The sequence below is a fragment of the Plectropomus leopardus genome, chromosome 20 (assembly GCF_008729295.1).
Source record: "Plectropomus leopardus isolate mb chromosome 20, YSFRI_Pleo_2.0, whole genome shotgun sequence".
In the NCBI taxonomy this organism is placed as follows: domain Eukaryota; kingdom Metazoa; phylum Chordata; class Actinopteri; order Perciformes; family Serranidae; genus Plectropomus; species Plectropomus leopardus.
Genome location: NC_056482.1, coordinates 26,839,657 through 26,983,835, shown reverse-complemented (window position 1 = coordinate 26,983,835; position 144,179 = coordinate 26,839,657). Strand labels below are relative to the sequence as shown.

At 36.4% G+C, this 144,179-nt stretch overlaps 7 protein-coding genes across 11 annotated transcripts in view; 4 read left to right on the top strand and 3 right to left on the bottom strand.

The window, feature by feature from the left end:
• clip1b (CAP-GLY domain containing linker protein 1b) overlaps window positions 1–35,082 on the top strand; it is a 35,408-nt gene extending 326 nt beyond the window's left edge. The window contains exons 2-23 of one of the 2 annotated variants that reach the window (XM_042509766.1): window positions 2,636–2,845; window positions 5,133–5,507; window positions 5,591–5,715; window positions 6,914–7,038; window positions 7,119–7,320; window positions 7,553–7,750; window positions 10,055–10,158; window positions 10,996–11,056; window positions 12,628–12,732; window positions 15,273–15,434; window positions 15,674–15,769; window positions 16,677–16,734; window positions 16,850–16,935; window positions 19,164–19,238; window positions 26,206–26,312; window positions 30,548–30,593; window positions 30,812–30,855; window positions 32,663–32,768; window positions 32,849–33,014; window positions 33,099–33,151; window positions 33,247–33,359; window positions 33,961–35,082. In XM_042509766.1, coding sequence (XP_042365700.1) covers window positions 2,737–2,845; window positions 5,133–5,507; window positions 5,591–5,715; window positions 6,914–7,038; window positions 7,119–7,320; window positions 7,553–7,750; window positions 10,055–10,158; window positions 10,996–11,056; window positions 12,628–12,732; window positions 15,273–15,434; window positions 15,674–15,769; window positions 16,677–16,734; window positions 16,850–16,935; window positions 19,164–19,238; window positions 26,206–26,312; window positions 30,548–30,593; window positions 30,812–30,855; window positions 32,663–32,768; window positions 32,849–33,014; window positions 33,099–33,151; window positions 33,247–33,359; window positions 33,961–34,195 — 2,751 coding nt within the window. In that variant the 5' untranslated portion in view covers window positions 2,636–2,736 and the 3' untranslated portion in view covers window positions 34,196–35,082. The remainder of the gene's footprint in view (window positions 1–2,635; window positions 2,846–5,132; window positions 5,508–5,590; window positions 5,716–6,913; window positions 7,039–7,118; window positions 7,321–7,552; window positions 7,751–10,054; window positions 10,159–10,995; window positions 11,057–12,627; window positions 12,733–15,272; window positions 15,435–15,673; window positions 15,770–16,676; window positions 16,735–16,849; window positions 16,936–19,163; window positions 19,239–26,205; window positions 26,313–30,547; window positions 30,594–30,811; window positions 30,856–32,662; window positions 32,769–32,848; window positions 33,015–33,098; window positions 33,152–33,246; window positions 33,360–33,960) is intronic. The other variant, XM_042509767.1, reaches the window with a different exon arrangement.
• Window positions 35,083–40,342: 5,260 nt separating this feature from the next.
• On the bottom strand, window positions 40,343–53,090 carry bcl7a (BAF chromatin remodeling complex subunit BCL7A). The gene is made up of 6 exons (XM_042509737.1): window positions 52,906–53,090; window positions 52,410–52,431; window positions 47,918–47,969; window positions 46,480–46,629; window positions 45,307–45,410; window positions 40,343–43,433 (listed from the first exon to the last, which is right to left on the bottom strand). The coding sequence occupies exons 1-6, from the start codon at window positions 53,088–53,090 to the stop codon at window positions 43,359–43,361; spliced, it is 588 nt and encodes a 195-aa protein (XP_042365671.1). The 3' UTR covers window positions 40,343–43,358.
• Window positions 53,091–54,655: 1,565 nt separating this feature from the next.
• On the top strand, window positions 54,656–61,432 carry eif2b1 (eukaryotic translation initiation factor 2B, subunit 1 alpha). Its single transcript, XM_042509894.1, has 9 exons — window positions 54,656–54,721; window positions 54,809–54,910; window positions 56,477–56,613; window positions 58,291–58,407; window positions 59,404–59,516; window positions 59,686–59,754; window positions 59,845–59,920; window positions 61,036–61,161; window positions 61,246–61,432. Exons 1-9 carry the CDS (start codon window positions 54,709–54,711, stop codon window positions 61,399–61,401), a joined length of 909 nt encoding a protein of 302 aa, XP_042365828.1. The 5' UTR covers window positions 54,656–54,708; the 3' UTR covers window positions 61,402–61,432.
• Window positions 61,429–70,180, bottom strand: ddx55 (DEAD (Asp-Glu-Ala-Asp) box polypeptide 55). Its single transcript, XM_042509893.1, is given in 16 exon segments — window positions 61,429–61,650; window positions 61,739–61,888; window positions 61,890–62,032; window positions 62,126–62,294; window positions 62,418–62,532; window positions 63,556–63,648; window positions 63,744–63,834; window positions 63,837–63,874; window positions 65,045–65,127; window positions 65,228–65,420; window positions 66,256–66,405; window positions 67,620–67,682; window positions 68,322–68,413; window positions 68,504–68,590; window positions 69,850–69,900; window positions 69,983–70,180. Coding segments are annotated over 16 exon segments (1,788 nt in total). The 5' UTR covers window positions 70,091–70,180; the 3' UTR covers window positions 61,429–61,488.
• Window positions 70,181–72,239: 2,059 nt separating this feature from the next.
• tmed2 (transmembrane p24 trafficking protein 2) lies at window positions 72,240–77,141 on the bottom strand. The gene is made up of 4 exons (XM_042509821.1): window positions 76,793–77,141; window positions 74,999–75,191; window positions 74,305–74,412; window positions 72,240–73,681 (listed from the first exon to the last, which is right to left on the bottom strand). Exons 1-4 carry the CDS (start codon window positions 76,970–76,972, stop codon window positions 73,557–73,559), a joined length of 606 nt encoding a protein of 201 aa, XP_042365755.1. The 5' UTR covers window positions 76,973–77,141; the 3' UTR covers window positions 72,240–73,556.
• A 1,089-nt stretch (window positions 77,142–78,230) lies between these two features.
• Window positions 78,231–97,310, top strand: ptpn11a (protein tyrosine phosphatase non-receptor type 11a). 2 transcript variants are annotated; one of them, XM_042508991.1, is made up of 16 exons: window positions 78,231–78,544; window positions 81,945–82,067; window positions 84,821–85,015; window positions 86,355–86,547; window positions 88,549–88,668; window positions 88,749–88,862; window positions 89,437–89,533; window positions 89,635–89,714; window positions 89,952–90,110; window positions 91,526–91,657; window positions 92,472–92,626; window positions 92,755–92,822; window positions 93,853–94,004; window positions 94,092–94,210; window positions 95,244–95,349; window positions 96,005–97,310. In XM_042508991.1, the coding sequence occupies exons 1-15, from the start codon at window positions 78,531–78,533 to the stop codon at window positions 95,311–95,313; spliced, it is 1,791 nt and encodes a 596-aa protein (XP_042364925.1). In that variant the 5' UTR covers window positions 78,231–78,530; the 3' UTR covers window positions 95,314–95,349; window positions 96,005–97,310. The 2 variants fall into 2 exon arrangements, with proteins under 2 accessions (XP_042364925.1, XP_042364924.1); XM_042508990.1 differs by having other exon boundaries at window positions 89,635–89,732.
• A 4,420-nt stretch (window positions 97,311–101,730) lies between these two features.
• rph3aa (rabphilin 3A homolog (mouse), a) lies at window positions 101,731–139,913 on the top strand. 3 transcript variants are annotated; one of them, XM_042509907.1, is made up of 17 exons: window positions 101,731–101,770; window positions 102,550–102,693; window positions 127,322–127,450; window positions 127,594–127,723; window positions 130,111–130,194; window positions 131,418–131,580; window positions 132,631–132,813; window positions 133,654–133,860; window positions 134,144–134,223; window positions 135,045–135,119; window positions 135,224–135,333; window positions 135,735–135,861; window positions 136,733–136,786; window positions 137,506–137,657; window positions 138,291–138,372; window positions 138,462–138,558; window positions 139,695–139,913. In XM_042509907.1, the coding sequence occupies exons 3-17, from the start codon at window positions 127,335–127,337 to the stop codon at window positions 139,826–139,828; spliced, it is 1,794 nt and encodes a 597-aa protein (XP_042365841.1). In that variant the 5' UTR covers window positions 101,731–101,770; window positions 102,550–102,693; window positions 127,322–127,334; the 3' UTR covers window positions 139,829–139,913. The 3 variants fall into 3 exon arrangements, with proteins under 3 accessions (XP_042365841.1, XP_042365839.1, XP_042365840.1); XM_042509905.1 differs by lacking the exon at window positions 101,731–101,770 and having other exon boundaries at window positions 102,374–102,693; XM_042509906.1 differs by lacking the exons at window positions 101,731–101,770; window positions 102,550–102,693 and adding an exon at window positions 117,580–117,771.
• Window positions 139,914–144,179: the final 4,266 nt, after the last annotated feature.

Here is a 144,179-nt window from a genome sequence, read left to right as displayed (position 1 = left end):
GAGTCAACACCCACTAAGTTTCTAGCTCCGGGGATGCAGCAAGTGGAGCCCAGCCCAGACACAAACAACACGGGCCAGTCACCGTGTAACAATGCAGCAGCAGTGATTTATTACACATTTAACGGTTGATATGTGGTCGTGAAAGGCTGAAAATAAAGCAGTGAGAGGCTGAAGTGTTGGCAGACACAGTGAAGGAGACACTGGATGGGTTTGACAGCTCTAGGTGTGCTTGTTGTTTTGGTGTGGGAGCACCGGTTGGGCGGGGGGAGCAGCAGTGTTGAGGTAATGTTACAGCAGGAGGCTCATGTTACCTGCTCATTGTGTTGGATTGAAACACCTTTTTTGCCCATTCTGTGCTACCATTAACAGTAAAAAAAATATGCACCAAGGCAATTCAGATATTTTACTTATGTGAATAGTACCACCTTGAAAATATACTCCACCAAAAGTAAAAGTCTTGCATTGAAAACCTTACTTAAGTTTTATGTTTTAATGTTTTCTAGACGCACGATTTGATAAAAACAAGTAGATAATAACAAAAATAACAAGAATTGTGCAGGAGGGGCTTATAGCAAAAACCTCCCCTGTTGAATTTACAATCTTTTCAAATACAACCTAAACATGACAATATAACAAACAATAATTCTAATGATAAAAATGATAAACAGCATTATTTGTATAGCACCTTTCATACAAGAAATGCAGCTCAGTGTGCTTTACAATAAAGAAATTACATGCACCAAGTGCTTCACGTCAAAACACATAGAAGACAAAACACATAATAAAACCTGCATGTAAAAAATAAATAATATTTTTTTTAGCAAATAAGACTTTAGAAAAACAAGTAGATAATAAAAGCTGCAAGCAGTGATGAAAGGGCAACTAATTATTATTTATTAAACTTTCCAGAATTACATTAAAATTAAAAGCTCCATCGTAAACAAACTTCAGGTGAATTTCTAGGAATTAAGGATGTTTTAAGTATTTTCATCAAAGATGTTTCTAGGATTTCAGGACATTTATTAGTATTTAAGGAGGTTTTGGACATTTATTGAATTTTAGGACATTTCTGGGATTTCAGGATATTTGTGGGATTTTAGGATGTCTGTTGAATTTTAGGACTTTTTTAGGATTTTAGGACATTTCTAAGAATGAAAGACATTTCTGGGCTTTTTTGGACATTTATGGAATTTTGGGACATTTATTGAATTTGTGGACATTTCTAGGAATTAAGGATGTTTCTAGGATTTACAGACATTTGGATTTGAAGACATTTCTTGGATTTGAGGACATTTCTAGGATTTTGTGACATTTGAGGCTCAGCTAGGGCCTCGGTTGTTTGCAGCGTGGCTGTCCTGTGAGAGTTTCTTCAACAAGAACACTTCTTTCTTCAGTTTATCACAAACTTTCAACATCTGCACGTGGAGATATGTGATTTTACGGGACAGAAAGAGCATGAAAAATTGTAACTTGAAAAAGTTGTCAATGTAGTGCAGTAAAAAGTACAATATTTACCTCTGAGATAGTGAAGCAGATGTATAAAGTTGCATTAAATGGAAATAGTGAAGTACACATACCTCAAACATCAATACATCTCTGGTTCTGTTGCATTTTATTGATTTTTTTTAAAACTGTCCATTGTGAGTCAGACAGGGCTGTATCTGTGGAGTGCTTTTAAATGTAGAGCTGCTGAAACACGGCCTTTACTGTGTGAAACATAATAACTGTGTTGACCTAGTTGCATGCGGAGTGAATCATCTGCTTTATGAATAAAATGTCTGTGGTCACGCTGCTGCTGCCCAACACCTACAGGACAAAACCTGCAGTGAAAGGAAGGTTTTACAGTGGATATAAAAAAGGCCACACACCCTTATTATATTGCAGTAATTCAAAATGAAAAGACAGAAAAAGTAACAACAACATAAATGTTAGATTTGCTCCTTTTTTCATGTTGCAACAAGCAAAAATCCACTAAATATAAAAAGAAGTTGTTAATTATTTGTTAGTTAGTTGTTTATTACTTTTCATTTAGGGCCTCTATATGTGTTCAAAGTTAACTCATCACATTTAACCCTCTGAAACCTCAATTGACATCAGTTTTCTTGAGCTGCGTTCAGACGCCTTTCAAAAGTTTTTTGAGCAATTTGAAATAGAATCGAAAATATGGTGCAAAAGGTAATTTATTTGTTTGTTTTTTACTCTTTTTTTCCCCTTCGCTTATTTTCAGGTAATATTTTGTAACTTTCTTTTGCTAATTTTTTAGCAATGCCTTGTCAAGTTGCTCATAGCTGTTTCCCAATGTGTTAAGAGGAAACAATCAATGAAAGTGATTTTGATTAAAACCAGATTAAAGTCAGCTGTTGCTGTTGGACTGGTCTCTTTTGCATGTGGCCATCATCTCCTGTATGCTGCACTTTTATGGGGTTGGGTGGCGAGATGGAAAACCTTTCTTACAAAAGGGAACCTCCAAGTTGTCTTATGTTAAAAGACACATTCAGTCACCCAAAACCATGTGGAAAAAAATATTACACACACATTTGAGACTGAGAGTGAACTTTCCGATGACAGCAACAGAAACTTTATTATCTGCCAAAATGTTGTTTTCATGAACACTTTTTGTTATTTTGTTTTTCAGTTCCCTAAAATCACATTGGGACTTAGTGGGGTTGTGGGGAAGGCCTAGTCCCCCACCTTGATCAGGCCAGACTCCCCACGGGTCCCCCTCCTACCCGACCAATGGACAAACAAGGAGCCATGAGTACACCAGGCAAAGTCAGCGGGCTCAAACCGCCGAGCAAAATAGTCCGTCCCGCTGGGGTGCCATCAAAAACGTCTCCATCATCAGGTAAGAAATCATTTAAATGCTTATTTACTAGATATCTGTGGAAATATTAAGAGACATGTTGTGATTACTGTTGATGTGGGTTAATGTGGTGTTTTCAAGTTTTGAAATGTGCTTAAAACAGCTTGTAATTGTGGTCACATTACTTTCATAATAAATCCCAATTTGACTGGATAGTATGTTTTCTGGATAAAGAAATAAAATAAGTCAGAAAGTGCCTTTTTGCTACTGCACTTTTCAAAGGATGTTGCCTTGAAATCAAAAAATTAAAGTCATTGCACTAGACATAATTGCTATATTTTATATATGATTTGATGTGATGAAGTGAATAATCGGTATGCTGTATGTACTGTATATAAATGTGTAATTTAGGACAGCTGTAAAGTGCTGGAAAACCTTGAAAATAAGCTTTGAAACTGCTTAAAAAGTTCTTGAATTTGACTTCGGGGAAAAGTGTAGGAACCCTGGTTTAAGGCTCAATCAGAAGTTGCACCGCATTGTCTTTTTGTTAAAGCCTACAATTAACCAAAAATGAGAGCAGCTTGATCACCATAAGATTGGACAATGGGAAAAGAGCGCAAATGATGTCAGTCGATTTTCTGTTCTGAGTTGAAGTTTTTTTAGCTCGAGGCATACAGGGCACTCCTGCGAAAACCTGCGGCGCATGGAGTGGAAAAACGAGAGCTGCTCAGCGAGCAAAAAACCTCACTCTCATTGAAAACAACTAGAAAAAGCTGCCTCAGGCTGCTAAAAAACTCTGACTGTCAGGGCCTTAGGCTGCTCTGAACCCCAGCAGGGTGTCGATCTGATTACAAAGTCCATCCTTTAATCAGCAGGCAACTGTTGAAGTGTACTTCAGCGTAGACGTGGACCTGATCCTCTGATCTCCATGAGATAGGATTGCAAACAGTGCAGTTTTTTATACTAAACGAAATATAAACACAACACTTGTTTTTACTCCCATTTTCCACAATTTGAAATCAAAGATAGATTTGAGATCAAAGAGACTTTGTCCAACAAACAAAACACTTACTTTTCAAATTTTGTTCAGAAATTTGTTAGAAGTTCTTGTTAGGGAGCACCACAAGAGTTGTCTTTTATTTTAATCAGCTCAAAGCACACCTGCGTAGTAATCATGCTGTTTAATCAGCATCGTGATATGACACACCTGTCAGCTGGATGGATTATCTTGTAGAAGAAGTACTTACTAACACCAGGAGCACATTTAATCTGAAAACAGTGCACACAGTTTTGCTATGGATTCTGGGCTGAACAACATGCTTTCAGGAGGCGGTGTGAAACAGTGTGAAAGGAGCTTTAAAGGTACATTTTCTCTCGGTGGGTGTGTCAGAGGTATTACCCAGTCAAAAGCAGAAATATAAATAAACGTCTAGAAGTCTTTCCCATCGTATGTACATTTTTCTATGTTTAATTCAAACTTACTTTAGCAATATTATATTTCCCAAACCTGAAAAAACCCTATTGAATTGAATTAAACCTGCCATATTAGAAGTCAGTGCCCTTGCAAAGCACAACAAGATGTTTAATCCTTACGGACTGTTTGGCATATTTTATGGGTTTTTTTCATTTTTCATTTTTTGATAATTTTGTTCATGCATAAATTTTGGCAGGATTCTGTATTTTTGTTTAATCAGTGAATTTACAGCTCAGCCTCTACAATAACTCTAAAATACACTGTGGAAACTAAATACTTACATTCAGTCAAAAAATGCTCCATTGAAACCCATTCAAACTGACATTTTTGATCCCACAGCCATCAGAGCAGAAAAACATGACTTGTGTTATTTCTGGGTGCAATTCTGGGCTTTTGACTCTGAATTTGTCATTTTGACTATTTTTCACCTGATGAGGTCATTTTAATCATATTTTGCATATGGAAAAAATACATGCTAATTCCACACGGTGACCTGTCACAATCAATGTTACTGCCAATCACTGACATATCCCAGACTGTGATAACTAATAAAAAAAAACAGACTACTCAGCATGTAGTTAAATGAAAATAATTCTTTTTTAGTTTTATTTTCATCTAAAAACATAGTGGCGTCATGACAAAAACCTGGCATTTAAAGGGTTAAAATTCTGAAAATTAATGAGTATTTGATATTTATGATTAGGACTGATGGTGATTTAAAAAATAACTAAATGAAAGCAGAAAATGATATTAATGTATAATCATTTTTATTTTGTGCACAGAGCGATACGAATGTGTGTAATATTAAAGCGGGCTCTGAGGGGTTAATGAAGCAAACTGTTCTTCTGTTTTCAGGTTCTTCAAAGCCGGTTCCTCCAGAGAAATCCCCCGGCAGCGTGACCTCCCCAACCCAGGATGGAGCTGCAGACTTCCAGGTCGGAGAGAGGGTCTGGGTCAACGGCAACAAGCCCGGCTACGTGCAGTTCGTCGGCGGCACGCAGTTTGCTCCGGGTCAGTGGGCGGGGATCGTGCTGGACGAGCCCATTGGGAAGAACGACGGGTCTGTGGCAGGGGTCCGGTACTTCCAGTGTGAGGATGGGAAGGGCATTTTCACGCGGCCTTCAAAACTGTCCAAGACTCCGCTCCCGGAGAAGGAAGCCAACGGGAGGCAGGGGAGTCCAGCACCAGCAGCAACAAGCGAGTCTGCAGCTGCTGGCAACACGGCCACCGGTAAAATCCTGCAAATACATCAGTGAAAACACGGATACTTGGTTTGTTTTTACAGTGAAGTAAAGGCGTTTTCCTGTGTTCAGCTCAAGGCACCGGCATAAAGACGGCACTCAACCGAATGCTCACATCCAGCGAGTCGGTGTCCAACGTCTCAGACACAGAATCCATGAAGAAGAAGAGAGAGCTCAGGCTCGGAGACCGTGTGCTGGTAAGTAGCACGACGTAAAAATCACTTATGATAAAAACTGTTTTCTTTTCTTAAAACAAGTGTTCCAAGTTAAAAACAAACTCTCCAAAGTGCAAAAACCTGCAGATTTCAACTTTATGATTTTTTAAAAATCATTTGCTACGAGCATGTTTGTGAGGTTCGATCATTTGATGGATTATAAAGTTACCTGTTCAGCTCTTTTTGGGGGTAAAATTTCAGTCATAAAAACATCACCAACGAGTGGAAGAAAAAGAATTTCATCCTGCAGAGCTTCAAGTCCTTCTTTTGGATGTCATCAGTCAAAAACCTAAAAAATCTAACAGTGTCATTAATCACATTGAGGGACATGAAAATATCGCTTCAGCTGCCAAAGAAAATTTAAGATATGATAAAATTGGTGACAAGTTCTAAATAACGTGTACATTCCTCTTATGAAGGAATGTGTGTGTACGAGTGGTTTTTGAATGAGCCTCAGTGTTAAATTTTAACATAAACAAAAAGAATACATTTAAATTCAAGACTGTGAAAGCAAGATGTTTTTTTCTTATCTTGTTATGAGTGCTCTCAACTACTTGTAAAATGATCTTACCAAAGAGAAGAGAAAAAATAAGAAAACATTTGTGAATCCCCAAAATCAATGACAAAATAAGATCAAATCCTGGATACAAGCAAAAACAAGAGAAAATTTGTTCGTATATCATTTCTTGCATGAGGCACATTGACACATATTTTGTTTTGTTTTCAGCCTCTTTTAGTCTCCCTTTTTGATAAGTCTGTCTCTTTGTTTTTGGGTTGCTTTGCAGTGTAGGCAGCTGTTGCCAGTGCTAGAAAAGAAACTTTCTCTGTAGGATTTTCCGTCGTTCAGTCAGGCTTTCATTGAAGGATGTTCACCAGCATTTGTAGAACAGCAGATAGAAACGCCGTCTCTCTGAAATGACCTGTGATTGGCCAAAATCTGCCGTCACACGCTAGATTTTCTAAAGCCTAAAATCAGAGTTAAGAGAAGGTGCAGAAGTGTAGTTTTCTCAGGGTCCACTTGAATACAGTATGCTCAAAGTTAATTATAGGATTTCTGCCTACGCCAGCTTTAATGTGTTGGAGTGGAGGTTAATGCACTCTGCCATGGGAAACACTATAACCACAAAGAAAAATATTGAACTTGGTAAATAAAAAATGTTTTAATTATTTTCGTGTGCAGGTTGGTGGTAACAAGGCAGGAGTCGTGCGGTTTTTAGGAGAGACAGACTTTGCCAAAGGGGAGTGGTGTGGAGTGGAACTGGACGAACCTTTGGGCAAGAATGATGGCGCCGTGGCAGGGACCAGGTGAAGACAGAGGACACGTGTGTAGTGTCTGCTTTATCCTGTGAAAAAAATATTCCTAAAGCTCCAGTTTCTTCTCCCAGATACTTCCAGTGCATGCCCAGGTACGGTCTGTTTGCTCCGGCACACAAGGTGACACGCATCGGCTTCCCCTGCACCACGCCGACCAAGGCCAAGAGCTCACGGAGGAAGTCCACCCTCAAGAGGAGCCCGAGCGCTTCCTCCGTCAGCACGCTCAGCTCCGCCACCTCCTCCATCAGCGGCAAACCCAGCCGAGCTGGACTGGTAAGACAGGGCTGTTATCCAACACTACGGGGGTTTGATGTTTTCTGATCATGCATCTCATCGCCTAAAAGTACTGTGAGTCATCACTGAAATTGCGTATTTGGGTTATTTGCTGAACAAGATTAGGATTTCCTTTCATATTTTTCTACCTCCCAGCCTTCTGACACAGTTGGTTGTACTTTGGTTTTGAAAACAGTGTCAGATAACACACAAACTGTCTAAATCTCTCCAGCTGACGGAGACGTCTGCTCGGTACGCTCGTAAGATCTCCGGCACCACGGCGCTGCAGGAGGCTCTGAAGGAGAAGCAGCAGCACATCGAGCAGCTGCTCGCAGAGAGAGACCTGGAGAGATGTGAGGTGGCGAAGGCTACGAGCCACGCAGGCGAGGTGCAGCAGGAGATGTTTCTGCTGATGAAAGGACGGGATCAGGTCAGAAACCGGCTTCAGCTGGCATCATATCATAATTTCACTACATGATTATAGTGGCCAAAATAGTTCATGGTATTTATATTATCATGATATCTGGAGGAAAATTTGAAAGAAAAGTGTATTTATATATATATAAGTGTGTGTGTGTATATATATAGTATATTGGCAAAAAAATCAAAAATGGTGCATCCTAATTCCATGTTACTTGGATTTTTCAATGCACTCAGGCACCTTATATACCCCTGAAAATCTTATTTTTTTTACTTTCCAGATTAGTTATTATGAATTGTGATGAGAAAAATAGTTAGTAATTAGTATTGAGAACAAAATCCTTTAAAAATGCTAGAATTAAAAATATTTTGACTGAGTTGTGACAATAGTTTAATGTATATATTCATGTTAACAGTGGTGGGATGTAGCTATTTATTCAAGTATTAACTGATTACTAATTTTGGACTTTTTTAAAAAGATATATAATTAGGCTTATTCTTATTTTTGAAATATATGAATAGGATATATATTTTGATTATTTATAAAACATTATGGGCTGAAGCTGTGGACACCCAGGAATAACGACGCAGCTGTGTGAAAGAAAGTAGGTGTTGCTGATTGAGAACAACCGAAAATATAATTAGCAGCTTAGTGCTCTGTACATGTACATGTGAAAAATCCCCCGGGAATTAATTAGAGTATTTATGAAGTCGCTAACAATGAAAAATCTTAATTTGCAAGCAGGGTGTCTACAGGTATCACATACTTATATGTCATTTTTAACTAAATTTAAGGCTGATTTTTGGACAAATCATCAATTTCTTATTCAAGCGTTGAAGGTATATTGATAAAGCTATCAGTGAAATTCATCTTGAACTTTTTTATTGTGTTTTCTCTCTTTTTCAGCAACATAAGCTCTGTCAAAATACAAGTGTTGAGAGGTGGAGGGAGACTGTAACCATAATTGTACAAAATCATTAGAAAAGAGCAGCTACCTTTTAATCCATAGTAAAAAAGCAACCAGATGGCGTTTGGTAGAGGCCGACAAAGCAGGATCGGAAAGAATTGGAAATGATTAAAGAAGCGCTGGATTTTGTTACACAGACTACCCTCACTATCCTTTTGTTTTTTTGGTTTTTGAGCACAGAATTGGGTATTTAAAAAATGACTCATCTGTTTTTCTCATTTTGGTTTTGAAAAACCAGAAAAAACAAGTCTTTTTTTAAATATTAAAAAATGAATGATACATGGATTGATTATTTACACAGTATTATCATATGTGTACCATGAACATGATATCAAGATTTTATTTTAACTATCATGGTTATCGTCAGTAATACATGCACGCATGGATGTTATCTGCAGTCGAAGAAGAACACAGGCAAAACAAAAAAATAGTCAACTGTTTATTTTTCATTTATGCCTTTTCATGTTGTTCAACACAACTCCAAAAATGGTAAAAACATCATCAGATACCTGCAGAGATACATTTACACCTGCTTAGCTGTTGTTTCAGAACCACGGACAGCGCTGTTTGTTGTGTTTAGGTGCGGCGCTTTCCGTGAAACAGCAGAGGAGACAGTTCACATCACTTCTTTCACTTTCTCATGGTGCATGTTCACAATATACAACCTCAATTCACATCCGCCCTGCCCTACTGGTTGTTTGTATCCATCCACAATCCCCCGCCTCTTCGCTGCTGCAGAAAGTTTCACTTCAGTATTTCCTGGATTTATACAGAGCTGTTCAGAAAGTCTCTGGAGCTGAGGCCTGAGTGACTTTGTTGAAGTGAGCACTGTTTGAATTTTTGAAGTTATCACCCTCTATCGTCACGTTATCAGCTTGGTCCACAGTCGCAGGTATCCCAGCATGCTTTGTACAGGGAATGGGAGTGGATTTCTGGTCGCGTGTAGTGGGCATGCACCGTCAGACGGCTTGATTTTAATGGTTGTAAATACAACTTTTTGCCCTAATTTAGTTTCCTCCCATTATAGCAATCTACAGAGAGCAGAAGTTTGAGCCCCCTGCTGATTTTGACAGAATATGTCATAAATTCAGAATATATTTAGCACCCTGCTGGTCTTATGTTCTTATATGAGTGCTCTGATTTATAAATATATTCTTTTATTTTGAAACAGAAGCCATGTGCTGTTGTAATTTTCTGTGGCATCAATTCATTTCATTCTATGAAAATCATTGTCCTGTCAGTTACTTCATCCTGGCGGCTGAACTGAATCAAACTTAAACCGATTTGTCAATGTGCGTTCACCGTGTCGGCTCATGCTGCGTGTTCTTCATTCTGTGTGTTTGTAGTACGCGATAGAGATGGAGGCAAAGTTGGACCAGCTGCGTACGCTGGTGGAGGCAGCAGATCGAGACAAAGTAGAGCTGCTCAACCAGCTGGAGGAGGAGAAGAGGTGAGTCTGACTCCACCTGTAACCTGCACTGCGGGCAGCAGGGGCAGCTGTGGCTCAGGTGGTCGAGCGGGTTGTCCATTATTTGTCAGGTTGGCGGTTTGATCCCCAGCTACTCCGGTCAACATGTGGAAGCATCCTTGGTTAAGACACTGAACCCCAAATTACTCCTGATGGCTGTTCCACAAGAATGGATTAAAAACTGAATAGCAGGTGGCACGTTGTATGGTAACCTCGGCCACCGTGTGTGAACGTGTGTGTGAATGTGGTTGTGAATGGGTGTGTGAATGTGTGTGTGAATGTGGTTGTGAATGGGTGTGTGAATGTGTGTGTGAATGTGGTTGTGAATGGGTGAATGTGACTCGTACTGTGAAAGTGCTTTGAGTGGTTTAACAACTTGAGAGGTGCTATACATTTACAACAGTCTGAAATTCTGATTTGTTTCTTCTATTCCTTTGCTAAATTTGTGAAATGTTATGTTTCTTTTCCTTTTTTTTGGAAAATAATAATAATTTTTTTTTTTTCAAGAAGCAGGCTTACCAGTTGTAACAGTAGGCGGGTTTCCATTAACCCTCACAAATTAAACCCAGCACAAATTAAAATTCCGGATATAAAATACACCAAATGGAAACATGTCAATTTTAAAAAGTAAACCAACCCCCCACCCCCCAAGAAAAAAAAGTTAAAAAATAAATAAATAAATAAATCCAGGAAATGACCCAAAAAGTGCTTAAATAGTTAGAATATAGTAATGCTGATGATAATAATAATAATAATTCTCTAAAATAATTGTAATATGTCCTGTTAGAGGAAAAACTCATGATGGTCCCTGTTTGACAGGAAAGTGGAAGATCTGCAGTTTAGTGTGGAAGAGGCATGCATCACCAGAGGAGACCTGGAGGTAACTTTTGGTTATATAATGTGCTTCTCAATTAATAATTTTCTCTCTCTCACTTTAAATATCTTCACTTGTCAGGCTGAATTTATCCCTCACATTCATGTGTGAATTATTGACAAAGCTGTTGGATAGTTGATTAATTTATTTTTCAATTATTCACCCACTTAGTTCTATACAATGTCATGTTTACAATCTAAGTGACTAAACTACCGCTTTGCAATTTCTTCTGAAAAACTAAAAAGAGCTGATGATTCAGTCAATCATTCTGTCTCAGGTTTTTCCTTTTCCTGCACTCTTTGAATCATTCATTTTGGTTTCTCCTTCAGACGCGTCTATCTTCCTTTTATTTATTTATTCATGCTTAATTCACTCACCCTTTCCACTCAGATTTTTTTACCCCTCTGCAGCACTTAAATGACCGCCCTTTCGACATCTTTTCATCCACACGCCTGTTTTTTTTGGGGTTTTTTTGTCTCGCCTTCGGACTTTCATCTTCCTCTCTTGTCTGCATCTTCTTCACTCTTCAGAAGAAATTAGCATTAAAGTGCTGGAATAAAAGCAAACAAGTGCCACACTGCAAAATCTGACAAGTTGATCTCACTTAAAATCTTCTTGGAAACAGACTGTCTTATAAAAAGGAAAGTAAATATAAGTATTAATCTAAATTTATGTTTACTATATATCAAAGTGTTAAGTTTCCTTAACATTTTGCTTTATTTACTCAATTTTGTGAAATGGTTGCAACTTAAAAATAACAAGTGAAATTACCTTTCAAAAACTTAAGTTAATCAAGTTAGTCTGACATAACTTGATCATGTTTAAGAGAATTTTGCTATGATGAAATCAGGAGATATGCAAATTTCGTTTTGTTAACTTGTTATAGAAAATACAAATATGATTTATTCATTTGCAGCAAGCAGAATACAGATATATAACACAGTATATTTAGTTTACTGAAGCTGCTAAAACTCAGAAAATTGATTTAATTTAATGTTATTTTTAAGTTGCAACAACTTCAAAAAAAACAAACAAGTAAATATAAGTTTAAGGTAAACTTAACTAGATATGAGATAAGATTGAACTTTATTAATCCCAAAGGAAATTCTTCTGCTGGACTGCTCCAAAAATACAGTGGCAAAAAGAATACAACAACAGAGCATCAAAAAAGGGAAAATAAATCGCACAATGTCTAATAATAATGTTTAAAAGTAAAAACTAATATTGCACATGGAAAGTAAAATTACTCACACATTTTTCAAGGCATTCCCAGATTTTTCAAAGTAAAATAAACTTGTCAGATTTAACAGTGCACAAAGAGGAAAAACAAAAGTGAAGAATCTGAGAGTCAGAATGAGACGATTGAAATAATTACCGCCTGAAAGTCAGAGCAGAAAGAGCGAATGACTAAATCCTCCTTTGTTTCGCCAACTGATGCGACTGATCAGTGCTTTTCTTTCTCACTGGCCTTCTCTTTAAAGTCTCGTCTTCTTTCTGTTTGTGACGCACACAGCTGGCATGTCAGTGTTGCATTGGTGTTTGTTCTCCTTCTCTTCCCGCTCTCTCTTAACTAACAGACGCAGACCCGACTGGAGCATGCCCACATAAAGGAGCTCGAGCAGAGCCTGCTCTTTGAAAAGACCAAAGCTGAAAAACTCCAGAGGGATTTAGAGGACACTAGGGTAATGCCGGCAGTCCCGGTCCCACAGCAGGACTGAGTGATGTGCTTTTCCCCACACTGGGTTTAATAATGATGCACAGAATATTTTGAAGGAACCACAGCGTAAAAACGTTCTGCAAACTGTCAAATTTATCTCAAGTTGATTCCCTCACGGCCTTGTCCTCGATTAGACCAGACACCGGGACATTTACATCTCATCGGTCGTGAGCTTTTCTAATTTTTGGGTCTATCGTACTGCAAATGATGCATGTGTGCATGACAGTTTTTATTTTAATAGAGTATAGAGCGCTTGTGCTTTTGACAATGCTGGCCACCATTTTTCTTCTTCAGCAAATCCCATGAAAAGACCAAAACAAACAATGTGTTAGTTTGTCTTTCTCAACGTTCCAGTTTTTATTTTCTGTCTCTTAGACACTTTCCAAACACACACACATTCCTACTGAGGACGTAGAGCTTTAAAAACACCTCACAAATACATAGTTACATCAAAAAACAGTAAAAAAAAAAAAAAAAAAAAGTTAAAATGTATCAAAAATAATTTCCAAGATATGCATTTAAATCTTCACTCCAACATCTTAATAGAAGCTTGGATTTTAAAGCTCAAAAGTAATTTATAGTAAAAAGATGCAATCATCAACAAAATTCACATTTTTAACAAACAAATATTCTGCTATAATCCATATTTGTTGACATTTAACCTTTCAAAAACAACTATTATATATTTAATCTGATAAATCACTTCATGCAAATTAAAAAATTTGTTTGGGGATTTTTAACATTTTTTAGCTTCGAGTGTAAAGTTCAAAAGTTAAAATTTGTAATAATAATAATAATAATAATAATAATAGATTATTTGTAATGCACTATACATTTGAAATAAATCCCAATGTGCTACAAGATAAAAGCATTAGCATAAAATTATATTAAAAAGTTAGATGCAATAATTTCCAAAATTCATTACATGTTTTTATGTAACAAAATATTCTGCTATAATCCATATTTGTTGACATTTAACTTTTCAAAAACAACTGTTGCTGCACACAAAGGGAGGCAAGAATAACTCATTTAATCCGACAAATCAATTCATGCAAATCAAGAAACGTGTTTGAAGATTTTCAAACATTTTTTAGGGATAATGTTATAAAATATGAACACATGCATTCAAATATTCACTCCAAAGCCTTCATAGAAGAAGAGCCCGAGTGCAGCATGTCACTGAGTGCAACAGGGTGGCTCACTTCTATGTTTTTAAATAGTTTTTGGACAACATTGCACAAAAAGAGAAAGAGAAAGAAGATTTATCAGGCTTTGATGCACACACAGTCAATTTACTGTTTGTTTTGGTCTTTTCGTGGCATTGTTGTTGACAAAAAGAAAAATGCAGATCACTGCTTTCCTTTAACCAGAAGGGCTGAGCTTTGACTTGTTTTTCTCCCGAAGTAAAACAGAGAATCACGACTTTGATTCTTTGTTTGTGGTTGAAACTTTTCTCTGGTCCTCCCGTGCAGAGGATTTTTCTTTTTGATGAATCTGTCGTATCCACTCAGAAAAAGTGTGGCTGATGTAAGCCTGTTTAGACAGATGACATGAGATTTAAAGCCAATGTTTTTGATTTAGAAAATCCTTAAAATCCACAGGAAATGTTTGAAACCAAAGTTTTAAAAGTATACCCAACTAAATGTTTTGCCAAAAAAAGTAAAATTACAATGTTACTGAAGGTTTATTTAGCTGAGACAGTGATATCCCTTTATTTATTTTATTACTTTGAAATGTTCAGAAGTCATAAATAATTTCAGTTTGATATAGAAAGTAAGAAAACCTTTTGAACTTTATTGGGTTTACTTTGAAATAACAACTTTATCAGTGATTTCCAGTTATTTAGCACATAAAAACTTGAACTTTTCGTCATGTCATGAAGGGACGTATTGTCTAAATAAATGTAAGACATGAAAATGAATAACTGAAGGTAACTGCAAAATAACTTGATGAAAATAACTACAATGATGATATAAAAGAGAGATACAAGGCAATAAAATTAATACATTTTGAGCTGAAACTATTAGTCGATTCATTGATTTTGATAACGAATTACTTTTTAAAGTCTTTCATTTTACTGCTACTTTTATGAAGCTAAAAAGCCAAAACATTGGCTGTTTCCAGCTTTGTTAATTTGAGAAATTGCTGTTTTTTCTTTGTCATATAATTGCAAATTAAATATGTTTTGGTTTTGTTTTTTCTTAGTTGGGCAAAACATGAAGATGTCACCTGAGGCCGTTTGAAATCTGATCCCTTTTTTTTCTGACATAGACAAATAGTTGAAAGTAAAGATAATTGTTAGTTGAAGCCCAGATATTCACAGTGAATCTGTGGCTAATTTAAGGTTATTTTGACACTGTTGAGTCTCAGATATAATCAGGATAAAGCTCATATTTGTTTCACACCACACAGCTCAGGTTTACTGTTTCCACCACTGCTCTTCTCTGTCAGCGCTCCTGTGTCCTCTTTGCCTTCATGTCTCCTCTCCTGCGTCCTCTGCTGCAGGTGGCCACAGTGTCCGAGCGCTCCAGGATCATGGAGCTGGAGCGGGAGGTGGCCGACCTCCAGCTGCGTCTGCGGGCGTCCCAGCAGAAGGAGGACGCTGCGTCTCTGCACCAGCAACAGATCAGCAGCCTCAAGGCCCAGGCGCAGTCTCAGGAGAAGAAGGTTTGTGAAGCAGCAGCGACAGGATACTTACCTGCTTGTAAAATGTATTATTCATTATTTTCATGTTATATAATTTATGGCAAACTGGAACACCGGTGTAATTTCTTTTTACAACCTGTCCTCTCAGCTCCTAATGTAGTTATGTATATATTGGTTTGTAAAGGCTACTGTGGCGATGCATAATTTATGGCAGTGCTCAGATGTACATGTGTATGTTCTTTACTTTGTGTCCCGAACAGATCAGTGAGCTGAGTGTCGACGTGGAGAGCAAACAGAAAGAGCTTCAGTCCGTACAACAAGATAAGAGCGATCTGGAACAGCAGCTGAACAGCGTGGTAAGAAAAGAGGAAACTCAGTGCTTAAGCAAATAAACAGAGAAAAGTGGTATTGTGACATTCAAAAAATAGAAGATGAAACTCTAACATTTCTTTGTTCAACTACCTGTTAAAGTGATGGATTTGGGGCTTTTAAACATGTGTGTTAATCATACATATAAGCCCCAGTTAGATATGTGCTTTGGTACATAAATGTTAAAAAAATAAGTATTTTATGAGTTAAAAAAACATAAATACACATACACAAAAACAAAAATAAAAAAATAAATAAATACATTTTAAAAAATTTGAGTAAACCATCCAGAAGAGTTCATAAAAAGTTCACAAATCATCCAAAATTAATTGGATTATAAACAAAGTAATTTCATGTTACAGGATAACTTTAAGTTATGCACTTAACCACGCTGGATATTATTATTAGTTTGCAGGTGAGACAAAATTGAAGAAAAGGTTAGGTGGTGATCAGAGGTCCATAAAAGGTTCCCATGTTTTCAGAAATAAATCCAATTTATTTTTTTTGGGACATAAGCGTGTTAATAGTTTTAAAATGTTCTGTTGAATAACGATCAATAAATTGAATAACTGTTTCAACTCTTAAAGTGTCAAAAAAATGTTATTAGGTCCGGCTTTTACAGAAAAGACATCTGGCTGCTGATTTTAAAAACATTTCCGTGATAAAGTTCACGTCTGTGCGTAGTGAAACTGTAACTGTAGTTTTGCCTTATTTGTCCTAAATGTTCCTTCGTGAGGTGTTTTGCTCGCGGGCATCGTCAAAGTGGCCTCATTAAGAGACGCATTTTATCCACGAACCTCGCATGTTTTCAGGGCCCAGTCATTATTAGCTCAGGGTCCAAGAATGTTACTATGTGAGTGATTTAATGAGCTCGCTGATGTTTCTCCTTTTCAGAGACAAAAGCTCGAGACAGCTGAGGACGAGAACAGGAGGACAACGAAGACCATGCAAGGTACACAGATCACATGTGTCTTAGTTGACTCTCTAAGACAGCATGTGGTATTTTATTTATTTTTTTGTTTTTTTTTGAAGACGATTATTGATGTTTTCTTTCTGTTTTCTGTCAGAGTTGGAGCAGATTGTCGAACAGTCAAAGAAAGACGTCCAAACCTTGAAAGAGGAGAATCAGTGCAGAGAGACAGAGCTCACACAGGTAAGTTCACACCTGCAGTCAGTGGTGGCCTGAGTCTCAAGAGCTGAACTGCAGTTTTGAGGTATTTCCATTTTAGGTAACTTTATACTTTCAACAACACATTTACTGTAGTTACCATTTACTTTTCACATTAAGATGTAACATACTTTTTGTTTCCTGACGTTTCTTTGTGAGGTGTAAGTATGTTTCTTTCTTAAAAAAAAAAAGATTAAATTCACAATAAAATAATATTTACCATCAAAACAGAAGTACAGAATTGAAACTGGAAAAGCAGAATGTAGATAAATGATATCTATCGATGTAAAAATAAAATAAAATGAATAAAAAACAAAAATTAAATAAAAAAACAACAACAGCATGTCAGTTAAAGCAAGATCATTGTGTTCAGTCCAAAATATTTTGTCAGACTGCTATTGACATATGACAAAATTATGCCTTGTTATTATTATTATTTTTTCTTTTTTTAAAAAATAAAAGTCTTTCTTTTGCAAAACAACATTCAAAATAAAAATTTTAATTAATCAGTTAATTTATTTTATTATTTTATTTTAGTATTTTAGAGTATTTTCCACTGATGTTTTCAAAATGTTACTTAGATAAATAAATTCTCCACCACGACATGTAGTCACTGTGTAATTGACTGTGTGTAGTAAAGTAATACAGCACAACAGATGTTGCTGGTTCAACACACTAAAAAAACCATCAGTGTTACGTTACATCTTCACCTCATGTAATCCTTCATGTTGACGCTGCACACAGAGCGCCTCTGAACACAGTCACGGCTCCGACTGCAGCTAACAGTCGGACGGCGCCGCATGCAGACGATGAATCAGCGTGTTGACATTTACTGAATCTCACCAAGATAGCTCCGTCTGCCTCTGGCTGTCACCAGATTTCAGCTAATTATTTCTGGTGTTCTTGCTTGTGCTGAAAATGTCACAACTAAAAAAAGTTTGGGGACTCTGAAGTAGCCTCTCCTTTATTAATCCCTCCTTCAGTAATCCCCTGGCGTGCTGCTTTCATTCAGACTTAGCGAGGCTCTCCCTCTCCAAAGCTGCCTGTGGCCTCCGGCTAAAGTGGTTTTGTTAAAACATTACTAACACACACATGCACACATTACTCTCATTCCAGTTTGGGTTTGATAAGTCGACGCTGCGGTCTTCTTTTTTTATTTTAGCTTCACAGTTTTGTACAGTCTATCAGCTGTGGCTGCTGTCGTCGTGATGTGTCCAAATACTCAAAACTCCAAAAAAAACATTTTCCTTTAACAGGATTAGTTTAAAAACTGTTGAGCATCTTGGACTGAACATATATCCTCATTAAGATCAGACTTCACTTTATCAAAGATGTATTTATAACATCACTTCCCCTAAATTTGTTTTGAGCTGCTCAGGTTTTAACTGTTTATTTGTAATTCAATAGTTACTTTTCTTAAGTAACACACGTAAAAAAACAAAATTAAACCCCCCCCCAAAAAAAAAATACACACAATCAGTAGAGTAGAGTAAATGTACTTAGATACAGTGGTTTTGTTGTGTTTTAGTAACAATAGTGATGTTTTTTTTTAGAAAATGTATCACTGATTATAAAAACAAAACACATAGACATAAATATTCACTTTTTTTAATAATAAAATGAAACCTGATTTTAATGCATTTTGAATGAGTAAAGTCTCATTTACGCTGCGTGGTTTTGAGCTATCCCTAATAACAAACGTGAGATATTTTATCAGAGTTTACACACAGAAAGTGGCATAAGAGTCCACCCTGTCTGCTGCTTTAATATTTCTAAAAAAAATACAAAAACAGACCAGAGGAGAAATTAGAGTTTGCAGCTATAAGAAGAGTTTTGTTCTCTTTCCCTAAAGTCAGAGCTTTCTGTTCTCGCTTCACGGCACTCGTTACAAATGGATGTAAAAGTGAAACAACCCAACGAGCTCCAGGCTCTCTTTCCTTTTTTAGCCAACATTTTTAATGACCTCTGAGCTCTCCGGTCTATTTATGGGGGGGCGTTTTTTTTTTTTTTTTAAGTGCTTAAGTTGTCAAAGAAACTTGTTTGGACAGGATATAATGTCGACATCAGGCCACAATAAGACTCTTGAACATAAAACAAATATTTTGTGTTCTCAAGAAAACAAGCTTGTTATGTAAAATCAGTGTGTAGGCTATATTTTACAATCCCACCTGGAATTAAATATTATTTATATGTTTATAATTTATGTTTTCCAGGCTACTGAGAAGTCAGAGAGGACGGCGCAGTTACTTGAGCAGCTGACCAATGAGAAGACGACACTGGAGACACAGGTGAGCTTAAATATGATATATGTGTGTGTGGTAATATTCGGCTGCAGCAGAAGACTAAATACTGACACCATGCATTGTGTTTTCGGTCCATCTATCCATCCGTCTGCCAGTCTGTTTCTCTGTGCCTTTCTTGTGAACCTGATATCTCCAATCCATTCCCGCCCAATCCAAATTTATCTATAAAGCACATTCAAAAACAGAAGAGTTGACGAAAGTGCTGTTCGTCCATAAATAGATAAAATAGATAAACGCATTTTATGTCCTGTTATAAATAAAATATAGCAGGACATGAAAGACAAAAATGCAATAAAACCACAAGATAAAACCACAAACTGGCAACCTGAGACACCTTGAGAAAATTTCACCAAATTTTTCACAAACGTCTACGTAGACTCAACAATGAACTGATCAGAATTCGGTCGATCAGTTTTCCAGGCTTTGAAAAGACGCTTTGTAAAAATCATAAAAGGTTTTGGAAAAGTCATGAAATTGTGACAGTAATCTTTCGTGGATAACCTTTAAGGTGTTGTAACTTGATGGCAGATGTATTTTCTGTAGTTGTAGATGTAATGTTGCTGTAATATACGTCAATGTGACGTTTTGTTTATCATCATCTGCGTTTCTCCGTTTTTTCCACGTTTTCCGTCTCTTTGTCCATGCATGCCAGTGAGCTGCAATTATTCTCGAATAGAGTTTGAATCTGATATGTTTAGGAAAAAAAAAAACGCTGGGCAAATTGTGCTTGAAAAAAAAAGTCACTAGGGATCCTTGAGAAGTCATGGAAAAGTTTTGGTATTTTGTTCATGACAATGTGTTGAAACTCTGACTTTGACTCAGTAATAAACTTATTAGATTTTGATGGTCAAAAAACATGCTTTTGGCCATAACTCATGAATTGATACACTAGTTATGACAAAATCACACACAAATGTCTAATAACAGGATAAAATGATGACATTTTTAAATCTAAAACGTCAAAGGTCAGCATCAGGGTGACTTCATAATATTCTGCAAAAAATACTTTTCTGACCTTGAGTCAACTTCATATCTCAGGGACAGAAGGAGAGACATTTAATCAGATACTGAACTGGTGAAACTAATCTTGAATTTTTGCTCGTTATAGTTTTTTTTCCCTCACAGCTTTATTTAGCAGAATATGTAAAAACATGTAAGACAGACAAGAACACAAACATACACAAGAGCACAAAAAATGACATTCTACACAGAATAGTATGAGTAACAATAAATAGTCATAAATAAAAATGTACAGGGACATAAACAAAAACAGAAAAATATTAATATTATATCGGGTTCCTCCAAATAAGCTTGTGTAAAAATCTAAGAAAACATTGCTTTTTTTGGTATTTATAAGAGTAAGAGAGGAAATTGTTAAAACTGATAAAGAAAAGAAAGAAAGAGGGACATGAACCTAAAAATGTTTGTGAATAAAGATTTTGCCCACAGGATGCAGAGATGGTCTGTTCTGCTGAGGGGAGGATGTGTGTGAAGCATTCATGTTTTCACAGATATGGATTTAAACTGTAGCGTACACGTAGGCATAACCGTGAGGCGGTATTTCTAGTTGTTTTTATAAAGGTTAAAGACTCATAATTGTGTTTAACTGCAGCTTCGTGCACACTGCTTCAGCATTTCTTTACTTTAAAATGTCAAGAGAGAAAGGATTCAAACATGCAGAAGTTTAGCATTTGTAGCCTGCAGGCCTTTAATTACGTATTCACATCAGGATTTCCACGCTGACCGCATGTGACTGTTCAAGTCCCGGTCATCGCGTTCAATCAGACACGCATGAAATACCGTGGATCATCTCTCTCATTTATTCTCCTCCTGTCTCCCCTCTCTCACCTTCATCTGATATTTCCATCGTTTGACGCTCGATCCCGGCTGTGCGTCTCTTTATGGTCCACCTGCAGCTGTTCACTCAGTCTGTGGCTCTCTGGTGCCCTCTCGCTCTCCCACTTTCGCTCTGTCTCCAGCTGTTTGAGAGCTCCAGATGTTCAGTTTAATGTCACTGAGGGAAACAGGAGATTAGAGGCAGAACATACACATGATCTCTGTTTGGTTATTTCTATTTTTATCATCCCATGACATAAAATCTTTTATGTGCATCATATATCAGCGCTGTAACTTAACTCACAGTCCTCTACCTGCTGTTCTTTGTGGACGAATAACGTTGCACCGTGATTTAATTCGCCGCATAACGTGAGCTACACTCACTGGATAGTCAACTCACCTAAAGCTAACAGTAAAAGTTTAATGTGACTCATTAATCAGCTACTTCATATAATGATATGACTTAAAACAAACACTTTTTGCCAGTTTTTACATATTTCTTTATTTGGTAGAAGTCATTTTGCAGTCCATAGTTGTAACTGTGAGCACAAAGATAAAACACAGCCTTTAAAAGGTTGAAGTGAACAGACTGTTCAGTAAACTTTAAATATACATGCTGTAGGGAAGCTGAAAGGATCAGCATAATGTCATCAAAAATTAAGAATATTTTTGCAGCTACAACAAAGAGAGAGTTGAGTCTCTGCGGAGGAAAACAAACGCACATAATTTATTCAGCGGGAACGCTCTTACATCTGCTTCTTCTGTCCACTCAGCCATGTTGCTGTAAGTTGTGATGTAATACTGCACATGGCAGAGTGTGTGTGTCTGTGTGTGTGTGTGTGTGAGACGCCTGGCCGGACACACTGCATTGCTTTAGTTAATGCACGGTTGACTTGTGCTCAGCCTCTTGTCTCGTGCTGTTACACATCTGTTGGAGCTACAGCTGAAACGATTTGTTCAAGTTAATCTGCAACACATTTGATAATCAATTAGTTGTATTTCAATCATTAACATCATTATTATTTGTGTTTCATTTTTCAGCCTTTATTAGACTGCAAGAGTAGAGAGATGACAAGAAAATAAGAAAAGAAAAATCAGTTTCCAGCCTCTCAGTTGTGGTTATTTGCTGTATTTCTTTGTCCTCTATGATCGTAAACGGAGCATTCAGAAATTTTGGAGTCGGGGGAGAAAGTGATAGAAAATTTAATCTATATTCAGGAAACTTTATTGTCTGTCATGACAGAAAATCGTTGCAGACGTGGTTTAGCATACACTGCAGTAAATGGACAAAAGTATCAGGCCACACCTCTTAATCATTGAATTCAGGTGTTTCATTTAGTCCCATCGCCACAGGTGTATAACATCTGCATGAACGAGCAAAAATTCCCACAGATACACTCCAAAATCTTGTAGAGAGACTTCTTAGAAGAGTGGAAACTGTTATTGCTGTAAAAATACAGCAACATTTTTACAGAAATGTACAGTTTTTTGAAAAAATACAGTAAGTCTTTATGCTTTGTGGAGCCAATATTACACTGTAAACCTCGAATTATACTGTAGAATACTGTAATTTTACGGCAAAATTGGTCACAGTGAAATTGCTGTAAAAGTACTTTCAGTAATGTAAAGCTTTTTTCAAAATAAAACACCATAAATCTTGATGCTTTTCAGAGCTTTCAGAATATTACACTGTAAACCCACAGACTGTCACACTCTACTTTAGAATACTGTAATACATTTAACAGTAGTATAATGTTGAGGCGATTTACAGTAATGTCACTTTACTGTGAAATTGCTATAAAAGTTCTAACAGTAATGTTCAGTTTTTCCAAATTACAGCAAAACACTGTAAATCGTGATGCTTTTTTGAGCTAATACTCCACTGTAAATCTCACATTTCACTGCAGATTGTCTCTGTAACAGATGCGCCAGGATAAGAGAGAATATGATTGCCTAGTTATTGTTTTTATCAGACCTCGTTACTGTAAAACAAAGCAGTCGACTTGCAGACTCCAGCTGATTCTCGTGTTTGCTGTGATTCATGTTAAACACTGTGAATGAGAGGTGAATCTTTCAGAGGAGAGCACATATGGTGTCGAGAGCGAAGGAACAAGAGTGTGAGCATCAGAGAGCTGGGGGTGTGTGTGTGAGTCTGGGAGGAGCTTATCCTGCTGGGCTTACATAATGGAAGTGCTCGGCTTCTTTAATGCAACTGAGAGAGTGAGAGAGAGCGAGGCTGCTGAGGCGACACGCTCTCCATTTCCCTCTCGCAGCCGTGCACGGCGGGAGATGAGAACTGATGGTTTATTGATGCCCAGCTTGTTTTAGTCGTTGCGTGTGATGCTGTAGAGACAGGCTGACATAGCAACAACACTGCCATCGCTTAGCAGGTGATCATACGGTTGAAGTCCGGCAGTGGTGAGCTGTGCAGGTATGGACATAGCTGCTCTGCATCAGGGGTACTCCAGTAACATCTACTCGCCTCGCTACCAGGTAGGATTGTCTTTGATTTTTGGCACGGGGTTCAAATCTCAGTGCAGCAGACACAAATACATTTTATTGTCACTGCAACCAGGATTAATTTGGCTCGAATAAGCTCTCAGAAATGATTGTTTTTGTTGATGTTGGTGTTATATTGTATGATGTAGCCTGTGCTTGTGACCAGATAATGTGTAGATTCTGCATGTTTGCATGCATTTGTTTATATGCGTGTGAGTGCGCTCTGCAGACTTCACATTGGAGGTATAGATGAATAATGTGGGGTTGGAAAAGTCAGAAACTCTCACATGCAAAGGCATCAAAAACACCACTGATGACACACTGAATGTGCAAACAGAAACATGCTGCTGACAGTGTGAGTCGTGCACGTGATGCATTGATTTGAAAGTCATACGTGTTAATTAAATATTGACTATTGGTCTTTCAAAGCTGCACGTGGCTGAAAATCACTTTGATGATTCATGAGATGTCATTTTTTTGGAGTCACAGACTTGAATGAGAGCCTAAAAGTTTGCATGAGGTGATGTTGGAGGGACTGGTGTCTCTGGGGGTTTTATTTTTAGTTTCACGTGGATTGAACTCATTCTGCTCTCCGCTGACTCATCACAGATATATCAAGGCTTTGTGTATTTTAAGAATTAACTGCAGTTTCACTCTTAATGACCCAGAACGTCTCGTCTGGCTGCAGGGATGTTCAGATACATCGTGGGAGTTTGAGCTTATGGCAGGATTTGTACAAAAATCAAGTACTTGAATATCTTGAAAATAGCATCCCTTTTTTAACAAAGTGCTCCAAAAGTCCTTTTAATTCAAATGATCCACTGGACGTTTTTATATTTTGATCCAAGCTTTATTCATTAAGTCATTATATGTCAATTGCTCAGGATCAGAAATTACTCAATCTTGTCTTTTTAAATTCACCTCACCGTCTCAACCGCTGTGCGTCCTCCCTCTCTTTACTTTCTCAACTCTTAAAACTCATGCAAAACCAGTAGCCAGTAAGTATTTCACAATTTTTATTTCGTTATTTCTAATCGACTGTAGCTGTTATAGATGAATCCACTGTGACGTTGGTCTGTTGGCTTCCATTTTGAAGCCTCATGTTTGGCATTTTAGCCGTTGCTGTCTTGGACTTTTTGGAGCCGGTAGTGCCCATATTAGGTTGGAGATAACCCGAATGCTAGCCAAGGCAGGATTTCCCTCGCATTCATTTATTTGTGGCGACCAGCCACAATTAAAACATCCACCGCCACAAATATATTTTCTACTTTGGAGCTGTATAATTCATTAGGAGCGCTGCTGGAATATATATATAGAGTTCAACTGTTTGTAGCACCACACTGTTGGAGTGCAGATGGAGAAGCAGAACGTCAGCAAAAGTTTGGATTCACTCACAAACAGTTGCTCCTATCATCCATCGATCTGATCAGATCAGTTGTGAATGGACTGACAGATCAATTATCCACTCCGGGAATGACAAACTACTGCTGAGGAAAAAAAAAATCTGCGCCATGATCAAAGACCTGCAAAATTCATTTAAAAGAAAAAAGTTTATTCTTCTGGCAAATGCAGACCAGATTTTACTGAGCATGTGTTGTACCTCAGCGATATGATGCATTATGACACTGTGACTTCTCCTCTTTTTAACCTCGTCGCTAGCTGCAAGCTTGGTTAGCACAGTGCAGTTTCAGCCGTGGTTAACTGTGCTTTCTTTGTGCTAATTTTTGCCAGTGAAAAACAGGGTTAAATCAACTTTTATGAATGCAAAAAACAATAAAGATTTAATTTTTTTTTTACTTTATTCAGCTCTTTGTCCAATGTTATAATAAACTGAGTACATTTGGGGTTTTGACTTTTATCAGACAAAATAAGCAATATAAGATCATTTTAGACTCTGGGAAACTGTTTTTTGTTGCTCACCCTCATTTGTTCAGTATTTATGTGAATTGTATGTGCATGATGTAAGGGTTTTATTTGCAGAAGTTATTATAAACAAACATTGTAATTTGGCCTATAACCATAAAAAATACACCAATCAAAAGAGAAAACTAATATGTCTGTAGCCAATATTAACAATCATTCAGCAGCACATTTAATGAGTTTTTTCTCTGAAGCTGTTTTTAATTTACTCTGTCATCAAATTGATTCCCAAATAGGCCAAAATGTTGGTGTTAAGTAGTGTCGCATCTATTAGGTTTGCAAAAACATTCTTGACGTACTTCATTTCAAATTTTAACACTGAGCTCATTAGATGAATAAAGTACGAGGACAAGGAGCTCTTCATGTGGAAACAAACTTCACAAGATCCTCTTTAAGATACAAGGCCGTCACTCCAGACGGGATTTAACAGTCCCTAATTGCAGCAGTAATTATTCCTGGAGTGCGAGTGAGAAATTAAACCACATGCACGCTCCAGACGGGATTAAAATCTCTGAGAAGCGAAGGTGATGTTAAAATTATCCCACCACCCCTGGAGAAATAAATCCAGCGTAACATTTCGGCTATAAATATGCTATTAAGATGGTAAAAATTATTCCTCTCAGGATGTCCTTTTATTTTTGTAACTTTGTATGTATGTATTCTTTATGACCCTCTTTCCTTTTCTGTCCCTCCGCAGCTCGAGGCTTTAAAACAGCAGAACTCCAAATATCAGGAGGAGCTCAGCCTGTCGAAGGAGCGCAGCAGCTCAGAAACTCAGCGCATCGGAGACCTCTGCAAGGAAATGTGAGTACTCATGATAACTAATGTGTTTTTTCCTGCCGTGTGTCTCCTGCAAAGGTGACCCCCAGCCAGTCAGCCCGTTCATTAGACTGGTGTGGTTAATGTGTCCGGAGGGTCTGAGCTGATGATTAAAAATCCAGTCTGCACAAAGAAAGCGCTGCCCAAACGTTGCTCCATGCAGTTTTATTTAGACATTTAAAAAAACTGTCAGTGCTGCAAATGTCAAATGTGGTATTAGAGTGGCTCCATCTGCAGCTCTCCAGAGAGATGCTTCCACTTGTAAATATGCTTTAAATTGTTGTGTAAAGCCCATAATTAAGCCAGAAGGAGCTATTATGTGATTATGGATATGATGGTGGAGTGGAGTACAACGCACAACACTCATAATCATGGTAAAAAAAATAGAAAACCTTTTGGGTTTTATGGCTTCCATCTAAAAATGTTAGACCATGAGTCCTCAGTGTTCTCATAAAAAATGTTGTACAAGCTTACAGTTTGTTTTTTTTTTCTCTTTTTTATTATTTTCTGTCTTTGATTTCCATTAATTTCCACATGGATTAATTATCAAAAAGAATTCTTGGAGTTTTAGTCAGGTTGCATTATTTTATTATTATTTTTTAATTAGTTTTTATAGAACATTTGTTTTTCCAAAAGATGCTCAATTTATAGTGAAACTGCAAAATGTAAGAGACATAAACATTTCTATCCATGCATAGGAAAATCGATTTTTAAAAAAGAAAAAGACCCTAGTGTACAGATGTACATAAATGTGTTTGTAAAATAAAAAAGGTTAATTATGGGCATAAACATTCTCAGACAAGTTACTTGAAATCTGTAATCAAGTTCTTGACACACATAGAAAAACTTTACTACAATACTTTACAAATTACTCAGCATCAAAAGTAATTAGTTATATTACTCGTACTTTTACTCATTACTCAGCCCAGAGTGGAGCTCATGGAAATGAAAACAAATGATTAGTAGTATTAGTATTCAGTAATTTAGCTCTTCACATATATTTATGGTCTGTTATGACAATCTTTGTGCTCTTAAAAGCTCAGTTTTTAAAATCGGCAACTTTTAAAAACGTTTGTGTTTGTGTTCTTTACCTTTTTGGTAGCGCATCCCATCACACAGCAGCTTCTAGATATTTTTCTGTTGTTTGAAAGCAGATTCACGCAATGCGAAGTCATCTAAGAGCGATGTTTCGTTTTCCCCTCGATGGGACTTAAAATGTGCTCTGTCTCTACGGAGCGGTTTGAAAAATGCATTCAGACTTTTAAAACAGTGCCATTTCTTTGCAAAATTGTTTGCTGTAACGTAAAATGATTAAATTGAAGCGTGAACAAGCACTTTTAAAATCTGTGGACTGATAAGAGCGAAACATGACGAAGCAAAATTTAATACAGACGACTTTGATGGCCTCTGCCGCGGTAAAAATACTCCGTCTTTTAACGTCAGGTTTTTATTTTACTTTGATGTGTTTGTGGTGCATCTCCAGCCTGATGTTGAGTCTATTTATAGATGCTTTGTGTGTGTGTGTGTTTGTGTGTGTGTGTAAGTATGTGGTGTGTTTATGAGTCTTTACATCATCCTGCCACACCTCCCCTGAGTCATGAGAGGGCCTGAGCGGTGACGTCAGACCTCCAGATGGATGTAATTGGCTGAATTATTGTCATCAATATGTAGCATCCTGTAAGAGGAGCAGCAGATGTCAACAAATATCTTTAGTCACAGCGAAACAAGAGCAGCTTCATCCTCTTTCAGGAGGGTCTGCTTTTCTATATTTGCCGAATTAATGTTAAAATGCATGAAGAGTCGTCATGTTTAACACCTCCGAGACTTTGTTAGTTTCCGTCCTGTCTCATCTCCACAATGTGTTCCTCCATCCCTCCTCAGTCTGCTGCTCTTATGTAATCACACCGTCTCTCCTCCTAGGACCGCCTGGCTCCAACATGGCCGCCTCTCTCACTGTGACATCGGTGTGTGTGTGTGTGTGTGTGTCACGTTGTGTGTGTGTTGGTGTGGAATCAATGTGGCTTTTGTGGCGTCCCAGAGAGCAGCTGTAACCACCACAGCTCAGATCTTATACTGTTTTGTGCAGTCGTAAGTCAAACCCTGATTGGTTTGTCTGTTAAACACATCAGAAAAAATATCAAATTAATATAAATCATTTGGGCTGCGACTATTAATATTTTTATCATCAATTAGATTATTTTCCTGACTAAGCCTGTTAGTCTGTAAAATTTCAAAAAATTAAATATAATATTAATCATCTTTATTTGCATTGCACCTTTCATACGTAAAATGCAGCTCAATGTGGTTTACATGCAAGAGTGCAAAGATTTCAAACCTGTATATAAATACATGTATACTCTCATACAAATACGCACTTATACATACATACTCCCACATACTGTATATACATTTATTTTTTTTTTTTTTTTTTTTTTTTCTCTTGTCTAATTTTTTGAAATTTTCCAGACTCACAGGCTTAGTCAGGAAAATAGACTAATTGATGATAAAAATATTAATAGTCGCAGCCCAAATGATTTATATTAATTTGATATTTTTTCTGATGTGTTTAACAGACAAACCAATCAGGGTTTGTAATAAAACAAAAAAATATAAATATAAAATCATACTGTATATACATTTAAAAAATAATAATAATAATAATAAAAAATAAAATCAAATCATTATACAACACATGTATACCATAGCTCTGGCAGTAAGTTGCAGAACAGGTGGCTGGTGTCTCCGAATGTCCGCTCCGCTCTCATTCTCCGCTGGTGTGTCCGCCTGTGTCTCCCCCGGTGTCCTGCAAAGGTGACCCACAGCCAGTCAGCCCGTTCATTAGACTGGTGTGGTTAATGTGTCCGGAGGGTCTGAGCTGATAATTAAAAATCCAGTCTGCACAAAGAAAAAGCTGTCCAAACGTGGCTCCATGCAGTGTTATTTAAAAAAACGCCGGTGTCCGCTCTGCTCTCATTCTCCGCCGGTGTCTCCGTCGGTGTCTCCGCCGGTGTCTCCGCCGGTGTCTCCGAATGTCCGCTCTGCTCTCATTCTCCGCCGGTGTGTCCGCCAGTGTTCGGTGTATGTAAATTTTACATATTTTTTTGTTCAGTTTCAGTCGTTTTTCGTGAAACATGAAGCATAAAACTGTAAACTTTTAAATTATGGACGATGTAGAAAACAATTTCCCAAGTTAAATTGGAGAAGCTGAATCTCAGCTGCTTCACTCTCTGTTGAATCAGTTTCTCTTTACACCCTGATGGAGAAAATGTGACAGAGACAACTGAAATGTTTTATTCACAAAATAAACCATATTTACTTTATCGTGCCGTTTCCCTTTAACTCCTCCGTGTTGTGTGGATGCTGTGGAGGCTGTAATGTAATTATACAGCAGGCAGCGAAACATTTCCCCAGCTGGTGCTCAGACCGAGCGATTCCTCACACACAGCTTCTCCCTTTGACACAAATCCAAAGAATGACCCACATGGAGCTAATTTCAATTTCTTCAGCAAATCGCTCGGCTCCAAAATCCCAAATATCCAGATTGATAAATTCCCAGACAACGCAGTCTGTGCAGCTGGATCTAAATTTGATCTTGCGTTTAGATTACAGCGTCATTTTTATAATATCCTGATGGTGTTTTTCCCTCGTGCACGTATGTGTACTGTATCACTCCTGTATCAGCACTGCAGAGTGAATAAACCCCTCAAACTGTGGTTTTAAAAGCTGTCAAATCCTTTAAGATGTTTAAAGTAGCAGCAGATATTTATACCACCAGATGGCTTTGAGTCTGCAGATTATATCAGAATAAGAGCTGTTCTTGTATTACATTTACTTAACTTTACTGATTCACTCTTTTCAACATTTTGCTGTTTTAGAAAATTCTAAGAGAGAAATAATTGACTTGAATAAATCGTGAATTTTAAACCAGAGAATTTTCCAATGACCTTGGTTTGCTTTAAAGCTTCTATAATCAATATTTTACTTTAACAATGGATGAATGACTAATAAAAATAATAATAACTTTATTCATATTGCACCTTTACAAACAGTCAACAGAGCAGAAATGGGATACATGTTAAACAGATGTGAAGACATCTGGCTCCACACCAGCTTTAAGCACAGAGCGGTGCTGGTGACACAGATATACTCTCTCAGACTCTCCTGCCTTCAGCGCAGCACGTTAAAATGTGTCACCTCCTTTTTTCTCTCCTCCCTCGCAGTGAGGAGCTGAAGCTGGCCTCCCAGAAGTCTCAGCATCTTGACGAGGTACTGACCTTTTAATAAAATGTTTCTTTTATAATATAAACCACTTCCTTCATCCTGTTATGTAGATCAGAGTTTGTTAAGTCAGAAACGGCGATGTGATTAATAGGTTTTGGCATCGCGAGGATTTACGTCCTGCTGTGAGGGAACTCTTGAAGCTCAGACGGTTTTAGCTTCTATTTAAATGCCTCTATATTTGCGTGTGTGTGTTTGCTTCGCAGCACAATGACGAGCGAAACAGTCAGCAGCCAGACATGAAGACCAGGTAAGAGATATGTTCCTTATATATGTGTATATGTGCTCTTAATCTGACTTTGTGGACTCTGGCTATAATGTATTCAGAAAATAGTAATAAATTGCTGCTTTTTAAATACTGATGTGTTATTTAGTTGATAGTTATAGATCTTTAGTAACTGATAGTTAGTTAAATTAAAAGTTAATAACTTTTTCTCCACCTCTGGACTTATTACACACTGACTCATAACTGGTATCACCCTAATTTAAAAGCATGGTTTGGATTTTTTTGTGATCAATTTATTTTCTTGTATTGACATCCACTGTACAGCATATATCAATGAACAGGTCATTCTTAAAGGGGTTATAACATTACATAAAATCAATGTTTAAAAGAGAAAACGGCTGAAATAAGACAAAAAAAAAACAACAATCACCCGCCAAAGGGATGAACAGCCCCCATGGGATCCAGACCACCGACTCCTGAAAAAATATAAATGTCTCAGAGCTTTTAAGGTTATTTTGGATGTTTTTAAAGTGGTGTCTGTAGTCTGAAACGGAAGCTAAGCAATTAATAAATACATTAAAAAATCAAAATTAGCTGAAGTTCACACTATATGTACAATATTATTGCTTAAACTTACATTTGACCGAACAAGACAAACAAACTAATAAAAAAACAAACATACAAAAAAAAAAAAAATCATGCTTAATGGTATTCTTACTGTTGCTGATATGCAAAGCGGTTATTTTACTATGCACTTAGAGTATCAAAAGTAAAAGTACTCATTCGGCAGAAAAACCCCTGTTAGTATTTTACTGTTAAATTTTGTTGTGGAGCTTATTTTATTTACTTCAAATATTGTTGGGTAGTTTTAATCTGTAATAATGCATCATATATTATAACCTTTACGTATTTGGAAGTAAAACCTCAATCTGAAAAGTAAAAAAAGTAAAAGTAATAAAAAAACACAATACTTGCCTCTGATCTGTGTTGGAGTAGAGGTATAAAATACCTTAAAACAGAAGTAAAAGTACAACAAAAACAGGTGCTATTCCTATCAGACTTTTTCATATCTGATAGTACAGTTAGATTATTACTTATTAAATAATTGACATTAATTCATTGTGTCTCTTATTATTTGAATCCGTCTCTAAGTCTGGAAACAGTAATCAGAGGATTAGCGCGTCTCAGCCTTCAAAGCAGCGACTGAAATTAGAGTTTTTGGTGAAGTGGTGATGACTGACGTCTGATGAACGTCTGATGAACGTCTGATGACAGCCGCGGATCAAAGTCGTGGGTTTGTTGTGAGATCAGAGCGACAGAGTAAAGGAGGAGCGATGTGAGGAGCGGCTGACAGCTCTGTGGTGTCGGCCGGAGGGAAGCAAAGAAGCGATGCACAATAATTAGAGCAGAAATAACAGATTTGGAGGGAGAAAGTGTTCTCAGGTAAACACGAGAAAAAACAGGAGAAGTGATTCAGCGAAACGACTTCACATCCAGTTTGACTTATCGAGCTGGCAGCTGTAGCAGAGATGTTCTCGAGGTGTCAGCTGGGCGCCACTGATCCGTTTTAAGTGATTTTGGAGGCAGGTGGTTAAAATTTACGGCTCTATTAATCGACTGAGCTGCAGCCAAGATGATTTTTGGTTGCAAAATTATATTGAATTTTTGGTTTTTCACTGTTTTATTATCGTGCTGCTGAAAAATGCAGCATCATTTATGTGTTTGAATTAATACAATATTCAAGTGAAGTCAGGGTCGTGTTTTAAAAACAAATGCAAAAAGCGATATATTTCCATGCATTTAGAAGTAAAATATCTCTTTTTTTCTACAGAGAAACGATCTCTAATCAGGAGACGGTGGGGGAAATAAACTTCCAGAAATCCACCGGAGCCTTAATCTCAGACAAAGACCGCGAGCTAGAAACTCTGAGGAACGAGGTACGCACGCGACTTTCATTTCATTTCTTTTAAACGTCATTCTGAGCTGTTTTAAGGGATCGATGTGTCTGTCGCTGCAGATCGCGGTGCTGCGAGGAGAAAACGCCATGGCCAAGACGCTTCATTCGGCCGTGGAGACGTTGGAGAGAGACAAAGCTCAGCTGCAGAGCCGAGTTCACAGTCTAGAGCAAAGGCTCATGGGAACGCAGGTGTCAGAGGAAGAAGACAGGGAAGCGCCACCGTCAGGTGAGGAGACGTGATTAGAGTTTTCACTGCTCTGATGAGGAGTTTTATTCTTTTTGTCAAACTGTTTTCTGGTTTCCTCTGCAGGCGATGCAGCTCTGGAGCAGCTGAGGGAGGAGAAGGAGTTCGCTGAGGGGCAGGTGAGACTGTCAGGACGCCGTCAAATCAGCTCGTGTTCAGGGTTTTTATCTGCGCTCACACGAAGCCGATCTGTGTCTCCATTCGTCTCCTTCAGATCAACTTCCTGAACAGCGTGATCGTCGACCTGCAGCGGAAGAACGAGGAGCTGAAGATCAAACTGAAGAAGCTCGCGCTGGCCGAGTTCAACGGCAACGACGGAACAGATGGGTGAGAAAAATATAAAATAATAGAAAGATAAATAATAGATAAATAGATAATAGAAGACTGATGCTTTTATGTATTTCTGTAAATTGAATATATTTGTTTTCTGGTCAAACTTGGTCATTTAAATAGAAAGTAAATATCAGATTAATAATGATAATAGTAATAGTAGTTTTAGTAATAATAATAGTAATAATAATAATAAAATGTATTTGTATAGCACCTTTCATACAAGAAATGCAGCGTAACGTGCTTTACAAGAAAGAAATTAAATGCACCAAGTGCTTCAAGATTCCAATGATAAAGACAAAAAGACATAAAATCAATCAATAAAAATAAGCATAAAAATAGAGTATATCAAATTAAGGAAAATATAACATCTTAAAGATGTGCATCGGTACGTAAGTGCAAAAATAAAAGTCAGAGTTGTGAGCAGCCATGCTGGCTAATTTGTGCTGCACCAACTACACTTAGTAGTTTAAAACAACAAAACTACAGTGTGAGTTCATGGAAATGAAGGAACGTGTTTAAAAACTGATGTGTTTTTAATAACGGTGCAGCTCTTTGGTGCAGAAGAAGAAGATAAACCACTCACTCTTTCCTCCAGGTTCGTCGAAGGTGTATCAAAGCGGGAAAAGAAGGCGACCCCGCGTCTGTTCTGCGATATCTGCGACTGCTTCGACCTCCACGACACGGAGGACTGTCCCACTCAGGCCCAGAGCCCCGACTCGGTACCTCACACCACCTATCACGGCAAGCCGTCCGACGAGAGGCCCTACTGCGACATCTGCGAGGCCTTCGGACACGCCACAGAGTCCTGCAACGACGACCAGACCTTCTAGTAGCTCCAAAAAAACTGTATCTACATTTTAATTCCTTCTCTTTCCTCTCAAACACGACTCACCCTCCGCTCTCCCACAACGCAGCCCGACTAAATCCCCTTCAGATTTTTCCATATTGTATTTTTATACTGTATTTATGCATATCACTGGTAGCCACCGTCCTGATCGAAAATCCTTTTTCTCTAAAGGTAAACTGTAATGCAGAATGCTCGTCCAAATATGCTGCTTTGGTGCAATATCGATGTTTATAACAAAAAGGAATCCGTCCTCTGCACTTCGTCGTTTTTTATCGTGTTGTTTTGCATTTCGGTTTGTTTCTAAAATAAGAAAAATTGTTGTTTTTTTGGGGCTTTATTTGTTTTTTTTAGCAGAAAATGATGCAACTTAATTAAGCACAGTTCAAAGTGAAGGGAAAATGAAGCGACTCTACATTCCTCAAGTCTGTGCGACTGCAAACCAATCAGAGACTGATACTGCCATGTTAACTTTTCACTATTTTTTATTTTTTATATTTTATGTTTAGCAATATTTGGAATTGCTTCTTCCAGCATATCAACCTACGACGGAGTGTTAGGGCCGCTGTCAGGAAAAAATAATTTCTTAAAGTTTTAAAAAAAATAAGATGTGATATTGTGAGAAAAGGGCAGGATTTTAAGGGAAAGCATTTCAATATAAATGTAAAAACTTTACTGCAAAAACGCTGTAATATGAAAAAAAGTAATATTTCAAGGGAAAAATTGCACTTTAGAGGAAAAAAGTTGCAACATTTTAAGAAATAAACGTGCATTTCAGGAGAAAATGTACAGGTTAATAGGAAAAAGTTGTATATTTTAAGAAATAAAAGTGGGCATATTTTAAGCAAAAAATGCACAATTTAGAGGGAAAAAGTTGTAAATTTTAATAAATAAAAATCTTTATATTTGGAAACAAAATGTACAAATTAGAGGAGAAAAGCTTTAATATTTTAAGAAATAAAATGCCCAATATTTCAAGAGAAAATATACAGCGTAGAGGAAAAAAGTTGTAATATTTTTTAAAAAACAACCTCAAATTACAAATCTTATCTTAACCTTATCTACAAAAAAATTTTAAATGATAAAAACATTTATTAAAAAATCATTGTAATAATAAAAGTTAATACTAATTAAATACTCCATCTTGCCCTCTTTCGTTAAACAATTCCAATTTTTTGATTATAAATGTTACTTTATTCTTGAAATATTAGCACTTTTCTTTAAATATTACGACATTATTTCCAATATATACTTAACTCTCAAAATAGTATTTCTTTATTGTTGTAGTACTTTGACACCATTCTGGGCTAATAATAAAACAACTCTTTTTGAATTATTACAACTTAATTTTCTATATTTTATGACTTCTTTTACTTGAAAAATTAAGATTGGCAGGAATTTTCATAATATTATGATTATTCTCAATAGAGAATACTGACTTTTCTTGGAATATTACATCATTGTTGAAATATAATGATCGTATTCCATATATGAAAAATATTATGACTTTTTTTCTCAACCTTATTATTACATTTATTAGTTATTCGTCTTTTTTAGTAGCCCTAGTACTCCGTCGTAATCAACCTAAATGTTAATCTATGGAAAACTGTTTATAGTTTGTAACATGAGGGAAGCTCAGTCTTGACTTTGGAAACTGTAGCTTTCGAAATTACTAACGTTATTCCAGAGCTTTCAACTGCATCTCACTGTCCTCCTCCTCAGTAGACGGAGTTTAGAGTTAATGAAGACCATGAGATGCACATGAAGAAGACAGCGAAAACTGTTAAGTGGACTTTGAGTTAAAGGGCCACTCCGCAGACTTTATACGTCAAGGTCAGTTTACAAACTTGTTTGTTTACTTACTTTTTGGTTTTTTTACATGACGTGGCTTTACACCTTTTTTTTTATACAGAATAATCTCATTTCTCATGGTCCTTATAAAAAATGTTCTGGAGCTTTCATTATATTATAATTTTATTATAATTTTTCCAAGTTGTTGTAAACTTTTAGGTGTTTTAAGGTAACCTTTGAACCCTTAGCAAATAGGCATCATTTCTTTTAAAAACATGGAAAAAAGGCAAAAAGCAAGTGCAGAAAAATTTGCAAGAAATTGGTTAAGAGATGAAGAAAATGACCCGAAAATGAAAACAAAAAAGAGAGAAAAAAAAAAAAAAAAAAATGGAAACTACCTGGAAAAGAAGTCCCAAAATACATTGCCTAATTTTAAATGCATAATAATAATAAGCAGAAGTATTGTTTTCTTGATGTTTTTTCTGTTATTGATCATTCTCTAATGATTCTCTCTTTTTTAAAGATGGTTTTTATTTACAAACCTTATGCTATTTGCAGGGCATTTTATGATAAGTTGCTGATTGCCTTTTGTTTTTGAAAGAAAATTTGTTTACATTTCTAACGTTTAAATGCTTGTGAAAGGACAAAACTTATATCGGTTTCAAAGGGTTAAAAAAAATTCTGAGCACTTTAATGATAATAGGTTTGAAGTCTATGTTTAAAAACCAGCTCCAGAATAACTGCTAAATGGACTTTGTGATGAGATTGTTTTGTCTCAAAATGTATGCGTGAATAATTTTTTTCCATAGATGAGCACGGAGGTCGATATCCTCGAACCATGCCGCCGAAAGTCACAGAGGATTCGTTGATGATGTTGCATTTTGTTATTTATTGTCTGCTCTTTCACTAACCAGTGATATTCCTACAGGGACATAAGCTCGCACTGATTTAAAGGTGTACAGTCTGAAGGAGGACTACTGTAGTAAAGGTGAAGAATTCCCAGATGGAAACTGTAGAAGACTAACTCAGGCCCTGTCTACATGTATACAGAGAGTTTTACCCTCCGTAAAAAATCAAAAACACAAAAATGTCCACATGACCTGACAAGATATCTCCGTCCACACCAGAATGCAAAAATAACTCAGCATGCCCACAGAAGTAAAGATGCACCGAGTGGCGGAAATTTGGCTGGATCTGGATTTAGCAGCTAAGAAAATGTAAAGAAACCAGGAGGCCGCTGTTATTGTTTCTGACTCAAATTAATTCCCGACCCAAATATTTTTATAATATGTATGATTTGCAAAATATATATAACAAATATATATGCAAAATAACGCTGATTTTTCAAAAACCTTGGGAATAAAAGGAAATATCCTGCAATTTGTAAGATATTAGTAGATTTAGAGATTTTAAAAAAACAAACACTAATTATCAAAATTATATATTGATAATTATGTCACAGAATTATCATTATTTTTTTCCGGGTAAATTCCTTGTTTGTTTTTGCTAGTTTGGGGTTTTTTTTTTTTCTTATAGGTTCATTTTTTAAAGGAATTAACCAACCTGTCCAGGTTTCAAAGTGTTAAAAAATGCTTGAAAAAAAATGCCTAACATTTCTCTTGTAGAAAAATGAATTTTCTCTCGAGTCAGCTTGTGTATGAGGTCTTAAAAATTAACAGCTTAAAGGTTGGAGTATTTTTTTTCTCCATTAGAGCAGTGTAAGTCGTAAAAAGAGAAGTGAAATTATCTTTTATTTAAACATTTTATACCTGTTTAACATCTTTCTTTTACGCGGCTCAATTTTCTATAGAAAAGTGTCTCATGTGGACAGACAACGTAAACAGAGGTGGCCTGCCATTGTTTTTCTTGGCGCTTATTACACAACGAAACTATAGACACAAACCGGAGTTTTGAAAATTCTGCACATTAGAAAACATTTTCAAAAATCTCAGTTCTGGTGACCAAAACATAGAAAAATATCCGTTTTCAACAGCATCTGTGTACATGTAAACAGGGTTTTGTAGTTTTGCACTGTCCACTTTAAAGATTCTTTAAAACAAACAGCGCTTTAACTTTATGATTCTGAACAAAAAGTGATTTTCGCTCTGCCCTCTTTAAAGATTAAGTTTCACATTTTGTGAAATCTGTTTTGTTTTTTTTTTTGCTTTCTGGCAGAAAATTATATATTAAAGCACAATGATAAATCTGCAGATTGCTCCTTTCATAGAGAGATATTAGCGGCATCAATCATCTCATGCAACTCTGCCAGAAAGCAAACAAGCGAATTTCCCAAAATGTGGAACTATTCCTTTAAACTAACCGTGTATCGCGACATGCATTTGACTTATCTTGTTCTTGAGCACAATTTTGGATCATATTGAATCTTCCAGTGTAACAGTGTATTATGATACATGACGTGACTAACCGTTGAGTCTGTAAATACTAATCAGAGGCCTGGCTCTGATAAATGTGTACACAGTGCCATGAGACTAAAGATAGCTTTTATGTGGACTACATTTTATTTTTCTGCCCTGTTGATAAGATTAAGACATTGTATAAGGAGAAAAAAAAGCCCATTTGTATAGACTTTAAAAACATTGTGTACTTTATAAGTGATGCGTCTAATTATCAGTGTAATGTTTTATATATGTAACTATTTCAGGCACCATCTAGAAGTGGTTACGAAGCTATTTTACAGATGTTGACGTGGTGTAAAATGTCACTGTTTTCTATGTACTGTATACTCCTCAACAGTCCAATAGAAATACTAAGAAAAACAAACACGTCTATGTTTTTTTTTTTGTTTTTTCTTTTAACTTAAGCTGCAATATTGGAAGAAGTACTCAGATGTTAAGTAAAAGTATTAATACCACATTGTATAAACACTCTGTTACAAGTGAAAGTCCTGTATTTAAAGATGATTTTTTTGGCTTTTTGGACTTTATTTGATAGGACAGATAGTATGAAAGAGGGAGAGAGGAGGACATTCAGCAAAGGTCAACAGGTGGACTCGAACATGGTGTGCTGCTGAGGACTCTTTACCAGGTGAGCTACAGGACACTTCAAAGCTCTGCATTTAAGACCTTACTTAGCTCTGAGGGACTGTTAGGCGCAATTTACACACTTTCATTCTTCATGTTTTGATAATTGTGTGTGTGTTGATGCATGTGTCCTAAATGTAGTCCAGATTGTGTATTTGAGTGTAATCAGTGAATTTGCAGCTCAGCTCCTACAATAAGTCTAAAATACACTGTGGAAACTAAATAGTTACATTCAGACTGTTCAGGTCCAAAAATGCTCCATTGAAACCCATTCAGACTGACATTTTTGATCCCACAGCCATCAGAGCAGAAAAACAGGACTTGTATTATTTCTGGGTGTCATTCTGGGCTTTTGACTCTGAATTTGTCATTTTGACTATTTTCCACCTGATGAGGTCATTTTGACCATATTTGGCATATGGAGGAAATACATGCTATTTCCACTAGGTGACCTGTCACAGTCAATGTAGCTGCTGATCACTGACATACTTCAGGCTGTCATCATCAAGATAAAAAAGCTACTTAGCATGTAGTATATTGAAAATAATATATATTTTTTAATTTTTGAATCTAAAAACATAGTGGCATCATGACAAAAACCTGGCATATGAAGGGTTTGAATTAATGAATATGTGATATTTATGATTAGACCTGGTGTTGGTTAAAAAAATTAGCTCAATGAAAGTAGAAAATAATAATATATAATATTTTTAAAGCTTGATTTTGAAAAGTGCATTTTGTGTGCAGAGCGGTGTGAGTGTGAATATTTGTCATTGCACAAAAAATAATAATGTATCAAAATCAATGTTGCTGTTAATCATTGACATATCCCAGGTTGTGATAATTAAAAAAAACTTAGTAGCATATAGTTAATTGAAAATATTTTTTTTCATCTAAAAACATAGAGAGTTAAAAGTTCTTCTTAAAATAAGGAATATTTGATATTTATAATTAGTACTGAAGTTGGTTAAAAAAGTTAACTCATAAACCCATATTAATGTATATTTTTTAAAGCTTGATTTTGAAAAGCACATTTTGTGATTGATGTGACATACAGAAGAGTGCATAGACCCTCCTGAGAAAACATCAGTATATTTATAATCATGATAATTATCATTATATTAACTATTTTATCTATATACTGATATGTATGTCTATTTTTCTTTTTTTTTTCGCTAAATTTTAGGTAATTTTTTTGCCACTTGTACCCTCTAACTTCCCTCCATGAAAGTAATCGAGCCAATTTGATTTAAAAACTAAAACTATTATTTTCCTTCCAAACATTGAAGACTAACACAAAATCTTTTTGTGAATTTTATTAAGAAAACAAACCATTGGACATGATAAAAACCAAGCACTACTGATGGAATAAATAAGTCAAACCAAACCATAAATCTGTACAAGATCTAAAGTGAAACAAAATGGTCCCAAGAAAAAAAAAACATACAAGATTTTATATCTCACAGCTCTTTTTTTGTTTTAAACACACAGTTATGAGCAAACTATAAGCAATCGGCTCAATCAGGTGAAAGCTACAACATAAGTGAGATTTTTTTAAAACTGAGTGTACATAATGCTGTTTATAACTGTTAATGTCAATACAATAGCATTTTAAGTTCCAGCGCTGCTGGACTGGGAATGAGGTATATGCTAATCCATCCTCTAAACTGAGACAATTTAAAAAATTTCTTTTCTCTCCATCCATGTGAATGCTGATTTGCTGAAATCGGATCAAGTAATTCTGCGTCGTAAAAGTACTTCTTATAGCCCCTGTTACGTCATGAAGTCATTGGTTTGCAGTGATTCAATTGATTTCAATCTGTATCTGCGAGTAAATGTTGATGAAACTGAATCTGAACGTGTGTGAGGTTGTACATTAGAGGTCACAGGTCTGAATCCGCACTAAATATATATATAAAGTTCAAGTAAATTGCACAAATCTGCACAAAAACCGAGAGCTTGCTTGATGCCACACGTGTATAGATTCAGCCGATAGACAGCACCTTTAGGGGGATCAGAACCAACGCTCGAGCTAAAAACACCGGACCCTTCTGTCAGAGATAAGTAGTGACACGCAGAACATGAACAGAGGTGAGACGTGATTGAATACCAGTCATGATGGTGGGAAACCAGTCCCAGTAACTGGTCTGTTTCTACGTCAGAGTGAAGGAAAAAAACTCCAGCTGAAGCACAAACACACCAGCGGCCGGGAACTCTGAATGATGAGGTTTGCAGATGTTAAATAACCAGAAAAGTAAGTCCTTCTGGGTAGTGTTCAAATTCCAGTCTCAAACCGTTTTAAAGGAGTAGTTCCACATTTTGGGAAAAAAACTTTTCATGTCAGTGCAGTAAAAATGAAGCTACAGCAGCCAGGAGATGGTTAGCTCAGCATAAAAACTGGAAAAAAGGAAACAGTCAGCCTGGTTCTGTTCAAAGGGGGAAAATATCAGCCAATCAGCACCTTTAACAGTTATAAACCTGAGGAACTTAACTTCAAAAACACACGAAGAAGGCAAAGAAAGAAGAAAAAAACTGCAAGAGACTATTAGAAAATACAAGAAAATTACTGGAAATTTAAAAAAAAAAAGAAGTAAAATATATAAAAAAAAAAGACCTGGAAAAAAGCTGCTTAAAATAATGATCCTATAAGATAATTTTAAAATCTAATTGTCATGATTATAAATATAGTTCTCATGACATTTTTCCCAAGCTTTTTTTTAAAATAATCTTCTAAATCTACAAATTTATTGAAATTTACAGCACATTTTGCTATTTGCCCTTTTTCCTTAATGTTTTCAAAAGATTGCAAACCAAATTACTCAGATTTCGACGGTTTAAATACTCGTGAAGGCATCTGAACGCAGCGTAAGAAAAGCCATGTTGATCCAGGATGTAAGGGGTTAAACTAATGAACACGTTATGTTGTTTGTTTAATCTGCACAAAAAGTTTCGTTTTTTCCCTCAAGAAGTGAAAAAGAACAAAAAAAACAAAGGGAGTTGCAGTTAATTTGGCTTGCACTAGCCCGACACAAGTGAACCTTTATGCAACCAGTTCATTTTTAAGAAAAAAAACATGTGAAATACAAAAGGTCTTTCCCCTAAATAATGAATAATCCAAAATCCGATGGAAAAATCCCACAGGCTTTTTATCACAGGAACCAGGCGATGCTACCTTCTGGGCTGGCTGACAAAAAAAAAACTCTTTATGGGGTTAATTTGCAAAAAATACCCCAAAAAAACAGGTAAGCAGTTTCCCTTTGTTCTGAATATTTCCCAAAATGTTGAACTATCCCTTCAAATAAAAAGTGTTGTAGTTGAATAAATATTGGATCATGCTAATTAGTGATGATTATAAGGCAAAAAAACAAAACAAAACAAAACATGGCACCAAAATTCAAAACCTGCTTGACCTAAAATTTAATCGTAGCAACTCAAGGCACACCTTCAGGATCTACGCTACCTGTCCTCACTACTTATCCGAGAGTTTATCTTAACCAGTACCTTCTTCTTCTTCTTCTTCATCTTCTACAAACCACAAACTAACTCAAAAAACAAAAATATGACTGGAGAACTTTTCATGGATAGAGAAAAAAGACTTCCACTACAGCAGCAAATCTATCTGTGATCGATTGTGACATACCATAACAGTGCATTGACCCTCCTGAGAAAAAAACCCTAAACGTTTCCTAAACAAATATAGAACATTAGTCTAACAGGAGGCGAATCGGGAGGATTGACGTGACGTGGTCTTAGGGTGGAGGTTCAGCCGCCGCCGCCGCCGATCTGAGACCAGGTCAGCCTCATCCTGAGCTGAACCGGGAGCAGAAAAACGGGTCTCAGAGCGGCGCCCGGAGTCAACCTCGTCCTAATCTCAGATCCCCAGTGTTAACTCTTTCTAGTCACAGATGCAGGTCAGTGTTTGTCGTCTGGCCTGGCGGTGGCTGGGGGTGGGGGTGGGGCTCGGGTGACGGTGGCGGCGCCCCCCTGGTCACGGAGGGGGACCGCGGCCCCCGGCGGTTCAGAGCTTCTCTTGGCATTAGTGAAAAAGTGGAGAAACTGGAAGGAAGCACGGAGGGGACCAGTGAATAGAGGTAATATCCATTCTCCCTCTGTGGCAGAGGAGTGTGAGGAGGAGGAGGAGGAGGAGGAAGAGGAGGAAGAGAGACGTCCATTCTCCCTTTGGTCTGGAGGAGGGGAGGTGGGGTGGTGAGAGGAGAGCCGGTGCATCCATTAGCCCTAAATTATCTAGAGTTAACGGAGGGAGGTGCAGAGGGAGGGAGGAGGAGAGGAGGAGAGGAATGACTCAGCCCCAAACATTTAACTCTCCTCAAAGTCCTGAGACGAGGACTCCACTTTGCTCTTCTTGCTGGGCGGGGCCTCCTCCTCTAGGTCCTACCAGAAAAATCATAACGTCAAACACGGGAAACGCGTCTGTAGGAATAATACACACTTCTGTTGTGAAAACGAGCAAACACAGAATTTACTATTCACTTTTACGCCAACGACTTTTTTCTGACAAGCTGAGCTTACAGCCTTTAAACCATCCGCAAAATGTAATTTAGCCTGCTTTAATATTACACTCACACCGCTCCGCACACACAATGCACTTTTTCACAATCAGGCTATAAAAAATTATATACATTACTATGATTTTCTACTTTCATTAAGGTATTTTTTTTAAAACAACATCAGTCCTGATCACGAATATCAATATTCATTATTTATATATACAATATACACATTTAAATGCAGGTTTTTGTCATGATGACACTTTTTTTGATGAGGAAAAAAACCCCACAAAGCACAAAAAAGGGAATTATTTTTAACAATGTAAATGGTGTGCATGTAAGACGCACCCAACAGTCCCTAAGGGTTAACTGAATTTCAGACTTTAAGAAGGTTTTAACAACATGCAAAATGTAATTTAATATTTATTTATTTTATTTAGTATAAAAGCCTGAAGGAACCCAAACTCAAATAAAATTTATTTACATTTAAATTATAAATTTATAATTCAAACAATTATGTTATGCAATCACATTTCCACAATAAATATGCAGTTGTAATAATCAGGCTTTTTTTTCCCAAAAAAATTTATTCCTTAACTGTTATTTAGTTGTTACTGTCTTTATAGTTTATTAAGTGCCACACTTCTCAGCTGCATCTAAAATATGGTTTTGTTATTGAGTAATGATTTAAGTGGCTTCATAATACACGCAATAGTTTTTAAGACACTGTTTAAAGTGCGAAGGTTTCAGTGGCGTCTTTTGACAAAGATGCAGATCTGAAACTTCTCCTGTGGTCGAAGGCCGACAGTGGAAACTAACGGGAGCTCAGAGAGAAAAAGCAGTGCTCAGGCCTGGTGGTTTCTGTGCAGAAATATTTACAACTTAACATTTATTAAAAGGCACATTGTGCCGCACATGCTCCAAGGACATGTTGCTTTTATTCGAGGTCCTGCTGCATCTTTGTGGCTATAAATATCCATTCAGCATTCACAGAGAGCCCCGGGGGCAACACAGCGCGGTTATAGTTGTAGAAGCAGCAGCTACAGAGAAAAGTGTAACAACGCTCATAAAATGGGCTGAATTTTGTTTATTTTGGGATTTTTGTCCCGAATTTGAGATTTCTGTCTCCAAACTAGGGTCACAAATTATGAGCACTTTCCTTAAATAATTAATCGCTAAAATTAACAATCGATTAACAAACATAAAAACTTTGCTTTTTTCAAACAAAACCAAATGCCTTTTTTACCCCTAAATCAAAGCTCAAAGCAACATTTCATAGCCATATATCGGTTAAATTGATTAAATTTCACACGATTGATTAAATTCTTAATGATCGATTAATTTTTCCATCATTCCTACAACGAATCGATACAGTGAAGGAAAAATAATATTGTCTGCGATGCTCGCAGAATTGAAAATTTAGGTAGCAGTGTCTTTTTCCAATAAAATTAAAATATTTTTTTCTGATAACTGTGGCTATTCTACAGACTCACTGTCAACAGTTGTTTTTTGATTTTTTTTTTAACTGAGCCATTTTTCTGGAAAGATACTATATAGATATAGAGAGATATATAGATATAGTAGAATTATAATATTAGTAAAAAAAATTAATAGAAATCTCAACGAGTGAAATTTAACGGACACATAAAACTTAGTATCTGCACAACCAGATTACGTTAGAAGCAAGTGAAAAAATAAAGTGGGGTTTTTTGGGGTTTTCGTTGTAATTTTGTGCGTGTTTGAAGACGTGTTTGTACCTGAGTGGCTTTGCTGTCTGAAGAGTCCTTGTCTCCTGAGGACAGACTGTCTCTCTTGGCACTTTGTGCTCTCTCTGAGGTCTCTGATGACGGGGTGGTCTTACCTGAGGATGAATTTAACATCAATAAATCAGAACAGGAGCGCATTTCTTCATCTGCAGTAAACACAGCAGCAGCACTGAGCACTAGATTACAGGCGTGTTGTAGCTGCTGACGGCTGTTTTCCGACGCTTTAATGACACGATGTGGTGGTGAGAAGTAACTGCAGGATTTATCTGTTACACTTTTGTTCTAAATATGTGTTGTAAAGGTGTTTAAGACATACTTACTACACTTAATGTGAATATGACAGCACTCAGTTGAGGCTCGTGACGAGCAGAAAGTGTTTTATAAATCTTTGTAGGTATCTTAACCCTCTGAAACCTCAGCAAATTGGCTTGATTTTTTTTTTTAAAAAAAAAAACACAGAATAATGCAAGAAATTTGTAAAAATTTACGCAGACGGTTACCTAGAAATTAGCAAAAAATTCCAAGAAAAAAAGGGAAAAAAACAAACAAGTCAATTACCTGGAAAAAAATCCTGAAAAAATTTAAATAAAATAAATAATAGTTAAAAAAAGTATATATATATTCATAATCTAACATAATTTTAAATATATAATCAGAAATAGAGTTTTCTGAAAATGTTCTCTATTTTTTGGGTTATTTTCTTGTTCTTGCTCTCTTTTTAGCTTCACTTTCTTGTCACCTTTTACCAGTTTCTTGTCATTTGCATGAAAATTGCTGAGTAACTCTTTTTTTAATACTACATTTTGACAGAAATCAGTTTTCTCTTTGGTTTCAAAATTTTTTTCAGTTTCTTATGAAAGATATTTGAAAACAGCTCACGAAAACTGATGCAGGTCTCAAAGGGTTAATGAGACATGAGACCAGCATGTTAAGCTGCAACAAGATTCACGCCTGAAAACGGGGAAGTTGTCGTTTTCGTTTTCTCTCGCTGCTTGTGTTTTCTGTTGTGACGATTTGAGACAAAATTAGAGCGGCAAATCAAAAACAGGAAGTGGCTCATCATTCGTCCAATCAGCCGTAAAGCTTCTCTACCGCCTGCGACACGTCCACTGAGGTAGAAAGAACGACAGCGGGGAGTAAATGTGATGTGTGCGCGTGTCTGACCCCTCTTGCTGTCCGGGCTCTGGTCAGTCTTGGCCTCGCTGCTCTCGCGGTGAGACGTGGCGGTGGGCTCGGGGGCGGGGCTGGTGCTACAACTGTTTTCCTGTTTAACCGGAGACGAGTCGGCGATGGAGCTCTGGTTGCTGTTATCATCTAAAAAGACGGAGAGATGAAGTCATGTTAGTTGTTTTTGGTCGTTGTGAGATTTTCAGATACTGGTCTTAACTGAAAGCTGGATCGTCGTCAGTTTTCTTGCTCTGTATTGAGACACATTTCTCACCTTCGGACCCATCAGACTGGTTTGATTTATTTTGAAAACGTGGGGGGAAAAGACACCGAGCAGCTAGACAAGAAAATTTCTAAAAATTACAAGAAATTAATAGAAAACTATTTTTGCAAAAGCAGGGAAAAAATGACCAGAAAACAACTTAAACTATCATAATATAGTGTCATTTTTTAAAATTTGTGTTACAGAATTATTGTAATTTTTAAGCGCTAATTTCCTTTTTTCTCCTTTTTTTGTTTTTTTCTTTTGTTGTTAATTTCCAGCTAATTTTCTTTTTGTTGGCTAATTTTTAGGTAATTATTATGAAGTTGTTAATTGTCTTCTTCCCCAGGTTTTTAAAGGGTTAAATGCTTGTGTCTCATTGCAGCACAAGAAAACTGATGACAATCCTGGTGTGAAAGGGTTAAGACACAAAACCTTTTTTTATGTAGTTGTGTATTCTATTATTAGAATTTGTCATTTTTTAAAATAGTTTGCATAAAACCCTGCCGGAGGAATGGGCACAAACGTCTCAAAATAAAAAGCTCGGTGTGTCTGCAGGAAAAGCCAGATTTAACACTTTAAGGTGCTGCAGCGGATTTCTAAAATCAAGCGTCTCAAACTGTAAAGGTGTCTGACAAGAGGATGTCGCTGTATTTAGAAAAAGCAACCAGTCCCTCCAGATTTCAGGCTTTTTCTTTAGGATCGTAGCAGCTTTTTCCAAAAAATTTAATAAAATTAAATAAATTTTAAAAAAAGCATATGTTTAGTTTTTAGGCATTTTTCCCAATGAAATTGAGGGATCAGGTATGGCTAAAAAAAAAAATTAAACGTACTAATCGTAGAGACGTACTAATACACTGATTGGACTTTTTAGGGGATCTCATAATAATAATAATGATAATAATAATAATAATAATAATAATAATAATAATAATACATGTTATTTATAAGCACACTTTTTACAGGAACTCAAATACACTGTACAAAAAGTAAAAAAGCAACATGAAAAATTGACAGCAAACAAAACAACGACAGAAAAAAAGTACACTGAACAATCTCACAATAAAAGCCAGTTTTTAAAAAGGCGGGTTTTCAGGAAGGATCTGAATTTGGATTTGTCGGGGATTTGCTGACAAAAATAAAAGCATCACTTTAGGATTTTTCGGTACGTACCGTGCATGTCCATCATTCCCGGGAGAGGAGCTGTCTCTCTGGAGTCGTCAACCTCGGACCGTATTTCAGTCATCTTTACCGTTCTTCTTATTTTTGTTTTTCTACGATGACTCAAAAACTACGTACGTTAAAAACAATAAGAAGGAAAAATAAAGGGGGGGGGGGGGGGGCAGAAATAAATTAAGAAAAGGGTTTACCTTTCTTCTATGGATACGAAAAACGTTAACTATCGTTCAGCAAAAAAATCGCACCTTTAATGTCCTTGCCTTCAAAATAAAGGTACGAAAACAACCAGAAAAAAGTCCCAAATTTAATCTCTAAATAAACATCTACTAGAAAAAATATTCAAATTATTCAAAGACAAAAAAACTGCAGGGAACTTGCTGTAATGATGTTTGAAACGCTCAGATAAAAAAAATAAAACATTTGCTAAAGGCATTTAAACCAATTTTTGGTTAATCTATGATATTCCAAAATATCTTATTTCAGCATTTATCGTTTTTATTGAAAATGCACATCGGTTTATTTAATATACTCAGTAATGCCCTTAAAACCAAAAGTACGAAAAAACCTTGAAACAATAACAAATTTATTCTTAAATTAACGAAAACCGTTTTCGCAAAACAAGAAGAAAAAATACATGCAAATTTTCACTTGACAAAAAAAGTTTGCAGGGAACTTGCTGTATTATATAGATGTTGCAATCTGAAACGCTCAGTTTTGATATTCACAAATAATTTGCTAAAGGCATTTAACATGTATTTTTGTGTTAGATCTTCTGTGATATTCCAAATCTCCTGTAAATGATTGACAGAAGGGATTTTCGTTTTTATTGTAAATGCACATCGGTTATTACTGGGGGGGCATGAATCAATCCCCTGAAAAAAGGAAAAAAATCGGAAAAAAAGTGGGGGGGGGTGGAGCGTAAAAATTGATGAAAAAAAAAAAAAAAATTTCATTCAAAAAAAAAGTAAAGAAAAAGAACGAATAAACACCTCAAAGGTTTACTGAATAACAACAAACACCTATTCCCGGGAAAGGGGTAAATAAACGAAAAAAAAGGGGTGGAAAAAAAAAAAGGAAAAACATGCCCAGATTATAAAAAACAATAAATTTTACGAGTAATATTAAAGAATAAAAAACAAGAGTAAAAACAAAAAAAAAATCGTCTGGCAAAGAAACGGGCGATGATCCGTCATGAGAGGTGGCAACCATTTAATGGGGGGGGGGGGGGGGGGGGGGTCGACAAAAAATCGTCTGGCACGTCTCCCAAACCAAATTAAACAAAAAAAATTGCCACCAAAAAAAAAAAAACCGTAAAAAAAAAAAAAAAAAAAAAAAAAAAATGGAAAAAAAAAAAAAAAAAACTTGTAAACTAAAAATTGTGGGACGTTGGTGTCCGACAGTGTAGTCACCCATTTTTCTAAAAAAAAATGGTCTTAAAGGAGAATAATTAAAAAAAAAATGTGTAAAAAAAATTTGAAAAAAAAAAAACAAGCTCAAAAAAAAAGCCATATATTAAAAAATCTCCCCCCAAAAAAAAAAAAAAAAAAAGAAAAAAAAAAAAAAAAAAAGCAAAAAAATATGTGAAAAAAAAAAAAAAAAAAGCCCCTGAAAAAAAAGACTCTAGTCAGATTTTTAAAAGAAAAATACATTTGGGGTCTCTACTCAAGGATCAGTTAATTTAATACCATAAAATGTCAGACAAGAGAAAAATGGCCATTTCCCAGAACCAATTATTTTATCATCAAACTACTTGTTTTTACCAACAGCCCGAAACCCGAATATATTAAATTTAAAATGATATTAAGCAGAGATGAACAGCAAATTATCATATTTTAGAGTCCGGAGCCAGTGAGTGTTATTGCATTTTTTGCTTAATAAATTAGTTAATATGCGTCTGTGAATGGAAAATATTGTGATTATCCCAGCAGGAGACATATGATGTTAATAATAAATAGACTCTAAAATCACAACTGATTACCAAAAGCTCATTATGCCTCTGAATACAATTAAATTACAGCAGATAAAATACATTTTAAACAAACCACCTTGGGCTTTAGGAACATTTGACGTTTGATAGAGCAAAACGAATCAATAAGAAATAATTGGCACGTTAACTGATAATGAAAGTATTTGTTAGTTGCAGCCCTCAGAAAATATATTTTATAAAATGTTAGAAAATTGTAAAATTAGAAAAGCCTAAGTTGGCATGTTTAAATGTCTTAATTTGTTAGCTGTTGTTATTTTTTGTGATAACTAATAATCATTTAATCAACTACTTTTAGCTCTAAATTTATTAACATATATTCTAGAATTGACAATAAGACACTGCAGTAATAACATATCATACAAAATCACATGTTCTTATGAGTTCATATATTCATTTTTATATATTTACATTAGCAATAATTTGTATGTAAGATCTAAATTAGCTGTTAAAAAGTTGAAGTGGAGTAAAAAGTACAATATAAAATTGCCTGTATCTGTATATCATTTATCATCAATGTAACACTAAAGTGAAGTTCAGTATAAAGAAGGTAAGTACAACTGCCTTAAAACAGTACTTAAGAGTACAGTACTTAGTATATGTACTACTACAAATCAATATAAAGTAACTTTTTGGATACAGTGTCATATCACATTAACTTTACTACGAAAAACAAAAATAAACACCTGAGATAATTAAAATGTATACTTAAATTTTTGTATAAATAGTTTAAAATTAACTTTAACTGATGTGTTTTAGCTTTAAAAGGCCATTAATATGTAGCAAAATTTCAGTATAAAATAGTACAACACTGAAATACTCAAGTACAGTTACCTTAAAACTGCAGTAGTTAGGAAAAAAACTTCAATCAAGTTTGACTTTGTGTTGTATTTTTAAAAGATGACTGTTAATTAAAAAATATTTTTGAATCACCAGTTCTCATGACTTTGACCTGGGGAGGTTTGATTTTACCACCCTGTAAATCAAAATTGTTGCGTTGTGTGTGCTTTGACTAATCGACTAATTCTCTGCAGGCAGATTTAATTTATCTAAAGTCATACATTAAAAATGGCATTCAAGTATCAATTTGATATGCCTAAAATATCAAGGTAAAAGTGCTTTATATTATATATATATATATATTTAATTTTATATATATTTACATAAGCAATCAATTTTATGTACAACCTAAATCTGCTGTTAAAGGATTGTAGTGGAGTAAAAAATACAATATTTGCCCCTAAAATTTGGTAAAATTTCAGTATATAGTGGTATCAGTGAATGAGTAAATGTACTAGTCAGTCTAAAGTAACTTTTTGGATCATTTGAAAGGATACAGCTTTCACGATAAACCTAAAATAATTAAAATGTATACTTAAATTTTACCCCAAAAAAAGGCTTAAAGCTTAAAATTGAGTTACTTTTCATTTTGATCAAAATGACTGTTTAATGACTGTTAAATTAAACGTTTTTCCAGCCACCAACTTCTACTTACACTGTAATTCTACATTTTAGTTGCAAATATTGTACTTTGTACTCCATTATGTAAATACATAAAGATAAATTTACATTATATGAAGTTTTTTTTTGGCTCCTCCTTAATCAACTAAATGCTACTTTCACATTAGTGTAATGATATACAATAATGGAAGACTCACTAAATCATTAGTATTTTTCTTTTTTATTTTTGGTACATTAAACTGATACTAATGTAGCATTTTAAGTAGTCAAAAATAGGAATACTCAGGTACAATTACCCTAGAACTTTACTTCAGGGCAGTACTTGAATATATGTAAGTCAATCTAAAGTAACTTTTTGGATAAGTTAGAGGCATACAGAGTATGCTTACATGATAATTGAAATGAAAAAGAATAAAAATGTTTTCTTAAATTGTTGTCAAAAAAGCTTAAATTAACTTAACAGCAAAAACAAAAATAAATGTATACTTAAACTGTTCTACGAATAACTTTAACTTTAACCGATGTGTTTTATCTTTAAAAGACCATTAAAATGTAGTGTAAAACAGTATAAAATTAAAATACTCAGGTACAGTTACCTTAAAACTGCACTTAAGTACCGTAAATTGAACTTTTTGGATTCAGTGTTAGCTTAGGCTTCACTGCAAAAGAAAACAAAATGGCTAGAAAATTAAAATTTATACTTAAATCGTTATCAAAAAAAAGCTTAAAATCGAGTTTGAGAAAGTGTTTTATTTTGACATTTTTAAAGACCGTTAATTTAAAATTACTAAAACTTCTGACTTTGACCTGGGGACGTTTGATTAAACCACCTGATAAAGAAAAAAAAACACCTCATAATTTCTACCACCGGGCGGAGTTACACACCTAAAATGAACAAAACATACTGTCGACATATGTGTGTGTGTTTGTGTGTTTAAATGTGAATTAAAGTGTGTTTTTGTGGTGTTAAACGTTAAGACTGAGTCACTACGTGTTCAGCCATGCACTCCTGTTAGCCTACTTCCCTCTCCCAACCCCCACCGAGCCTCCTTCTCTCCCGGACCTAAAGGGCGACTCAAAGCGCTTAATTTAAAACTCCAGACGGACTAAACTACTCCGACTCAAGAGCGCCGTCGTCAAATTGTTTCCAAGTCGACAGTTATCGGAGGTTTCTGCCGTTAAAAAAACACAAAAAAACACCCGCTCCGAGCTCAAACAGCGGGCAGCAATGGCTTCATGTGACTGCATCGAAATGGCTTCTGGGTTCAACCCTTTTAGAGAGAGTAAAAAAAACCCGGGTACATCATGTTTTACGTCTGAAACGAAGCGGCCAGACGACGGGCTGAGCCGGTGCACCGCACTAGTGCGCCCCGGTGCAACCTGAGCTGCAAGTACATCTGCCGTGAATCCGCGTTCACAAATCATCCGTTTTTCTTTCAATTTCATCCCGTCTCCTTCCTTCCTCTCCTCCCCCAACAAGCCCGAGCCTTTCTCGTGTTAGATAACGAAGCCCGCTTTTTTCCTCTCTCCTCCTTACCATTTTCGTACTTTCTCAATAGCGGCCATGACCCTCTTGATGTCATCTTTCGCCCTGCTCCGGGTCTCCGCTCGGACCGACCTGCCCGACATTGCCGCGGTGGGTTTAATATTTTTAAAGCTCAGCCGGCAGTTCAGTTCAGACACAATGCAAACAGTAGAGCGCACAGAGGACGCACCGCGCATGCGCGGCCTGATAGAGCAGAGAGAGGAGGGGAGGGGGGGGGAGGAGGGGGAGGAGGAGGAGGAGGAGGGGAGGCTGCAGCTGCACCGAGGAGACAGATGTGACTCCTGCTGAGAGAGGAGGAGAACAAAGAGGCTGCTGCTGCTCCTCCATCCTCCTCAAACTGACAAAAACTACACGGGTTTGGTGCGAAACTTCAGGGACAGTCAGATAAATACTTACTTCAGGGCTGAGGAGGAAGTATTTATATCAGTTACTTTACTAAAAGTACTAATACCACACTGTGAAAAACGAGCCTACTTTCTACAGTAAAAATGCTCACCTACAATTAAAAGTTCTGCACTGAAAATGTAGTTAAAGCTGTACTACTACACAGTAAAAATACTCTCTTATAATTAAAAGTCCTGCACTGAAAGTGTAGCTGTTAAAGCACAACTACTACACAGTAAAAAAGCCTACTCTCTTATAATTAAAAGTCCTGCACTGAAAATGTAGTTAAAATTATTACTACTACACAGTAAAAATAAAAAAGTAGTAATACCACATTGTGAAAATAAGCCTACTTTCTACGGTAAAAATACTCCTCATTGGAAAATTAAAAGTCCTGCACTGAAAATGTAGTTAAAGCTGTGAACTACTGAACACAGTGAAAGTCCTGAATTTAAAAAGTACTTAGTAAAAGTACTAATATAATGCTTAACTGACAATTAAAAGTACTGCATCAAAAATGTAGTAAAGTACTACTAAGAACATGAATTTACACAAAAAAAAAAAATACAGTGGCAGAAAAACAAAACGGTATTAAAAGTATAAGTACTATGGCAGAAAAACAAAACTAGGGCTCTCTGATGTCTTTGGCTTTTATCAAATTCATAAAGATTTATCAAAAACAAATTATTATTAGTCTTATCAAAAATATTTTTTGTAAAATACTAATATTTTATATTATTAATTACATTTTGTTTTTTTACTGCCTTCAGTTTGTAATAAATGAATGTGGACCTTGTGGTCACGTTTATTTACGGATACCATTTACAAAATAAGATTTATTACGATAGCAATGATGAAGATTTATAAGAATAACCATTATTATTAATAGTTACAATAACAATAATCACAATTAAAATAATTATAATAATTTTTTCAGCAGTTGCAATACGAAGTGCAAATGTGGTGTGAATATAATAATAATAATAATAATAATAATAATAGAAGTAAAAAAGATCCGTTTCTACATTACTTTTTTAAATTTTATTTTATTTTTTTTTTTTATTTTAACAAAATCTTTACAAAAAATATTTTTAAAAAATTATTTTTTTCCCCCAATATTTCCGAGGGCAAGTGAAGGGAGCACGACATATTGCGTCATCTCTCCGCGACGCGTCGACACGCTGCTCTTTGCGAGATGAGCTAACACAGTGCAACTCCCCAAATACTGCTAATAAAACTTTATAAACCGACTTAAAACTAATTTTTTACGACGCCACTCTGAAAGGTGCTCCTTAAATTTTTATTTTAAAAGGTAATTCTGAGTTTGGTCTTAAATTGGGGCGGCCTGACGTCAGGGAAACGTCCCCCGCTGTTTGTTTTGACAGTTTCAGGCTCTCTGGTGGTTTCACGATGAATGAAGAAGGTACGTTTGTTTCCAGTTCACCTGTTTTGATTAAATGTTGGGGTAATATTATTAAATATTCTGTTTTTTTCTGTGTCTCCGGTTCAGAGCTGGTGGAGTATTTCAGGGCTCAGATGAGGAAAGACCCGGACATGGCGTCTGCTGTGGCGGCTATCCGGACCCTGCTGGAGTTCCTCAAGAGAGACAAAGGTGTGTGCGTCTGTCAAATAAAATAAAGTAAAAATAAAATAAATAAATGACGTGGTCAAAGCAATACTAATAAAATAAAAAATACAATGAAATACAATACAGTAAAATAAATACAGTAAAGTAAAATAAAATACACAAGAAAATAAAATTAATAAAATAATAACGTGGTCAAGTCAACTTAAATAAAATAAAGTAAAACATAACAACACATAGATTAAAATAAGAGAGTACAGTAAAGTGAAATATAATAAAAAAAAAATAAGATAAAATATAATACATTAAAAAAATGTGGTCAAGTCAACTTAAATAAAATAAAGTAAAATACAACACAATAGAATAAAATAAAGTACAGTAAAGTGAATATAATAAAAAAAATAAATAAGATAAAATATAATACATTAAAAAAATGTGGTCAAGTCAACTTAAATAAAAAATAAAGTAAAATACAACACAATAGAATAAAATAATAAAGTACAGTAAAGTAAAATATAATAATAAATAAAAAAATAATGTGGTCAAGTCAACATAAATAAAAGAAAGTAAAATGCTATACAATACAATAGAATAAAATTAGAAAGTACAGTAAAGTAAAAATAAAAATAAATAAAATAAAATATAATAATAAATAAATAAAAAAATGTGGTCAAGTCAACTTAAATAAAAGAAAGTAAAATGCTATAAAATACAATACAATAAAAAAAAAAGTGCAGTACAATAACAAAAAATGAAGTAAAAATAAGTAAAATAAAATATAATCTAAAATAAAATAATAATAAAAAAAACTTCTCATAGTGCCCAGCATTCAATTTTGTGATGTTGCATTTTCCAGCTGATCCAAGAGTTTTTTTTTAAAAAAGTTTATTTAGCTTCAGAAGGAGGAGAGTTTTCTGGTTTGACTTTATAAAACCTGTGCATAATGTGAATATTAACACTCCCCCGCTTGTTTTGTTCTGTAATTTTTATATTTTTATTTGGCAACAGTAATTAATGCCTGTGAGAGACACGGCCGCTGGAGAAGGCACTCGATAATTTTCACATGGAAATTTTAATGTCTTTCTGTGTAAAGAAGATAAATCACAACTAAATGTGCAACATTTTCTTAGGTTATTTTCTTGAACTAGTCAATTCTCTCTTTATCTGATTGATCATTGATCAAAGTGGGACTTTGATTTTGATTTAAAATATCCTTCACATTATAGAGATGACTGTCTTAATTAGGAATTTTGTGGAAATTGCCTTGAACATTTTTCCCCTTTTTGTCTTCATCAATTAATTTGTTTATTTTTTATTTTTTTTAAACGTTATCTATCATTGTGTTTCGTCTTGTTTACCTGCTGACTCATCTTTTGGCTTGTACTTTTATTAATTTCCTTTAAGCACTTGATTTTGTTGTGAATCATCATCTCCAAAACAGGCTTGAAGAAAAGTTTTATAACTGTCTTTTTTGTGAATTTTCCGGCTGAAATAAAATTTAAAAAAAAGAAAACAATATTTGCCTCTGAGAGGTCGTGAAGTGGAAGTATCCTGAGCTTTTCTGGTGAACCGCGCAGCCTTTTTCACCTCCAGGTGAGACGATCCTGGGCCTGAGGGAGAGCCTGACGGGGGCCACAGACTGCCTGACGGGAGTCGACTCCTCGGTGGCCGTGTCCTCGGGAGGAGAGCTCTTCCTGCGCTTCATAAGTCTCACATCTCTGGAGCACCAGGTGAGGGGACGCCAACATGCACCCGAACAAACTGACGCTTAATGTGGCGTCTAAAAACATCCATCCACCCGTTATCTGCTGAGTCATGGTGGCAGCAGGCTGAGCAAAGGTGTGAGAGACAGCAAGCTCAATTTGCGGCAGCGGCACCTAACTGTGGCACCTGGTGTGGCACCCCCAGATGCCGCAGCTAGGTGCCGCTAGCAGTCGCAGCAGATGCCACTGGTTGCCGAGACTTGCCGGGAGGTGCCAGGAGGTGTCAGGAGGTGCCAGTGCTTGTGCCACTGCAGTTTTGCCAGGAGGTGCTGGAGGTGCCAGTGCGTGTGCCGCGGTTTGGCGGTTTTTAATATAGCCTACTCACAAAATTAATATATTACAAGGTGACAAAATTATCTGCAGCAGCGGAAAAATCCGCCGAAAAGGGGACACGAGGATGATATCAGCTTCCTCTCATCTCACTGTCTCTCCGCTGTGTGTGTGTGTGTGTGTGTGTGTGTGTGTGTGTGTGTGTGTGTGTGTGTGTGTGTGTGTGTGTGTGTGTGTGCGCGCGCGCGCTGACAGCCTGTGAATACTGGATCTGAAGACAGAATCACTATGAAGCTTTTAAGGCTTTTAAGCTTTTTTTCTCTTTTTAATCTAGATCCATAATATACGTTTTTTTTCCTTTTTTTAAATGAATGATATTTTTTAAAAATGTTTTTTTTTTAATGAGTTGACATAAGATATTAATTTAAGAAGGATAGGCAAAGCTCAGCCTACACCTTTTTGGTCAGTGTACTTGTGTTTTGACACAGCCACGTGTTGTTTTTAAAAAAGGGCTAAAAAATCTACAAAGATTATCAAAGAAGATTTGTGTCATCAAAAACAGGAATATTTACACCAGAGGCTCAAAAACTGCAGTATCTGCGGTCTCCCCATCAGTCAGTTTTTCCGATTAAGAAACTAATTTTTTAAAAAATCAACAGATATAGAACAGAACATTTTATGTTTTCTTTCCTTTTTTGGCTTGTTTTTTTTTTTTTTTTTTTTTTTTCAGTTAACAATTGAATAGTTCAAAAATCTCTTTTCTCTCCAGCGTCATTTCTCTCACTCCTCTCCACTCTACAACATGCAGTGGACGTGGACTCACTTCTGTGCTCGTTGTGACAGAAAACGCAGCTGCTTACCGCTCGTGGCCGCGCTGAAACCTGTTGTCAGGTTTCAGCGCGGCCACTCAGGCACAGATACTGCAGTAGACATGATGAGAGGACATGATGAGAGGACGTGATGAGAGGAGGACATGATGAGAGGACATGATGAGAGGACACGCTGGACGCGGTTTGAGTTCAGGTGTCGTGAGTCTCGGTTCTGCTGAAAGAATAAACTGATATCTGATGTTTGGTGTAAATGTGCAGAGATCACAGCAGAGCCGTGACTTAGGGACGGTTCTGTAGCTGCTGCTTCCTGACAGTTTGGGGAACGTTCCTCTGTAGTTCCTCTATAACTCACACAATATTATTTCAGCATTATTTTAGTACATTCAAGTTGACATAAGAAGATCAGAGGGAAAAATACCCCAAAATTCTAAAAATGAAATTGAGTTTGCTCTTGAAAATTATTATAAATTTATACCCAAAGTATCTGATTACAGTATCTGTGTGTGTGTGTGTGTGTGTGTGTGTGTGTGTGTGTGTGTGTCAGGATCTGTCTCGCTGTAAGAAGGTGAGGGAGGAGAGAGGAGAACTGTTTCTGGAGAAAATCTCGATGTCCCGGAGCAAAGTTGCTAAACTCTGTCACACCTTCATCAAAGACGGCGCTGTAAGTATTTTAATTTTTATTTTTTACGCTCGTTAGCACAAAGTTACTGTTTGTTAAGATGTTTCAGTTCAAAAAGTCTCATCGAGATCAGAATCTTTTTACGTTCAGTTTTTGAGTTGAATGTTTTTATTTATTTCACTTATAAATGTATGTTTGATCTATTTTATTACTTTTATTGCTTCTGTTGTTGTTTTTGGTCTTTTTCTTCAGATTATTTTCTGCTGATATTTTACGTCCTGCATCTTGCATTATTTGACCTCTGGTTTTAATTTTATCTGAATCCTACCTGAGTTTCTTGTTGAATCGGTGTCTGTGTGTCCCATTTCTGCTTTGTTTTGTTGTTTTTAAAGGTGCTATATACACACATATATATATATATATATAAAGTAAAATTATTTATGTTCAGCTTTCAAAGGACTTTGACAGAAAAAAAAAGCTCAGAAGATAATATAATAACAGCAAACATACAAAAATATATTATAAATAAATAAAAGTAAAAATAATGAAAACACAACAATTAAGCATTAAAAAACAAATAAAATATTTTTAAAAATATTTTAAAATATTGATATTAAAGTCTTAAATTATTTAGAAGATATATTTTAATTTTTACTCCTACATTTTCCTTTTTTTTTTGTTCTCCTTATGCACTAAAATCTTTTATGTCTTTGATTCTTATTACATTTTTATTTTTTTTTTTTTTTTTTACTTTATTTTATTTATTTTTTATGTAAACAGCTATTTGTGTGACCATCGATGGAAGAACATAGATTTTAATTGTCAGACTCCTTCGCTGTAATTGTTGTTTGCGTGACGTTGAAGAAGTTGAGCTCTGAGTTTTAAAAAGTGCTGCGTGACTGAAGGTCGCCGTCGTCCTCCAGAGAGACACGTAGTTGTGAGTCGGCAGTATTCGGACGGTGCAGCACAGGTACATGTACTTCGGTGTTTGTACACGCAGTATTTCGGCAGCTCGGTGACTGATGTCTCCTCTCTCAGAAAATCCTGACTCACTCGTACTCCCGAGTCGTCCTCCGGGTTCTGGAAAAAGCCGTAGAGGAGAAGAAGCGCTTCTCTGTCTACGTGACCGAATCGCAGCCTGACTCAGCCGGGTGAGCGAGCTGTGTGTCAGTAAACTGTGTTTTATTCTGAGGACACACACACACACACACACACACACACACACACACACACACACACACACACACACACACACACACACACACACACACACACACACACACACACACAGAGTGGTTGAACCAGCTTGTCTTTGTGCAGGCGACAGATGGCAGACGCTCTGAGGAAGCTGAACGTCCCTGTGACCGTAGTGCTGGATGCAGCTGTGGGGTAAATATCTTCGTTATCGAGTTTAAAACGCCGTCTCACGTCGTCAGCGTGAACATTTCAGCAGTAAGCGTTTGTGTGATGTGTCCGCAGGTACGTTTTGGAGAAAGTAGACCTTGTTATTGTTGGTGCAGAGGGGGTCGTTGAGAGCGGAGGGATCATCAACAAGGTGAGTTTCAGTGAAGCGTCACGAAACAAGTTCAACCAGAAAGAAAAAAAGATATCGATTTAGAGTATTTTTGTTCAAACTGTCCAGAGTCCATCAATAATATTCAGTTATCGCTGTTCAGATCGCTACGTTACATAGAAACCATCACGCGAAAACACCCCATTACAAGTAAAGTCCTGCATTTAAGTACTTAAGTAAAAGTATTCTCAACATTATTTTATTAAATATCAGAAGTGAAGGGAGCCCATTTTGCAGAATGTGTTTTAATATATAAGAAATTAACCCTTCGGGGCCTGCTTTAATATCACACACACTCGTACCGCTCTGCGCACAAAACGCGCTTTTCAGAATCAAGCTTTAAAAAATACTATTTATTAATATTAATTTTTACTTTCATTGAGTTTTTTTCAGCCTTAATCATAAATCTCAAATATTAATTAATTTTCAAATTTTTAACCCTTTAAATGCCAGGTTTTTGTCATGATGCCACTATGTTTTTAGATGGAAAACTTCTGCAAAATATATGTTTATTTTTTAGGATGACAGCCTGGGATATGTCAAATTTGTTTGTATGTTTAGCATCGATGGTCCAACACGTACAATGTTAAAAAAAAATCCTGTTTTACGGTGGAGCACATGGACGACAATAAACATATGATGTTATCATAGAAGAATCGGATAAGTTTTCCAACAGAAAAGGAAAATATCTGGATGATTTTGTGCGTCTCAGTCTGCATGTGTGATTCATACAATGACAAATTTAAGAAAATGAATTTAGTAAATTATTTAAAAAAAGAAAAGGAGTGGATCACATTGAGATTTTACAATGCAACATAAAAAAAAATAAAATGTTACTTCTCATGTCTGAGCATTTTTAAGAGTTTTGAAAAATTAATTCAAGTTGATTTAAAACCAAATAAGGCCTTATTTTTAGATAAATAAATTGGGAACCCTGTTATTGATGAACGATCGGGACGGATGTAACACTGATTATTGAACCAGGATGTTTTTCCATATTGACAAAATAAAGTTGTAAGTCATATAAAAGTAAGTTTGTTACTTTTCTCCTCCGTTCGTGATGCACAGGCTTAAATATTTGATCTTTCGTGTTGCAGATCGGCACTTATCAGATGGCCGTGTGCTCCAAAGCTCACAACAAGCCTTTCTACGTCGTGGCAGAGAGTTTCAAATTTGTCCGTCTCTATCCGCTCAACCAGCAGGACGTGCCTGATAAATTTAAGGTACGAACGCCGGCAGAGAAATTCACATCCGGATTATATTTCTGTTAGAGTTTTTCTTTACCGCTCCTCTCCTCGGCTCCACAGTACAAAGCCGACACCCTGAAGACGGTACAGAACCTGTCGGAGGAGCATCCGATGATCGACTACACGCCTCCGTCCCTCATCACCCTCCTCTTCACCGACCTGGGAGTCCTCACCCCGTCTGCCGTCAGCGACGAACTCATCAAGCTTTATTTATAACTCAATAAAAACCCTTTTCTCCAAAGGTAAACAAATGTCAAAGGTTTTATTGAATTCTGCTTTTCTCTACACGCTGAATACAGGTGATCACGCCTCCTCGTCCCCCGAGGGCCCGTCTGGTTGGTGTTTTGGTCCGCTTGTTATCTGTTTCTCAAAGTCCTCCTCTGTGATTTGACCTTTCTTTAGTTTCTTGAGGAGGCGAGTGTCGTTCAAAAGCTCCTTCATGTCTTCGTCGTCCACGTCGGAGCCCTGCGGACACACAGAGGATAAAAAAAGGAGATTCGTAAATAAAAGCAACTAAATGACGCACCAAACAGAGGACGTGAAGTGTGAATACCTCTTCGTGCTTCCTCTTGGCCGACCTCTTTTTCCGGCGCTCCTTCTTGCTCTTCTGTTTGGACCAGGCCTTGTTCTTCAGGAAGTTCCTTTTAGGAAGAGGAGTCTTGTCTCTGTCTTTCAGCTCAGCCAGCATCTTCTGCCTCTGTTTTCTCCCTGTTCTTGTCCTTGTAGCGGATGGTGTCCGTGTCCACCGTCGTCTCTATGAAATCCGGAAACGTTTTCCCCCTCAGCTCGGGCATCTTCGGCAGGCGCAGGAGGGCGAAGCCGTGCGCCAACGAGGCAAAATCCAGATCTAGACAAAAGAAAAATGCAGCAAAGATTGTTTTGTTTGTACTTCATGCAAACTGCAGAGCTGAATGTGTGATGTAAAGTGTCTGTTTCTGACCTTTGACCCTGAAGATCAGGCTGCACTCGTGTTTGGCGTAGGCCTGGACGTACGACACGAAGGCTCTCATGCTTCTGTCAAACATGGCTCGGTCTGCCAGAGACATGGCTTTCACTTTAGGCAGCACGTCCACAACTTCCCCTGTGAGGACCAACTTCTCCAGTGGACACTGAGGACATCATGAAAAGACAGGTCAGTTTTCAGTTCACACGTACACAGACCCACCCGGCGAAAAGAGCGGGCATAAAAAAATGATGGTTTCCAAACTCAGGTTTGAGAGAAATTCACTCACTTTCTGGTTGATGGACAAAAAGTTGACGTACGACGACTCCATCGGCAGCAGAAAGACGAGGGCGTTTCCCTGATTGCCGATTCGTGCTGTACGTCCACATCGATGTACGAATGCACTGAGACAAAGACAAAAGAAAGAAATACAGTTTAGCATTCGTAAAATTATAATTAATAATTATCAAACCTCTTTATTACTCTTAAAATCAAGACTCAGCAGCACTGAAATAAGTCCGAGTCTGGGTCATTTCAAATGAATTTTGGCTTTAAACTCCCGTCATGTGTAACTCTGAAGTGAAGTAAGTATATGTAGAGAAAGTTTAAATCCACATCAGGCAATGTGCCACTGCCCGAAATCTACATTAAGCACCAGACGGATTAAAATAGTCCCAAATAAATACACTTTTTTCCTCGTTTATCTGATAATAACCACAGGGAGCAGCTGTGAAAATACAAAGATTTTAACGAACAAAATTATGTGTTTAATAATTTGATTTATTGTTTAGTTTATTAGCAGACAATTAAATATTTCATAAAATCCAGATTTAAAAAACAAACAAAAAAAGTGTCAGGAGAGGTCAAGAAGCCAGAGGCTCATAAACACCCCCTCCTCTTTAAAACAACAAAAACAAAAACAAAAACCTCTAAATAAACACTTTACAGAAAACCACATGAAAAAATACAGACAAAATAATAAAAATAACTAATCAGCAAACATTAATCCAATAAAAACCAAAAAGTATATAGAATACAATAAAGTGTAAAGGAGAATATATATATTTATATATATATATATATATATATATATATATATATATATATATATATATATATATATATATATATATATATATATATATACACACACACAAAATATTTACAATACAAATTTATTAATAAATAATAATAGTTAATTTTTAATAAAATTTTTATAATTTTATTTTATCTTTTTTTAACATAGTTTAAAAAATGATTGAATGAATGAAATTTACCTTTTACATCCAGAAATAATTAAACATCATGAATTAAATGTAATTATAATTTCCTCTTATATTTTTTTAAGACAATAGATAAATAAATTGCCAAACAGTATAAATCGACCCGTTCATGTAGTTTTCAGACAGTGAACTTTTCGGACTCACCTGGCGCTGCTGGGAGGATCGTACTGCAGCACCCAGTTCACATCGGGGATATCGATCCCTCTGGCCATGACGTCTGTGCACACCAAGATCCCACTGCAGCACCACGCAGGGATTAGAGATTATAAAAGAGTCACAGAGTGCAGATTACACACAGATTTACTGTAACTGTGCGAGGAACAGAGTTTCACCTCTTCAGGGCTCTGAAGTCTGCAAAGATCTTGTTGCGTTTGTTTTTCATCTTGCCGTGGATCAGGTGGACGGTGACCTTCTTCACCACGTCTCCAGAGCTCGACCGTAGTACTCGACACACGCGCACGTACTGCGTACACGGACGAGCGGATAATAACCAGTCAGTCAATAACCAAACTCCACCGACAAAATATTAATATCACACACACACTCGTATCACTCTCTGCACAAATTGCACTTTTCAAAATCAAGCTTTAAAAAAAATTATGCATTAATATTATTTTCTACTTTCATTAATTAATGTTTTAAAGAATGTTTTTTTAACCAACAAAAGTCCTAATCATTAATGTCAAAAATGTATTTTTTTATTTTTTTTTTTTTTTAATGCCACATTTTTGTCATGATGTCACTGTGTTTTAGATGAAAAAAGTCTAATTTTCGGTATACTACATGCTATGTAGATTTTTGTTTTGATGATCACAGCCTGGTATGTGTCAATGATCAGCAGCAACATTCATTTTTATACATTATTTTTTTTTGTGCAGTGTCAAATCTAAATACTCATCACTGCACACAAAACGCACTTTTCAAAATCAGGCTTTAAAAATGTTATACGTTAATATGATTTCCTACTCTCATTCATTTTTTAACCAACATCGGTATCAAATATTTATTAGTTTTCAGAATTAAATGCCAGGTTTTGTCATGATGCCACTGTTTTTAGATTTTTTTTTTTCACCAGCCTACATGCAATTTTTAATTTGCATTATTTTTTTTATGACGACAGTCTGGGATATGTCAGTGTGTGAGTGTAGCTGCTGACAGTCTGGGATCCGTCAGCGATCAGCAGCTACATTGACTGTGACAGGTCACCTAGTGGAAATAGCATGTATTTCCTCCATATGCCAAATATGGTCAAAATGACCTCATCAGGTGGAAAATAGTCAAAATGACAAATTCAGAGTCAAAAGCCCAGAATGACACCCAGAAATAATACAAGTCCTGTTTTTCTGCTCTGATGGCTGTGGGATCAAAAATGTCAGTTTGAATGGGTTTCAATGGAGCATTTTTGGACCTGAACAGTCTGAATGTAACTATTTAGTTTCCACAGTGTATTTTAGACTTATTGTAGGAGCTGAGCTGCAAATTCAAACATTAACAAAAATACACAATCTGGACTACATTTATATCACACGCATGAACACAGGCAAAATTATCTTAAAAAACGGAGAATTAAAGTGTGTCAAATGCACCAAACAGTCCCTAAAGGGTTAATAACAGCAGACAGTGCTCAGCGTACCTGAAGAAGACGAGATGCTTCTCTTGCTTGCGTTGTCTTAAAAACGCCACCAAGTTGTTAAACTTATTCTCTGACCTGCAGATCTGGAACGACAACACGAGAGTTTTTGTGTCATTACGTTTTCATTTTTGGGTGTTTGATGTGAAACGTGTGTGTGTGTGTGTGTGTGTGTGTGAGACTCACAGTATAGTAGTTGGAGAGTCTGGAGGGAGTTTTCTGGGCGGCGGCGGAGGCAGCGACGCCTTTCTCTTTGACGGTGATGCGTACCGGGTTCCTGAGACCGGCTCGAACCAGCTTCTCCAGCTCCTGAGTCTGCGTGGCTGAAAACAGACCTGTCCGCCTCTGTTTGGGCAGGTAACCCAGGATGGTGTTCAGACTGCACACACACACACACACACACACACACACACACACACACACACACACACACACACACACACACACACACACAGAGATTCTGTTAGCAGCACAAAATTTAATTACATGTAACTACAGGTGCATCTTAAAAATGGCTGAAAAGTTCATTTTTTTCCATCAGTTATTTAATATTTACAAAAATGTATTGTCCACAAATGTGAAATTATAGTTTCACTATAAAATACATTAAAGAGATGCCCTAAGAACATAAAATAAAAGAAAGAGAAAATTTAATATACTCTTTATTCATTACACTTAAACTAAAATGTTTAAGCATTTTTTATTTTGATAATTATGGCCTACAACTCAAAAACATAAAAATAAATGAATAAATAATATAAAATATTAGAATATTTAATTACTATTCAAACAGTAGAAATACATGTATCCTTTGGTCTAGTTCAGTAAACCACAGCTGAAGCAGTAATTTGTTTTGAAGGAGCCCAAAATAAGTGCTGAGTGTATAAATGAACGTACATTTCAGAAGGTGGACAATTCTGTTTTGTAAATATTTAATTAAAAATAAAAATAACAAAAAAATATTTAAAATAGTTAAAAACAAAAGTAATAAAATAATTTCTTAGGAAATATTGTAATAATTTGAGATACTGGGTTTTCATGAGCTATAAGCCATAATCATTAAAAATTAAAACAAAGAAGAGCTTAATATTTTAATTCATGTGTGAATATGAACTATATGAAAGTTTAACCTTTTGAATTAAATTACAAAAAAAAAAACTGTACATCTATTTGAAATGTTGCGAGACTCTAAATGTTTCCTTTTTTTTGCGTACCTGGCCTCGAAGCCCATGTCCAGAAGTCTGTCGGCCTCGTCGAGAACCAGCACGTCGAGACTCTTGACTGAACTCGCCAAATCCAGACCGTCCGACTTCCTCCTGAACATGTCCTCCAGACGACCCGGCGTCGCAATCACAATGTTTGCCCTAAAAAAACCCGAAAAAAAACCCATAAACAAACAAACAAAAACAAACAAACAAACAAACAAACAAATGTAACACTCGTCCTGCTGGTCCAGTGGTTTGAAAAATGGACTATTTTTTTATTCTCCCATTTTATTCAGCATGTTTAAAATACATTTCTAAACCTAAAATAATTTAAAAATACAAAAAAAAAAAACAAACAAACAAAAAAACTAGTGTGTGCTGTCTAATGAAGTCAAAAAAGCGCCAAAAATAATTTTACAGGAAAAGTCTGATGCTTGTCACAGAGAGCCGGGAGGACGGTGAGGACAGGAGGACGGGAGGACGGGACGGGAGAGGACGGGAGGACGGTGAGGACGGGAGAGGACGGTGAGGACGGTGGGACGGTGAGGACGGGAGAGGACGGTGAGGACGTAAATGGGAAACACCTGTGAGTCGGGGGAAGGGGACAAACTAACGGAGGAGGACAGACAGAGGAGTGAAAGTTTGACCCAGTTTCTGGGAATCTTTGCACGTAAAATATGAATATATATAAACGTATTTCTGAAAAGAGAGTGATCGCTGCGCTGATCTGCGGAGCTCAGAGTCTGAATCTGGTTCAGAGACCAGTTTGTCCTGCTGGGATGAAGCTGTGGACTCCTGCTCTCTGCTGGATCTACAAAAGATAAGTCTCCTTTTCTTCTTTCAGCCAAATCTTTTACTTTTGCACTTACCCGTACAGTTCATTTAACCCTTTAGGGCCCTCTTTAATATCACACACACTCTATCGCTCTGTGCACTAAACGCGCTTTTCAAAATCAAGCTTTAAAAATATGATACACTAATATTATTCTAATTTTGGTTATTTTTTTCACCAACTTCAGTCCTAATCATAAAAATCAAAATTTCAGAATTTTAACCTTTTTGATGCCAGTTTTTTGTCATGATGCCACTATGTTTTTAGAAAAAAATACAAAGAAAAAAATACAAGAAATGAATTATTTTTTACATATTTAAAGCAAAGGAGACTTTCTTTTTATTATCTATGATCAGCAGCTACATTGACTGTGACAGGTCACCTAGTGGAAACAGCATGTATTTCCTCCATATGCCAAATATGGTCAAAATGACCTCATCAGGTGGAAAATAGTCAAAATGACAAATTCAGAGTCAAAAGCCCAGAATGACACCCAGAAATAATTCGATGCATGTTTGAGGGATCAGAATCTGGTACGTACCCTTTTTCCTTGAACTTCTCCACGTCCTCTATCGGGTTGGTTCCACCGATCAGTAAAATCTGCCTAAAAACACAAAGAATTTTAATGAATAAAAACAACAGCCCTGATTATTCTAACTCTACGATGTTTTTTCCTAAATTCTTTTTTTTCTGCGTCATTATGTATTAAGGCGACCAAAATGCAGCCCAGTGAGTCAGAATCTGGTGTAAATGTGAACATTTTAATTTTCAGTGACGTCGGTGCCTTCAGGTGTAGAGTCAGTCAAAAAGGATAATCAGCAACTTGGCTGAATGAATGTCCTGCAAATTTTAAGAAATTAGTAAAAGGTGGCAAAAAATGAGCTTAAAAAAGGGATTATAAAAAAAAAACTGTGGAAATATCTAGAAAACTCACCTTATAATTATTATAATTAAATATTTAAAATTATGCTAGATTGAGATTTTATATGTAATATTTTATTTCACAATTATTTATTTTATTTCACGTTTTCAACACTTTTTTCGGGCATTTTTCTTTTTTTCTTGATTTTTTTTATTTTAAATTTAAAAGTTTTACTAATCTCCTGCAAATTTTTGGGTCATTTCTTCTTATGCCTTATTTTTTATTTAGTTTTTGAAAGAAATCAGAGCCATGTGCTCAGTTTTCGAAGGGTTAAACAGGTGGAGGTTTGTTGCGAGTCTTCTTCTGTGACTTTGAACTCACGTAAACTGAGGAAACTTCTGGATGAACTGATCCATCACTTCACTGATCTGAAGAGCCAGCTCTCTCGTCGGAGTGATCACCAGCGCGCCGACCTGCAGGACACGAAGACGGAAACTTACAGACAAACACTCGAGGAGACCAAAAACCTCCGGACGTACAGTAAACGCCTCCTTCCTCCTCACCTGCATCTTCTTCAGCTTCTCTTCTCTCTTCAGGAGCAGCTCGATGACGGGAATCACAAACGCAAGCGTCTTTCCGCTGCCGGTCACCTGAAACCAAACGACGCTCTGTGAGCTGCAGGAAGCGATGAAGAAGAAAACTCCAAATATCCTGAATCATCCTCAAGAAGGTAAGAAGCAATTAATCAATTAGTCTAAAGGAAATGATTGGGAACTATTCTGATTATTGAATTTAGTCCTTTTTTTGTAGAAATGATGATAAACTGAGTTTTTGATCATCTGTGATGATTTCCTGTGTTCATATTTTTTCTTTTTAAAAGGTATTTAAAGTCGTGAAAATGTAATAAATCCAATATTCAACTGGAAAAAGTACAATATACACCCTACCCCCAATTTCTTTATTTCTTTATTTATCTCCAGAGCTGCACTCAACCTTCAGCATTCAGCAATCAAACAGAAATAACCGCACAAACAACTACAAGTCCGCGGAAACAAAGTGAATGTGAGAAAAAACGTAAGTGAGACACGAAATAAATTCATTTTAAAGGGCAACAGGTAATTAAGAAAATAAGAAGTGAATAGATAAATAAATAAAAAATAAATAATTCTTAAAAAAGAGGTAAACCAACCAAAAATAAATTAATTTCAAGAGATTTCAAAACGCAACATTTCACAAAATATGACATTTATAAACGAGAACATAAAAACTAATTAAATGTGACAAAAACCAAGATCAAATAAAATAAATTATTTTAAAAAAGGAACAGTAATTAAGAAAATAACAAATAATTACATAAATAAAAAAAAAGAAAACTATGTTAAAAATGTCTCTCACTCTTGGTACATCTGTTACAGTAGAAAAATATAACAACAAAATTTAATTCTCCAATTTCTTCCACCATTGTATATTTGAAGTAGAAAAAAAAATAAAATGAATATAATTATAGTTAACATAGTTACGTTTTATTTTAATTATTTTTTGCAATAGATAAAAAAATATTTTTTATAATTTAACAAAGGAACATAACACAGATTCAGTATACAGAGAAAAGCATAGAGATATAAATATGACAAAAGAGCCTAAAAATCACACAAAACAGAAATTAAGCGTACTAATAGATTTATTTTAGTTGAATAATAAAGTAGTTTCACTTACAATTCAACATAATATAGAATAATTTTATTAGCGGATTATTTCTATATTAATAAACTGAATCTACAATGTAACTAGTGTTAAATATTATCAAATAAATAACCCTGTTGCGGAGTCATAAGTAGCATCAAATGTTGATATTTGTTATTTGAGGTACTTGTACACAGACTGAGTAAATGTATTGAGTAAAACTCACCGCCTCGGCGGCCACGTCTTTGTTACTCATGAACAGCGGGATACAAGCAGACTACAGCACAAAGAAACAAGAAATCACGTTAGATGTTGATTCAGTCGTAATAAATGTTGTTGTTGTTGTTGTTGTTGTTTACCTGTACAGGTGTCATGTGAGTAAACTTCACTTCCTTCAGCGTCTGTAAAATCCCGTCGTTGAGTTTAACCGGTAAACTGTCCCACGTCCCGTCTGTCGTGTTTTCCATGTTGGAAATATTTAATTAAACTGAGTTTTAGTTAATTTTTAAGCTAATGTCGTTAGCCACCGCTCCGCTAGCTCCCCACGTTGCTCCCGTTTCCGGGTGCGCTGATGTTTACAAGCCGGGTGGGAACTGAAGTGCAGTCACGAGTATCGTTCCGCGTAAGAACTATATTTTTTTCGTTGCTTTAAAAACATAAATAATCTTTCTTTAATTTCGTCCACTATTGGTGTTTCTGCTGAAGTAGAACAATTAAATAAAACTAAATTAAATTATTTTTGTCTTTATACCGCTGTTGGTGTATATACCTGAAGGAAGTAAAAAGTAGAAGTAGAAAAATATAATACAAAATAATAAAAAGAAATTTATTTCTGTTATTTCTTTCACAATTGTTGTATCTGATACAGTAAAAAAAAAAAATTTATTTCATTTTTGTTTGTTTGTTTTGAACCATTACTGTTACATCAGAAAAAGGTATTTCTTGTTTTTCTGTTAGTTAAAAAATAAAAATCAAATGCCTTTCTTTAATATATTCCACTATTGGTGTATTTATTACAGTAGAAAGATAAAATAAAACTCAATTAAATTTATTTCTTTAATGTCTTCCACCATAGGTGTATCAGTTATTGTAGAAAAATGAAATAAAAGTAAATTTAATTACATAAATTTAATTTTAATCTAATAGTGCATTTATTACAATAGAAGAATAAAATAAAACTGATTGATGCCTTTCATATTGATGTATCTGCTACAGTAGAAAAATAAATTAAACTAAAGTTATTAATTTATATTTTTCTTTAATTTCTTCCACCTTGGTGTTTCTGTTACAGCAGAGAAAAAAAATATATCAAAAGAAAAAGTCAATATGTGAAATGCCCCTTTCAGTGCTGTATTATTAGATATTTGGCAGCATTTTAATTGTTTCTGCTTAGTTTTCTCCTCTTTGTATATGTATATAAGACATTTAACCATTAAAAATTCATCATAATGTAGAAGTTGATCGTATGTTTTTGGATGTAGAATCTAAATATAGAACAGGCAAAGTTATAATTCGTAAAATAAATGTAATGAAGAAAAAGTACAGCATTTTTCTCTTTAATGTATTTATGTAGTATGAAGTAATTTATGCTTAAATGCTACTACTACAAATCTATGCTTGTGTACAGAACAAGTAGAAACATTTAGTTATTCTCCACTACTGCAGCTCTTTTATTTTAAAGTGGCAACAGAACATTGTAAAAACACTACGATACATATTATATACAAGGAAAAGTCCTGTATTCAAATTTCTATAAGTAAAAGTACACAGTCGTATTATTACCATCAGATCGGTCCTCTTTAACAGGTCGCGTCAGATTCTTTGTGCTTTCAGAGACATTTTTATCATAACAGGAAAAACGAGTAAAACGAATTAAATTAACGACGCCTCACCTCCACCTGTACTGAAAAAGCAGCCGTTAACCCTTTGAAACCTGGATCGACTAGTTTTCTTGTACATTCAGTTGTCTTTCACAAACTATTTCACACTTTGAAACCTGAAAAAAAAGTATTGGTAAGAAAAATAAGTTAATAGTTAGTAAGAAAAGTTACAAGAAAATAACCCAAAAATAAGACCAAAAAAGAAAACGAAAACAAGAAAATGGCTCCAAAATGTACTGAAAATTATGTTTCATCACAGAAAGTATTTTTCTCTAACTTATTTTAGAATATAAATTATAATTATATAGCTTTCTAGACATTTTTACCTTTAAAAAAAACTTATAACCTTCCATTTGACACCGCCTCCAGTGACAAAAATGACCCTTAAATTATAGAAAATAAATAAATAAAAACTAAAGTAAGGGGGTAGAATGGTATGAATATGATCAAAACTAGGAAAAATAGCCAGAAAAATTATTTTTCACGACTTTTTTGGGTCATTTTATTGATTTTTATTTTCAGATAATTTTATGTAATCTACACAAATTTCTTACAAATTTTTGGGCCACGTCTTGTTAAGTGGCTAATTTTATTCTTTACATGGATACGCTGCTGTCAGCTGTTAAAAACTGCCAAATACCAACTTTAGTTTAATTCAACAATTATCCCATCGGTCCTGAGCTCCAAAAATTGCTTCTCAATACGACGTCACCACCTGTTTAAAAAGACATCCGAGTAATTGTACAGAATATTGGCTTTATTATGAAACCTGGGGCTTTTTCCACAGACAACCATTCTACATTTGTACAGATCCATTTCTCAGATTTCGTTTGTAATCACAAAAAGGAGACTGTGTACAGAGCAGTTTTTACCTGCCAGAGCTCACCAAAGATTGTTTTTAAATACAAAACTGGAGCATACTCGGCGACACGCAGCACCTGCAATGTTGCAGCCTCGGACGTTTGTTTTATTCTCAATGGGGAAAGAAGAGCTTTTAATTTGAAAAGCATCATCCAAACATGTCACAGGATATGCTCCAGGAAAAAAAACAACAAACAAACAGTTCAAAATTGTATACAATCATAATTTAAAATCCCGAACCCCAACAAAGGAACTAAACTAGAAGCAACTAAAGCACACAGCAGTCGTTACGTGCCCCCCCGCCCGCCTCAGTCGACATGTAACATCAGTTTTCCTCCACACTTTTCCTCCGAGTAGTTCAGTTTAAAACCTCAGCTCTTCAAGATCTCGCTGCCGAAGTGGAAATAAGCGTTTAAAAATCAACTTGTGAACTCTTAAGCCAAAGAAACAGCTTTTTCTGAACTATGTGGAGAGTCGCAACGTTTCCCTGCAACCCGCCGAAGCCCCTCCCCCCGCGGCATGGATCGCTACGAATCAACAGACAGAGCTAGAAGCTGCACAGTTTCCCTTAAAGACCAGCTGCAGCCGAAATCCTTCGGTTATTTAGACGCGTTCATCAGGAGTGCAATTTGTTGTTTGAGAGCGTAGACGCCGTGCACAGATATCACATATCTGCCAGTGCATCGTCTGACTCGGCTTAGACACCAGAAACCTCCTGCATCTCAAGACAGGAATAAAATCAAATGCATTCTGTTTTTTTATCACTCGAAAGGGTCCCGTTTAAATTTTTACAACCTCCTGTGGAGACTCAACATGCCTGTCCATTTATGTGCATTTTTAATTCTTTTTCTTCTGCCTTTTTGCTTAAAAAAATGATGAGCCTCGCAGTCATTCACACGGGCAAAACTGTACTGGCAATTAATTTGTACTTAATTATCAAATGACAAAAACAAAAAAAATCTAAACTGACATCTATCCCAGAACCTTTTTGGCCATTCGTTCCAAACAAACACTAGTGACACTTATAAAGAAGGAACCAAACAGGAAACAGGAGAACAAAACATCAGAGATCCGACCGTTTCACGTAGGCTTTACTCAAATCTGCCAGTCTCATTTCCAGAGTGTAGATAACTGTCTCGGTGGTGGAGAAATTCAGTGGAGGACACAGAGGGATCGTTTTTTTAAGATCGCACTAAACCACCCGCCGTACTTCGAAAAATCTCTTCAGGTAGTAAATCTGTCCGAGTGTCATCGCCACCAGAACCAGAGCCTCGAAGAAAGACCACAGCACCACTCTGCTGTTTGTGTTGTCGTTGACTAGAAAGAGAAAAAAAAGAGAAGAGACAGTTTTTTAATTTCAACTCAAAACGACAAACTCGGTCCATGAGCTTATTTAAAGGGTTCATGGACATTTTTACCGACACATTTCCACGACTTTTCAATTAATTTACAGGCAAATGTTCAAGTGTTTAAATATATATTCAACAAATAATTCGGAACAGGATTAAAACTGAATTTTTTCCCCTTTGAATATCTTGATAATTTTTAAAGAAAACATGCCCTCCAAATCTGTGGCCCCACAAGTTTAGAGGGCATGTTTTATTTAAAATAATCACCAAAAATGATACCATTTATCACAGCCAGAAAATGTAAAAATCATCATTCGATTTTTTAAATTTCCAAAATTCCTTGAATGCATGTGTTATCAACAAAATTTCAGGATTTTACCAACATTTTCAGGGTATCTTTGAAATTTGAGAAATGTACTAAAATCCTAAAAACATTCTGAAATCACAGTAACATCCTAACATCAGAGAAATTTCCCAAAATGCTAGAATCGTCTCGAAGTCCTGGAGACATGGCTGATGCTTCGGCCCCTGGCCCTCCCGTCATTTTGGAAAAGAAAAGCAGGTAAAGTGGGCTTTAAAGTCGGGACTCACTCGCTCTGTGTATCCTCTCGCGGACCTCCATGTACTCCTGCTCGTGCTTCACAGCTGTCATGGCAACGGCCAGCTCGTTGATCATCTCCTCCAGCTTGTTTTGGTGGGCTGAAACGAGCAAAAGTAATAATCAGCAATCGGCCGCAACTTGTGTGAATGTGCACAAAAATACACATGCACGGAGGTATGCAACACATGCATAACACTTAAACGACTGTGCATGTCTCAGGCGATGCGTTCTCATCGCCAGAGACATTCGTTTTTCCTAAACATTCTCACTGTGCAAAGTCAGACCATTCGCAAACAGCACGACCTCCTACGTATCGCAGAAATGCACAATATTAGTTTAAACAACGGAAACAACACTGGTTAGAGAAGGCTCTACAGTGCATCACAAACTCAAAAAGTCTGTTTCACAACGGCGTTTTCGCCCTGTGCCCTACCATCCCAGCTGTCACCACCTACAAAGAGGAGCAGAGTGTCCGAAATAAAGTCAAAAAGAGAAAAAAATCACAAACAATGACACAAGATCAGAGAGAACGACTCGTTTGCACTCTGCATGATCCTGACAGAAAAAGGCTGAAGTACAGGAGATATAAGATTCTTCCTCTCTCTGCACGCACACACGCACACACACGCGCACACACACACACACACACACACACACACACACGCACACAGAGTCTTTATGTACCTTCTGTCTCCATGTCCTGGCCTTTAGGGGCTTCTCCGATATCGATCGTGAACATGACGATTTTGGGCGTCATGGTCGACATCTTGTTGCTGAAGCAGAACTTGTAGGTTCCGTCCATGTGCGCCGCCACCGAGTATTTCCCGCTGGACTCTCTGTCGCCTTTGTAAATCTGCTTACCGTCGGGCCCCGTTATCTGAGAAGGACGCGAGAAAAACATACGTGTTAAAAAAACAAGAGAGATGAGACGAGCTTTTATTGAGTCCCAGAGGGGAAATTCGGGTTTTTCAGCAGCACAGAGAGAGACGCTAATTCATTTAAAAAGTTGTAGTAAAAGTACAAAAGAAAAGAGTAGAAATAAACAAAACACACAAGAGCAGTTTCAGACTAAAGTGACAGGGCATGATTAATAGCAGCAGGTCATGTTAAAAGAATATAACACTAGGACCACCTTTTATTTTCGTTGTCTTTTATTGTAGCAAAATAGAAATAGCAGTAGATGAATTTAACTTAGTACATTTACTTGAGTACTGTAGTGAGGCACTTTACTTTTTTTTACTTTAATTAAACTAACCAATCATTTATACAAATACAGCTTAACTGAAGAATAATTGGCAACTATTTTTGGTACAAATTGTAAATATATTTTGAGTTTTGTTTTCCTTTTTTTCTTAAGATTCTGCATTAGACACTTTAACTTTAAATATTTAGGTACATGTTCCCCACTTATACTTATTTACATGAACTTAAGTAACATTTTTAATGCATGACTTTTTCTTGTAACAGTACTTTCACAGTGGGGTATTAGTACTTTTCCTAAATTAGATGACCTGAATACATCCTCAACCGCTGCCAAATAGTAGATGATGTGGGAATATATATGTATAATACAGTATAGTAGTATTAAAAGGCATAAAATAGTAGAAGATAGTATAAGGCGCTATAGTAAATAATAGTAAGGCAGGCAGCATTATTTGTTAAGCACATCTTATACAACAGAGTTATTCAAAGTGATTTACAAAGCATGAAGACTTAAAATAAAAGAGTAAAAAGATATAAAGGGTAAAATCATTACTAAATGGTTTACACCTTAAAAACAATGACCATTACAAGACAAGAGGTGCAAAAATTAAAATATAATAGTTCAACAGTATAAACATAATATTAATTTAATATGGTGTAGTGTGGTGCAGAATAGTGTAGTGAAGTATTGTGTATGGCTTTATAATGAACAATAATACAGAATAATGATGGTATAGTATAGTATATATAGTAGAAACTTAAAATAGTACAAAATATAAATAATAATAAATGACAAGGTGCCACTGATGTAACATATGGCAGCAACATCTGTGCACACATTACACTCAGCTGCACGTTAAAGCACTGCAATTTCACAGAAAAATAAATACAAAGAGTTTATTAAATATTATTATTTTTTATTATGCCACAGCACTACATAGTTAACGTTAGCTAGCACAACGGATATCATGCTAACGCTGCACTTCCTGTATCCTTATGAATAATTCAATTAACACTGCCACGCACTTTAACAGAAAAAATATGATAATAATAGCGTTTTAATCAGAACAAATAAAAAGCAGTTTAATTAATAAACAGTTCATGGCGATCAATTAACTAGTTTCGCTTGACGTTACGCAGACTGACGGCGGCGGCTAACGTTAGCTAGCACGGGCCTAAAGTGTCACAATCGCAGGTTTGCGCAAAAATAAACAAAAAACACGTATTTTTAAGACATCGGGCGGCTGTTTTTGTAGTGTCGGGGATTAATCTCACCTCCACATCGATGTCCAGGAAGCCTCCCTCGGCTACCTCGAACATGAGGCCCATCTTTGTGCCGGAGTTGACCCGCTCGTAGAAGCACTCCTCGGCATGGGCGTCTATGCTAACGAAGTAGCCGGACGCAGTGGCGGACAGGACGGCCAGCAACACGACCAGCTCCGAGACGGTGAACATGGTGGAAACGTTTCCCGGCAGGTAGAAACAGTGATATAAAGAGTGTCCTCGCCTCCGTGTGTCCGACAGGACCGCAGGATGTCCGTCTGTGTGAGTGAGTTGTTGCAGGAGAGGAGCCTCGGCTCTCTGACTGCCACGTACAGGCTTAAACGGCAACCGGCGAGGGCCAAACTTAAGAGTGCGTGGCGCAAAAAGCTGTCAAAAAATGAGGCTGGAAAGTAACGTGATGCGTTACTGTGGAAAACAGATCCTTTACTGAAGAAAACTGCATTATGTTTGCAGCTGAGATATTTTAGATTTTTTTTTAATTTAATATTTTTTTAGTTTAATTTAATTTTTGTTTGTTTGTGATGAATGTAATTGTGCACAAAAGCTGTCAAAATCAAGTGCATAACTTTTGCAGCGGATACATTCCCGATTAATTTAAAATGGAATATTTTTTATTTTATTTTACTTTACTGTATTTCATTTTATTTTATTTTGTTTTTGATGAATGTAGTTGTGCACAAAAGCTGTCAAAATCAAGTGCATTATTTTTGCAGCTGAGACATTTAGATAATTTTTCAATTTAATATGTTTAATATAATTTTATTTTTTGTTTGTGATGAATATAATTGAGCACAAAGGCTGTCAAAATCAAGTGCATTACTTTTGCAGCTGATACATTTTAGTTATATTTTGTTTTTTTATTAATTTATTCATTTTTGTAGCTGATACGTTTTAGAAACATTTCAAGGAGAACGATTTTATTTTATTTTACTTGATTTTGTGATGAATATAATTGTGTGATCACTTGAATTGTGCTGTGTCTACAATTCTGAAAACATGATACTTTTACTTCTGATGCTTGAAGTAAAACTTTATTTTGATGGTAATACTCCAAAAAAAAAACCCAAAAGAATTCCACCACTTCAAAATAGCAAATATCCAAATAAGATGATTTTTAAAAATTTATTCATTTATTTATTTTTACAGCTGAGACATTTTAGGTACATTTATTTTATTATTATTTATTTTATTTGTGATTAATAAAGTTGTTGCGATCACGTGATTTGTGCGGTGTCCGCGGTGAGCTTGCGGAATGTTTCGCTTTTGTCGCTCGCGCGGCGCGGCCCCGCGGTTGACGCTTCGCGCCGCTCGCCGCTTCTGCCGCCGTAATCATAAAACAAGCTGTCAGCGCGCATGCGCGGAGAGAAAGTGATAGGACTCTTTAATTTATGTGTCGCTGTTCGCCGGACGGCCCGAGCGCTGCGGCTTTATATGAACGCGGCCGAGCGGCGGTTAAAAACGGCCGCTTGGGGTGAAAAAATCCGCGCACCCTCTATTTTGTCGCATGTTTGGTGACGTCCAATAATCGACTTGCTGTGAAGTCTCCGGGGCCGAGGCCTAGAGACTTTTTTTGGGGTAAAATTTTTGTTTCGATGCCTGGATTTCGGTGCCCGTTTTGAGCGGGTGTGAGCCGATGAAGCACTTTATTCTGTGATCGAAGCGGAAACGGTCGGAAACGTTAGCCAGCTAATTGTAGCTACTGCTAACTGCCAGCGAGGAAGTGAAAAAAATGACATCTCGGAGGTAAGAAAAACAATGTCTGCTGGCTGTGTTAGCTGCTGAGCTAGCTAACTTTTAACTAAACTCAGCTGTTTGGAGGCTGCCGCGTCCGTAAACAAGCTCCGAGTCTGCCGACGCTTCTGGAAAAAAACCGGGGAGCTAGTTAGCTAAAGACCGCTTCATTTAGCACACACCGGCAAGAGGATGTTTAGGTAGTAAACACCGTTACTATCTGCCGTATACACGCTGTAGAAAGTACTTACAGGAGCTAAAATACAACATAAAGACACAAAATGACAATGAAAGCTTAATAAACCACACACATGTGCTTTAAATTAAAAGCAGTTCTAGGTTAAAAGACCTCAAAACCTCCTCAATTATATGATCAGATTTTTTTGGCCAATATTTTTTCACATACCTTGGTGTTTTGGTGCGACACAATAAACAAAGAAAGCAAAAAAAAGATGTTAACAAGCAACTACAGAAGACAGACTACTCATACGGATATACTACAGGGAGCTATAGTCACAAAAAGGGAGAAAACATGCACATGTACATGTCTCTATCATTATTATTTTATTTTTTCTATTCTGTTTTATTCTATGTCAAGTGCCTTTCTTTGTGTATATATATATATATTTGCATTATTTTGCCATTTTTAACGAATATTTCATTCAGTTGCTGCTCTCTTATTTGCTGCTGTAACAAAACAGTTTCCCTCACGGAATTAATAAAGGAGCCTATTTCTATTTCTATTTCTATTTCTATTTCTATTTCTGTTCTGTTGTATACAAAACAAAGACAGCAAACACTGAATGAAGTGCAGAGATTAAACAAACAAATATATAATAAAAAATAGAATTGATGAATATAATTGTGTACAAAAGCTGTTAAAATCAAGTGTATTACCTTTTGCAGCTAATACATTTTAAACATCATGTTTTTTTAGTTTATATGTTATGAATATATTTGTCTACAAAAGCTGTCAAAATCAAGCGCAAGACCACTTCATTTAGCGCACACCGGCAAAAGGATGTTTAGGTAGTAAACACAGTTACTATCTGTCTTATGCACACTGTAGAAAGTACTTACAGGAGCTACAATACAACATAAAGTCACAAAAGACAATGTAAGCTTAATAATTTATTATGATTCAATTTGGTATTCATTCCTGAAGAATATACTTTTTTGTCAGAAACTAACTCAGTACATTACTTATTTTTTTATTTTATTATTACTATTATCCTTATTCTTATTTCGATGTATTTTTCTACTCTGCTCTCTACTTTTCTACTTTGACTACATACTTTTAGGCTACATGTAATTTTTTTTAATACTTTCTATCATTTATTCTTTTTTTATGATTGTGTCATAGCCTACTTACACATCGCCATTTTCTGCAACTTTAGACATTTACACTACATATCAGAGGTAAATACTTTCTCCACTACATTCAGCTTATTGACGACAATAAATGAATAAATGATGTCTGAAAGCAAGTACTGAAGACAGAATACTTGTGCACATAACAGTAAAGGATGCTGTATTCACAAAAATGGAGAAACTTTGTACTACTGCTTAGTCTTGAGATTTTTTATCAATTATGCAATATTTTTTGAAGATATTTTTTCTTTTTATGAATGATTATAGTTATTTAATAGGGGCGGTACCTCCATTTTTGGCTTCTAAGCTTCCCTGCACATCGTTTAAACTTTTTATTTTTATTTTTCTGTCTTTTCTATATGTGTTTGTGCAAATAAACTAAGCTAAATTAAGGAGAAAATGAAGATAAAAAGCAAGTAGGAAGACGTGGAAAGAGGACAGACTACTTTTACATACAACACTAAAGGACATTATATTGACACAAAGAAGACATGCAGTGTGGGGACAAACACTGACTGAGTCTGTCTCAGTGAATCACAGAATTCAACCAAAAGTCTTTAGGAAAAAATGAATGAGAAACAAAGAGTGACCAAGTAGCCACAACACTGGAAAAGACAGAAAAAAGAGAAAAAGAAATGTAGAGTTTTAATTTTGTAATGTTTCATGTATTTGTTATGCTTTAACCTTTTTAACTTGAGCAAAGTTTAGTTTCTTTCAGAAACATGAGAAGGTAATGAGCAACTCGACAACATATGGCCCCAAAATAAGAAATTAGTCAAATGTTGCAAGAAATTTACCTGAAAAAGGCAAAAAAAAAGAAAAGTAAAAAAACAAAACAAGAACAAATTAGATAATGACTCAAAAAAGTGCAGAAAATTAAAGAAATATATGTATATCTTTTTCTCTGTTACACAGTTGTAGTATTTTATTTCATGCTTATCTGTTATTATGACTTTTACTTATCTTGAACATCTCATCTCAATTGTTATTTTTTTTAAAGCGTTTCTTTTTCTGTGCTGTTTTAATCTTGCTTTGTGGAGCACTTTGGGCTGCGTGATTGTATGAAAGGTGCTATATGAATGATTTGATTTGACTAATTTTTGACTAATTTTTAATAATTCTTACCTCCTTTTTTAAAACAAATTTTCAGGTCTTTTTTTCGCATCTTTTACTATTTTTTTTGCAATTTGTGGGACATTACTTCATTGCCTTTTTGCCCCGTGTTTTTGAAAGGAATCACATCAGTTTGCTCTGGTTAAATATCTTGTGAAAGGCATCTGCATGCAGCGCAAGAAAACTGATGTCAAACCAGGTTTTAAAGGGTTAAGAGAATAAGGACTAACAGGAAGGACAAGAAGTCCAGATTGACACAATTTTTACTTTTGATGATGTCTAAAAATAATTTTGTCACCACACCAAAGCAAAGCTAAAAAAAGCTGGCATCTGGGGCGAAGATGAGAAACAGCAAACCTTTATGATTTTATCTCATGTTCAGTAACTGCAGCCATCAGATAAATTTAATGGAGTACAAGTGGAAGGACTCAAAAAGACCAAAATAGAAAGTATCATTTATATAAAGTACCAGAGCCTGGAAAGTGTTTGAATAAATGTGTTTTTTTCTGCCAAAAAGATGAAAATTCACCAATAAAACCAACAAAAAAAGATAAAATAATCGATAAACCAATACATCAGTAAAAGTAAAAGCACACCCGAAGTTAAAACCAATAAATAAAATAAAATAAAATATATTAAATTAAATTAAATTCAACAAAATTCAACAAAATTAAAGTAAAATTAAATAAATTAAATTAAAAAATAAATAAAATTAAATTAAAATAAATTAAATAAAATAAATAAAATAAAAGAAAAGTTTTAAAAAGTTTGAACCAGAAAAAGTACCATACATGCCATCCACACTGCTTTTTTGTGTTTTTTCTTTGTTACATTAACATAATGTTTAATGGCAGAAATTAAATGCAGAGCAGTTTTTGGCACACAGCCCTGCACACTGAGCCTCATCATGTCTTTGCTCCTCTTTCAGGTGGTTTCACCCCAACATCACAGGTGTGGAGGCTGAAAACCTCCTGCTGACTCGAGGGGTGGATGGGAGCTTTTTAGCCAGACCCAGTAAGAGTAATCCAGGAGACTTTACCCTCTCAGTACGGTAAGTGAGCGTAGGTTATAAAATGTATAAAGCTTTGAAGGTGTGATTCGTGATCCAAAGGTAAACTAAAAGCAGGCACCAACCTCGGACAAAATATAAACACAAGCCGTAAATGTTCTTTAATGATGTTAAAATCTTTGTTTGCATCAATAAAACCTGCACACGTAGAAGTTAAAATGGGCAATATGTTTTTTATGATGAGCAGAGGACCGGACGAATTCAACGCAATCCATGAAGCTCATTAAAATTTTAAGCAAAAGTAGTTTTGCACCAACGATATATAAAAAAGCATCAGCAGGGTGATTTTAAACAGCATTATGACTTCCTTTTATTGAATGCTAAATTATACCTGCTTTGCTTTTACAAGCGTAATCATACGGCGATTTTACTTAATGCTGCACTAATCAATATTTTTATGATAACAGTGGATCAAATTAGCAGGTAATTCAGAAACGGTTTGTGATTTCTCTATGTTTGAAAATTTGGGATAATTTAAGAACACAATTCAACAAAACGTTGATCTGATGTGGAAAAGTGATATATTCTATCTTTGTTTAAAGCATTTATTGAGGGCAGTCAATTTGAACATATTGTTGCAAATAAACACAAAAATAGAAATTGATGATAAATATACAAATGCAGCATGAATATAATAATATGATAATAAACTTTATGTATAGAACTTTTCAGAAAAGGAATGCAGCTCAAAGTGCTTGACGATAAAAGAAGTGCACCACAAAAAATGAGATTACACAATCGAAAGACGTGGTGATAAACAAGATGTAAGAGTCAAAGTAAAACGTACAGAGAGCAGATAAAACAGTGCAAATAAGAGAACTGATGTAAAATAATCAAGAGATGATATAAATAAACAGGTTTTCAGTTGTTGTTAAGAAATGTTCACAGAGCCCGTTTCTCTAACAGCTTTTGGAAAATATGTGATTATGATTGTTGCATCAACATAAGTGCTCTTCTGCAGGATTTTTGAAATATTATATTCTATCTTTAAATGTGCTGTTATATTCAGATTGTTAAACAGTTCCTGAATAATAGTTAAAACAGTCTCCACACTGAATTGTGCTCCGTCTTCAGCCTGCAGTGTGCTGAACGACAGTGGGAAACCAGCTCTATCCAAAGAAGGAAGAGCAGCCTTTTACTAATAAAAAAAAAAAAGTTTGTGGTTTTTATCTCGGGGCCTGTCGAGTCATAAATTTTTCAGATGACGTATCATTAACTCAGTTTAGCTGATGTAGCCAGTTGCTATTTTTGTCCCAGTCTCATACTTTAGCTGCACAGTCTCTCATCTCGCACCATATTTACTTCAGATGGAAACAAAACAAGTCATGCTCCTCTGGTGGAAACAGAGACATTTCCACTGGGAGTCTCGTCCCCGCCGGTCCAAACGTCTGTCTTTTCAATCCTCCAGACTTAACCAGAAGTCGCTCAAAGTTACGTGCTGCAGAGCTGCAGACCTGCCACAAGTTCTCCTTTTTTAATATTTTCCGAGATACTGTTGGTCACCTAACAATGACTCAGCGCAGTTCATGCCGTCTGTATCTGGTTTGTGTCACAGAAACATGGTTTTCCTGTAAGAAACAGGCTCAGAGCGCCCTCACTCTGCCTTTCAATTATTTTTAGCTTTCTTTTCGTCTCTCACACCTCATGCAAATAACGGAGATGGCACCCAGCGGCGCACATGACTCTGCGTTTAACTATTTATCACTTTGCCCATTTTAATCATGCACTCTGCAGCAGAAGGGCGGGAGCATAAAACATGCTGAATGATGCAATTAGGGCTGAACTCTGGTGTGTGGTTTGTCATTAACCATTTGAAAACTGGGCATATTGGTTTGGTTTCTTTCAAAATCATGAGGAGAATGCAACAAGCAATTTAAAAAATAAAGGCCCAAAAAATATGCCAAAAATAATTGAAAGGGTACAAGAAAATTACCTAAAAATAAGCAAAAACAAAAAAAGTATATAACAAAAGCAAGAAAATAACCTAAAAAAGTGCTGAAAAAATGAATTTATGAATGTATCTTTTTTTGTAACATCATTTTATATCTATAATATTATATTATAATTATGAATATATATTTTCCCTGTTTTTTAGATAATTTTCTAATAATCTTTTGATAATAATTATAGTAATAATAGTAATAGTAATAATAATAATAATCTTTTTAAAACTAATTTTTAAGTCATTTTCTTGCAGATTATCTTGTATTATTTGTAGGATGATGTTTATGATGATAAATAATGATGTAGTACTGTAAGTATGTAAGGTTACATTTGTCTGTATTTAGTGTATATTTAATGTTAATTGTGATTTATTGTGATTTATTTTAACTATATTTCCTGGCTGATGATGCAGAGCAGTTTCAGGTGATCATCAGTTTCAGTGATCCTCTGAGTGGATGATTAAAAAAATAATATAGATATTTTTTTCAGTGCTTAAATATGTCAGCAGTTAGTGTGTGCGGGGGAATTTCTTTGTTTTATTAATAGGCGTGTCGAGTGTCCGAAAAACTTAACTGCATGACAATTATTTGATAAATGCTGAAAAAACCCTAATTTGTATAGAAAAATTGACTTAAAGCAGGTAGATTTCCGACACGTGACTCAAAGAAAAACTTTTGTTAATTTGATTTTTTTAAGGAACATGAGCTTCCTGTTGGATTTGGTTTGACTCCCTGATTATTATGATGATGTGTATTGTTTTTTTTAAATGATTGTTCTTTTTTTTTCTGCAGGCGAAATGGAGCCGTCACCCACATTAAGATCCAGAACACAGGAGACTACTACGACCTCTACGGCGGGGAGAAGTTTGCCACTCTGGCGGAGCTGGTGCAGTATTACATGGAGCATCACGGCCAGCTGAAAGAGAAAAACGGAGACGTCATCGAGCTCAAGTATCCGCTCAACTGTGCGGACCCCACCTCAGAGAGGTCAGTGGGGACGCCGGATGCCGTAGTTCTGTGCTCGAATGTTATTAGTTCTGCTTTTAATTATGATATTGAATTCTTATCGATATTCATACATCATTGAGACTCATTAAAGATCCTTTATGGATACCGCGCTAAAGATACTTTTCTATTATTTGGTGGAAAGACGCGGCAACAGTTTGTTTTTAACAGAACTGTTTTTTTGTTGCTAAGCAAGTTTCCTTTTTTAAATATTTATTTATATTTATTTTGTTTTATAAAAAAAAATTCTTGACCAAACGGCTGTGTTATTCAAATTTCTCACCAAAAAAAGAAAAAAAACTTTTCTGATGTTACATTTGAACACATCATGTTTTATTTACCTTTACCTAATAGTCGTTTTACTTGAACTTGTCACGATGAAACCTTATAGAGCTTTGACTGACGGGACGTGCTACACGGAGGAGTTTATTTTCTTAATCTGAAGGAGGGTTTTTTTGTGGGGTTTTTTTAAGCTGAGGACAGTCGAAGGTTCTGTATTCAGGTTTAATCTGATGTACCATCGATGCACGCGGACCACTGATTGGATTTAAATGACGGGACACTAGGTGACGTTATAGGACCCACAGGTCTCAACAGTAGCATCACAATAAGCTCAAACATTAATGATTTTTGGGTTTCAGAAAAGCAGAACTGAGTCCTCCCTAGAGCCCTACTTTTAATTAAATTTATACTTTTATTTAACAATTCCAGTTTCTAATGACGGTCATTTTTGGAAGAATCACAACACCACAATGTGGAAAAAAAGCTTTTGATTTATCAGCAGAATTTTCTTCTATTTTAGCTTCAGTTTTGTGCTGCAGCTGTTACCTCAGCATTCGTTATGCTTGGGGCGTTTGAGTATGAAAGCAAGACAACTTTTTTTGATATTTTTGTTGTATTAATGAACAGACAAACACTAATTGTATGAGTCCGCCCCGGCTACATCCAGTTGCAGCAGATGATGCAACTGACAGAAAAACATTCTTGTAGCTACATTTTGCCATTAAAAGCAGCTCATTACAGTGCAGACGAGTTATTTCGGGGGTGTTCACATGCAGAATTTAAGTCTGATTATATGCGTACTCTCCATACTTGTAACAAATTGGACGCGGCTGTTTTTCTCCAGAGTAAAGCAAAGCTATAACATAAAATAATAGATTAACAGAGACAAAAATGTTGGGTTCATGTAATGTCTCTAGCACTTGTTTTAACCATGCTTGTAAACATAAACTCCCTAATTATTTTATTGAAAATAAAGGGTGAAAAAAGAGCTTTTTATGAGGTCGAAACTCATTTAAACGATGTGGATTTTTTTTGCCAGATGGTTCCATGGACACTTGTCAGGCCGGGAGGCCGAGAAGCTGCTGACGGAGAAAGGGAAGAACGGCAGCTTCCTGGTGAGAGAGAGTCAGAGCCACCCCGGGGATTTTGTCCTGTCGGTGAGGACAGGAGACGACAAGACGGACAGCAGTGACAGCAAACCCAAAGTCACTCACGTCATGATCCGCTGCCAGGTAAACACGCTCCTCTGCACCTTCCTGCATCCTCGCTGCTACAGAACATTTACAAATAGAGACGTTATTCTTTTTTAAAATGGTGTGACTGATAAAGATGACGTGTCCCTACAAGGATCCAGATGTTTTTGTTTTTGCTTTGATTCAGTTTGTTTTTTTTTAGGAAACATGGGGAAAAAAGGCAATGAGCAACTTGTCCAGAAATTCCTGAAAATTAAAAATTGGGAATTACTCTTTTAAATCTAAAAATGAAAACAAAATTCTCATAACTTTATATTTTAAAATTTTTACTCTTCAAGCACTTTTTTTTCATTTTTTGTTTTATTTTTTTTTTTAAATTGACTTTAATTAATCCCTCTTAAAACAAATTTTCAGGTAATTTTCTCTTGTACTTTTTACCAATGTCTTGCAGATTTTGGGATGTTTCTTCTTAAGTTGCCTTCTAACCATGTTTAAAAAAAATCAAGCCAATTTGCTCAGGTTTTAAAGGGTTAATGATTGGCGTAAGATTCTTTACATGCCCCTAAAGTAACCAGATTACAGTCTTCTTTCTGCAGTAAGATGCTTTTTTTTTTTATATCAAAAGTTTTTCATTAACCCTTTAATGCCTGGATCAACATCGCTTTTCTTGTGCTGCATTCAGACGACTTTGATTTTTAAAAATGTTTTTAAAAAACCTAGGGAAGAATGTCCAGATAACTATTTTTATAATTATCATAATTATATTTTTAAAATTATTTTACAGAATTATTACAACTTTTGAGTTGTTTTTTCAGGTAATTTCTTGTTTTTCTTTTTGCTTTTTTATATTTTCCCATTTTTTGTTAGTTTGTTCTTTTTTTTGTTGCTGATTTCAAGGTAATTTTGTAAATTGCTCATTGCCTTCTTCACGTTTTTTTTTTAAAGAAATTAAGCCAATTTCAGGTTTCAAAGGGTTTAAACAGAAAGAAACAAACAGATGGGGAACAGATAACATGCAGACGGACATACTAAAAACACGGGACAGACTACGGTGTAATAAATGTCTAGATTTTCCTTCATGCTTAAACATAATGACTGAAGCATCAGTATCATTAACATAAAGCCCCGGTCTCAGAGAGAGGTGGACTGAGTGGCACCAGACCAGCTCGCACCCCGCTGACCAGCTCTCCAGTCCCAGCTGCGTCCCTCGAGACAGGTGGCTGCCCTGAAGGACGCATTAGCATCTGCCCGTCCTGCTTTCTCTCTCTTTCTGCTCCGAACTGTCAAACCGTCTGTTTGGTTCTCTGCTGAATCAGAAGACGGGAGGAAAAAGCAGCCTGCGTGATGCAGCGCGATCATTTCTGAGCTTCTCCAAGAGAAAATAAAATGAAACAAAAACAATCAAAAATGACATTAAAAAAGGGCTCAAAAAAAATTGTAATAATTCTGTAAAATTATTTTAAAGATACTTTTACTTTAATTACATACTATATGTTTTTCAGATTGCAGGGCGTTTCTTGCACAGAGAAATGTAAGGTTAACTAAAGCAGCTGAGCAATACACTTTCAAATTTCTATGTAGAAGAATTCAGTATCATTACCTTGTGAGCAATATCTAAATTTAGATCCAGGAAGTCGTCCTGAGAGTGAGAACAAAAGCAGAACTTGAGTTTGCCCTTGAAAATGACTTTCTTTTACAAAAATGTGATTTTCCTGCTTTTTGTCTGAAATGTCGTTATTTTTTTTTATTTATGAAAATGCACAAATTAAATTCATCTGTACTCACCACATCTCAGCCTTTCATACCCTCAGGTAATGAAAAACAAACTAAAAGAAATTATCGGTATCGGTTGAAATAATCATTATCCTGCATCTCGCTGGATTAAAAATGTGTAGGAACTTGAACCAGGCTGCTAGCCTGTAAATCGGTTGTGATTTCTGTGATTCACGTTTCTTTGATTAATTTTTGTGCATGTAAACATTGAGATTTTCTCATGATGGTGAGACTGCTGCGCTCACGTGTCTTTGGCCTCTTCTTTAGCATGACCTGAAGTACGACGTGGGCGGAGGCGAGAAGTTTGACTCCCTCACCGACCTGGTAGAGCACTACAAAAAGAACCCCATGGTGGAAACTCTGGGCACCGTGCTGCAGCTCAAACAGGTCACTTTTCACCTTTAACCAATGAGGCATTTTCCTGATTTGTTCTCCCCGGTGCTGACTCCTCCTGCTCTCCTCCACAGCCCCTGAACACTACTCGCATTAACGCTGCAGAGATTGAAAGTCGAGTTCGGGAGCTGAGCAAACTAGCGGAGGCCACAGACAAGGTCAAACAGGGCTTCTGGGAAGAATTTGAGGTGAGTGGTTGTGTTGTGGTGTCGTGCTGCAGCTCACCTGTCCCAGTTTGTCTGTTTTTTTTTGTTACCATGCAAAAGCAACATGCAAGCTAAGCTGTGGATCTTTTTTTTAATTTATTTTATTTTATTTTATTTTATTTTTTTATTTTATTTTATTTTATTTTATTTTATTTTATTTATTTATTTTTTATTTTGTTTGTTACCATGCAGAAAAAAAACATGCAAGCTAAATTGTGGATCTTTTCTTTTCTTTTCTTTTCCTTTCTCTTATTTTATTTTACTTTACTAAATATTGTTGTTTCCATGCAAAAACAACATTAAAGCTAAACTGTGGATATTTCATTTAATTTAATTGTATTGTATTGTTACCATGCAGAAACTACATACAAGCTAAATTGTGGATCTTTTCTTTTCCCTTTTTTTTTCTTTTTTTTAAATTTAATTTTATTGTTACCATGTAAAAACAACATGAAAATTAAATTGTGGATCTTTTATTTTATTTTATTTAATATCAGGTATTGTCAGTTGTAAACGTTATGCTGCGATTTGACTCTCGACTCGTTTTTTCGTGCAGACCTTACAGCAACAAGAGTGCAAGCTGCTCTACAGTCGTAAAGAGGGCCAGAGGGCAGAGAACAAAAACAAGAACAGATACAAGAACATTCTGCCTTGTGAGAAAAACCCTGACGGCTCTTTCGCTATGACAACTTTTCACTTTCACCTGAGGGGATTTTTTTTTTTTTAACGTTACTGTTTTTGTTTCTGTTTCTAGTCGACCACACGCGTGTGGTGCTGAATGACAGGGACCCAAATGAGCCCGGCTCTGACTACATCAACGCCAATATCATCATGGTAGTATCTGCTGTCATGGTAAACTCACTTCATCCTCAGGGAAACACACACACACACACACACACACACATACACACATCATGTATTCTGTACTTGATAATATGCAGAAAATGTAGAATTGTGTTAATCAGTTATTCGTGCATGTGTACTCAGTCAGTTTTGGTCCAATGTGTTGTATATTTCTGTTCATTTTCAGTATTCGACTGACCGCGTGTGTGTTTGTGTGTGTGTGTGCAGCCTGAGCTGGACCCAAAATGTAACAGCACAAAGGTGAAGAAGAGCTACATCGCCACTCAGGGCTGTCTGCAGAACACCATCAGTGACTTCTGGAGGATGGTGTTTCAGGAGAACTCGCGAGTCATCGTCATGACCACCAAAGAGGTGGAGAGGGGAAAGGTGAGCACAACAGAGCGCCCAACAGAGCGCACAACAGAGCGCCCAACAGAGCGCCAACAGAGCGCCCAACAGAGCGCCCAACAGAGCGCACAACAGAGCGCACGCTGCACTCTGACTTCATCACAATCCACCCAAAACACATAAATGCTGTTTTTATATATATTTTCCAGTGCAGCTACAATTTATTAATATCACTTTTTGGTGTCACAAAAGTTACATAAAAATAGCAGACAACACAAATCTAAAAGAAACCTAAAAAATCAACACTACTTTAAGTGTACGCTTTATTGAGAATATTTTCTTTATGTTGATGGCTACTGAAGCTTTTATAGCTGTCTCTCTTCAAAGCCGGGTTCCTTTGAGAAAAACAGTGATTTAGCATCGCTGAACACACAAGCTGCTGGTCTACAGCTGCCTCAGTCAGTTGGTGTGTTTGTGTCATTGTGTGACTTTTGGCATTTAAAAGTGTCAGTTCAGATTCCCCTAATTTTAGCCCTTTTGCTGGAGGGATGCAGTGTTGGGTCAACACAAAAAAGTCCCTCTCTGACCAAGCATTGATCCAAATTTGTCTGAGAGAGAGACTGAATAAGCAACAGATACAGAAAAAAGAAGTAACCATCATTACATTTTCACTGGCCTCCACGCTGCTTTCTGCCGGACTGTCTGTGATGTTAAATATGACACAGTAAAAAAACACAGAAAAGACACTTGTCTGTACACAGCTTCAGTCTGCCAGCAATGGAAAAGCAGTCTATCGCCTATTTTTAACATTCAAAAAACCCATGTGCACCTGCTCATTTTTTTTAACGGCTCCAGTACCAGTCCCTCTGATGCTTCTCTAAACTAGGACGCGCGCGTGTGTGTATACAATAAATACAGACAAACAAATACAACTCACACAATGCAAAGAGCAAGCACAACCTCTAGTTAAAATGCAAAACAGAACAATCAAATACATAAAATGTGCAATTATCAATTTATTTTGCAGCAGTCACATTGACTGAAATGCTATTTTCTTGACCTTTTAAAAGTGACTTAAATTCCTCCAAAGTGATCAGCTCAGACAGAAAGGGCGGCAAATTTAAAAAGCATTTTTGAATACAAAAAAAAAAAAAAAGCATTTTTGCCAAGTTCAGTGTGAACCCTGAGGACCGACATCAAGAGAAAACTGTGAGAGCGCAGGCCGTATTGATTCTGGTTTTTACGCATATATGTACACGAATAAGAGGGAACCGGCCTAAGTAGACTGAAATATAAAAAAAACAACCAGGGTGAGAGCCTGCGGACAGACAGAGGACATATAGCAGCAGAGTACAGTGGTGTACCCACAGCTGGTAATAAGACGTAAAGCTCAGTGCATCAGAGGAAAACAGCAGCGTCATTATAACAAAGTGAATGTTGTTGTGTCTCTTCAGAGTAAATGTGTGAAGTACTGGCCGGACATGTCGGCTCTGAAGGAGTACGGAGCGATGCGCGTTCGCAACGTCAGAGAGACGGGCACACACGACTACATCTTAAGAGAACTCAAACTGTCTAAAGTTGGACAGGTAAGTTGTGTTTGTATACATAAAGATAAAACGAGTAGAAGCGTAGAAAATCCCACATTTTGGCAATTTATCCCATCAAATTTGAGGAAATGTCATTTCAGAGGTGAGTTGTAATGAAATCTATCAGTTGTTAACTTGGAGTAAAATACTTTATGTCGGCAGAAGATGTAGTTTTTACTAAACTGTGTTGCTGTTGTTCACCAAAATAACTAAGCAGATTTTTATACATGCAAATACATGCAAGATAAAAATGTTGATATGCATAATCCTGCACACTCCCAAATCCTGAACCTCCCCCACACTCAATCACAAATGTGTGCAGGTTTGCTGTGACGGTATCCAATGTTTAGTTAAACATGAAAATGTTTGAAAGTTGGTTCATGTTATTTTCTCTGAGGGAAGAGTTTCTCTCTGATTTATGGCTACAAAAAGAAAAAGGATGATTTCCCTAAAAAAAACATTTTGGAAAACTGCGCTCTCCCCTGGTGGCTGAGCGAGTGGCTCTTGTTTTTTTTCCTGAGCTTGGTGTTGAAAAATGTGTAGATTTTTTTGAGTTTGAGCTGTCAGTTGACTCTAAACTGAATTGTTTTAATTAATTTGACCTCCTCTAGCATGGATTGCAAAGTCAGGAAAATACAAAATTGCCCAAAAATATACTTTGCACGTGTTAAGAATACAGAATATGAATCCATAAAAATTTCACTGTATTGATTTGAGAAAAAAAATCACAGAACTGCATGAGGATAAATGTTAATTAAAAATGTGTTCAAAGCATTAAGAATCTGTTGAAAGTTGTTTTTTCGTGTTTTTTTAGGGGAACACAGAACGCACAGTTTGGCAGTACCACTTCAGGGCCTGGCCGGACCACGGAGTCCCCACCGACCCCGGCGGCGTCCTCGACTTCCTGGAGGAGGTCAACCTGAAACAGGAGAGCATACTGGACGCTGGGCCTATAGCGGTACACTGCAGGTACACACACACACACACACACACACACACACACACACACACACACACACACTGCAAACACTTAAATAAACCACAGACAATATAAATGGAAACACGTTAACTCAAAGCTTTTCTCTCACGCTCCTCAGCGCAGGGATCGGGAGGACAGGAACGTTTATAGTGATCGACATCCTGATAGACGTGATCAGGGAAAAAGGTGAGTCCTGTAAACTCTGCGGGTAACAGCCCATTTACACAACAATATGATTATACTGTGAATTTGTTAATGTTTACTGTGCTGACTTTGCTGCTCAGTTTTTGGAAAATCAAAATTATTTTAGTCAGTATTAAGATCATGTTTATTTATCGTGATTATTCACTGGCTTTGGAAACATGCATTTCTTCAAGTTAATAAAATAAAATAAAATCATCCTGATTATTAATTGCCTTTAGAAACATGTATTTATTAAACTTAAAAAAAATAGATAGATAATTTGAAAAAGTGGATGTCCAAGTATATTAAAAAAAATATTTATAGAATAAATATGTTATTTTTAACTGAAAGGAAAAAAGTTTGATATTCCCCAATTTTCTCACTTTTTTAAGCCATTATTTTAGGTTAGAGGGTATTATCTATGACAGAAAATGATATACATTAAGGTCTATGTTTATAAGACCAATGATCACGATGACTGTGTTTTTGTTTGTTTTGTTCTTAAATAATTGTGTCTTTGTCTCTGTGTTGTTGTTGTTGTTGTTGTTTAATGTTACACACACACACACACACATACATGCACACACATATATGTGTGTATATATATATATATATATATATATATATATATATATATATGATGAAATTAATTAATGAATTAAATTAGAAAATAAAAATGAAGTTCGATTAATCACCCTAGCCCTACTTCTAATCTTACCAGTGTCTCCCTGCTCTGTAAATTTGCTTCTTATTTCTCTTGTATAGTTTATGTTTTCATTTCTAGTCTTATTTTTATTGTACATACCTGTAATTATTTAGTTTATACTTTCCTCTCTTTATCTGCAGTGAAGCAGAAAGCTAACAGTTATGTTTAAACTAATAAACTCGTTGATGCATTTCTGAATTGTAAGTGAGACAGACATGTTATCACCTCCTCTGGCGTTCACGATGTTGTATTTCAGAGACTCATAGTGTGTGTTTGTTTCCAGTGCTGAGGATGTTATCAGTGTAAGCCGTTTTTTTCGTGTTGCAGGGGTGGACTGCGACATCGACGTGCCAAAGACCATCCAGATGGTCCGTTCTCAGCGCTCTGGGATGGTGCAGACGGAGGCGCAGTACAGATTCATCTACATGGCCGTGCAGCACTACATAGAGACGCTGCAGAGACGCATAGAGGAGGAGCAGGTGTGCAGCAGATAACAGATAACCTCATTTTTCCACTTTATTTTAATGCCTCTGTCTCCTAACGGCCCGCTGTCTTCTCCTCTGCAGAAAAGTAAGATTAAAGGGCGCGAGTACACCAACATTAAGTACTCTTTGTCTGACCTGACTGGAGGAGAGCAGAGTCCTTTGCCTCCTTGCACTCCTATTCCTACTCCCACCTGCACAGAGTGAGTAAAGCACGACTGATTTTATATATGGATTTATTTATTCTTTTTGTTTTTATTGGCAGCCAGAAAAATTACAAAAAAAGGCAGAAAAACTTAACTTCCAGCCGGTTTTAGCGATAATAAATCACAACAAGATGAGGTAATTCTTTATTAATCCCACAATAGCACATTTTTTATTGTAACAGCAGCGAAGAGATCTCAAAGCAAGCTGTGGATAAGATAAATAGATCAAAAAGAACAGTATAAATAGTACAAAAAAAACACAATGCAAAACTAGACACGGAAATAGGAATCGAGCAAAAAAGGAAGAAAACAGAATTATTATTATTAATGATGAGGATCAATTAGGTCTGAAATGAAGACAGAATAAATTAGTTAAATAAAATAATATTGGAAAAGAGAAAAAAATGCACATTTACTTGTGACTTGTTATTTAGTTTACACAGAAAGACGTTACAATTTCCAAATTAAAATTATCGAGTGTCGTGTCTCACAGGCATTAATTGCCGGTGCCAAAGAAAAATATATAAATTACAGAACAAAACATGTGGGAGGAGTGTTAATATTCACATTATGCACAGTTTTCTCACATAAAGTTTTGTCTTTGGGGTTTTTATACAGTTAATCCATCTTGATCATCTGTTGGTGAATTTATTTTGCTGTAATCTGAAGGAATTTGTTTATTCATCCAAAGTTTATATTTGATGAACTATGTCTAATTAATCCTCAGTCGAGGGAGCTTCTTACGGTTTATAGCTTTTTACATGCAGCCAGCAGAGTTGTCGAGAGGGCTTCACTCCTGGAGTTTAATATTGCATCGATATAAAACATCGAATAATAGTGGAATAATGTTTCTGAGCGAGGCTTCTGTTCAACTTTTACATTTGCATTTAAATCACATTTTGCATCCTTGTTTAGAAAAGCCTCCTCAGTGGTTTTCTCATCAGAGGGTGTGTGTGCATGTGTGTGTGTGTGTGTGTGTGTGTGTGTGTGTGTGTGCATGTGTGCGTGCGTGCGTGTGTGTGTTTTGCAGGATGAGGGACGACAGCTCCAGAGTGTATGAGAACGTGGGCCTGATGCAGCAGCAGAAGAGCTACAGATGAGATTCACCTTTGACCCCAGTGCTCTATCAGTTCCAGGTAAATGAAATGAAGTGCTGCTCATACGAAAAACATCACCAAAAAAAGTAGATTTCTACGGATAAAAGCTTCCAGTGTTCATTTTTTGTATTTAGTTTTGATTTATTTCATTGCAGTTATTTTCTATTTGTGTGTTTGTTTGTTTTTTTAGTTTTGCTATGTGAAGCACTTTTTGCTGTATTTTTAACATTTTTAGTCTTGTTTTAGTCTTTTAGTCTTGCAAATTTTTGCAAATTTTTACAAATTTTATTGTATTTTTTATTTATTTTATCATATTTATTTTTTATTTGTGTTATTTTGGTTTTGCATGTGAAGCACTTTTGGCTGTAATTTTCAACATTTAATTTTAGTAAGTTTATTAATTTTATTGTATTTATTTAATTTTTTTATTTGTGTCGTTTTTGTTTTGCATTTTTACATTTTATTTTAGTAAATTTTTATTTATTTATTTTATTGTATTATATTTTGTTTTAGTTTTGCTATATGAAGCTCTTTTGACTGCGTGTTTGTTTTGTTTTAGTCTTTAATATAAGACATTTTCAACTAAAGGTCCAATTCTCTCTGCAGGTGAGTGAAACAGAGTTTTTGTTAAATGTTTGAGCATTTAAAGTAATTAGTGTTTTTCTTCTTTTTTTTGTTGCTCTGTCTCCTTCAGGATCTTGATACCTGACAGTTTTTTCGCCAGCCACACCTTGACGCCTGAGACTTGACCGTAATGACTTGGAACAACAGAAAAACAGAAAAACGTGAGAGACACCAGAGCCCTCCTGCTCTCGCTCATCTTACATGAACATTTGCCCTCTTAGTTTGAAATCTAAACCACTGTGATGATCATCAGAAGAGCCTTTTGAGAAGCCTAACACGCAAAATCCTACTAAACCGCAGTTTTTCGGGTTTAGCCTTTGTAAATCTCCTCCCGAACAAGGGCTGCAAACAGAGAGCACTCTCCTCACAGGGGGAAACCTAGCTAACCTTTGCTCATTCGTTTTTGTTTATTAACCAAAGGAAGGTTACGTAGATTGTTTGTTTGTAGACGAAATCGAGGAGTTTTCTTAAAAAAAAAAAAAAAAAAAGAAAAAGGCCGGTGCCAAAACCACGAATGATTTATCCACATTTCTCAGCCAATTAAAAGTCTCTATTCGGCCTGTTGGGAGACGAGACCTTATTTGTGGACAAACGCGGGGCGAAATTTCCGTGATTATTGTCTAGTTTTCACTGTTGGATAGAATAATGTTTCTGAATGAAGAACTATTGGCATTGTAGTGTGACACCATATTTACTGTTGCTTTGTAATCCACTGACTTCTGGACATTAATTTTTGTTTTTGCACCTCAAAGAGAAAATTTGAGGCAGTTCAGAGTGTGAACTTTTGTCGTCCACATTGAATTAATATGCTTTTTAAATTTTTTTCTGTTAGTTAACCATTCCTGAGCTCAAGCCGAATGCCCTTACTGCTGCACGTTTATTTCGCAGCATTAACAGTTACAGTCAAGCCTTGATTCACCTGGTGGATTCATAAATAATGTAATCTGGGGTTCAGAGAGGCGTTTCTTCATGCCTGCACTTCTTTGTCAAAGTCGGTGTCACGACGTTAAGATTTCAGGGGAGTCTGTTGTGTATCTCAGTTGCAGGCATCGCCACAGACGCACGGCTGCCAAAAAACTTGTTTTTTACGTTTTTTTTAAGTGCATATTACTTTTGTTTCCATTCTCGTTTTTTTTTTTTTTCTTAAGACGAATGCCTTTTGTGTACCATTGCCTATTTTAAGCACCACATGTACTTAATTTGAAGAGTCACTGTTTTAGGAAGCAGTCTCACGTCTCTCAGCTTTGGCGCTTTAGATAAGTCGATGTTGTGGTTAGAGATTGATGTCAGCTGGATTTAAATACTCACACACATTCACAAACGCTTTTCTTTTTTGTTTTTCTGTCAACGTTAATCAAATAAAACATGAAGGAATAGTTTGATATTTTGGGAAATTTGCTCAGCAGCTTTCTTGCAAATAGTTACATGAAAAGATCGATAATCTGATTCTGTCTGTGAGATAAATATGAAGATGAAGTCAGCAGCGAGTCTGGAGAAGAAAGATAATGCTCTGTTTTTTGTCTGCTAAATATATATTTCGGACAAGCTTAGCTGAGTTTTAGCTTGCAGACTGGAAACCATGAGGGGCTTTGTGTGCTTTCGCGTTTTCATTGTCCCCATCTTGCATTTAGACTTTTTTAAGAAAAGAGTGCGGAGGTAACCGTAACATCTAGCTTCTTTAGCACAGTGCTTTTACAGCTATGGTTATGTGTACTAATGCTGATTTTCACCAGCAAAAAAAAACAGGAAAAATGTAATATTCGACTTCTTAGAGGCTCTTTTTCTGCAACAAAATGTGGAAAAAAGACATTTGAAAAGACCAAAAGATCACAATTAGCTTTCATTAAGGAAAACACGTTAAAATAGTGACAGCTACGGCTGTACTCTGTAAAATCTTTTGTACCAGGCCGTAAACGTGTCAATTTTGCTGTAAAGTTTGATATTTAGTCAAGCAGGACTCGTTTTGGAGCCAGCCTCTAGTGGCTGTTAGAGGAACTGCAGTTTTTGGCTTCAGTTTTTTTCAGTCCAGGAGGTTTTTCTGACCAACGGTCCAAAAAATCCAAAACTTTTGAATTTTATCATCATGTCTGACAAAGAAAAGCATCAAATTATTACATTTTTTCTACTTTTGCTTTAGTAAAAAAATGACTATGATCAAAATCGACAGTTTATTTTTAGTTTTTGCAGGTCTGGAATCGATCTTTTCACCTAACTCTCTGCAAGAAATCAAAAAGGTGAACGTCCCGAAATGTCAAAGCGTTTCCTTTAGCTTCATCTTCACAATCAGCTGCAGTATTTAGGGAAGTTTTGCATCTGTTATTCTACAGCGCTCATTTTCAAACGTGTGGCCTAAGTGTTTTCTTTTTTCCATCACGACGCCTTGAGACGCCGCGTTCTTCTGATTGAACTCACTGCTGACTCGAGAAAAAAAAGGAACGAGGCGTCTCTCCTCTTTGCCTTGAGGGACAGTTCTCAGCAACCACTGATTTGAACAGCGTCTTTCTGTAACATTTAGAGAAAAAATCATGAAATCAGTGTTTTTTTTTTTTTTTTTGTTTTTTAATGGGGGCTGCTTCCTCCCACCGGAGGACGTGTGCGAGCGCCCGGCTGCTGCTTCACAGCAAGTGTTCTTTGAAATGATTCCTCTCCTCGCGGGTGAACGCCATCCTCTGACTGAGATCTCCTGTCGTGTGGTGTACTGTATGCAGTTTTATCGTCACAAAGGGATGAGTTTGTACTTGTCTCATGTTTCGTGGAGTGCTTGCTTTGTGCTGTTTTGTGTCCTGTGGTGTGTGTGTGTGTGTGTGTGTGTGTGTGTGTGTGTGTGTGTGTGTGTGCGGATGTGTGTGTGTGTGTGTGCGGCTGCCGATCAGCCTTTATATGATTTTGTTTTTTTTTTTCCTCCCAGATGATAAAACTGCTTTTTCCATTTATCATGTCAGCAATTTAGATGCATAGACGTGCCTTCTATGCATATGCCTATGTGTATGTGATAGCTATTAAAAAAACGAAAAACAAAACAGTGCTCTTTAGTTCCACCGCCATTCAAGAACCTGTAACACTTAAATGTGAATTCTTTCATCCTGAACAAAAAAAAAGAAAAAAAAAAAATGATCGCAATGCAAACAAACTATATTTTTTAACATGTATATTGTACATGAGTACCTGGTAGAGGAGAATGTACTTACTAAAACATATCTACTTGCCAATAAGATATACTGTATGTATATTCCTACAGCTTTCTCTCTGGGACACAGAGAGCGACCTCTCACAAAGCGCCAGAGGTTTTATTGTATGACTTTCAATGCAGTTAACCATGTTAACTTCCTCAATAACAATAAATGGCAGCCTCATGCCTCATTAAGACGGCGGCTTTTGGTTTCTTTTTTGGTGTCTGTGACGGTAATGCTGAAATTGATTGCCCCTTTTAACCCTTTGAAGCCTGAGCAAACTGGCTTTGAATTCTTTCAAAGACATGGGGAGAGAGCGGCGAGCAACTTTTAAAAATGCCTTAAAAATGAGCAAGAAATTAGTAAAAAATTACCTGAAAATAAGCAAAAAAACAAGAATGACCTGAAGAAAGTGCTAAAAAATATGTTTTCTTTCACAATGCCTTTCACAACGATTTAATCTTTAAACCCTGAAAAAAAACTGTTCCGAATCTTTCCAAAACATATGAAAAAAAGGCAATAAGCATCTTGTGAGATATGATCCATGAGTTTCAAAGAAATTAACTAGGAGAAAATTATATTGTATACTTTTTAAGCACTATGTCCAGGTCATGCCCATGTTTTTATTTTATATAGATACTTTTAAAAAATGATTTATTTTTTTAAACTAATTTTCAGGTAATTTTCTCATACTTTCTTTGCATTTTTTCTTGCATTGCTCAATGCTTTCTTCGTATATATATATTTAAGTAATCAAGCCATTTGCTGAGGTTTCAAAGGGTTAAGACAATTATTTTATTTTTTTTTTACTTTTTTTTTTTTTTTTTTTTTTTTTTTTTTTACATTTTTTTCTTTTTTTTTTTTTTTTTTTATATTTTTTCTGGACATTTTCTCCTAGTTTTTTTTTTTTTTTTTACAATATCTATCTAATAATCCCCCCAAGCTAACTCCCAGGTCAGTTTGTTGTCACCTTTTATTTTATTTTATTCTAAATTTGATATGTAAATTATGAGGGAATTTGGGGATTAAGAAGTTCAGACTTCAGACAAATATTAAAATCTGTGCCAATAAAAACACGGTGCACTAATACTACAAAAAAGAAAAAAGATTTGGGTGAATTGGCCCTTTAATGTAGTGAAAGAAAACAACTTAAATCAACATTGAAAGCTGCTTTCTTCTCTGCTGACTAATTAGATGATGTTTGTTGTTTTCTCTTATTTTCCATCATAATTGCATTAAACTTCATCTGGAGACCTTCAGGCGCTGATCAGGGATCAGTATTAGTTTATCCTAATCCTGTTTGACCCGTGGGACAAAGACAATGAAACTGACATGAGCTCAGCGCTTAATGAGGACGACGACATTTAGCAAGAAGAGAGCGAACAGCAGGCACACGGGAATAATGTCTGAGCAACTCTTAAATTTATTTAAATCACGTTTACTGTCTGACTGCACGATGGTGCAGAGTTTTAGCGCTTCAGACGTTTGTATATAAAATATTATCTGTAACACACTTTCTGCTTGTAGGAGATGTGTTTAGTGTTTGGACTGGAGGCCCGATTTTTATAGTTTTGTTTTTAAAATAAAACGATCCAAATGAGACAAACAAAAAAAACAATTCATTAACCCTTTGAAACCTGAAAAAAATGGTTTCACTTCTTCCAAAAACACGAGGGAAATACACCAAGCAACTTAACAAAACATGGCCCAAAAATGAGCAAGAAATTAGTAAAAAGTAATGAGAAAATTGCCTTAAAATAATAAAAAGGGGAAAAAAAGAAACAAAAAGATAAAAAAAAAAAAAAAAACTTATGAAAATGGAAAAAAGAAATACTTTTTTAAAAATCTGTAAAGTTATTTTATATATGTAATTATAATATTTATGAATACAGTTTTCTGGAATTTTAAATAAATAAAAATTGTAGAAGAATAAAAGAATATTAATAAATAAATAAATACATAAATAAATACTGACTACATGGCCTTAACAAAATAACATTTAGAATTATTGGACCATAAAATACTAAAAAATAACTAAGCTACATGAATAACTGAATAAATAAATAAATATGGTGCATCAAATGGTAACATTTATATTTTAAAACTGAGCATGGTCCCTTTTAAATAAATAAGGTAAAATAAATAAATAAATAATACTGGAATGAACCTAGAAAATATTCCCTGTATTTTCAAATAATGTAGAATTGTGAATTATCTGCAGATAAACCCCAAAAATTACTACAAAAACATACTGCCTGCATGTTTTCTGCCATTTAAGATTAAATTAACGGTTAAGTTTTGTAGCATGTGATCTGGGCTTTCGGCTTCACTTTAAATCGTCCCGAATGAATTTCTGCTGAGATACACACACGTGCATTAATCTTTTTTTTAGTGGGTTTAAGATATTTTGGTTTAAACAGACAATCAACAGCAACAATTACAAGTATGAAATAAGAGTTTAGACTTGCTGTTCTCCAGTAGTCCACCAGATGTCCCCAGACTCTCCCTCCAGTCACCTGACTCCTCCGTCCACCTGCTCACCTGCTCCTCATCCCCCAATCAGCCCTCCAGGATTTACACACCAGACCAGCTCCACCTGCCGCTCCTCATGCTGGTGCTCTGCGCTTTTTGTCTCTGACACCTGAAACTTTCTTTTCTACGCGTCAGTAAGCTCACACACCTTCATCTTCTCATTAAATCTGAGTATTTTTATTTAAATTATATGTTCTCAAAGCAGAAACCTCTTTACAGAAATGTTTATTTATTAAGACTCACTCTGCGCTTAAATTTCTGCCCCATGTTACAAATTAAATAATTAAAGTTGTAATACTTTATGATGAATGAAACCTGGATCAGCATCTGTTTTCTTGTGCTTTTTTCAAACACTTCTCACAAGCTGTTTGATCCTTTTAAACCTGAAGAAAAAGTTTTGATTTCTTCCAGTAACATGAGGATAAACGCCATTATCAACTTTGCATAAAATCACCCACAAATTGCAAAAAAAAATATTGGAATGTGAAAAGAAAATGACTAAAATATAGTTTTAAAAAAGAGGGGGAGATATTAGAAAAATGATCAAATATTTATTATTATATTTATTTTTAATTAAAATTAGGTTGCACAAAAAATATAACACAATATATAAGACATTTTTTTCTTTTTTTTTAGTACTTTTTGCATTTTCATTTTTTGGTTTTTACTTTTTTTGTGTTGCATATTTTCAGATACATTTCTTGTAATTTTTTGATTCATTTTTTGTTCATTTTTTTTGGTCATGTCTTGTTAAATTGCTTGTTGCCTTCTGCCCACATATGTGAAAGAAACACTTGTTGTTCACGTAATTGGGTTAAAAGTTTATTATTATATCAAACATTTGTGTGAGTTAGGGAACCAAAAAGCCCGAAGTTGCTGTTTTGTGCTTGACTGTGTTTTGTTTGTTTCCGAGGGCTCATTACTGGAAACGATGGTGATGAAGACGTGGAAAAGATACGGATGGTTTGCCCTGAAAACCTAAAAAATTTTGGGAAAAGATCCACGATGGGGATGATTCAAGAAGACTCTGCTGCTGCTGCTGCTGCCTCAAGAATCGGTAAAAACAAAATTTAATCAAAATAATTATGTTTTCCATGTTTGCTTAAAACAGCATTTCTAACTTTTACACATGCGCTGCATTTTAAAAGGTCTATTATTAATTGACATTTAATCATTTTATAACATTTTTATGGGGAACACAATCAAAAGTTGTGCATCCAGCAGACATGGAACAACATTATCATACAATATTTGTCTTATTTTTAACTTTTTACTCAAACGTTCACTCTCCTGCTCTGTATTTTGTGTCTACCGGTCCCCAAATTTTCCTTGTAGTGTAGTATTTTCACAGTGTGTCCACCTATCTTCACACAGTTGGCTGATTTTTTTTTACCCCAGCCGCACTCGTCACTGTATATCTGCTGGATGACTCACATGCAGAGACAGAGATGCAGCGCAGGGTGAAGCAGCGATGCATTTTATTTGTCAGATCGAGTCTGCCTGCATTTATAGGGTGATGATAACAGTTATGACCTCATTTCATACACTGCACGCTGCACGCACAATACTGACGCTGCAAAAAACAAGTCATATGCTCGTGTGCTCATGTTTTTACGCAAGTGCAAACAAGATTTCCCCTAAACACACAAAAACCAACACCACCCATCTCTTTTTTAACCAATATTTTTTATTGAAATTTCAAGTGTATATTAAAACATGTTTATCAATGTACAAATATATACCCTCATGCAGTCACACATTCCCTCAGATAATAAATAATGATGATGATGATAATAATAATAAACAATAATGACTAGATAGATAATAAAAAAGAATAAATTAATATAAAAAATATATATAAAAAATATAATATTAATAAAATAAAATTAATACAAATAAAATTAAAAGGCAGGATCAATACAGCTTTAGCTTTAATTCTTGTATTTTTGTCTCTTTTTTTTTCGGCATATTTTTCCTCTCATCTCGGCGCTCTCTTCTTCTCTTGGTTTCTTCCTGTCAGACGGACAAAGTCCTCGGGGACAGTTTGAGGTTCGCTTCAGGACGCCTTTTTTTATTATTTATTTTTCCAGACGGCGACCACTTACTCACGAGACTCAGCGTTTTGCCAAAACTGTTCCACTAGGTTGTTTCATGCATGATGCCACCACCAGGGACACAAGCTGATGGGTTATGACATCCCTGCCACACACACACACACACACACACACACACACACACACACACACACACACACACACACACACACACACACACACACACACACACACACACACACACTTCTGGGCATGCAGGCCTAAAGAGCAAACACGCAGCATCTGGACAGTTTCTCTGAAGGACCTCAGACCCAGGGTTATTAATGACATTACTGAACACAGACGTGTACGTTTGCATGCAGAGCAGGCAGGAAGTCACACACACACACACACACACACACACACACACACACACACTCAGGCACACTCAGACACAGCACACACGTCACTGACCTTAAGCTCTCAGCATGCACGGTCATGAATTTGGCATTTATCCGTCGTTTGTCATTAACGAAGCCTCCCTGTCTTCTGTGGTTTTCTGTCCCGCTGGTCTTTCATTCGTCTGGTTTCTCCTCGTCCTCCTTTAAAATTTGTCTTTCAACCAGAGCAACAGCATCACTGCTAAACTGTCTGGTGAAAATATCCGAATTTGGCAGATCTTTTCTGCCAGTCTGAAGGATTAAGTGTCCCTGTATGATTGAGAAAACCACCTTAAAAATGTGCTGTTCGTAGAGATCTTCTGTGTGTGAAGCGTCTGTTTTCACAGACATGGATTCAAACTTTATGTGCAACTCGGCTGATACACAGACGCATACACCTGCATGGTGTTATGTTTTTTGGTTGTTGTTGTTGCATGTGCAGCCAATGATTCACAAGACAATTTCTCACAACATTTTTGGAGTGCACCTCTGAAAAAACTTCTATTTTGAGGGCCATGTAGCCCTGAAACTTTACACTCTGTCCCAACAAGAATCAGGACAACGTACCTCGAGGCATGAATGTGCAAAACAGAAGGTAGAGCTAAGTTTTAGGGGCAACGGGTGTTTTCGGATTGAGCCTTGTTGTTGCAGAACAGCTGAAAGACCTTGAAAAAGAGAGTAATGAGTGGTTGCTCTGTAGGCTGATGATCAAACGTTGATAAAAAACCTTTCAGGATAAACAGGAAGGACATCCAGGCACTTCAAAAGTGTGAAAAACCAGAAAAACATGGAGGAATTACATTATAAAGCCTATTAAAAACTCCAACATGTTTTGACAACTGCAGGTCTTTATCAGGGAAACCAGCAAGGGTCAAAACTCCTTTTTAATAATGTAGCCACTAAAATAATGGCTTTTTAATGTCATTTCTCCTTGTTTTTGGAGTAGAAAAACCTCGCTGTTCCTTAAAAGCACAAAAAATGACATCTGCATCCTCTAAAATGAGGATGATTCATAAAGCCCGAAGCCTTCCTGACGTCTCCTCTTGTTCCAGCATTGGCGAAGTTTAAACTGCCTGTTTGTTATGACTTAATTTACCCTCATGAGCATGCCCGCTGTTCATCTCTATAATTACACACTCTTATCTTGTTATGGCTGTGCAGCATTTGGGATTACTCTCTCACGGGCAGCCCTTTGGCCAGCCTCTTGTCTGACCGCTGCACAAACGCAACTCCAGTTTTATCCCCGCAGCTCCCCATTTTGTGCAGCTCTCTGCTGCTGTGCACTTTATCAAGTTAATACTGACAGGCGGCGCTGAGGTACTGCTCCGCTGATATGCAGGTCTCCTCTTATGTAATTAATGTGTTTGCATAACCGGCACTTAATTATGTAAATGTGTATGTGAGGAAAGAATCAGACATTAAACACCTCGAGCTAATAGCTGAAGTTTAATTAGGGAACTGGTGGTGAAAACAACAGCACACAAACACACACATGATCTCATAAAGTAGACTTTCACTGTGTGTGTGTGTGTGTGTGTGTGTGTCATTTGTTTTTGGGGGAGATTTGGTCATGCATGGGGCTCCTCCTTTTGTTTATGTCATGGTCTTGATTCATATGTAAATAGATGTATAATGATAATAATAATAATAATAATAATAATAATAATAATAATAATAATAATAATAATAATAATAATAATAATAACAATAACAATAATAATAATAATGAAAGCAAATAAACAAAAAAAAAAAAAATGAATGAATCAGTTAATGGTTTTATCTAAAAAAAAAAAAAAAAAAACCTCAAAAAACCCCTCTATTTTGACTTGTAACGGAATATTCTTACATAAATGAATAAATAATTAATAATAATAATTAATTTTTTTATTTTATTTTATTTTTTTTTATTTTATTTTATTTTATTTTATTTTATTTTATTTTATTTTATTTTATTTTATTTTATTTTATTTTATTTGTTGAGCAGATGCAGTGCTGTAATACCTGTGTCCATCATCTTAACCTGACGTTCAGACAGAGAGAAGAGCATGCTGAGGTCTGATTATAGTTTCTGAATTTCATTTCTTTAATCAGCAGACCTCAAACTCACGTTCTGCCTCATGAACTGACACTCTCCTCACAAAAAGCCTGTTTTGGCACATTCTCAAGGTTGAGTTAACATTGGGTTTTGTGCAAACGTCTGAGCCGGCGACATGTTTGGCCAATTAAGTGTTCAGTGTAGCGTAATTACACAGCAGGCGCAAAGTGGCGGAGAGGCCACCGGCACGTTATTAGACAACGAAGGAGCCACAAGAGGGCAACAGCAGGCCGGACGCTGCTGCACGCCCTGCATGACTCCTTCACTTTTAACTGAACCTTTGGAGGACAGAAAACGGTCCTCTGAGACTCAGCATCCAAAATTCATAAATCACAGACCTCAGATCTAAATAAATAGTTTGATAAATAGGAGAAGGCCTTAGGGACGGTGCTTTATTTATCAAAGGAGGTGGCTGGGTTTTGCGGATACACGAGATGTGTTCAAGGACTTTGAATATCGAATGATAATTTTGTTACGTTACATTTTTACAGTTTCTCGGTGTGATAAATGATGATGTAAATCTGTAATTTTTATTTTGGTGGGCTTGTGGGTTTCGAAGGCACGTTTTCTTTAAAAACCACCCAAAAATAGAAAAAAGAAAAGAAAAAAGAAATTGGCAAACATTTTATAAGAAGTCATCAAAAATGTTTAAACAAAAAAAGAATCACTAAAAAGTTTTAAAGAGAAAAAAAAAGAAAATTAAATGAATATTATATGTAAAAAAGAAAATTGACAATTTTCTTTTACAATTAAAAAAAAAGAAGTTTTAAAGAATAAACTCAACATAAAAAAAAAATCACCAAAATTTCAAAAGGAAAAAAAATGCCAAAAATTTAAAAATTGAATAAATAAATTAAATAATTAAATAAATTTAAAAGAAAATAAAATTTTCAAAAAAAAAATAATAGAAAATATACCTGTAATTTTAGGTGGTTTTTTTGTCTAATTTAACAGGCCCTCTTGCTTGTAAAGCATGTTTTCCTAAAAAGTCTCTAAGAATTAATATAATTTTTCAAATCTCCAGAAGAAAAAAAGAAAAAAGTTTGAAATGTATGTTTTCTTAAAAAAAAATTGCCTGCTCCTCCCATAAGCCAAAAAAAACAAAAAAAAAACAACAACAAAAAACAAAGAAAACCAAAAAAGTCCATTCCCAGTGCTTAAAATACTCTGACACGCCTCCCTCTGTTTGCACCAGCTCCTCTCCTCATAAATAACTGTCAGTCTCTAATAATGATACTTGATGTTATTTGACTAAATATTCTTAGTTTGATGCACTTTCTGCTTTGATATGACTTTTAACAAATAGAGACTATTTTGCTACAAATCAATATATTTTTAATGATAGCTTTTGCAAAGTACTCTGTTTCTACTCAGTACTCATTACTAACAGATATTATTATTTTTAACATCACAGTTCATAATTAAAATAAGATTTTTCAGGGTAAATAAGGTGCCAGAGTGCACAAAAAAGCATCCAAATAGAGCTAATAGACTAAATCCCAGAGCTGCCACAGTCTGTCGCTATGACACCGTGACATGTCGATTTCGCATGTCAGCGTAACATGAGTAACGTTGCTCCACTGACCGTTGGAGTAAATGGCTTAAGGTTAACTCTTGGCTACGTTTTCTGAATAATAGAATTACATAATCATTATGGGCTCTAATTGCACAGTGCATGCAGGCCTATTGGATTTGTATTGTATTGCACATAATAAGTGCAGCTGTTTGGCTTCAGGGGAAATAAAGGACCAAAAATAGATCTATTAGAAAGTATTCCCATATGGCGCATGAATACACGCTCGTACAGTCGCAGAGGGAACGGCACATTCAATCTATCAGACAAGAAAAACGACATTTGATAGTTTAGTTGGTGATTGTAGAATATTTTAGTGCCGCAGGAAAACTTTGATCCAATATTAAATGTACATTAATTTCAAAATGCTCCATTAACCCTTTAACACCTGGATGGACATTTCTTGTGCCATTTTAACCCCTGAAACCTGAGAAAAGGGATTTCTTTAAATAAAATGATAAGAAAAAAAGCTATGAGCAACTTGACAAAAATGTTGGTTAAAAAAAATTGTAAAATGTGACGAGACAAAGCCCTGAAAATTAGCTTGGGGAGGACAGGGGGGTAATAAATATTATCTCAAAAACATTTTACACAAAACTACAGTTATAATTCTTAAAATTTATATATTTAAAGCTATCTTACAAAATAATAATAATAATAATAATAATAATAATAATAATAATAATAATAATAATAATTTTTGCATATTTTCTGTTTGTTTTTTTTACTTTTTTTGTATGTTTGGGTTTTTTTTTTTTTTTTTGCAAATTTTGGGGATCATATCAACTTAAGTTGTTAATTGCCTGCTTCCTGTGTTTTTGCTCAGGTTTTGAAGCATTTAAATAAAAGTTTAGAATTAAAAATCTATCTTAAATAGAAGAATTATCAAAAAAATATTTACTTTGTGTCACATTTCTTGCAGATGCATCTGTGATATCTGATTTTCACATAATTAGATTGTTAATACATCAATATTAGAGCAGCATGTTACTGATGGAGACAGTTTTTTTTTATATATAGTTGGCTAATTAAGTCCAGCGGTTCCCACTCTAGGGGTTGGGCCCCTATAAACGGGTCACCAGATACATCTCAGGGGTCATCACGTGATCAATAGGAGAGGACAGAAGACAAAGCTAAGCTCTAATACATTCCTATAAAAAGTAATGCACCTGAATTCTCGTCCGTTCTCACTCCGAACCCGTCAAATAGCGCCGCTCTGTCAGTGTTTTGGCGAATGCAACGCCAAAAGCCGCCTTCCGCGTCCACCTGGAACGTGGCTGGACGGCATTTTTGGATGTGTGTTTTTCTGCACCTTACCACGCCTTTTTGCTTAAATCTAACCGTCCGTGACTTTGTTGCCTAATCCTCCTCGTCGTGACAGTCCGCACTGTTGTGTAAACATAAGGAGCGTGCTGCTTCATCCCACCGTGTGCATTTGTTGACATCACGGAAAGGTAAACAGCTGATGCAGAAGGACACTGAAAGAGTGGAACATGGCGTCAGATGAGACACACAGTCGGACAGAACCAGCGGCGTTGTTATGATACGCTGGTCCAATCAGTCGTTTGCGCGTGGTTGGACGATGCCGAACCGTGATTCCTAAAACTAACCTAACCTGTAAAGACGCTAATCCATTTGATACCATACGACGAATTTAAATAAACTTAACCAAAGGCAGACTTTTTTCTTTTTTTTAAGCAGCCACATGTCAACATGCGTGGGAACTGCAGGTTTAGTCTTTGGCACTTCATTGTACAACTACCTCATCATATGTTGTTGTTGTTTTTTTTTTTGCAATATCATAACTAATAACTATATTATTAGTTACTTAAGGTATTGCTTAACTTCAGTGTTAAATATTATAACTAATATTTGACACTGAAGTTAAGCAGAGTTGCAGTTTTAAATGGCATTGAAAGGAAATACTCAAATACAGTACCTTTAGTTACTTTCCATCACTGACAGAGTACAAGTTGCAGCAGAAAAAAAATGGTATTCAGGCTTTTTTTTCCCTCCTTATTGTGCCAACAATAGTGGCATCACCATTTTGTCTTCTGCTGATGAGATGAGAGTGGACGGTTTAGTTAAACAGAGAGAGAGAGAGGGAGAGAGGGGGAGAGGGGGGGGGGGAGGCGGAGCGAGGCTCAGACTCCACTGAGAGTGAAGGAGGCTGGCAGTGAGGAGCAGAGTACCGGAGAGGATGCTGGATGCTGAGACGGAGCTGCTGGCGGTTCATTTTGAGTCACACTGAACTGAAGCAGCTTAAATCTCGACAGAAAGAAAAGAACATCAACAGATCTGTGTAAAAAAACGCCTCGGGTAAGACGGATATTTATTCTAAAACAATTACATTTTCATTAATGTAGTTTTTCTCTGATAGAAAAATCATCTTTTGATTGAACTTTTTTAAAAATGTATGGTTGGCTCGCAGCCTGAACATTTTTTGAATTTTTCCAAAGTTACAGTTAAACCATCTCATTGCTTATCAATTTTCAATAAAATAATTTTAAAATCATCATCCATCTATTACAAAAATTCAATTTAGATATATATATATATATCCTCTCAATTACTTAAATGTAAAACCAATTTTGACATGATTTTTGACTGGAAAAATGTATATCATTATTTTCTGATCATTTTGATTTTTATGTCTTATTTCTACAAAATACCATATTCACACATAGCTGATGTCACCTGAGTTACATACATACTAGGATGCATGATGCCCACAGCCAGCCACAGCCTACTTACAAAATTTGATAATGTTATACAAGCCATATATATATATATATATATATATATATATATATATATATATTTAATGTTTTTGTATTTTTATATTTGTCTTATTTTCATAAAATATAAGCCGACAAAATATATACATCTTAAACATTTAACTAACATATTCTCTGTGTAAATGACTGCTGTTATAGATTATTTCTGTGTATATAAATATATGATGAGAATTTATCTTTTCATCATCCACAGTGGCATTATTATTTTTATAAACACAAACACATCATGTGAGCAAATTTGTGGTTGTGACGTAATTTGGAGCCAAATTCTGCGCAACAGCAATTTCATCGGCATCAAGCTCCTGCCCATTCGCCCATTTGACCCAATTATTGAACACAAACACACAGATTGGCACACACAGCTGTCAATCAGGACATCCAACCTCCCGTTTTATGGCGTCAAATAACTCTTCAGAACTAAACTTATGAGAAAAATTTACACTTCAACAAACAATAGTGAGATAAGGATACCTAAAATGACAGAAACCATCTTTGGTTTTTTGGCGTGTACGTTGTACACACATGTCCCATTCACTTACATGGAGGGGGCGGGGTTTATGGCCTATACTGCAGCTGGCCACCAGGGGGTGAAAGACGTTTCGGATCATTTTTATACAGTCTGTTGTAAAGTAATGAGCATGGAGTCCATTTTTTCTGCAAAACACTAAATAAGTATATAGTCAGGAAAAAAATTAAGTTTTCACTTTGAATTTTGTCTGAATTAAGCAAATATTATTATTATTGTTACCGTCAGCAAGAGCCAGGCTAGCAGTTTCCCCCTGTTTCCAGTCTTTATGCTAAGCTAAGCTAACTGTCCCTTGGCTGGAAGTCCAGCTGATTTTAAAGGTTTACAAATATTTATTGCCACGCTTCTCTGCAGAATGTTCAAACTCAGTTTGATTATATTTGTATTTTTCCTTAACATATTGAAATTCTAATAATACATTTATTTTCGCCCCATTTTTTTATTTTTTCAAAAACTAGTTGAAAATACATCACTGCAAGAATCAAGCTTTATATTTGATTATTTGTGTTCTTGTTTGGGTCCCAGACTTTGAATATGCCCCCTCAGCTGAGTTTAAGTTGACTAATTCTGAAAAAAAGATCTGATCTGATCTGATCTGATATCAGGCAAAAACACAGTTTTTGCTACTGTAAAAAATCCATTCAGCCGCTTTGGAGATATATGAACATCTTAAGGTTTGCACACAAACCTGAGGGCGCAGGTTTCAAGGAGAAAATGATAATTTAACGTCATTATGCTATAAGCTGTAGGTGGGTGATTTCATCATATCAACATATTGACCCAAGGAAACATACAAAAACCTCGACAAAAAACAGCTGAGAGCATAAAACCATTTAAAAATCTCCTTAATGTTTCATATATAAGAGGTTACTGAGCTGGACATCATTGGAGCTTGGCTGTATTTTCATATATAACAGACATAAGAGAGGTGATATTGATTTTAGCATCTAATTCTTGGCAAGACGGCAAATAAGCGTATTTATCAAAATATTGAACTGTTTCTTTAAAAAAATGATTGTCCTTTGCATACCTTTGCACACTTCTTCAGGTTATATAGAGTCTTTAAAAACAAAGTCAGAAATTGCTTTGCAGCATACAGATGTAGAAATATAAGAGACAAACATCTGTAAACAAGAAGAAAACACAAATACAGAGGACAAAAATGAAGTATAGCGCCTATCCATGAAAGGCGTGTTGGTACAAAGAGGTTTTGACAAGTTTTTTGAGGCAGTTTATGGAGTTATGGCTAAAGGTGAAAGCATGATCTGCCATGGATGTGCAGAGGGAGCGAGGTGTGAACAGGAGACCCTGTCTGGTTGATCAGAGTGGCGTACAGCTGCTATATGCAAGAATTTGGAGATGTGTAAAGGTGTAAAACCGTGTAGAGGCTTGTATGTGATCGGCAGAGTCTTGCGTCTGTTTTGTACTTTACGAGGATCCAGTGAAGAGAGTGAAGAAGCAGCAGCAGTGAAGTCAAAGCTGAGAGAGAAGAGGAAGAAAAGGAAGCTCAGAGTGTGCGTGAAATCGATTTGCAATACTGGAACACTCACTTTTTTATTTGCTCTATCATCCTCAGCCACAGTCGACATTATTGAGCCCCCCTCCTCTTTCCCATGCTCCCTGTAATCCTCGCTGAATGCTCCTTTTGACCCCCAATCAGCTGTATTGACTGTATTGTGTGTGAGGTGGGTGGCGGTGGATTATAGCGGCCGCTGAGCGCTCAGGTGCTGACTGATGTGGCTAATGTGCTTCAGCAGAGACGCTTCACGCCGACTCAACACCCCCTGCCTGCTGAACTCAGGGGAAATATTTCCTACTGTGGGTTTTTTTTTTTTTTTTTTCGTGTCGTGTCTGTGCTTTTTGAGATGTTGGCGTTCAAGACTTAATTGTCTCGAGTGCTGCTTTTACGAGCGAAACAGCTCAGCGGCAAAATAGCTGCTGTCAGTATGAGGTTAATTAGACTTCAGCTGTTTAAGATAATGTAAGTTAAATTTAACTCAGTCTGTTGAAGGGCCAACTCTCCCAAATTACAAAAACATAAATGCTCCAAGCATTGCCTAGAATCCAAAAAATAAGGATAGGAATGATTTAAGCATCATTTATGAGAGCAGTCAGCAACTCAAATAAAATATCCTGCAAACTACAATAAAAAAAAGAAATTACCTTAAAATTAGCCTAAAAATATAGAGATATAAATTATAATCATAAAACAAGGGTAAAATATTAAGAAAAATATAGAAAATAATTATTAAAATTCATTATTAAAATTAAGCCACAGAAAATATTGTCTAAAAATAATAATAATAATAATAATAATCTAATAATAATAATAATAATATTAATAATAATAACAATTAATAATTATAATATTATTATTATTATTTTATTATTTCTGTTTTTTACCAATATCTTGCTAACATTTGGGTCATTTCTTGTTAAGTCGCTAATTGCCTTTTCTCTATGTTTTTTTTTCTTTTTTTTGCTGACCCCCAGAAAGTGCTCTTTTGACTCATAATTCTCTTTTAATGCAAATTTTGGTGCCTGTGGATTGTGATTTTGTCCCCCTTTGTGTCTCTGCAACTTTGTCTTCTCACTGCTGACTGTCCTGTCAATGGGACCAACCTACTTAAATTAAACTTAAATAAATATGTAGCATTTTGTACCATTAAATAGAACGTATGTACACACCAAATGTATATGCACCTGACACACAAAGCCACTGTGTGAAGTAATAAAAGTCAGTGATGTATATTACTGATAGATTTTATTTGGGCACCTGTCCAGCCTAAGTGCGGTGAAATTGCCTCTCTCATCATAAATCGGTTTCAGGGTCGAGGTCAAGTCCATTCGGACCTAATCCATCAGAGCAATCACTTGAAATTCATGAATTTCCCATTTCCCCATCACTTCCAGTAAGGACACGATCCACATGAACTCATTTGCCCGAGCGTTTAACAATTTGGACGGTTGAAATGTCCAGTAATTGACTTTCCTCCTCCTCAGATCTGCAGCTGAGGCATTATTGTTAACGCTCAGGAATTCTCTCAGCGGGAACAGCAGATGTGCCGCACAGATCCACCGTGGGCTCCAGACTAGCTGGATGTCACGAGCACACTTGAAATTGTTCGCAGCCAGAAAGAACGGGCGGGGGGGGAGATGTGTATTTATGTGTAAGTGTGTGTCACACAAACACAGCTGTAAACGGAAAACTACTACGACATTTTCATACGCTGCTGTGTGAGGGTGTTTCCTCTGTGACCTGGATATTCTGCCAGAGACCTCAGAGGCAAAAACTCCAGACACACACCACCACCAGATACTCTTTATTTCTGATGGATGCTCCATAGACGCCCCTTTTTAAACCATTAAAAAAAAATGAAAATAATTTGAGGGTCCTGATACAGTGATGCCAGATGAGAAACTGTTTTTTTTTTGTTTTTTGAATTATTGAAACCAAATGAAAACGTAAGAGTAAAAGTGGCATCAGTGCAGCCTTAATGCAAATAAATAAATAAATACATTTAAAACAAAAAATAAGATAGAATAGAATAAAATAAAATAAAAAGTTTAAGTGAGCTTAAAAGTATCTTGAAAAAAGCAGTTAATAAAAAAAGGAGTTTTCCCAGCTTGGGATTTTTGGTTCTAAAAATGTTCTTTAAATAGTACAATGAAACCAATGCAATGTTTAAGAATTGTTTTCAGTAGCAAGGTTTTTTTAATTCCCAGAAATTTATTTTAAAAGTTAGGATAACATTCCCTATTTACATAAAAACATGTTAAAATGTTTTTTTTTAATCGTTTACATGTCACATTACATTATATTTTCATTAAGAAGATATTCTCTAATCTTAGTCCTTAATAATAACATGTTCTGAATGTTGCTTTTAAATAATCATTAAATTAAGTTTTTAACACTTTTAAGGACAGAATACATTCAGCTGTAAACACTTTTTGCAAGTTGGTGATAATACAGCGGCATAAATGAGTGGATTGTCTGTTTTTTAATGTGAAAATAATAGTTAAAGCAGCAGGCAGCTTTGCAGCAACAGCGCTGCCTGTGTGAATGCTGCAAGGGTGCGAACAGCAGCAGTTCAGCAAGGTAGCAGTCACGCGCTGCTCATGTATGCAGTGTGGCCCGGAAATAAGCGATGATTGGGCACAAACGCGTCGTCTTGGTCAAATCACGGCAAGAAATAACCGCCTGATCTGACACACGGTCATCTTGACAGACAGAAACACTTGAAATTGTTTCTCGGGGCTGTAAATGTGAACGACGTGAACAATGATGATGTTTACAGACTGTTTTGAAGCGAGATTGAATGTTGACAGATGAGCATGTCATATGTGATGACTCCTCTCACAGGATGGGGTGTCGGTTCATCTCTGACCTTGTTTCTCCTCATTATTTCATCTCTGTCTTCAGACACACACACACATACAGTAGACAGACACACACACAGACAGACTGTCCGCCTGAGGTTTGTGTTCTGTTTAGTGGCTTCAGCGCTGCCTCTGGTGTATAAACACACGCTAAGAGACACTCAGAATCTGTGATTTACACTCACCATATGGGTGTTTGCTCCTGTACTGAACTTGTCATGCAGAGCACTCCTGTCATCCGCACACACACACACACACACACACACACACACACACACACACACACACAAACACACAGATGGCCACAAGCTGCTAATTATAACTGCCATTACATTTAATGTCTTTTTTTTTAAAATAATTACATACTCGCGGTCTAACGACATTATCACTGAAATCCTAACAGATTTCTTCAAAATTGTCTTTTTGAGAGAGAGATGGATGGGAAATGGAGAAAGAGAGAGAGAGAGAGAGAGAGAGAGAGAGAGAGAGAGAGATAGAGAGATGGGGGATTACATGCAACAAAGGTCCCCGGCTGGATTTCAGTTCATCAGCTTTAAGCCAGAGGCCACCAGGGAGCCTCAAATCCACACAGATCCACACAGCCACGCTCACGACTCTGTGAAGCTGCACAAAACTCTTCACACTGACAACACTGACACGATGATGTTTAGCAGAGATGCTGACAACCATCTCTATTATTTTATTTTGACTTATTTTATTTACTTGGTAAATGGATGGGAAATGCTCCAAACCCCTCGTTGTCGCTATAACACAGCTGTAAATATCCCAAAACGTTAAAAAATTCCTGCTTTTGTTGCTATAATATATGACTGGAAATAACCTAGAAACTATGTCGTATATACATATGGAGCTGAAAATGTTCTGGCCTCTCGCTGAAAAATATTAGCTTTTGTCACTTTAAACATTGTTGAAAATGCCCTGAAATTTAAAAATAGACCTAAGTTTCCAAAAATCTTGTTGAAAAATATATGCTTTAGTTGCTGTAAATTTTACCAAACTCCTGTTAAAAGTAAGCTGATTCTGTCACTACAAACATAATTGAAAATGCCCCAAATCTCATTAAAAAGTATTGGCTCTATTGCTGTAAATTTCTCAAACTTCTGTTAAATTTTTTACATTTTTTTTTGCCATAGTTTTTCAAACTGTTATTAAAAAATACCCGCTTTAGTTGCTACAAACATTTTTGAAAATACTTTGAGCTCTCATTAAAGAATATCTTTTATCGCTGTAAAATCGCCAAAATTCTTGTGAAAAAATATCCGCCAATGTTCGTGTCGAACAGTGTGTGCAGTGGTGATGTCTGCTGCCTTGCAGCTGACTTATTAAAACTTGAGCCATGGTGGTGCTGGAGAAAGTTTTTAAAAATGTATTATTATTATTATTATTTTATTATTTATTTATCAAAAATAATTTATTTATTTATTGTGTTCAGTTTATTAATAATAATTATTATGTTTTTTAACCGCATTTCATTGCAATCCATCAAATAGTTGTTGACATATTCAAGTCAAAGTGGCGGACAGCCCGTGTGATATTTCCATCCGTTGAGCCTCATGTTAAGCATCTTTAAACAGATGCCTCCTTATGACTAACAGCATCCCTCCTTTTTTCATCCCTCGACCTACTTGTGTACGATGTGAAAGCCATCGAGTCTTTCACTCTCATGTGTTTTGTTGTCCTGCCTCCTCGTCCTCCTCTACACAGACTAGTCATTTCTAGAAAACTCTGACGTCAAAGCTTTCGGCTACACATGTCAGGATGAACACCAGATTACTCTTATATCTCAGTTGGCTTTACCAGGAGTTATTGTGTGTGTATGTGTGTGTGTGTGTGTGTGTGTGTGTGTGTGTGTGTGTGTGTGTGTGTGTGTGTGTGTATGTTGATGCAAGGGTTAACCATCTCCAGAGAGTCATCAGACGGGATAAAGTAGGTGGTGATGTCTCTTTGCAGAACTAAGCTCCATAAGCTGCTTCCTCACTCGTGTGGCGAGCCTCAGCGGAGGAGTGGAGGGTCGTCCAGTGTGCTGGGGGGGCGGGAAAGCGGAGAGCATGAATGGGTGGATGGATGATGATGAATGGATGATGGTGGATTGACAGGAGAAGTGACAGCTGGGAGGAGTGGGATGGACGAATGTGCTGAAATGTTCCAGTCTAATTCAGACGGGAGAGTTTGGACTCCCTGGGGAATGTTCTGTGTACCGTGAATAACTGTTTCTGTGGATGAAACAGCCTGGACCTGGTTTCCTGAGAGATGACTAACCTCTTTTAAGGTCAGACCACTGATTCAATGCCCTGAACCAACACGCGTGCTGTCCCACCTGTCCTAAAATAATGTCCCAAAATCTGTAAAATGTTCTAACATCTGCGAAATGTCCTAATGCTCCAGACTCCTGGAAACGTCCTAAAATCTAAGAAATCTCCTAATTCCATTAAATGTCTTGAAATCCTAGAAATGTTCTAAATTCCAAGAAATGTCCTGTAATGTATAAAAATCCTAGAAATGTCCCAAAATCTGAAACATGTTTTAAATCTGTGAAACACCCTTAATTCTTGAAATGTCCGAAAGTCAGTAATCTATGCAACTTAGGGGCGTCCAGCGTGACTCGCCGCCTCTGGAAACTACCAAAAAACAGCTTTGTTGATTTAAAGACAGATTCTGGAGCACATTTTGACAAACTCTTCTCGTACTTTGAGATAAGTTTTTAAACGAAGCGCTCTGTCTTCCAGTAACAGCAAACAGAGTGAAAGTGGCGTAAAGCGTCCAATTCTGGGAACGAATGTGCCAGAAAATGTCCCTGTGGACGTTTCCTGGCATCTGTCTTCTGTCATGTCAGATTCCTCCTCCTCGCTCCCCTCACCTGGCCCTTCCTGCCCTTTTCCTCACCTGCCGCTCGTACGCTCTTCCAGTCCGATTCAGATCGTCTTGTGTTTTGATGCAAAGCTTTCCAGGTTTTTTTCTGTCCCTGGCTCACCTGACCCTCCTGCGATAACCCGAATCTCAGACGTTGCCTCTTCTGCCTTCCTCTCACTGGTTTTGTTTGCCCGGGTGACTGATTGTGCAATATTTTGACCTTTGCTCGTCTGACTGAGTAAAAGTAAACTCGTCTGCTGTATTTACTGTAACATCGACGTGCGTCGGGAATCATAACTGGCTGGTTTGCTCAGAAATGTGTCGAAGTCGAGGTGGTCGCAGCTGATTTACTCAACGATCTGGCTGCTGTTTGAAGTTTACTGCAGTGGGGATTTGCAAGTTGTGAGATCTTTTAGAGTAGAATCACACAAGTAGAACATGCGGTCATGTTGTTTAAATACACTTTACTGGAAGAGTCACTGGACAAACTGACCATGGAGATCTGTATTTATTTTTAATGTGAGCTGCACGTTGTTGACCAGTCAGGGGATTTGTTTAATCAGCAACTTGCAGGTTTTGTCTGTACTGCACTGTGAGTAAATACAACGTGCAAAATGTAGAAAAAGACGCAGTGTAGAAGATGATGAAAAACGTAACTTTAAAGCTCCAGTGTGTAGGATTCAGGGGAGATGTTGACAGAAATGGAAACATCCTGATTTTAGGACATTTCCCAGATTTTAGGACATCTCTCGGATTTTAGGACATTTGTGGGATTTTAGGATGTTTCTAGGATTTTAGGACATATCTTGGACTTTAGAACATTTCTAGGATTTTAGGATGTTTCTAGGATTTTAGGGCATATTTTGGATTTTAGGGCATACAGTATCTTGGACTAGGGTTTTAGGATATGATTTTAGGACATTTCCCGGATTTTAGGATATTTTATCGGATTTCAGGATGTTTCTAGGATTTTAGGACAAATCTTGGACTTTCGAACTTTTCTCGGGTTTTTAGAATATTTCTGGGATTTTAGGAAGTTTCTTGTATTTAGGATGTTTTGAGGATTTTAGGATGTTCCATCTCTAGAAAAGTTTAATTTTTTGCTCTTAATTGAGGGAAAAAACAAAATGAAACTATACAAATATTCTGCAAACTTTGTGTTGTAAACACCCATAAAAATATGCCCTTCTCTGGTTTTATGAGGGAATATATTTAACATTTAAGTGCGTTCAACTTGGATTATTCTCCAAATAAAGATGTTTAGATAATCTGATCATGTCTCTGTCACCAGTTTGACGGCATCATGTTTTTAGAGCTTTTAGAGCTTTAGAGATTTTCTTTTACCTGAGATGACAAAAAAAGCTTTATTGATATTTCCGTATTGATTCATTGATTTACAACAGTGAGATAGTATTTCATGGACCTCAGCACTTTTTTCTTTCTTGTGCTCCCAAAACATGAATATGGAATATATGAATTAAAAAAACAGTCAAAGCGGTCTGAAGCAGGGAGGCCTCTCGGCGTCACAGGACACACAGCAGGATGACGCAATCTGTCAGAGTTTTCCTCCCTGCAGCACTCACACGCACACACACGCTCACACACAATGTGTTTGCTTGTGTGCTGACATGAATAACTTGTGTTTGTGTGTGTGCATGCGCATATGTGTGTGTGTGTGTGTGTGTGTGTGTGTGTGTGTGTGTGTGTGTGTGTGTGGCCCTGCAGCTCTTAGTCAGCCCACATAGTCTCATGGAGCTAAAATGCCTTGGTTTCCTTTTACTTCACGTCAGTTTGCAATGCTTTTCTCTGGGCCGCTGACTGTGTGTGACAGGTCCTCCCTCTGCACACACAGACTGTGCGTGCGCATGTGTGTGTGAAAGTCAGAGGGACAGTGTGCATGCGTGTGTGTTTGTGTGCACAGTTTTAGCATGTCAATTTGTGCTAATGTTAATGCCAGGTTGGCGAAGGTCTTAATTACAGAAGACCTACTTTACTGCTCTCGCTGGCAGTGGAGGAAGAGACAATGTGAGTGAGCAGCCGAGAGACAGGCGTGCAAACAGAGAGACAGACAGAAGAAGAAGAGTGATAAACTGAGAGATACAGAAAAGCAAACACCACAGAACAGCACCTCACACTTCATGTTCTCCTTAACTGACCTCAGAGAGAGAGAAATGTTGCTGTGTTGGATGAAACTCTGCAGACATGCCAGCAGCTCTCTGATCTCTGAGGCTGCTCTCATGCACAGAGGTGCTTTGAGTTCAGTGCTAACATGCTAATGTTAAAGGAATACTTCACCCACAAAATCAGCTCATTCTCATCGAAAATTAATGAAATTGCTGTTGACATCTACATATGAAGCATTAGGTGTCCTCCTGCGTCTGCTGTTGATGATCCAGGAGGCAGTGTCAATTTACGCCTGTTAAATGCACTGTGGCTTTTTAAAAATACTCTTCAGTTTTCACAGAAATGTGCAGTTTCTGCTCCTTAGATGCAAACAGTCTTTTTCAAAATGAACTTGCAGTGGTAAAACATCTCATATTTATGTTTATTTTCTTGTGCAGCACAAGCACGAGGTTAGGTTTAGAAAAAACCATCATGATTTGGCTCAACATTCATATGGGAAACAAACAGTGTGCTCCCAGGTGAAAGTCCAGGGTTTGTTGGACCCAAACACCCAAAAGGGACTTTCCATGTCCTTAAATCACATCGTTACAGACAGCGTTTCAAACTGATGTTGAAGTATCATACTGCTGCAACCGGTGTCATTCAGCTGACTGGCAGTGTTAAATACTGCCACGAAAAGTTCAGTCTGGCTCATTTCAAAATGATGCAGTCCACCAGCGTATCATATTGCCGTGACAGGTGCCATCTGGCAGCGTATCATACTGCCGTGACAGGTGTAGTCTGGCAGTGTGTCATACTGCCATGAAAAGTTCAGTCTGGCTCATTTCAAAATGATGCAGTCTACCAGCATATCATACTGCCATGATGGGTGCCATCTAGCAGCGTATCATACTGCCGTGACAGGTGCTGTCTGGCCAACTGGCAGCGTCTTATACTGCTATGAAAAGGTTCAGCCTGGCCATGTTATAAACTGACGCAGTTCACCGGCGTATCATACTGCCGAAACAGGTGCCATCTGACCGAGATCTTATTATTGAGGCCTGAGACCTTTTTTCAAAAAAATATAATATAATGATGTGATATGTTAACAAAAACTTTTAACATTTTTTAAAATGTTTAAAGACAATGTTACCCTTATTCCAAGAAGAACGTTATGTGAACATCTTGCCACTGAAAACTAAAATGTTGCATTGCGTGCATTGTACCACTTACAGAACGTTTTTAGATCCAAAAGGTGCCAGCTGGGCATGTAAGCATTTGCTAATTAAAATTTTTAGGAGGGGGCAGTTTTGCCTATTGACAGGAAAGCTGTAAATTGACAGGAAATTGTGTGAGAAATTGGAATGAAACTGCTGCAAAGGGCGCCACCAGGTGAGCGAGACGTTGCTAATTAGCTCTGAACACAAAGTACAGCTGAGGCTGAGGGTCACCAAAGTCATTAGGATTCATCCTGATGTGAACGCGAATGTTTGAGGAAAATTTTAGGACAATCCACTTGCTAGTTGTTGAGACATTTCAGTCTGGACAAAAGCAGTGGGCCGTCTGACTGACGTCCCTCGAGCCACGCTGTCACTGTGGCTAAAAATAAAAACCTGAACTTTATTTTCTAAAATCTGCATTTTACACATGCATGCTCAGTTATTTAAGATTACATTATTTATCTCGGCTATAATTCATTCCAGCATTGATTAAAACAAAAAACAACAAAAAAACTATGATTGAGTAGGTGAAAATTGCTGTTACACACACCCACACACACACACACACACACACACACACACACACAGACATGCATGTCACTCTCTGCTCCCTGGAGGTCGATCCGCCCCTCAGTCGACTGGCTATAAAACAGGTGTAAATCAAACCGGGCTTCATGTGATGACACGTGTCCTTGGCGTGGCCTTCTCGAGAGACGCTCGCAGGAAACACATCATCCCCCACATCACGGACATATAGGACAGTTAATGCGAGATGAGCATTTGATTGTCGTGTGGGCCTAAGGTCATCTCTGCATACAAAAAAAAGGAAAAAAAAAAAAGCTGCAGCGCCTGGAGAGCGAACTGCAGCACAACGACAGCAGAGTCCGCAGAAAAACCTTCACAGCGAACAACAGCAGAACAATTCACTAACATTTTAGTAACGGACCCAAATCTGGGTTTGTTATTTATAAAAAACACAAATGATGTGATGCAGACAGGTAGTTGTTTTACCAGAAGTTGGCTGTTATTATTTGGGGAAAAAAGTCATGTTTGTGTGTTGTGCTTTTTCAAAAATACCCTTTTTTAGTTTTTACAAAAATGGGGTTTTGATTTTACCAACTAGTCGTTTTTATTGACTTCACATCACTGAAAAGTGATTGGTCTTTTCGGAGAGCACCTCAGGCAGCAGTGGTGGAATGTAAATAAGTACAAATACTCAGTACAGTACTTAGGTACAAATTTGAGGTACTTGTACTTAGGTATTTTCTTTTCATGTCATTTATACTTCACTACGTTTCAGAGATGAGTTGTACTTTTTTACTTCACGACATTTATCTGACAGCTTTAGTTACTTTACATTAATAAACAAACATTGAAAAAAGACATAAAAGCAGTTTATAAAATATGATATGAGATGTAATGTAGAAGAAATTTAAAGCTGAATAAAATGGAAATACTCAAGAAAAATACCTTAAATTTGTACCTCACTTACTTGGTAACACACCACCATTGATCAGGACTACTTAGTGCAGAGCGAGTGTCGCACATGAGACACACAGAGGGGTCGCGGGGTCACACAGAGGGCTGATATTGATATGCTGTCATGTGTGAAGCAGAGTGTGTGTCCTCTTCAGTGGATGACTTTGGAGGGTCACGTCCGGCAGCACAGCTCAGCGCTCATTGATCTACTGTAAGGCAGCAAAAGCTCCTGCTAACAGTCAATTCACACTGCGAGTGTGTGCGAGAGTGTGCACGTGACTGTGTGTGAGTGCGTGCACGTGACAGTGATGAGGCGAATCAACTGACCCTGACTCTAAAGTCTAATGTGATATATGAGTGATAATCTTTTATAGCTCAGAAAGTCATTTTTCTGTGACATTTAATTAAAAAATGGCAGAATTTCAGGAGCAGTGATTCAGATGTACTTTTGAGGTACTAGGTACTACTTTATTTGAGTATTTCCATTTTATGTTATTTTGTACTTGTATTCTGCTACATGTCAGAGGGAAATACTAGTTTGTATGCGCAAAACCGATGAGGCAGTACATTGCTTTGCCCAGTGTTGTACATCATGTGACCTTAAAGCCGAAAAAAGTGTTTTCATTGCAGTTTTGCAAAATACAGCTTTTTCATATTGCCTGATATACAACTTGATATGAGCGTCAAAACTTTTTTTTGCAAGCAACGGTTCTTCTTTTGTTTGATTTATGTGTTTCCATTAAGGGGATTTTATATTCGCGATTAAAGTTGTGCATTTGAGGGTTAATGGAAACCTGCCCGCTGATTTCATTTGAGTTCAGATGAGAAAAAAATGCAAATTCCTTTGTTGTTGTTTTATTTATGTTCCATTAATTTGTCACATGGTCCGAGCTCTAACTGCAGTGATGTGATGCGTAATGACTGTGTGTGTGTGTGTGTGTGTGTGTGTGTGTGTGTGTTTTTCATTGAGTGGTGACTCACTGGCTGAAAGTGTCAGCCATTTCAGAACATTTCCTTTCTTACTGACCCCACCTTTCGCTCTCATTCTGAACCCTTCAAGGCACACACACACACACACACACACACACACACACACACACACACACACACACGCACACACAAACACGCTGACACTCAGACATCAGTCTGTCAGGTTGCCACATTGTCCACAATAATCACAACCCCTGACATTTACATACATTGGGGACCGGGAAGGAAATGACAGGATGAGGAAGATGAAGCGCACTGAGCCGTCGACTAAGTGAGGCATTAAAATATTTGTACTCAGCAGCTTCATCTCTTATCGCATTTAATGCTCAGTTATATAAACGCTCGACCAACACTGTAGATTATTTAGACCCTACAGGCCAGATAATGATGACATTCACAGGTCATGTGTGCAACCGATTATACAGATAATTTGGCCACCTCAAGACCCTTAAAAACGGGGAATAAAATGTGCTTACAATGGAGAGGAAATCGTGCATCAATTATTTAAAATTCCTCTCCATACAGTCAGGGAAAAGTCTGCAGGATCAGTCAATGAGGGAGGTGTCGAGTGTGTCAGCAGCCCGCTTTGGACCAGAGGCGAGAAAGTTGAGGTCATGCTTTCCTCCAACAATGTTCTTGTCAAAAGATAATGAGCGCGCTTCTCCGCGGTGAAAATGCACATTGCAGACCAGACTTTCAACAACACATTACTGCTAAGAGTTCACAGTCCGCAGTCAGACCCAATTAACGCCTTATTTTCAAGCAGCTGCACGGGTACATGGTGCCCGCGCACTTAGACATGACTGGCAGATGTTTGGGAATTTAATGGCCGGGGGCGCGGGCACAGCGGTAGGTGTGGTAGAGTTGAAATAAATCATGGATAATCAAATTAGGTCCTCGCAGAGCTTTTAAAAGGAGTGCCTCTGCAGCCGTAGCACACTGACAATTGAATGGACGGTGAATTGAGTTATGCGCAGGCCTGCTCGTGCAGTTTTGTGTCTGAGGTTCTGATTCGGTCACTGATTTTACTTTGTGCAATTGTGTTCACATGGATTGCAGCCAGTTTGTACATTTCATTTTGTCCTTTCAATTTTTTAGTGCACACTTCCAACACAAGATTCTACATTAAGTATAAAATGTAATCTGGCACTGAACTTGGGTGTTTCATAGCAACATGTCGCTGTTTTTCAGGGACCAAACATTAGTGTGTTGTAGTGACAAGTTGATGTTTTTTCCTGTGTGTCTTTGAGACTAACAAATAACAAAAATGACTGTGATTTAGTGAGACGTTGTTTTTTCAGCTGATTTTTAGGCACAAAACTTGGGTATTTTGTAGCAACCTGTCGCTGTTTCTCCAGGAACTCCAAGAACTAAATGTGGGTACTTTGTAGCAACTTGTTGCTGTTCTCGTTGGGGATTTTAGGCATCAAATGTGGGTGTTTTGCAACTGTTACTTTCCAGTGTTTTTTGTTTGTTTGTTTGTTTTGAGGACCAAACATGGGTGTTTTGTATAGCAGCCAAATGTTTTTTTACCAAAACATTATTGCATTTTCTGTCGGGATAGCGACACAAAAAGTGTTTGTTTCTTGCCATCACATTTCGAGCATCAAATTCTTAATTTCCTGCTTTCAGGTGGGTTTTAATACATTTTTTATTTATTACTTTTATTTTTTGCCTTCTTCATTGTTTAACTGCGGATGGAGTGAATATTTCTTTTTTTAAAATTAAAATAAGTCAACACACATTCTCAAAATGTTCCTTTCTAAGTCCGAAGTGTTGCTGCTGGTTACTGGAAAGCTTCCATAAATCTGCCTTTAAGGTTTAAAATCACTTGAGGCCGTCTGACAGAGCAGAGGCCACATTTCCTGCCAGTGAAAATCAAACGCAGGCAGATTGTGAACGGAGGCAAGCGTTTGTTTTTTCCTCAGATGTGTCTGTTTGGTATTTTTGTGGCTTCCCATGATATTGCTTGCAGAATGTGCAGAAACACGGATGAGAAGAGACAGTTAATGCAAATGTTTTGTCTCAGAAACTGAGCTTTTGGATAAAGATGATCTGTTTTGATGCTGCGTTTATATGATGTCGGAAGATCACAGTTTCCGAGTTGGGAAGTTGTTCTTCCGACTTCGTTGTGTTGATGAGCGTTAACACAAGAGGTTGATAGCTGTTTCCAGTTTATTTTTGTTTTTATATATCATTTTTTTCCCTTATATCATATTTTTGTATTTATTTTAGGTCAATCTATATGAACAGTAGTTAACATTATTACCATATTACAGTTAACGTGATCAAAAAGTGATATTTAACACGTCAATTAATAAAAAAAAAATTCTTACCATTGACCAAATATTGACTTTTCCCTGCCATTTTCATTATCATTCATCATTTATGACGCCAAGTCGCAACTTGTGTTATAAAATGTTGTCATCAATGTTAATATACTCGCCTGGCATGTTTTAGAGTTACAAGTTTGCTTGCTTGCTGCAGCTAATAGATGCATAAGCTGAAATGTTAAACTTTTAAAAGTAAATATAGTTTTCTGCCATTTCTGCTGCCCTGAAACGTCATGCAAATATCACAATTCAGCCACTCAGGTAGCATCGAAATTTCCCAACTTCCCACTCACAATTATGACTTCCATGTGCTCAAATATGATATTTCCATGGAGCACATGAAGATAGTATAATATCATTGCTTTTTTTGGTAATCGTGCACCAACATGAAGCTCAAAATATCACATTGAATATTGTAAATATTACCCCCATGTAGTGTTTTTGCCGTTTAACACTTTTACAAACTCAGTTAATGAGAGACTTAAGTTAAACTTTTCCTTGTTCACTGTGATTCGGAGCCCTCAGGCTGCTAGTTTGAGTCGCATGAACAAAATTTCATACATATGCTCTCAGATGATACTTGGTTTCATGTATTATTAAGTAAATTCATCATGTAACCCACTTATGAGCTATAGTGTGTGACACTTTTTGCAGAGGCTCAGCGCTGCTCTGAGTCCCAAATGTTTCCAGCTGTGCTCCTGTCCCGAGCTTTTAGCGTCTCGCACTCCTTAGCGATGCACTTTTTGGAGTTCCTTGCCTTTTTTTGTCCAAGCTTTTGCTTTCTTTGCTTTGCATGCCACTTATACTCTGCGTGTCTATTTCTGTGTGTGTGTTTTGGGTCCAGGATCGGGTGGACGATGAACATGTCTGGCGGCGCCCCGGGGGAGGAGCTCACGGATGAGGAGAAGGAGATCATCAACAGCGTCCTGGCTCGTGCGGCCATGATGGAGGCCACGGAGCATGAGAGGATTGAGTGAGATGACAAACTATTGTCTCTGTTACACTGGATCACAGCAGTCGAGCGAGCAGAGATGCTCGCCCAGTCGAATGATTTTTGGGGTGAAACCTGTGCCAAGTTTGTGTTGTGTGCTCACATTTATTTACATGTCCTCGTAGGCGTCTCACTAGCCGACTGGACAACATCAAGAAGACGGCGTGTGGGGACGGACAGTCACGCTGTTTGTTGTGTGGGGCGTCTTTTGGACAACAGGGGGTCACGGCTGTCCTCTGTGTGCAGTGTAACAAAGTAGGTGGATCTGTATTGTCCTCCAGCTTGAACAGGGACAATAACAACAACAATAATAGTAATAAAAATAACAACAACAATAACAACAACAACAACAACGATGACAACAATAACAATGATGACAACAATGACGACAACAACAGTGACGACAACAACAGTGACGACAACAATGACTACGACAACAACAACAAAACAACAATAATAGTAATAATATTAACAACAACAATAACAGCAACAACAACAATGATGACAACAACAGCAGTGATGACAACAATGAGGACAACAACAATGACAACAGCAATGACCACAACAACAACAACAAAAACAACAATAATAGTAATAATATTAACAACAACGACTACGACAACAACAACAATCATGACGACAACAAAAACAACAATGATGACAACAATGATAACGACAATGACAACAATGATAACAACGACAATGACAACAATGATAACTATGACAACGATGACAATAACTATGACGACGATTACAATAACAACAACAATCACGCCGGTGATGATAACAACAATGACGACAACTATAATAACAATAATAATGATAATGATAATAATAAATTTACTTATATAGTATTTTTAAAAACAGAGTTTACAAAGTGTTCTGATGCACAAAGCAAAGCAGAAGCGAGAAGTGTTCTTCTTCTTCTTCTTGCAGAAGCAACATAACTTTTGTCTGGCTGCCAAACGACAGCCAGACAAAAAAGAGAAGCAATTACAAAACAAAAATAGCTCCAAGAATGATAGCAGTAAACACAGAAATAAAAGCACTAATAACAGAAATAAACACAATCAAGACAGAATAAAAGAAAAATGAAATACAAACTAAAAAAAGATTAATTAAAACAGATGAATTTAAACAAATGACATCACATAAAAGCAAATATTTAAAAATAGGTTTGTTCCAAACCTGAGGGGCCCTCGTGGCAAAACCACCGTCACCTTTAGTTTTAAGGTAGAGGGGCCCCACCTGAGGATTTAAGGCTGCAAACGGCTCATACGGAGTCAGCATTTCTGATATGTAAGCTTGAGGCCAGAGTCAGTGAGACGGATCAGCGTGCAGCAGAGAGTCCCCAGAGGACGTGAGGACGTCCCTGGATTTGTGTTTACTGTGTCTTCTATAGTGGTGTGGAGATCCGGAGAGGTTTCCTATGGCGATGAGCACCCAGCCGTCCATACGCTAACATGTTCTGACGTGCTCTCCGTGTCTCCTGGTCTCAGGAACCACATTCTGCTTCTTGGTGCTTTTTAGTAACTAAATAGAGGTTAAAGCTCTCTGAACTGTAAAAATATATGTGCTCGGTGCACCTGCCATCAGATCCGTGGAGGATATATATATATTTATATACTATGTCTCATGCTGCACTGGGATGTTACTAAGTATATTAACGGTAGCTACTTATGTACAAATTTTAGGAACTTGTCAGCACGTTCTCAGTCCCAGCTTGTAAAATACGGCCCTGAACTGCTGTAATTGATGAGTTGGGGGTGAGTACTTGTACTTAAGTATTTTTTTGTTGTGCTTCTACTTCCAATAAACAACAATTCAGAAGTCAATATTAAACTTTGTTCCCCACTGAATTTATTTCACAGCTTTAGTTAGAGTTTTACACACAAATTACAGCTGAAACCATTAATCAATTAGTTGATTGGATTTACAAAATGCTGCTTTTCCATTTAATAATTGCAGTGTATCAGTAATAACGTTGAGATAAAACAAATAAACATTGTAAAGGTGTCACTTTGAGCTCTGGGTCATTGTGACCACTGTTTATTACTATTTTCACAACTTTTTTAAAGTAATTAAAAATAATTATTAGATTAGTCCATTTAATAAACAATAATACAATACAATCCTGTTTTAATCCTTCAACACCTGGTTTCACTAGCATTTATTCTCTGAAACCTGAGAAAATTGGTGGGAAAAAAAAATAATGAGCAACTTTGGAAGAAATGTCTAGCAAACTGCAAACAGCAAAATAAATAAATAAAATGCAATAAATAGTAAAAGGTGACAAAGAAGAAATTATCTGAATTGAGTTTCCAAAAATGTATTTAATGTTATAAAATTCAGAAAATGTACAGGAAACTATATTCATAGTTCTCTTAATTATATATTTAAAACAAGGTGACAAAAAAAACCCCAAAATATTAATTTTCTTTTTTGCACTTTCTTGAGGTTTATTTATTTACTTTTTCACGTAATTATCATTAACTTTTATAACAATTTCTTACTATTTTTTAGGCCATTTCTTATTTCGTTGCTTGTTACCCTCTCATGTTTTTCAGTGTGTTATTATTATTTTAATTTAAGTGAAGGATCTGAATAATTAATTATCTAATATGCTTCTTTTTTTTTTGCAGAACATGTGCAGCAAATGTGGGATTTGCAGCAACAGCAGGACGAGTCCTACGTGGCTGTGCAGAATCTGCAACGAGCAGTTAGAGGTGAGAGGACGAGGACGGCGAGGAACAAGAGTGGGCGTGATAAAATCATGGCGCCAAATGATGCTATTATGTCATCCTGCCGCCACCAGGAGAGAAACTCCTCTCATGATATGAACCACTTTCTGGCATTTAGACGTGTCTTTTAGCTCAGAATTGCATTTCACTGCCCAGTGACCTGGAAAATTACCTTTCACTGACGCCCTCCTTAGTACCAAAAAATGATTTATTCCAGCGCTTTTTTTTAATTCTTAAAAATTCATACAGAATTTTGATCAATATGAAACATGAGGAGTGAGGTCTGCTTTCTGTTTTTCTCTCTGATGCAGTTATACAATGTCGTTTTGATGATGGCTCTGCATTTTGTTGAGGTTTCTGCCTCGGGGAGCCAGACTCTTTAAATAAATGCTCTCTGCTGTCACTCAGACGCACAATAACTAAACTGTAATGCCGCGAAGCACAAAGTGGCCAAGTGTCCGCTCCATAGAGTAAGGAAATGGAGAAATAAAATGTTTTTGTTGTTGTTGTTCACATTAAAATTAAATAATGAATCAGCCTAATATATTTAACCCTTTAACCATTTGAAACCTGGAGCAACATCTCTTTTTTTTTTTGCTGCATTCAGACAACTTTCAAGAATATTTAAACATTTAACCCCAAGAGTGAAATGTTAATATTTAAAAAAAAAAAAAAAAAGAATAAATATTGTGCAAAATTAGTTTATTAAGAAAAGTATTTTTTAAAACCTAGGACAAAAATCTAGGGACCGAAGAAAAAAGAGAGTAAAAAGAGCTAGGGGAAAAATACATTTATAATCAGAATAATTATTTTATGCATTTATTCTTTTGCAGGTCATTTCCATCTTTTTTATTATTAACATTTGAATTCATTTAAAAAATATATTTTTTTTAAACAAATTGTCAAGTAACTTTCTCACTATTTTATTAATTCCTTGCTGTTTTTCGTGTCATTTCTATTATTGCTTGTTGCCTTCTTCAAAGGGTTTCAAAGGGTTAACACCTGGATCAACATCAGTTTTCTTGAGCTGCATTCAGATGCCTTTCAAAAGCATTTAAACCAAATCTGCCAATATATCACCACAAAAAGCAATCATTTTTTACTTTCCTGCCAGGAAAAGTGCGACAAAAAGCATTTATTTATTTATTTATCCAATTATTCATTCATTCATTCACCTTTTCATCTGAATGGGCTGTGTGTCGCTGCAGGTCCAGAAGCGTTCAGGAGCTTGGTTCTTCAAAGGAAGAACCCAGCAGGGTCTCCCCGCCCCCCTCCCTCTGTCCAGACCTCGACAGTCCAGCACCGAGGACAGTTCTGGTCCAGGAGACCGTGATGGATCACAGGAACCTCCAGCACATCATCAGGGACATGGTAGTTCATACAAAGAGATTCAAACTTTCTGTATGGTTTACTGTAAATGTAAAATGATCATTTGAAGTCATACAGGGGTTAATAACACAAAACTCGGCTGTGCACCAGACTGTTTGACTTTCACCAGACTTTGAATAGTCACGTTTTAGTGAAAATGCATATTTTTTTCCAGTTTTGACAAATTGAGTGAGAGAAGCAGACTTATACATGTACATGCATCCAGAGCTCGACAGACAGCTGTTGTAATATTAAAAATCAAGTTGTAACATTCACTCATTTGTTTAAAACATATTTTAGAGAAAAAAAACCCATAAAAGCACAAAACAAATAATTTATCCACACGTGTGACAGAAATCTCAGGCCTATCACATTTAATTTGTTGTCTCGAGATTAATTATGTCGTTATCTTGGGAAAACACAGTTTTGTTTTTTCGAGATCTCGAGAAAACTATTACTATTATCTTGGGAAAAAAGTATGAATATATGGCCCTCTAGGGCTTCCATACTTATCAGCATTGTCAGAATGACATATCAAAAAAGATTTATGAAATATAGTAAACATGACTTTGATTTGATTTTTGATTTGATGTTAAAAAAAGAAAAAAGCAGACAGACACAAAAAGTCATATTTATAAAAACATAAAGCAAAAGAAATGGTGACACACAAAGACTTAGTTTACATATTTGAAAAGGAGTGAGAAGAAGTATTTAATCACACCCTAATTAACCAGCCTCTTTATTAATATAAACCTAAACTCTAATTAACTAAATGTATATGCACACACCCACATACCCAAAATCAAATATCTACAACTTTTTAATTCATTAAAAAGTTTTCTCTGTGTTTGCATTCACAGAGGAGGCACACAGGAAAATTAAAGTCCTTCACAAATTTAATGTAACAGGTGGTGAGTAACCGATAAATAAATGTGAATTTTTTGGGTGCAGGATTCCTTCAGACCCGTGTGTTTCCTCCAGTGTTGCTGTGGTTGTAGCTGCATCAGAAGCATCTGTTGTTGTGGCAGTGATGTTCTTATTTTGTGTCCTCAGATCCTCAGCAGCAGCAGCAGCCGTCGTCCTGCGGATTCGAACAATGGGAGCAGACAGCAGCAACAGCAGCTGACAGCTCTAATGAGACTCAGTCCTGTCCAGCAGCTGTAACCAAGACTGAGAGACATGTGTTAGCCTCCAAACCACCTCGAGCAAACCTGCAGCAGGTCGCCCCCACCTCAGGTAAAACGCTGCTGCTCCTTCCAGGAAAAAAACAGGAAAGAGTCAATATCAATAAAAACATGTTTTAGACTTTATCGACCCTTCGAGACCTAGAAAATTGGCTTTATTTTTTTCAAAAATGTGAGAAAAAATGAATGAGCAACTTAGGAAGAAATTAAAAAAATACCTAAAGATTTTTTTTTAATTACAAGAAAATTACCAGAAATTAGCAAAACAAAAACAAAATCAATAAAATAGGAAAAGAAAAAGAAAAAGAAATGACCTGGAAATGTATTAAAAATGATAATAATTGTCAAAAATAAATGTAAAAATATCATTATGAGTATAAGAAATATAGCTTTCTAGACATTTCCCCCCAACTTTTAAAAAAGATATTTTTCAAATCTGCTAAATTCTTGCACTGGATGGGCAGACCTTGTTGGGAGCCAACAGGACACAAGACTCTGATGCAAATTTTTAAAAAAATGCACTGCAGGACTTGAATGATGCTATCAGCAGCAACATCGCCAAGCAACCGGATGAAATCTTAGTATCATAGTCATAGTAGCTGGTGACTTTAATCAACTCATCCTTCAACTCCAGAGATGGAGTTGGATTAAGGACAAATGTAATTCTGTTTTTTAAACTTTGTTTAAAAAATGACCAATAAATCTACCTTCTATCTTACACCTTCACTTTGCAGAATATTTCTTGTCAAGTTGCTCATTGCCTTTTGAAGGAAAATCAAGTTAGCTCAGTTAGTTCAAAGGTTTAATCACCTGAAAGACATCTGAACGCAGCACAAAAAAACTGTCAATAAAAGCTTTAAAAAGGGTTAAACTGCTGGTTTTCATATCACAGCTCCTGCTGCAGATGTGGAGGAGACGGCGTCCGCTCCAGCTGTGGAGTTAAAAAGACAACCTGTTGTGTCCAGCTCCATTTCATCACATGTTCCTGCAGCCAGAATTAATCCAGCTGTTGAGCCTCCAATCAATAACCCCGCCCCCTCACGACCCCCACCTGATCGGACAGAGGACGAGGACAATGACTACGACTCAGATGATGCCAGTAAGACTGATTTCACCTCTAAAACCAAACCTCTGCTTCATACAGTGTCTTTACCAGCCCCAGATGTTGATTTATTAATTTTTTTATCACTTTGAGTCTTTTTGACTCATTTTTATCACTTCGTCAGTAATATAACTCTTCCTGCAGCTGCTACAGAAGTTCCCAGAGGAGCGATGAACAGAAACAAATCAATGTTTATCTGCTTTGGAGGGAAATTGCTTCCTGAGACGGCACAGATTGCTTTTTTCTCTCAGATGTTTTCTTGTGTTTTTTATTCCCACAGCCACTCTGGGATCTCTGGAGTTCAGCCTCCTGTACGAGCAGGAGAGTCACAGCCTGCACTGCTGTATCGTCAAAGCAAAGGTAAACACATCGATCAATCAGTCAACCAATCAATCAATCAGTCAGTCAGTCAATCAATCAGCTTTGATTTATGTAGCACCTTTAAGACAAACCAAATGAAAGTGCTTCACAGATTGATTGAAGAAACAAAAACAAACAAAAAAAAAAAAGGATCGGAAAAAAAAGAGTAAGTATAAACCATAAAATTTTGATAAAAGCAAAACTAAAAAGAGATTTTATGTTTAATAATATATACTTATATATATGTATAACTTCACTATATAAAAAACTATATACACAAAACTTATAAAAGATACAAGACAGGACAACATAGGACAAAGCATTGTTGAAAATGTCATAATTAGAGTGACAGTGGAATATCTTTGTATTTATTTATTTATTTATCTATTTATGTAGTTATTTAATGTTTATCTAAAAAGGGACACAGTACATTAATAAACATCAGTATGAAATACAAATGTAAACAAACTGGAGTTAGCAGGACTTCTAATTTAAATCTGTAGTCCATTGGCAGGTAACAGACAAAAGAAATATCAAGACTGACAGAAGTAAAGAGTAAAAAAAAGGAAAAAAGTTTAAAAAGAAAGAAATTAAAAATAAAACAATTCATACAAAAGTGCAGTAACAGCAGCAATTTAAATTTCTATTATTATTATTATTATTATTATTATTATTATTATTATTATTATTATTATTATTATTATTATTATTTTATTATATTGGTTTGCATGTAAAGATGGTCATTGATGCAATAAAAAATGTGCAATATCAGAATAAATTTAGTGTTTGTTTATGACTGATAATTTTAATGTGTGTTTCAGGGTTTAAAGCCGATGGACTCAAACGGACTCGCTGACCCGTATGTGAAGCTGCACCTCTTACCTGGAGCCAGTAAGGTACAATGATGTCATCATATTAATACTTTAAGGTTTTGAAAACTGTGCAGTTCTGATTTAGGCATTTTAAAGCTGTAATAATTATTTTTTTTATTTTTCTTCAGTCTAACAAGCTTCGCACTAAGACCCTTAAAACCACTCTGAATCCAGTGTGGAACGAGACTCTGGTTTATCACGGTATCACTGATGAAGAAATGACACGCAAAACTCTCCGGTAAGAACAACCTTAACCAAAATAGTGGAAGAAGAATTCAGATTATTTACTTAACTCTTTGAGATCGGAGCAAATTGGCTTAATTTCTTTTAAAGGCATGACAGAAAGAAGACAATGAGCAACTTCCAAAAATAAAAATTTTTAAAGCTTTTGTTTTCATACTCTATCTGACGTTTTTGGGTCAATATTCCTGCTGCATTAATGTGTCATTTTCCTGCTGTAGATGTTTGAGGTTTTGCTCATTTTAACTTCTTTATATCTTGTTGGGGAGTTTAATCTACAGCAATGCAGCATATTCTATAAAATCATCATATAAAATGGAAATACTTAAGTAAAGTACAAGTAACTCACATTTGTGCTTACTTGGGTAAATGTCCTTTACGCCATCTGTCTGTCCTCAGGCTCTCAGTGAGCGACGAGGACAAGTTTGGACACAATGAATTCATCGGAGAGACGCGAGTGGCTCTGAAGAAACTCAAGTTTAACCAGAAGAAGAACTTCAATGTTTGTTTGGAGCGCGTGATACCGGTGAGCCTGGGGAGACGCCTTATTTTATTAAATAGTATAGCCTATATCCACTTTATTGTGTGGTAGTCCTTAATTGTCCTCTGGTGTGGCATAGTTGTGTGATGATAATATTTAATTCAGGAATTGAGATCCGCACTGCTGCTGTCAGACATCCGGGCACTAGCCTCCCTTACAGAGATCCGTGCTGCCAGCCTGCGTCAGAGATCCACGCTGCCAGCTGCAGTGTTGGAGATCTGCGCTGTCGGAGATCCGCGCTGCCGCTGTCCGACATCCGGGCTACCAGTGGCCAGATATCCGCGCTGCCAACCTATGTCAGAGATCCGCGCTGCCAGCTGCTGTGTCGAAGATCCGCGCTGTAAGAGATCCGTGCTGCCAGCTGCGATGTCAGAGATCCAAGCTGTCGGAGATCCGTACTCCCAGCCTCTGTGTCTGAGATCCGCGCTGTCGGAGATCCACGCTGCCAGCTTGTGTTTAGGAGATCCGCGCTGTTGGAGATCCGCGCTGTCGGAGATCCACTTTGCCAGCCACCATGTCCAAGATCCGCGCTGCTCCGCTCTGTTTGTCTGTTTATTTTACTGGGTTGCTGTCGAACAATCAGCTGTTTCATCCTCCTTGTCAACTTGTACAACCAAAGTCAATATTTTTTTTAAACTAATCCGTGCTGCCAGCTGCACAGAGTAATGCTAGTGTGTGTAATATTAAAGCGGGTCCTACGGGGTTAATACTGTTCATGCTCTCCATCGTCTTTTTTTATTTACTTTTAGTTGTTTTTGATTCATTGTGGATGCTTTTGTGTGTACAAAGAGCGGTGATAACACTGATGATGATGATGATGATGATGATGATGGTTATACTGGTTTACTCTGTACAGGTGAAGAAGGCTGTGGGAGGTCCGGCTCGTGGCATGGCTCTCTATGAGGATGACGTAAGACCCTCACATTGATCTGATTGTACTGTGCGTTGGATATTGTTTGACTTTTCTGCTGTTTTCAAAGAAGTCAACATACCTGTAGTTTGTTTATATGTAAGCCTTTGTCATCTGAGCAAACTGGTTTGATTTCTTGCAAAAACAAGTAAAATAAGTATTGTGTGTTTATATCTCTTTGTCTGCATTATTAATGCATCTAACAGGTACATAACTTATTAAACAGATCGGATGTCGGCCGGACATTGATCCACATTAAATTTCTTCATCAGCATCATTAAAATATCCAATGTTTCCGCTCTCAGTTTACATTTCATGACGGGAACTGATTTTACAGTGACACAGCAGTTCTTGGCATTGTGTTACAATATAAAAAAATGCTACCAAGTATATATTTATAGCTCATTCGAAAAAAAAAATTGCTGGAGCACAGGAAATAAAGATAAGTCAAAGTATTTAGAGGCAGACGAACAAATCCGTTTTTTTTTGTCTTTTTGCTGATGTAAAGCACAAAATGTTAATGTAAATAGAGTTAAGCCTGTTGCGTAATAATATAAATGTAGATAATTTTGTACTGAAGCAGGTACATTATCCTCCATCAGTAGATATTATGATAATCACCATGTAATCCCTGCAGCTTCCGGATCAGTGACATTACTGTGTACCATTAATTATGTGTGTGTGTGTGTGTGTGTGTGTGTGTGTGTGTGTGTGTGCAGCTGAATGAGGGTGAGGATTCGGAGGAGAGGGGTCGTATCCTGGTGTCGCTGCTCTACAACAGTCAGCAGGGTCGACTGATTGTGGGCGTGGTCCGCTGTGCTCACCTGGCCGCCATGGACTCCAACGGATACTCTGACCCATTCGTCAAAGTGTATGTATCTCACTAGAATAACTTTTAAGTGCACCCCCCACCCCCCCCAAAAAACAAACTTTGCATGTAGTTATTAAAAAATAATTCAATTTGTGTGTGGTGTATGTGTGTGTGTTTTCATTTAAAAACATAGTGGCATCATGATAAAAACCTGGTGTTTAAAGGGTTAAAATGCTTGATATTTCTGATTAGGACTGATGTTGGTTAAAAGAACTAACTCAATGAAAGTGGAAAATAATATTAATGTATGATATGTTTTATATCCTGATTTTGAAAAGCGCATTTTGTGTGCAGATTGGTAAAAACGTGAGTATTTGATGCTGCACAAAAATAATAATGTATAAATGTCAATGTTACTGCTAATCATTCACATATCCCAGGCTGTGATCATCCGTAAAAAATCTTCTTAGCATGCAGTATATTGAAAATACCTCATTTTATTTGATGTAATTTCATTTTATTTTATTTTATTTTATTATTATTTGCAGGACATTTCCTGCATAATTGCTCATGATGTTCTTTCCCGTGTTTTTGATAGAAATCAAAGTAACATTTTAAGGATTCAGATGTTTAAGCGCTCATGAAACGTGTCTGGATGATAATAATAACACAATGATTTCTTTTGTGCTGCAGATGTCTGAAGCCCGACATGGGGAAGAAGGCTAAAAACAAGACGCAGATAAAAAAGAAGACTCTGAATCCAGAGTTTAACGAGGTCGGTGCTGTCCAAACCGTCTCTTTCTGTCTGCACATTCTGTGAACTTCAACATTTCGTCATAACATTTTGTGTTTACTGTGTTGCAGGAGTTCGGTTATGAAATAAAACATGGCGAGTTAGCCAAGAAAACCCTCGACATCTCCGTCTGGGACTACGACATGGGGAAATCCAATGATTTCATTGGTGAGTCAGTGTCTTGTAATAACGTTTCCTCATTCATTAATTTTTTCACTTTCAGCTGTGCTTGTGGCTCTGGGGATGGAAATGTCTGCCAATTTCGTTCAGAAATATTTCTACAAATGTTGGATCAGGATCTCAGGATGAATTTTAGTGATTTTGAACATCCTCTGACTTTTTATGCCGCTGTGCCGGCCAAAACCAAGGCCAGAGGCATTACGTTTTCAGGTTGTGCGTCCCTCCGTCCCATTCTCGTGAAAGCGATATCTCAAGAAAGCCTTGAGGGAATTTCTTTAAACTTGGCACAAACATCCACTTGGACTCAAGGATGAATTGATTACATTTTTGGTGGTCATAGGTCAAAGGTCACTGTGACCTCGACTGTGTCATTCTTGTGAGCATGATATCTCGAGAACACCATGAGGGAATTTCTTTAAACTTGGCACGAACGTTTGAGTGGATTCAAGGATAAAATGATAAGATTTTGGTGTTCAAAGGTCAAGGTCATGCGTTCGTCTCATTTTTGTGAACGCAATATTTGAATACAGTCCTGAGGGAATTTCCTAAAATTTACAAAAACATCCACTTGGACTCAAAAATGAACTAATAGGAATCTATTGGTCAAAGGTCAAAGGTAATGGTGACCTCATCAAATGTTTTTTAGCCACGACTCATGAATTCATTCAGATTTTATAAAAATGTCTAATACGATATAATGATAAAGTTCTGACATTTTAGGCAAGCGACCACTGATGGAAACCATTTACTCATTTAAATATTAGTCTTCATGTGGCGATGGCAATAAGCAACTTAACAAGACATGACACAAAAAATAGCAAGGAATTAGTATAAATATAGTATAAATATTTTTCTGTACCGTGATTTTAACAACATGGTTATAATAATTATAAATATTTTTTTCAGGACAACAATTTCTTCTTTAAATAATAAATTTGAAGTGTTTTCTTGTCACCTTTTGCTAATTTCTTTTGAGTCGCCCTCCATGTTTTCAAAAGAAATCAAACCAACTCGCTCAGGTTTCAAATAACAGCTTTTTAAAAGGAGTCTGAACGCAGCACAAGAAATCTGATGTCAATCCGAGTTTCGAAGGGTTAATTCTGACTTCCTCTTTCTGCCTCCAGGAGGATGTCAGCTGGGCATCCAGGCTAAAGGTGAGTGTTTGAAGCACTGGTACGAGTGCCTCAAGAACAAAGACAAGAAGATCGAGCGCTGGCACGTTCTGCTAAACGACAACACGGCCCAGTTTGAGGATTAAGTCGTCTTCTTCCTCTTTTGTGCATTTTATTTCTCTGTCGTTCCCTACGGTAGAATATAGTCCTCTGTGAACACGGGTACGCATATCACCCTTTTATGCACTGTAAAATCTGTCAAGCTGATCTTACTTAAAATAATTTTGGAAACTGATTGCCTTGAAAAAGGAAAGTAAAATAACTAAAATTCTTGTTTTCTGTTTACTTTCTATCTTATTATTATTATTATCAAGTATTAGCAATTGCAGTAAACCAAGTTAGTCTGACTTAACTTAATCATCATAAAGAGGATTTTACCAATGAAGTTCAGAGATCTGCGAGCTCTGTTTTATGAACAGATTTTAGAAAATACAAATATGATTGAATAGTTTACCAGCAGGATGCAGATATGTAGCACAGAAAACTTGTTTTACTGCAGTTTCTAAATCTCAGAAAGATTGATTAATCAAAATGAAATATTAGCTAAATTTTGAGTCAACTTAACAATTACGTATAAAGTAAACATAAGTTAACCCTTTGAGTCTTGAGAAAGCGTCAAAAAATTAGGTTCTTTGGAGGAAATTACACAAAAAATAGCAAAAATATTGTAAAAACTACAGAAAAATTACCTGAATATTATAAAATAAGACCAAACAAAATAAAGTACAAAAACAAAAACAAGGAAATGACTCAAAAAGTGCTTAAAAACAATAATTCTGTGAAATGATTTGGAAAATTGCCCCTTGCTTCTTTATTTATTTATTTATGTACTTTTTTATTTTATTTATTTTAGATTATAACAAACATGACAATACTTGTCATGTTTATTATTATCAACTTAAAATAATTTAAAATATATTATTATGATAATTATGAATATAGTTTTTTGGACAATTTTCCCTTTTTTAAAAAATATATATTCCACAAATAATTTCTTGCAATTTGCAGAATGGTTCAAAAGAAAGCAAACCAATTTGGTCAGATTTCAAAGGTTTTAATACTTGAAATGTATGTAAAATGATATTGATCCAGGTTTCATAGCTAAGTATAAAAGTTTTATTTAATTGTGTTTTTAAAGACAATCAGTCTGCAGATATTTTTTCGAAAAATCAACTCGACACATTTTTACAGTGTGCTTTTATGTCCCCAAAGTGCAATGTGCAGGCTACATCTCCAGCAGTTTTCAGGTGACCAACATGGATGTTGACCTCCGGGACTCTTTCTAAACAAAATAATTTTTACTGTTACCATATCATAAACTCTATCTTATAATTAATAAACCTTACACGCGGCAATCAGTGAACAGAGAGAAGATAAAAAGCTCGTAATTAAGCCTCCGGGAAAAACCCACTTTTCTGTCTCTGACCTGCTGTCCTCATGTTGTTATCAGCTGTTTTATGTTGTCCCGAGTGCTTGTGTCACCAAAACATTCGATTCTTGTGTTATTGTGCATCATTAGGCATGAAATGGGACAGATATTTGGCTCCAAAAATGATGATGGTGATGGTGAACACTCTTTTTTTGTTGTGGATGTGAAATGCATCTTCTTCACCTTTGCATGTATGAGCTCTCTTCTGGAAAAAGTCCGAAAAATGCTTCTGCATGACATCTTATTATGAAGAGCAAATTCAATCATGCAAAGTTATCCAGAAAATCCATGAAATATTCCTCCAGAGGTATTATTAGATTGATTTTCAGCTGAATAATGACCATTTTGCTCTCTGTATTCATACTGATGCATGTCATATTGTAGCAAACACGCGGCTAATGAATAAAGACACCTGGCACTTCCGCTGCTCCCGCTCTTATTTAATATGCGTCGTGACATGTGGCAGAAAACTTTGTCTGAATCAGGCGAGGTTTGAACCAATCAGCTGAGACAGACACGCAGCTGAGAATTTTGTGAACTTTGACTTCTCTTGATAAAACTTTCCTTCTGTCCAAGTGGGTTAAAGTTTACGGACCTGTTACACTCTGAAAGTCTGTCTTTATGCAGCCTGCAATTCACAAAATTTTGAAAAGCTGTGGAAGGTGTTAATGAAAACAAAATGCAATGATTTACAAATCATTTTCAACCCCTATTTAACCCTTTGAAACCTGAGCAAGAAGAAGGAGCGACAAAAATAATTCTAAAAAATAATTTTAAATATGTAAATATGATAATTATAAATCTATTTTTTCCAAGCTTTTATCGTTTTCCCCCAGATATTTTTCCCTATCTTTACAAAAAAATCTTATCAAGCTGCTTCTTACCTTTTTTCTGCGTTTTTGAAAGACATTGCACCAGTTTGCTCAGAGTTTAAAAGTTTTAATATTTGTGAAAAGTGTTTGAAATAAGAAAAGATGTCACTCCAGGTTTCAAAGCGTTAATTGAATACAGTACGAAGACAAGATATTTAATTCTTAAAATAATCAACTTTATTATTTTATTTTATCTTATTTTATTTTTGGAAATAGAAACTTGTTCTGAATTTGATGCCTATAAAACCTTAAATTAGACAGGGGCAATAAAATGCTCAAAACATTCCCGAGGTTTACCCTTCAAAACCTGAGCAAAGTAACTTAAAAAGTGACCCAAATATTAGCAGGAAATTTGTAAAAGTTGCAAAAAAACTAACTGAAAATATCCCAAAAAAGTATACTAAGCATATAAAGTAAAATAAAAATAAGAAATGTTTTTCTGTAACCCAATTTTAAGTATATTATTACAGTATTTTTAAATGTTGTTTTCTTTATTTTTAGGTAATTTCCTAAAGATAGAACAGCTATCTTGTCTTTGTACTATATTTAGTTTAATGAGGGTGAAAAAAGGATTTGCAAACCGTTGCATTTTGTTAATATGAGCATTTCACACAACGGTTTTGAAATCGGGGGATTGTTCTTCTCTTGTCAGTGGTGAGATGAATGAAAAGATTAGACTGTTAGGAACCCAAACATTCATTTTTGAGAACGCAAATCATTAACCTCACAGCCCACAAACAGCAGATCAGAAATAATCTTCTTCTGAACGAGCAGCTGCAGGATCCTGCTGGCTGTACGACCTTCATGTCATCCCATTTTTAGTCTCTCCGCCCGAGTGTTTACTGTCGCCCACGCCTTACCGTCAACGACGACGACACTTCATAAAAGTAATCATGAACATGATTAGAGCTGACGTTTGCCTTTAGGGCAGGAGCATCTCTCTCTGAAGAAAACGTGACCACATCATTCATTAACACAGTGAGGAAACAGATGATCTGACATAAAAATAGATAAATAAATAAAAAACTGAAAGCATTCAATATCATCTTTATTCTCACTTAAATTCAGCATGAATATATATTCTACTGGGCTCCAAAAATCACTTTTCTTCTCCAGCATTGCTACTAAGCGGGTTTCCATTGAAGTTATACGCAAAATTAAGCGTTATTTTTGAAATGTCGATAAAACACAATTACGAGATGAGTGATGTTCTGCAATTTCTCCTCTGCCAATAACATCCCCGTAACCATGGTGATGGATGTTCAAAACATTAGCAGCTTTATTTCTATTGCAGCCACCGCATTGACGGTCATTATTTCTAATCCAAGGCCACGTAGGCGTGTTATGGAGCCATGATGAAAAGGTGAGCCCCTTATACGTGGGAGCGGCCACGTATGAAGGATTTCTGGGAGAAGATAGTCCACAATTTCACAGAGGAATTGTGGATTCAAAACTTCCGGGTGATCCGCTCAACTTTCTCAGAGTTATGGGATGCAATAACAGCTCTTACATAGACACAGCATCATCTTCCTGCACACAAAAGAAGCCTCAGTTCTGCATCCTCGCCGCTAGACGCCACTAAAACCTGCACACTGGACCTTCACACAAGATGTACCACTTTAACACTTTTAGGGCTAATTTAAAATATCATGTATTAACAGCCAAAATGCTGAACTCGAGGCTACATCCATTATTTGTACAGTCTATGGCAGAAACATGGACTTTCAGCCAGGAGAATGCTGTTTGTGTCCTGTGTGAAACAGAAAAGGAAATTTATGGATTTTGTGGATTTAATAACTACACAAAAACTAAACTTTAAAAAGTATGTTATATATGTATTTTATGTATTTTTCTGAGTGTTTCATAACAAAACTGCTATTGTTTCTGAGATTTGCTTGGGCATCTTTTTTTTTATGTTGCCAGCACGTAATCTTAACACATTTCGTGCATAGCCACGCATAGTTAAGAGTGCTTATTCATTTCACTTTGTGTCATAATTAAAAATTAATAAAAAATAAGGCTAAATAAAGTGATAGAGTGCATTGAAAAGTATAACAAAAATTGTAAAATACACAATTTTTTTAAATCCAATGGAAGTAGCCCCCCACCCCTCTTCTGAGTTATGTCCTAATCCCC

What these genes read in the sequence shown, in the direction of transcription:
- bcl7a (XM_042509737.1), bottom strand. Translation starts at nt 53,090, where the DNA reads ATGCGCGGTGCGTCCTCTGTGCGCTCTACTGTTTGCATTGTGTCTGAA. An exon ending in GAGCCCGGACAGCAAGAGGG is followed by an intron (nt 45,411 to 46,479) that starts GTCAGACACGCG and finishes ATTCATCCTCAG; the next exon opens with GTAAGACCACCCCGTCATCA. An exon ending in CAGACAGCAAAGCCACTCAG is followed by an intron (nt 43,434 to 45,306) that starts GTACAAACACGT and finishes TTTTTCTGGTAG; the next exon opens with GACCTAGAGGAGGAGGCCCC.
- eif2b1 (XM_042509894.1), top strand. An exon ending in GTTCCTCAAGAGAGACAAAG is followed by an intron (nt 54,911 to 56,476) that starts GTGTGTGCGTCT and finishes TTTCACCTCCAG; the next exon opens with GTGAGACGATCCTGGGCCTG. An exon ending in TCGCAGCCTGACTCAGCCGG is followed by an intron (nt 59,517 to 59,685) that starts GTGAGCGAGCTG and finishes GTCTTTGTGCAG; the next exon opens with GCGACAGATGGCAGACGCTC.
- tmed2 (XM_042509821.1), bottom strand. Translation starts at nt 76,972, where the DNA reads ATGTTCACCGTCTCGGAGCTGGTCGTGTTGCTGGCCGTCCTGTCCGCC. An exon ending in TCCTGGACATCGATGTGGAG is followed by an intron (nt 75,192 to 76,792) that starts GTGAGATTAATC and finishes CGTCCTTCTCAG; the next exon opens with ATAACGGGGCCCGACGGTAA. An exon ending in CGAGAGGATACACAGAGCGA is followed by an intron (nt 73,682 to 74,304) that starts GTGAGTCCCGAC and finishes TTCTCTTTCTAG; the next exon opens with TCAACGACAACACAAACAGC.
- ptpn11a (XM_042508990.1), top strand. An exon ending in TGGTAGTATCTGCTGTCATG is followed by an intron (nt 89,733 to 89,951) that starts GTAAACTCACTT and finishes GTGTGTGTGCAG; the next exon opens with CCTGAGCTGGACCCAAAATG. An exon ending in CCTACTCCCACCTGCACAGA is followed by an intron (nt 94,211 to 95,243) that starts GTGAGTAAAGCA and finishes TGTGTTTTGCAG; the next exon opens with GATGAGGGACGACAGCTCCA.
- rph3aa (XM_042509907.1), top strand. Translation starts at nt 127,335, where the DNA reads ATGAACATGTCTGGCGGCGCCCCGGGGGAGGAGCTCACGGATGAGGAG. An exon ending in CTACGACTCAGATGATGCCA is followed by an intron (nt 133,861 to 134,143) that starts GTAAGACTGATT and finishes TTATTCCCACAG; the next exon opens with CCACTCTGGGATCTCTGGAG. An exon ending in GCTGTATCGTCAAAGCAAAG is followed by an intron (nt 134,224 to 135,044) that starts GTAAACACATCG and finishes TGTGTGTTTCAG; the next exon opens with GGTTTAAAGCCGATGGACTC.